A 144179-nucleotide genomic window follows, 5' to 3' on the forward strand; every position below is an offset into this window, starting at 1 on the left:
CCCTTTGGAACGATCTCCCCGTGGAGATTCGTACCCTCACCACCCTCCAGACCTTCCGCACAGCCCTCAAGACCTGGCTATCCCGTCAGGCCTGGGGTTAAAGATTATATTCCATCCCCGCCCGAATGTTGAATGAATGTTGCTTTACTCTTTTAATTATGTATTGTCCTATATGTCTTTGTATGTTTCCCCTTCCTATATAAGTTGTAAGCCGCCCTGAGTCCCCTCAGGGAAAAGGGCGGCCTATAAATAAACTTAACTGAACTGAACTGAACTGAACTATTTCAAGCTATTTAGCTCTCATCAGCTAGCCATACCCTTACTGGGATTCGAACCTGTGCTCTCTCTCTCTCTCTCTCTCTCTCTCTCTCTCTCTCTCTCTCTCTCTCTCTCTCTCTCTCTCTCTCTCTCTCTCTCTCCATACATACATACATACATACACACACATACATACATAGGTTTGTGTGTGTGTATGTGTGTGTGTATGTATGTATGTATGTATGTATACACATACACATACACATACACATACACATACACATACATATACACATACACATACACACTCAAGCCTTTCTCCTTTCTCTGAGCCTTTCTCAGTTTGCAACCAATTTCAAATAGATTTGGGCAAAATGTGCCAAGGGTCAATAGTAGAAATTGTGACTTGTGTTTTGCAAACATCCATTCTTCATTGTTTCATTTAATCTTAGGATGAATTCTGATTGATTATTAGTGGGGGGGGGGAATACTAAATTGCATATACCATGCAGAAGATTCCAAGAAAAAAAATCCTTCTCAGTAGATATTTTTTAAAACACCAATTCTTCTCTTAATGAACCTGCAAACAATGTCATACAAAACATTGTCATTTACTGTTTACTCTCTTTGTCACTTGATCCATTTAGCTCTTCCCAGGGTTCCTGTAAATGTATGGAGCCTCCTTGCTCTCCACTTTGTTGACTTCCACTCCTGCTGTGAAATCTCCATCTGGCTCTTCAGCCCATAACTCTCTCCCCAAACTTTCACTAATTTAAGAGACAGCCTCATGGAAATGGAACAGCTTCATTTATTACTGTGACAGGGCAGATGGCAATGAGTTTTTAAGAGACTGTAAGGTTAGTGGTGAAAGACTTTGTAGAATATTGGTACTTGCTTGGTTTGGGTGATGGGAGATGTTCTGACCCAGGCAATTAAACTTTCAAGCATTCAACACTGAGAGATGAAGCAAGAACCCAAAGTTTCTCAAATAGCATTGCAACCTTTTAATCAGGAGATTAATAAGAGTTTACAGGGAGGCATTTGGGTAAAGTTATGAGTTAATAATTTGCCACTAGCTTGAATCACTGATTCATTCTGTACTTCTTCTGTACATCTTAAGTCTATTAGTGAAAATTATGCAAAATCTAATATATTTTTAATGCATGGATTTCCTTGTATATTGGAAAAAATGGGATATTTATTATCAAGACTAAAGTGATTTTAAATGTATTAAAGTATGATTCCTAAGTCCTACAGTGCAGAATCATGTTGCAGTTGAAAAGCAGGAGAATTATTGTTCATCAGGCCATTATCTGTAAATACTAGGTGGCATAACTAGAGAATATGGATATCAAATTCCTGTGTCAACGATATGTACATCAGTGTTGATAATGATGTATTATTAAAATGAAGCATTTTAGTAGTCTTCAATTATCATTAATATGATTAAAGATATGATTGTGTTATTAAATATTACAAATATTGGTCCCCTATTGTTAGATAGGGTGAATGGATGAGGCAGACTCAGGCTTAAGCAACAAACAGCTCTTTATTAAGTGACAACTAGTATGTAACACCTATCATTATTCTTCACTCCTCTAAGGCTCACTTAACTTCATTCTTCATTTCTCATTTATTCCTCTTCAATGGATACATTAAGAAGAAACTATAATACTAATACTATTCCAGATAATATAATCAGATGAAAAGAATATATTGACTTGCTTTCTACAAATTCATGTACAGGTTATTACATAACCATTACTATTAAAAATATGTGCAAAGATTAGTCAACTGTAAACATTTCAAAAAGCTTTTCATTCAATGGGAGAATCTAGGATTGATTTTATCCAATTGAAATAAGTGGGACTTTAAAACTCTTATTTAAGGGGAAACTTCAATCATTATATTCTCAATTGTCAAAGGCTTCCAGCTTCAAGACCTTTCCAGTAAATGGGACTGTGCCGTTCTATTTTTCCCCTTTATAAGATTTTCTGTGGTAAGGAAGAAAAGGGAGAAAAAATTGTGTGAAATAATAGGTAGGCTACAAATGAAATGTTTCACCTGAATTCCCCACAAAATAATAGAATAAGGTAGGGAAAACTGCCCATAAGCTTCTTCTAAACATTTGTCTTGTGTACAAAAACATGGTACATTCAATTATTCTGTCATTTATAATGAGACATAGCTTAACTCCACAGTGTGAACTGTGGTGTCTGAACAAATGTAACATTTATGTATTGCATTAAAATTCAACATCACTAAGGAAGCACAGCCTTAAACCCAAAAAATGCTTTGTCTGTCCATCTACTGGTATCACACCACCAGCAGATTTATTCATGCCACAGAGGGGGTTACCTCTGATTCTTTTGCAAATCTTTCTCCTCTTTACTGATTTATGCCCTGCTGATTAGTATCTGTGGGTGGCTTCAAGCATTTGGGCTACAGCCCTTCTCTGCCTGTCCTAAATTCTTTTAGAACACACACACACAATGGGACCTAGATCAAAAACATCAGAGTGGTGTCCAACCCCCAAAAATATCAGCAAAAGAATAACTGAGTCCTTTCACATGCACCATCCTCACAGTCAGTAAACTTTCTCTACCATTGCAAAAGAAGATATAGAATTTCTCAAGGGAATTGATCTTCTGACTCTAGAAGGAGGGACAGAGGAAACAGCATTCCTGTGATTTCTACACTTGACTCATCCAATTCAGGTAATGTTAATTTCCAACAACTGACAAGCCTATCACATCCTAGATTGAGGATTTGTCAATTAGAAAGCTGTCAGCTTTCTACTGTTTGGAGGATTGACATATCCAAATACTTTCATACTGAAAACTATGTGGATGTTTAGTTGCATAAAATAACTTAGGCATTATTTTAAAATAAGTCTTGCAAATTTCTTCATTTTTTTCACTTAGTATTGTGAATTGTAGAGGAAACCAATTCACTGACAAGAGATGAAGTGGGGGAAGGGAAATTATCCCCAGAGCAAATAACTCCTAATAACCACCTAAATATATCTGTATTATTTCCAATGAGATGGACGTGGTTTGTCATTGGCTTATTCTAGGATTTTTTTTCCTGTTACGTAATCAACCTGAGGTAAAAATCTGGCATTTTTTGGTGGTCTCTTGTTTCAAGTAGTAATCAAATCCAAATCTTATTATCTTTTTTGAAGACAAGGAAAATCAGCTTCTCCCTTGCTATAAGAATGCATTTGATGATGAAATAAACATTAAGAGCATCCTATATTTCTGCTTTGCCTTCCCCAGTCTATCCTGATGTAATGGGATATGTTAACTAGGAATTAGGAATTCTAGTCCTAATCCAGGGATATCAAACTCGCATCGTCACATCATCATCATGTAACGTAACCCAAACTTTTCCCCCTTTGGTAAACCAGGGGTGGGTGTGGCCAGCACATAATGCATCCAACCCGTGGGCCGTGAGCTTGACAACCCTGTCCTAATGGATCATGGAGGATACTGTATCAAAATTCCTCCAGATGCACTAGATCAATTTAATCATTACAAGAAAAGGCCATTTAATAGGAGTTATAACCTGAATTATTAACAGAGATAATATCAGCAATATGGAGTATTGGGTAAAGTGAATGGCTAGGTTGAAATTTTTCCTGGATTGATGTTTTTCACTACTTCTCTATAATTTATATTTAGCCTATTAAATGTTCTATAATTTCAAAGAGTCCCTTTCTTTCATTCTTAGAATGAGTAACATGGTTTGTCTTGAAATTTCACATTGGAACCTTGTAGAGGGCAGGATACATGAATGACACACCTGGTTTCATGCCTTTCAAAACAAGCTCTGAAATGAACTTTTTCAATACTTTTCTTCTATTGTCTTTAATCCTTTGCAGGAAACACTGTGCCGACATATGTGTAGCAATAAAAGGCAACGTTTTCAGTTCCATGGCTCTACATGCTAAGTAACAGGTTAGGGAGGCTGCAGTACAAACATGGAAGCCCCCAATATATATGTGCAGGGCCACAGATTGAGGCAATGTGCATTGGGGATATGCACTCACAGGTTTTCCCATCCTCAGTGGCAGTGGTGGGTTTCAAACATTTTTAGAACCTCTTCTGTAGGTGTGGCCTGCTTTGTGGGAGTGGCTTATTGGCCATGTAACTGGGTGGAGTGGCTTGCCAGCCATGTGACCAAGTGGGAGTGGCTTGCCAGCCATGTGACTGGGTGGGCATGGCCATCTTGTAAAATGTGGTGAAACTCACTTAACAACACTCTTGCTTAGCAACCAAAATGTTGGCTCAGAAACTCTGGCATTTGAAGCATGCAAGTCTTAAAGCTGTCAAATTACAAGACCCTTGACCCCTAACACTTCAGAAAAAAACAACCAGGGGTGTTCAAACTTGACAGGTTTAAGACTTCAGGACTTCAACTCCCAGAATTCCTCCTCCAGTCATGTTGGCTCAGGAACTCTGGCATTGAAGTGTGCTAGTCTTAAAGCTGTCAAGTTACAAGACCCTTGCACCCCTAACCCTTTAGAAAAAACCCAGGGGTGTTCAAACTTGACAGCTTTAAGACTTGTGGACTTCAACTTCCAGAATTCCTCCTCTCACTCTTCATCTTGATGATGGGCGGATGGGCGGGGGGAAGGAGCTGGAACCGGTTCTAAATGGCACTGTAGATTTGTGGAACCTCTTCTATAGAAGAGGTTAGAACTGACAGGAACCTACCCCTGCTCAGTGGGTTTTGGTTTGCGATGATTAGAGAAAACATTAAAATGTTGTTTCCATTCACCAGGCAATGTTAGTAAACTTTAGATGTTTCTGGATTATTATTAGTGTGGTAGTGTAGCAGCAACAGCAGCATGTGCCATCAAATTGTTAAAAGATGTGGTGGAATGCAGTTGAGGGACTCTAGAATCTCATTTCATTCCATGCTATTCCCAATTAGCCAGTTAATTACATTTTTATGTATTTGTTTGTTCTTTTGCCATGGGACTATTGGTCTCCTATAATCTCCTGCCTGAAGAAAAAGGAGGGAAACATCTATCACTTGAAATAGGTCATATATGTAGGGCAATCATAAATTGTGTTTCTGATAGTTTCAAAGAACTATCAATTCTTTTATTTATTATAGCCACCCATCTTTTAGTCATCTCTGGACAGCTTCCTATCAAATTCTTCCCCTATCCACAGTAATCCCAAGGAGTAGATCTTTTAGGTGGAAGCGAAGTATTTGGATTAAGGCAGCTCAAATCAAAATGGATGTAGAGAACAAGAGAGTAATATTTCCATGTTAATAAATAAATCTGTCTTTTGAGAGATTGATAGATCTGTGTAAAATCAGCAAACATCAACCTTTCAGTTGGGATGCAGCTTGCAGACAACTTGACGGATAGCATTTTCTGTTTGATTTTGACAGGGATGTGTTTCTTCCCTAAAAGATTGATATTTCTCTGTCAAAGACAATATATTTCTTCAGAAACCTAGTACAGCCCAAGACAAAATGCCCATAGAGGACAGTGGCCAACAAGTAGGCAGGGAGAAGAATGGATCTCTCCATGGTATATTGAAATGGCCATTAGAATCTTAGCAGATGCCTGTTCATACTGTACCAGAGTGTCACTGGTCTAAGACTATAATAATAATTGTTGTTGTTGCTGTTGTTGTTGTACTGTAATGGAGCAGCATCACACAGGTGTGGTAGGTACATCCTACAACAAGACTTGTGTTGGGAAAACCAAAGACACCCCTTGTAATGAAACCACTGAACAAGCAGCTTCTCCAGAATGCAGTGATGTCATGAGGATACAACTCTAAATAATTTAGCAACATATTTTCATACTGCAGTAAGTGGCACATAAGGCTACCTGGAAATCTGAACCACCTTCAAGGACAGTCAGAGGTGAATTGAACTGCAATCTAAAATGAAAATTTTGTGTATGATCATAGTAAGATCTATTTTTGAGCCTAGAACCTGTATCTGATTCCCAAAATGAAGCTAATAAAGGTCATCACATAAAAGTGTCCATTCTGTCCCTTTTCCTTGCCCCTCCCAATTCCCAGGCTTATTATGAAGAACAAGAAACATTCTCTCACTTGGCTTACTTTGGACTGCTAGTGTTCAAAACCTGGCTTTTCAGGATCCAGTTTCAGTGCATTTCTATGAAACTAATATACAACTTTAAGGTAGTGTCTGCAAAGCTTGCTGATTCCAATAATTAGCCAGGTGAAAGAATAGAAGGCTAATATAGGGTTTGAAATGTATTCAGAGCACTAACACATTGCCATGGTTTCCACTCTCTCCAGTCCTTTAGAAGTGCTTTGAAGATGGCCTGAGATCAAATTGCGAATCTCAAACTACGAAGAACTAGGAGGGGGGAGGGAGAACCTTCTACTCTAAGATGCCACAGATCCTACAATAATAATATATTTTACTCCACTTAGACGTCAACAAAAAATAAAAATGAATTGTTTACATACACTAAACAGGACCTTACTTCTTCTTGCTTGCATTTGACATGTCACATGCAAAAATATCTCAGCAGTTTCCATGGGGAAGATCTGAAAAGTCAGCTTCCTTCCCCTTAAAGAACCTGCAGGCGTAGAAGCGGTGATTTTAGCAGATAAAGAAATGGGTTATCATAAAGCTGCAGTGTTGTTGTTGTTATTATTGTTTTTTTTTTTTAAAAAAAGCAGAATGAGAGTAGAAATGCTATTATTACTGCATCTTCATTTGCTTAACATATGACAGTTTCATATTGTCAGAAATATCCTCAAGTCTTGAACTCAGACAGCTATCAAGGATCCCAGAAGTCTAGAATGGTTGAACTGGATTTAATTACATCAGTTTCTGGAGTCAAAACATAATGCACAGATACAGTATAGGGGGTACTTTGTTCAATAGTAGTAACTGTGAGAGACATCTTGGAATCCTAGTGGACAACCATTTAAATATGAGCCAGCAGCAGCTGTCAGAAAAGCCAACACAGTTCTAGGCTGCATAAACAGAAGGATAGAATCAAGATCACATGAAGTGTTAATACCACTTTATAATACCTTGGTAAGGCCACACTTGGAATACTGCATTCAGTTTTGGTCATCACGATGTAGAAAAGATGTGGAGACTCTAGAAAGAGTTCAGAGAAGAGCAACAAAGATGATTAGGGGACTAGAGGCTAAAACATATGAGGAACAGTTGCAGAAACTGGGTATGTCTAGTTTAATGAAAAGAAGGACTAGGGGAGACATGATAGCAGTGTTCCAATATCTCAGGGGTTGCCACAAAGAAGAAGGAGTCAAACTATTCTCCAAAGCACCTGAGGGCAGAACAAGAAGCAATGGGTGGAAATTGATCAAGGAGAAAAGCAACTTAGAACTGAGGAGAAATTTCCTGACAGTTAGAACAATTAATCAGTGGAACAGCTTGCCTCCAGAAGTTGTGAATGCCCCAACACTGGAAGTCTTTAAGAAGATGTTGGGTAGCCATTTGTCTGAAATGGTGTAGGGTTTCCTGCCTAGGCAGGGGGTTGGACTAGAAGATCTCCAAGGTCCCTTCCAACTCTGCTATTGTATTGTAGTCAACTATAAGTATAAGCATTACAATGTGAGTTTGACACCCCAGTTGTAGAAGGTGCAGGATACAGAAGTTTGATGTACCCCATATCATTAAAACAGATGATATGATCTTCAGTACTGTCCTGTTGTATCCACTTTTATTAAGTTATTAATTTATCTCATGTTGCTGCTTGATAATTGCCTGTTTCCTGTTTTAGCTATAAAAGCCTGATTATAATACATATGCCTTTTATTTTCAGCACTAATTGAATAACAAAACAAAATCAATACCAGTATTCACTCCTTGGCAGCTAAATAAATTCACTTTCAAGCCACTTCAGCTCTGCATGAACTGCAGACCATTAAAGCACTAATGCTAAGCTAATGTTTAGAAAGGAATAAATCCCCAAAGAATTCATATTTCATTGGTGGCAGATTCTGCACACATAAAGTAGTGGATGTTAGGTTTCCCATTTGGACAGATCCTTGACAAAGTGCAAAGTCTGTTTATCCTACCAGTAGGATAAATTGAAATATCCCCCACTTTTCTGGAGGTAAAGGTCTCTGTCTGAACAAAATGCCCCTTTGCCCTTATTCTATCCCAGCATTAATCAGAAATAAATTTCTTAAAGAAAGATTGTTTATCTTATTCCACTTTGAAGCCAGTTCAAAAGACAGAATGAAGATAACAATTTCAGCATCATTTGTTCCAGACTACAGGAATATACTGTTTTTTCATGCGAACTTCTTTCTATAGCAGTCCTCAAAATGTTAATTAAGAGAAGTTTAGGAAGTTTCTTTCTCTGGAGTGAAATTTGCCTAAGTATCTCAACGTGATATTCAAAGTCACAGAAATAATTCAAGTTCATTGTTTAGCTAAGCAGACTCTTGTTTGACAGGATGCTGAGTACTTACCAGTTCTTAAAAAGAGATGGTGAGCACCTGGTAACCAGGAGCCAAAGCAAAAGTGAAGTGCAAAGGGAGGAAATGTCAAGATATTTATTATCAAAGTTTGCAAAGGAGTGCAAACAATGTGATTTCTTTGACTGACCAGTCAATGCTTTTAACACAGCACACATAGTGTACACATCTACACACAAGAATGAGAAGGAAGGCAACAGGGCAATGCTGCAGAAAAATCAAACAGTACACATCATGGTCTAAAACAATAACTTCAAATAAAAGTAAAGTATGTGTATAAATGTTTTTCATCATCATCATCATCATCATCATCATCATCATCATCATCATCATAATAATACAGGTGCCTAGAGGTAATTTTATTGGAATATACCTTATAATATACTTTAATTGTCGTAGAGCTGTAATTCTGTGCCCAATTTCCTGGGAATAAGACTTGAATTCAGCGTTTTTGAGAGTCATAATCACTTCTGCAGATCTTTATTTTGTCTATGAAATGTAACTAGCTTACTCAGGATCTGGGGAAAAAATATTGCGATATAATATGATGATATAGGATGCTGTTGTAGGTAGCTATTAATCACTTTACCAGTCATATTTGGGTCCAGATTATTTTTTAATTTTGTTCATAATTCATATACCACAGTCAATCTAATATTTTACAGAAACAGAAACCCAGTGTCAGCCTGAAAAGCTGATAGTGACTTAATGTGGTTGACATATGTAGGTAACTTCAAATCTTAATTAATGGAATGGACATACAGTATTGTTGGGCAAACCTTGAACAAGCTCCCAACCTACAACTATTCTAGAATACAACACAGCAAGTGATCAAGGGGGCCACTTGGAGCTGTCATAGCACATGAAAGTTGAAATAATTGGCCAGGTTACCCACTGCTTTCTCAGTCCAGTTCAAGGTGATTATTTTCAGATCCATAGTCTTGTACAGCTTTGATCCAAATTACCTGCAGGATCACCTATTGCTCTTTTTCCAACTAAGTATTAACTAGTCCTGATCTTGTTTGACTATCAAGTCCAAGCAAGATGCTCTAAGTGTTGCATGATAGGATTTACCGTCAATGCCAGTAATATTTGGGGTAAGTCTTGCAAAAGATTCCTGTTAATGATGGATGGAGCAGATGGTATGAATGCAAGTAGTCCTGCAGAGAAATTAGGATTAAGCTGTTTGTATGTATCTGTACACATTTATAAATAAATGAATGAGAGGGTGGAAAAGATGGGACAGGATAACAGGTAATTGTCAATAGTGTCCACTTATCTGGGCTTCATTCTACCTTTAATTTTTGCATATTATTTACTTAATTTATTCATCTGATTTATAGAACTGCTGATTTCATCAAAGTGACTCTGGGTGATATACACAGAAATGATGAATAAATACATAAAACCTATATTATTATGAAAAACTGTTTAAAAACTATAAAAACCAAAACTGAAATAATAAAAAAGAAACATTGTTAACAAACAAAGGGATGCTATGGGTTGTTAATAGTAATGGAGCCACTTCACAAATTTATTCATGTCCTGAGATTGCCTGGCTTGTTGACACAACCAGGTCTTAAGTGACCATCAGAAGCTCAAAACTGATGAGGCCAAGTGGGACAGAGGGAAGAGAAGATTCCTCTTGAATCTTATCATGAAGATATTGAGACTAAAATTGTGTTCCATTTCAAGGAAGTTGTAACAACTAGTGGTATAAAATGGAAGTAGTTTCTAACTCAAAAGACTACCTACAAAACCCAATATGATTCTAACCATTAACCAAATCAGGCATTTCCCAAATGCTATCCCTTCACCAAGGGATGCGGTGGGTTAATGGCTAAGACGCTGAGCTTGTTGATCAGAAAGTTCGGCAGTTTGGTGGTTCAAATCCCTAGCGCCGCATAACAGAGTGAGCTCCCATTACTTGTCCCAGCTTCTGCCAACCTAGCAGTTGAAAAATAGTAATCATCTTTGGTGAAAAGGTAACAGCATTCCATGTGCCTTTGGCGTTTAGCCACATGACCATAGTGACATCTTTGGACAACGTTGGCATTTCAGCTTTGAAATGGAATGAGCACCACTCCCTAGAGTTGGGAACGACTAGCGCATATGCGTGAAGGGAACCTTTACCTTTACCTTATCCCTTCATCAGCTGCTGCTCCTTCATCATCTTATCTTTATATATCAGTATGAAGAAAACATACTGAAGAAATGCTAACAGAACTTTCTCTAGACTGAATTCAGTCATTAACATGCCTCACAAAAACCCAATGATCAGAGAGGGCAGGGTGACAAGAGTGAGGACAGCACTGAGGTTCAGAAGATCTTGTCAAGCTGAACATTGGGCAAAACCAAAGAAGATTAATTTCAACATGGAGAATTGCAGGGCCTACATTTGAGTAAAAAAAATATATCAAAGTAATGATATTACATGGAGATGTGAATGGGAAGAAAGATTTTGCACACTAGTATCTGCAAAAAAGGAACTGGATCAGAGGTAGTATTCTGCCAGTTCGCTCCAGTTTGGACAAACTGGTAGCAGTGGTGGGAAGCTCTGCCCTCCTGCTGAGATGTCATTATTGACACTCTGTGCATGTATGCTCCCGGTTCCCAGCTGGTAGTGAAGGTAAGAGAAAACTATTACTGAACTGGATGTCTTAATGGATTATATTAACAGAAGGCAATAGTGTGATGTAGTTTCAACAAAATCAAATACAGTCATAATCTGCATCAACAGAGATATGATGTCATGGTTAAGAGGAGTCACTTTCCTTCTCTGTTGTAACATGATCAGCCCATACCTAGAAGATTGCAAAAATGCAGAATCTAAAACTGGAGACAAAGTCACTGACATTGATAACTAGAGTATGTTTGTTGTTGTTGTTGTTGTTGTTGTTGTTGTTAGTTGCAAAGATGTGTCAACCCATTGTCATCCCATAGACAACATTCTTCCATGCCTTTCTGTCCTCTACCACCCCCAGGAGTCCATTTAAGCTCACACCAACTGTTTCAGTGACTCCATCCAGCCACCTCATTCTCTGCCATCCCCTTCTTCTTTTGAGTATGTTCAGAGGAAAGCAAACGAAATAAGAGGCCTGGAAGAAAGAACCTATGAGAAAAGGTTCAAAGTGTGATGTACCATAGTAGTAGTGCTTAGCCCATAGGATGAAAGGTAGAAGTCTCCACCTCCCTTTTCCAAAAGTCTTCTGTTTTTACAAAACTAGTATTGCCCTTCCGCCTTGCTGTAGCACTTGATTGTTAACATCATCCTAAATTATCTTCTTGGGTGATATTTAGGTCTCCTCCAGTACTACTCCTGTGAGAGATAGAAATCTCACAGCCTCACTGCCTTCTGGCAATTACCATGGATTTTTAATAAATAAATAAACCCTATAGCACTACTGCATAATCTACATAGCTTTGAAGCAAGTAATCAGGCAATTCCTTTGAGGAATTAGGCTTAGATCAGAAGTGATAATTTTTTTACAAAAAATTTTTATTAGGAATAAAGGAGGGAAAGAAAAATTAATCTTGCTTTACCAACCAAGCATTCTGGTGCAAAGGACATAAAATATATAGTGCTACAAAAATCACAAAGAGGAGATAAAAGACTTGGGTAGGTCATAAGAGGATATTGATTTATTAATATTCTTCAAGCAATATTTTTTGCTGAAAAAGAAATGCCAATTTGTATCAGAGTTATTAGGACACATAAAGGTTTTAACTAGTATAAACGCCTGGCACATACATGTGGCACCTCTGTATCACAATCCATGCCTGGTATCTTTTCAGTATGTGTTGAGATGTTGCAAGGAAGTCCGAAGGATCAGAGCTAACATCATGAAGCCATTCCTTCATTCTGATTAAAGTGGTGGCTTCCTTCAGATACCAATGTTCCTGCTTGCTTCTCTTAAACCTGTAACCCATAAGAAATCTGGAAATTATATTACTTAGCTATTTTTCTTGCATCAGCCTCCCAACTTCTGAGGTATAGATTTTACATACAAAGACTTTTCCTCTCTAGAAAGAAAAAGTGCTGAATTGACTTTCACGACCTGGATAAAGGTAAAAGGTAAAGGTTCCCCTCACACATATGTGCTAGTTGTTCCCGACTCTAAGGGGTGGTGCTCATCTCTGTTTCAAAGCCGAAGAGCCAACGCTGTCCGAAGACATCTCCATGGTCAGGGGGCTGGCATAACTAAATGCCAAAGGCACACAGAATGCTGTTACTTTCCCACCAAAGGTGGTTCCTTTTTTCTACTTGCATTTTTACATGCTTTTGAACTGCTAGGTTGGCAAAAGCTGGGACAAGTAACGGGAGCTCACTCCATTATGAAGCGCTAGGGATCCAAACTGCCGAACTGCTGACCTTTTGATTGACAAGTTCAGCATAATAGCCCCCGAGCCACTGCGTCCCTTCATGGCTTACATACATGTAAATATTAACTGTCTTTCTTGAGAGAAAGGCACAGTGAAGCTGTTCCAGAAGGTAGAATAAGAAGTAAAGGGAAAGGAAATAAAATGAATGAGATAAGAGAGAAAAATCTCTAATGGTAAGAGCAACTGAAGAGTGGAACAGGCTATCTTGAAACTCAGCTTTGTTGGAGATGTTTAAACAGAAACTAGATGACCATCTGTTAGAGATTTTCTGCATGTGGGTTCTTGCACTGGGCAAGCCTTTAGACTCAATGATCTAAGGCAGCAGCCCCCAACTTTTGGACACCAGAGACAGGTTCCATGGAGAGATGTTTTTCCGCAGACCTGAGGGGGCATGGTTTTGTGTGCTGCCTGCATCCTGCGGATGGGGTTTCATTTGTCTGAGTGGAACAGTTTCTAGTGTTGATCCATGGACCAGGGGTTTGGGACCTCTAATCTAAGGTCCTTTCCAATCCTTATGTTCTGTTAATATGCTCATAGGGAAGGAAACATTGGACATGCTTGTGGACTGAGCATATTGCTTACAAATCGCCTGGTTTATGCATAAGGCTAAACCAAGTTTGTTTGAACCATGTTTTGTTGGACACAGTATAGCAACCTGGTTTATTACAGCTGGAATAATATTCACATTAATCTAAAGCCACATGCATAATGCTATGACTTAGAACTATGTGAAGAATCAAGCTATTTATAAGACAGTGACATAAAAATCAATTGCCTTTGTAAGTTGGCCATTGCTGCTTCTTAGAAATAATATAATGTATCACTCCATGGTGATGATTAAACCACTGACAGTGACCAATTTAATTGCTTAAAATGGATGAATCAGAGCACCCAGCTAATAATTGGTTCAGCTCTTTACCATTGGCTTGTCCCTTTGAACTTTGAGTGGAATCAAAGCCAGAGGTTTTTAGAAAGAACTATTTTAAGGAAATGAGGAAGAGAAGAAAAGATGCAAAAGAGAGAGAAAAAGAAACTGGAGAGATGAACATGGCTCAAAGGTCAATCATATTCTGTGGTTTTAATTACAAAACAAATTACCCATAGTTTACATAAATAGTGCATGTGTTTACACAACATACTAACTCAAAACTTGAAAATTACTAGTGCAGTAATCAATTCTTTAAGTTCACATAATTATCTATGTTTGTTGAATCTGAACAACATGCTGAAGCCCAAAGTAACAACTGTATTTTAGTCTAATGTGTTGTTGAGACCAGCCATGACTTTATGCAATCTTCTAAACTTTTCTGCTCTAGAACTAAGGCCCTCTTACAGTCCATATTTACATCCTGTTAGATTGTTCTGTATTACTAAGTTACATTGCAATTTCTATCTAGATCCTGAGTAAGCAAGCAAGACTTAATGGGCAAAATAAAGTTCTGCAGAAGTGAGTTAGGCCAAACTGCAAATTGATATGAAATAAAGAAATATTTGGCTAAGGTCCTCTCCTTTAAAACCAGCCAGAACAATAAACATGCAACTGACCTATCAGCCAAGTATTCCACTGTGCTTTTGAACTTCTGTTTATTCACCGCAGGATCTCTTCCCTCATCTAACTCTTTGAATTCCTCCTTCATTTTGCACTTGCATAGTTTTTCATAATACATCTCCGAACAGACTCTCAGCTGTGTCAGCCTTCAGGTAACAGCTCATGATAGGCTGGAACAGACCCATAAAAATACAATGTGTAATCTTGAGAACTTCCTGCACAGGAAGGCATACGTTCAGACCAAATGGCACCAGGCAAACAATGTGTCCTACAATGACTTAATGAGAACAAACAAATCAGGTGAAGAGTTAACATTCTACTAAAAATGTTCTCATCGGTTCTGAATGGATTAAGAGTTAGGTCTGCAGAAAATGAAAAAAAGTTTTCTTTTTTCTTCCCCATGAATTAAATTCACAGGGGTGTTAAAGAAAGTGTTGGATTTCCTTCCCAAGGTTAGAGAAACACTGAAATAATGTCCTTATACCGACACTTTGAAATGGGTAATTGCAGCATTGCTGTCAGCCTTGATTTCAAAGCTTAAAGTTTCTAACTTTTCTAAGCACTGGAGTTTCCTTTTTTGTCAAGTAGTAGTCACCCTGAACTTTTAGCAAGATATTTAAGGACTGTTGTACTGTGCTATGCGTTGTACATGAGTTGTGTTACTTTGTTTGGAAACTGCTGGTGTGGGAAAGTCCTGCAGTCAGTTCATTCGCAACTCCGAATTTACTCTCACTACCCAGTGGATCACCAGGGAAAGTGTATGATCCAAAAATAGGTTTTTCTGAAAGGGTTTTTTTTTGGGGGGGGTGTAGCAAAGTCTTTCTAATATCAACAGAAACTCAGGGCTGAATTTCACGTTAATGATATATCTGATCTGTATTTAGACTCAGAGAACAGTCTGATCTTTCAAGGTACTAAAAGTAAATTATAAACTGAGATACTGATGTTTGACATTATAGGCAGCCTTTCCTTTTCTAGTTTAGTTGGGTGTCTTCTCATGATAGCTCCTGAGTGGTCTGTACCCCCATGCCACTCCTCAAGATCTGTACTGACTTTTATCTTGCCGATTTTTCAAAAATTGTTAAAAACCAAGTTATTCTTCCATGCCTAGGTTTATAATTTTGGTCTAGTCACTTCAGCTTTTATTTATATTTATTTTAATAGGATGACCAGAGTCACTGTGTACTTCAAATAAGAATTAAACTACCATAATCTGCAATCAGCATAGTTTAAGGGCATAATAACTAAATATTATACTATATGTTGTATGTACACATCTGAAGGGAACTACATTGGAAAAGGGGTGGAAAAACCATTAAGGGTGCCTATATGGATGCTGTGGCTCAGTGGCTAGGACGCTGAGCTTGTTGATCAGAAAGGTCAGCAGTTCAGCAGTTTGAATCCCTAGTGCCGCATAATGAAGTAAGCTCCCATTACTTGTGCCAGCTTCTGCCAACCTAGCAGTTCGAAAGCATGTAAAAAATGCAAGTAGAAAAATAGGAACCACCTTTGGTGAGAAGGTAACAGCGTTCCGCACTCCTTCAGTGTTTATTCATGTCAGCCACATGATCACAGAGACATCTCCAGACAGCACTGGCTCTTTGGCTTTGAAACCAAAGAGATGAGCACCACCCCCTAGAGTCAGGAATTACTAGCACATATGTACGAAGGGAATCTTTACCTTTACCTATAAAATAATGCAAAGTTATTTCTATGGGTCCTACACTTACACTTGAAAGTGTTCAGACTAAAACAAAATGATCTTGTGGGATCAGGATTTCTCATGCTTGAGCCATTTTGAATGGCAGTCCATTCAGCTGCCCTCTGGGATTACAAATACTGTACCAGAAGCAGGTTTCTTAAAAATAATTCATGTTCAATTACGTACAACTGTTTTGGCAGAAATGGTCATGAGTAATAAAACATTATTACTGGTTGTGCAACATTCCTTTAACTCCTAAAGCTGCACTTCTTGAATGTTTGGGGAGGAGGAAGGGGAGAAGAGAATTGTTTTTGAAATGGTTTGGAATTAGATATTGCATTAGAAAAACTACACCATCATTTTTCTAAGGTTTCCTTTGATCTTCGGTTGATAAAATCATGTTGAGCCTTTCAGAATAAACTACTCCCAAATCTCCTTCTAATCTTGGCATTTTGTCAAATTGCAAATTAAACTTTTCAATTCTTTTTCTCTCAACTTGCTCCCAATTTTATATATTTCAATCATTTTTCTTCTTTATTTTTATTTAAGACTCTTAATATCTTTCCCATCTAAAGGGCAATGACATTCCACTAAACTAATCAAAATATGTTTTTAAAAAACCCCATATGAGCAGCATTCTTCCTCTAGAGTGCCTGTATATCCAAATTAGGAATGTATTTGTGTTATTAATTTTCAGGGCTTGTAAACTGCTGTAAACATACCAATTCTGAGCTGCAAACAATTTCTCAAATATATATTGTGGGTATAAGCCAGACAAGATAATATAATATCAATAATGTATTTAAAATCAAATGAACAACAATGCAATTGTGCATAAACTAGGAATAAAGTAAAGGTTCCCTTGCACATATCTGCTAGTTGTTCCTGTCTCTAGGGGGCCGTGCTCATCTCCTTTTCAAAGTCGAAGAGCCAGCGCTGTCCGAATACATCTCTGTGGTCATGTGGCAGGCATGACTAAGTGCTGAAGGCACATGGAACACTGTTACCTTCCCACCAAAGTGGTCTCTATTTTTCTACTTTCATTTTTACATGCTTTCAAACTGCTATGTTGGCAGAAGCTGGGACAAGTAACGGGAGCTCACTCCATTATGTGGCACTAGGAATTTGAATCACCAAACTGACGACCTTTCTGATTGACAAGCTCAGCGTCCTAGCCACTGAGCCACTGCATTCCATAATAAACTAGGAATATGAACATCCCAAATCAAATAATCAACTCACTGATTAGATAGAACAATACTGTCTCGTCAAATCTTTACAGACTTCCTTGAATGGAAAATATGACATAAAATAATAAGGTCAAGATCTTAATTACTTAGTCTATGTATATTTATCCACGTTTTTGAAGATATTTTCTGTACAAATTAAAATTTGCAATTTGTTCCAAGAAATTTTTCATTTTTAAAAATCCCTCTTCAGTGGTAGTGAATGTAACTAGATAGAAAAGTACAATTCTAAGTATATTAGTGAATACCTGTGATCCAGTCTTTGTTTTCAATTATATTTGGTTTCTTCCATGTGGTAAGATTATTTTTCTTTTCCCACAGAAGCATTCCACAACTGACTAACCTCCCCTCCACCTCCTTTTAATTTTGTCACTGTCAGCTCCTGGGGCTATCTTATTAAATAACATTTCCAGTCCAAAACAATCAAGGTTCTACAATATCAAGTCACAGTGATCTAATTTCAGCTATTTACTGATAAGTAGAGATAAACTGAAAAAGGTAGCAGGCAAGTTACTGCAATTGTCTTGATTTGTCATCTGCTTGATATTGTTGAATCTAAACTTAATTAGAGTTGTCTAAATTGATATAATGTATATCAATGTTCCTACCCAGCATTTGAAGGATAAAGTAATACAGAACAAAAGGCAAAATGAGTCACTACATCTTATAAAATAACATAGAAATTATAAAATTGACGTTGGACTAATGTAGATGCTGCTTTTATTTGAATTTGATATGATGGAGCTATGTCATTTGATTCTTAATAAAGTCCTGATGCTATAGCTTGTACATGGAGGCAATTATTACTAGGGATCATTATACAGTCAGCCAGATGTTCAGACTAGATTTGGCATTTTTTCCCACCTATCCAGTGCTTCTCAAGGATTGGGATAGGCAGATCTGGATGTTTGGGGTGTCACAGATAGTGTCGCAGGATGTAAGCTGTCCTGAATAAAGCTGCCTTTTGTAAAAAATATCTAAAGATAGTCATGTAACCCAGCATCCTTTCAATGAACAAATGAAATATAATGAAAATATACTGGGCAATTGAAAACTTCCTGGGGTTGTGATCAACTAGATGAGGCCAGTAAACTTAAACACAGTTCAAGACAAGTCAGAAAGTTTGTTAGGTTCTGCAGCTAAATGGTTGACAGTTGTTGCAGGTGGTTCCATTCCCCAATAAATGGCATAATGGTTATGATTCTGAGAAGTTTTCTTCGATAGAGTCAAGTATCTTGGCCTAAAGTGTTTTTTATTAGCCTGGGGATAATATATCAACTGCAGTTCTTGACTTTAGAAGTACTTCTCTATCTTCTAATAAGTTCGTCTTCAGAATACAGAATAAGCAGGAGACTCTATACCATTCCAGACAAATGGCTGTCCAACGTCTGGTAAATTGGTAAATGCATAAGACTCTACCTCTGCAGCATCATAGCCTCTGAGAGTTTGCTTATACATATGTTTCATTTTCCCAGCTGTAAAGAATCATTTGCTTCCAAGTTAAAAGGATTGGGGAGGGCACAAAGGAGGAAATTGCCAGAAGTCTTACTAGATGGACCAAGATTAGGCGATTCTGCTCAAGACAACAGCATATGTTTCAGTGACCAAATAAAGTCTGGAGAACACTTAGCTCTACTGAGCTCGGTAGGAGGAAATCAAAACTTGAGTCAACCTTGGTCCTCCAAGAAGATGAGAAAAATACTGTTATTATTATTAATAAAAACAAGACTTCAGAAACCCAAATTATATTTTTCCAGGTCAAGCAACGTAAATCTGCCCCACCTCACTTCTGTTATAGAATGCAGGTTTAATCTGTTCTCAGGGCTTAAAACTAATTATTGGTTAAAATTCCAATTCTATAGGGTCTTCATTGTTAAATAATGATGATATCAGCAATATTTGTATTTGGGCCATAATCTGCATAAATTTAATTCAAGGTTTATCATTCTGAATCATGACTGGCCTTCAATGGAGACTGCCCCAAAATTAACAAGTGGGGACCAAGTCGATAAATCAGATTTAATTTGCTTTGGAATAAATAGTTAACATTATTGAACTGCTGGGCATTGTATTACTGAAAAATGCAAAATGGTAATAAGCTTTGGAAAAGCTGAGAAGGTTGTCTTCAAGCATTTTGTGAACTTGGATTTCTAGATGATATACCACTTCTTCAAGATATGACAAGTCCCTACTTTATCAATCACTTGAATCAGATTACCATAATCCTTTCCTGAGGTCACAATGAAGAAAACCAGTGGCAGGGTTTCCCATCATGGCAAAGGAACCATGCAACAAAATCAAAGCTATGATTTATTTGCTCATTAAGGTTACTTAAAAATACAAGATGAATGCCTTTTTATTTTAGGCTATTTTGGAAAAAAGCACCAAGGCTTCATTTTGTAACTTATACCCAGGAAACAGGAAAGAATCCAATTTATCTTGCCATCAATTACTACAACTTTGCCTCTAGTTTAATACAGTCCTTAAGCAAGTATGATACAAGCTGGCAAACAATAATACAAGTTTCACTCTGCGCCCCAGAAATTGGTTCCCCTTTCAAACATGCTGCCTCTGTGGTATCCCTGCCACAGTTTGGATACCCATAGCTTGGATATCTATTTTTGATGTGCTTGTGGCAAAGAAAAATCAGGGTCTTACCAACAATCTGTATTTTAAATTATTAATCTTAAGAACATGGGACTTTCAAGTTACAGTGAAATTTCCCTTGATACATTGACTTCCTCTTCAGTAGATAGTTTACTTTCCCAAGCTATCTAAATAAAGTTAAGTTGCCGGTTTTCCTGTTAGTACTTTTTCCTCCCTTTTTGTGCATGAAATGGTGTAAACAAGACCTGCAAAATCCTATTAGTTTTAAAGAAGAAAAATTACTTAGACCCTACCATGATGTATGGTGTGTCAAACAAATCAACTTTAAAATTAAGTCTTCAGAAGGAATGGGTTTTTTTTTAAACCAAGGAGAGGTTTCCTTTCGATCTCTTCACTGTTGTGAACCAGCATGGCAGTGATTCAGAAGAATAGGAAATAGTTTTCCCCATTCATTTAGACAACTAGTAAGATGCAAAATAGGCTAAATCAAAACCTGGACCTCTTTTCTATTATCTAGTCACTGACTTTACATAAAGCCCTTTTAGTGGGATTAGCACAGTCACATAGCCAATTCATAGAGAAATCGCATTCCTAAATTCCCATTCTTCTTTCGTCATATTTTGAGAAATACAAGAGAAAGAAATAAGTATTAGGAATATTCTTGTCTTGTTTTCCTTTCCCCTCCTCTTCTCCATGAGAACTTTAATTAATGTCTTCTGTAGAAGGAGGCTGTTTTTGTTCTTGATTCTTTTGTTCTTGAAGAAGATAATGTTTCTCTGGACTACTGTCAATCTATACCTAAGATCAGAGGTGGTTACCACTGTGACATACAGAAAGGGACTGTAACTGCATAATTTTCCTGACCTTACATCTTAACAAATGGAATGTTGCAATAGAATGGAAGTTATAGGTTTAATTGTGAATGGAATAACAAAATGTAGTTAAAAAGTGTGAAATGATATTGTGTAGTTTGTTGCAGGTATGTACTGTATAAGTAGGGAATCCATCATATAGTGATAGTTACATGTTATGCTCATGAATAATTAACATTATAACTAAATAAAATGAGATCAGATCAGAGGAAAATTCTGCAACATGAAGTAGTCCAGGGGAGAAAGTTATTCTATTAAATGAATTGAGGGAATAAGTGTGAACAATGTGGAAAAGTTGAAAAAAATATTTGACTGATATGGAGATACCTCCCCTCCCCCCCCACACACAAATGCATGATAATGATTGTATAGTGAATATTTATTTAGTAAAACATAAGCTTTTTCTGAGTATGGTATTTAAGCCAAGGTCTACTCATGCATACAAACGTAATCTATAGAAGCATATGATTCATTTTATATGCCATAAAAAATAAGGAACAAATGTGCAACAATATTTTTTTTAAAAAAATTCTAACAGCAGAACTTGGGGAAAATAACTTGATATGGAAGGGAAAAATGAAAATATGAATACAGGGGTTGTGTAAAAATATACTGAAAGATACATTTCCCTCCATATATGAGTGAAAAGCAAAGGGAAGGAAAGGGGGTCTGGAAGCTGCTTGGAACAGAGTAAAAAAACATATGTTACAGAGTGCCAGAGAGCACAAATGTAGAGCAGGAATGTCAAACTCGCGACCCACGGGCCGGGTGCATCATGCGCTGGCCATGCCCACGCCCAGTTTAGTGAAGGGAGAAAAAGTCCCAATATATCATGCCATTGTGACGCCACAAGTTTGACACCCCAGATAGAGTCACACTAACTGGAAATATGAGACCCAGAACATTAAGCCTGCTGTGCATCAAAAGTTAAATAGGGAATGGAAGCTTATTATATTGGTTGGGGTGGAAGTGTCATTTTATTTGTAGACCATTTTTTTAAAATATTTTTTTATATTTTTATTACATAGACAACATGTACACACAACAATAAAAAAGAAAACAAAAACAAAAAAGAAAAGAAACACAAAAAAGAGAAAAAAAGCCATCATCACATACAGCATATCGTTTGGTTACAGGTGTTTTAACATTTATCATTCTTATACATTTATTATTTCATTTAATAGGTTATAATTTAGTATCATTTCTTATTCCCTTACCTGTGCTAATTTATCCTAACTATATTTCCCCCCCATACACACTTTGTATCTCTCTGTTATATATATATATATATATATATATATATATATATATATATATATATATATATATATATATATATATATATATATATATATATATATATATATATATATATATATATATATATATATATATATATATATATATATATATAATACACACAACAGTAATAATAAAAAAACACCCAAAAAGAGGGGCGGGGACACAAAAAGAAAAAAAAACCATCATCACATACAGCATGTCGTTTGGTTACAGGTATTTTAACATCCATATTCTCAAATAATATTTACCATCTCAGACTTTTCATCTAGTACAACTAAATACCTCACTTTCATTCTACAATATATATTCAGTTACCATTAGTATTATTTTTTCCCAGAAAGTATACTTATGTTCGTTATTATCCTTGTACTTCATACTTTCAAACAGAGGTCTTATTCCTTCATTTTTCAACAAAACGTCCTAAATAGTCGCTACATATATATACCAATTTTCAATTATTCCCTTATTAAGATTATTTATCAGCAACAAGATATCATTATAATACATTCTTAACATTGTACATTATACCACCAGTCCTCTATTAAATATACATAGAATCATTATTATCCTTATCCTTTTTAAAGCAAAAGATTCTAAAATATTCAATTCATAGATATATTCATTTTTCATTGTATCATTGTTAGTTTATTTCACAGCATAGTTGTATCATCATTTAACTTCTTCAAATAAAGCATAAGTATATCGTTTTTCATTTCCAAGTTTGTTTTTTTTCCTCTAGCCACCGATAAAACAAGTCCCATATCTTATAAAATTGCTCGTCCTCTTGTTCTCTAATTTCAAGTGTCAATTTATTCATTTCAGCACAGTCCATTATTTTTCGGATAACTTCTTCCTGTTTTGGTATTGTTTCATTTTTCCAGTTTTTGGCAAATACGATTCTGGCTGCTGTTAACACATTTACAATCAGATATTTTAAGTCTTTGTTGTAGATTTCTGGTATGATCCCCAATAAAAAGACCTCTGGTTTAAAGTCTATTTGTTTGTGTGTCATTTTCTGCAACCACATGTGGATTTTAGTCCAGTATCTTTTAGCTTCAATGCAAGTCCACCACATGTGGTAAATTTGTAGACCATTTTGTCAACTCTAAGGACCATGGTCATTGTCACTCACAACCACTACCGCCATTCTTTTGCAGCCCATGTTCAGAATGGAAATAGCTGGTTATTAGTCACTCCTTCCTGCTTCACCCCTCAATTATTTTCCATATCTGCTGGCTAATTAACAGGTTGCAAGTATAGAAAAGTCAATCAGACTGAAGCAGGCTGATGAACACCCCATTCTTTATGCAACTCTTCCTCCATACTTGTGGCCCATTTGCAAGGCTAGTTTTACTACTAAAAGAATAAAAGAATAAAGCCAATTGGTCTGATACATTGCAGGTGCAAAGGATCAGTGGTGGGTTCCGGATCCTGTCGCAACCGGTACGGTGCAACGGGGCAGGGCATCCACCACGGGCACACATGTTGTGCACGCATGTGCACACCACCGCCCTACGATGCCCCAGTTGCTTGGTGAGATCGCACAGGTGCCATACACTGTGTGCACATGTGCAAGTGGCCCGTTTCTCTCAAATAGAGGTAAGGAATGCTGGCGGGTGGGTGGGCCCACCAAAACACCATTCTGGTACAGTGGCCGCTGCTCCCACCTGCCACTGGTACGCCCGTACTGAGCCATACCGCCCAGAACCCACCACTGCAAATGATGGATGAAGACGAAGTTGAGAAGAGTTCTCCCTGTGCCATATGCCCCTCCTCTATGCATACAACCTATTGATGAATGCTTTCAAAAATCTGCTAGACCTATCTGAGAAATAGTCTGACTGACAGATCACAGAACACATCTTCCTTTATATCCTGTCACTGGGACAATTTGAAAAGCGGCTAAACCTTCCATCTCATATAACTGCCTACACCATATTAAAGAGCTTGATTAGAAGTAATGGAAGAGAAACAAAGCCAAGAATCTACCAACTGTTTTGCTTAAGTTGTCCCACATTAAAACAATAAGGGCATTACTGCTTATTGACCTCATTCCTGAGATAGAATAGAGCATGACAGATCAGGCATTGTGATATATGTCAGCATACTTTTCTGCTGACTCATGCATTGGAAGAAAGCATGTTAAAGTAGCCATGAGAAAGAGCCAAAGACAGCAAGGACCTGTTTGGATTAAAGAAGATGGAGACAATGCAGAGCAATGTTCAAGCTAATCAAAAACTGATTTGGTGATGGGCAAAAGGGTTAAACAAGAATCAGTACACACTTAACACTGCTGGCCCAAATACACTTAATGGTAAATTCTTTGAATTGAGCTTGGCTTCTGGTCTAGGCTAGATCTCAGTTATTGTGATCATATAAAAATGTGTAGTATTATTGCCATTGTCACACACAAGATGTTTTCATATTGATAACAAGCCAGTTGCTATCCTGATTAACAAGTATTATCAGTAAAGTTACTGAAAGATGGTAAAATTGCTTTGAAGGCTTCATGGAGTTGATAGCTGGGATCTCGTACCTTGCTTTAATCTGATCTAAAGATGTTAGACAGGCATTCATTATCTTCCTCTCTCTTTGCTTCCAAGGCTACTTTTTCTTTCCAGACACATTTCTAGAATTGGTAGATAATACCTCCGTTTGGGTCCATTGTTCCCCCCTCATCCTTCCCCGCTGAAGGAATTTGACTGGCAGCCTCTTGACAAAAACAGAAAACACATTTCAAAGACAACCTTTAGAATAAATGTTTCCCCTTCTCACACTTGTTTCTTCAGGTGTTGTCAGAAAAACAAACCTTGGGCTTGTTCTTAATAAAGATTGTTATTAAGATCCCCAAAGCAGATCTGAGATTGCCCTTCCCTACTGAGCAAAGAGCCTCAGTCATTTATTGATGCACTCTCCACAAAGGGATTGCATTTCACTTTGTTTGAAGGACCGAAGAGCCATTATTATTTTGTTTGCAGGAAACAGTGTGGAGCACATGAAAGGGGAAAGGAGGGGAAAGGACAAACCTCAGGTCCATTGCTTTCCTAACTATTGACTATCTTCGAATAACCAGAAATATTGATTCAATTCTGATGCAACTTGGCCATATATTAATTTTGCTTCTTTCTCCCTTTTTCTAAAAAAAACCCCCACTCAGATGACATTCAGAGACAGTAGAAGATGGGCAATATTTTACAAATGTTCTTCTACTCCTGTTCCTATTACAAGGATTTTAATAACATTTCTGGCTCCAGTACATTCTCCTCTACTCACAGTCCATTAGCCAGAACAGATACTTAGACACATAATAAAATTAAAACAAGTCTAATCTCTTCCTCTTATTTCAACTCCTCCAGTGTTGGTTTCTGAGTCTTCTGCCACTATTTAGTACCTTCCACATATGTTATCCACCAACCACAAATCAACATTCCCACCAGCTTATGAATCAATTCCTTTTTTCCCCTTGATCCTCTCACAGTCTTTTAAGGAGGGCTATTACAGTCTTCTGGAGGGGGGGGGCATGGCACATTTATGTCCATTTACAAACACTGCAGCTGTTATTGTCACTGCCAATTCCTTGAAAAACCTAAGGACTGTAGAGTTCTCTCAGTGCTTAAAATCAGAGCATCCAAAATTCTGGCTTTTGCACTGAAAGGTCTGTATATACAGTACTTACTGAAAGAAGATCTTTCAGGAAACTGAACTGCTCTCCTGCAAGACCAGTGTCTGTAAACCTTCTCTCTATTATAGGTACAACTTGCCTTCCTCCCATTCCCAAAAAATCCACACTAGCTACAAAACTGAATTTTTAGACCCAGATTTTTTTATGTACGTGATCAGCCTCATAGCTACATGCATGAGTAGACGTGGATATCACAGTCTCCCTGCCTTATTTACTGCCTTACAAACCATATTCCCATGCTCTCCATCTAAACTTTAAATGACAATGGGATATTCAAACACCCAATTTTTAGTGACAGAATCAGAATCAGGTAACTGGGCCTTAAAATCAGAATTTTTTTCAAGGGTTTTGAAAAAAAAGAGAAGTAAGCAAGCTAAGACAGTAAGTAAGATACAATTATATCAGTTTCTAGCAATTCTAGACACGGCATGGTATCAAGTAGTGTTGAGTGCCATTTTCTGAAATTTCCCCTACAATATTAAGATGCCCTGGAAATTTTTTTGCTGCCATGTCCCAATGTCATGCCTTAATACTATCCTGCCCATGAGTGACAGATGTTTAAGTTATTCTTAGTTTTAAAATAGCCTCTTCCCTTATTCTCAGCATGCTGACAGATGAATGGCACATAACCGTGATGTCGAACCTATGCCACGTGGTTAGGTTAGGTTTATTGGATTTATATCCCACCCTTCTCCCAAGGACTCAGGGCAGCGTACAACATAAAAGAAAATACATATTACAAAAATTAAAAGGGACATTAAATAAAGTATCCATTAAATTAAAATTAACAATCAAATTAATCCTATATTTTATTTTATTCAGGCCAGGCCGGCTTGCTGGAAAAGCCAACTTTTTAGGGTGCGTCAGAAGGACCGGAGGTCGGGGATTATGCGAAACTCTGGGGGCAACTCATTCTAGAGAGAAGGTGCTCCCACAGAGAAGGCTCTCTCCCTGGGGATTGCTAGCCAACACTGTCTGGCCAATGGTACTCTGAGGAGGCCAACTCTGTGGGATCGCACTGGATGGTGGGAGGCTACTGGTGGCAGTAGGTGGTCTCGCAGGCACCCTGGGCCTAAACCATGGAGTGCTTTAAAGGTCATAATTAGTAACTTGAATCGCACCCGGAAGACAACCGGCAACCAGTGCAGGCCACCTAAAAGGGGTGTAACCTCCCGGGAAACCAAAACTAACCAAGAGGGACACAGGTCCAGCACACAAGTGGCAGCACTGAGTCTCCCCATAATCCTGTCCAGCCCTACCCTGCAAGGGGTCATTCCCAGTTCCTTGGTTAAGTAAGGAGCGAGTCACCCTAAACAGGGCAGCTGGGCAGTTATCTGCAGATGCGATAAAAGCAGAAAAATGTTGCCGCTTTGCTGCTTTTATCACCACTAAATAGGATTTAATATGAATTCTTACTAGTGTTCGATTGGATTTGGACTGGCTGGCCCTCCAACCATTCTGTAGGCATCTTTTCCAGTATTTCATCTCCCGGAGCTCCTCGATAAACCAGGGAGCTACCCGGGATCAACACTGGGTCAGAGGCTGCAAAGGCAAAATGTGATCCAAGGCCCGACAGTGTTCAAGGGGGTAACAGGAAGCTTATGTCCATCATAGCATTATGTCCATCACGTGTGCCAGAGGTGGCACGATGATCCCTCTCTATGGGCACGAGTGCCATCGCCAGTTGCTCTTCCAGGTTTCATTGCGGGCATGCATGATGGAACCTGGAAGAGACAGTGCATGCGCACTATAGAACCTGGAAGAGCAGCTGGCCACCACACGCATGCCAGCTGCTCTCTTCTGGGTCCCAGTGCTATGGTGCTCTGGCATACACACGGGCCAGTTTCAGTAGTTGGTCCTGGAAAGATTAACCATCACTGGCATATAATATCCATTAGGCTTCATCATCATTATCTTGGAGCAAAGTCAGATGACTACAATGACTGAAAAGACAGGCTGACAAGGTTTGGACTTACTTGGACTTAATCTTCGTAAACGTCAACGTCCACAAGGCAGTGACCGTTGCATTGTGAAGGCCAAAGGCAGAACGTCATGGATTACAGAGTTGTTTATCCATGTATTGTCCTGCCATTGGATTCTCAGCTTGTTTCACGGTTCCGTCGCCACGGGAACCAACACTCCCCATTTATCCGGGCTTGTGACCGGCTATGGTTACCCATAGGCTGGGTGCTGACAAGGTTTGGCAATAGGAACAGCAGGTTTCAGGGCAATACATATTTTTGTAAGTTCAAAGTTGATAGATCTTCATTATAGTAGCTGGCAACAGAGAGCCAGTTTGATGTAGTGGTTATCGCCCCAGACTAGAAGCCAGAGACAGTGAGTTTTAGTCCCATCTTAGACACAAAGCTGGGTGACCTTGAACCACTCCTTCTTGTTCAATCCTAGGAAGAAAAAAGCAATGGGAAACCATCTCTGTAAAATTATAAGTTATGAGGGACAACGTTGTCCTAAGGTTGAAATTGAAGTTTGCTCCTGAGATTCTAAAACTTTCCTATTAGCCTGAAAGCAAAAGAGCATTCAAAATCAAATCCTAAGAAACACAAATGAGAAAGAAGTGCTTTTCCTCTGCATTCTTTTCTGGGGACTTTTATTTATGGCAATCTGTCATTTTCCCCTTATGATAGCACAGCTTCTTCAGAGGGTATAATTTCGAGAGCAGGGAATGGCTCAAGAGAAACTCTTCAAATAAGAGGAGAGCAAGCAGAGGAGTAAGAGCAATAGGGGGTCCCCTTTTCCTCATTGCTCCTTTCTACAAGTCAGGCTAACTTTGTTTTCAAAATGTCACTTTTATTAACTTCTAACCCATCACACCTTCTTCTACACTAGATTTATCCAGTGAAGCGGGGTGCATTCTTTGGTCCTCCCCTCCACCTCTTGTTTTAGTAAGCTGAATGCCTCACAGAAAGTTCACAGGGGAAGCAGTTGGAGAGATGGTGTTAGTGGATAGGGTCAGAAAGAGCTTTTAACTTATTTTAACATCGCAGCCCTTTTCTATTTTGACTTTTATCTGCTCATCTGGACTTTTTGTTTGCTCATTCATCCATTGGTTTAAAAGGGAGGGGGGAGAACTAAATGGTGTGGAAAGAGATTGGTACACCCTGTGCCTCAACCCACAGCACTGCACTGAAGATACACACATTCAACCCCACCTACTCCCAGTGTGATTCTCTCTCCCTGGTGGCTAAAAAAATGTTCTTGTAGCATTTATAATCAACGAGAATTTATTGAAATACAATTCTGGCAAAAGCAGGAGTTTCTTCCCTGAAACCATGGGGCTTATTTCAAAGCAAAGAGAAGTCTGACTGGGCTAACTTGTAAGTACACTTAAAGATCATATTTCACATCTGGCAGTGAGATTGATGAGAACTTGACTGTCAGAAGAAGGGTGTAATATAAGTCCAAATAACTGGCTAATCTAACTTCAGGAAATCTCAAAGTTAATAATCAACACTTCATAGAATTCAGGATCTCTTTTTTGCCATAGATAGAACTTATTTATTACTTTGTTCATTCTTCATACATCCCTTTTATTGCAACTGGTGCCAAGGCAGCTTATTCAGTTACAGAATCAAAACAATAAATAGCCTAATAAAGAAAGCTATGAAAGCTCAGCTGACAGCAAGATTTAAATTTCCTGAAACTTGAGTTCAACTAATGTCTAACTTAAAATCACCCAAGGCATCCTCCACTGCCTCAACTACAATGAAATTAGGCAAAATTATGAATGTGGGTGAATTAAAGAGCCCGAATCTCAAAAATCTGAACTGACTACTAACAAATATGTTTCCAACATATAGTAGTCAGGTGCTATTTTTGTTTGTCATCATTTAAACTCAGAAAGGAATGCTTACGTTCTTAACTGTAGTTCTCATCTGATCTTGTTTTGACTTCTTTGTATTCTATTTTATGGCGGTTTTGTTTCACTGTATTTTAAGCTATGTCACATTATGTCCTATTTTTACAAACATAAGCATATTCACTTACTTAACTAATAGTTAAAAGAGGGTAAGAGTGACAAGATGAATAACAGAATAATAGAGATGAAAAGGACCTTGGAGGTTTTCTAGTCCCATCCCCTGCTCAGGCAGGAAACCCTATATCAGACCAATGGTTGTCCAATCTCTTCTTTAAAATTTGCAGTGTTAGAGCACCCACAACTTCTGGAGGCAAGTTGTTCCACTGATTAATTGTTTTAACTGTCAAGCAATTTCTTTCCTTGATTAGTTTCCATCCACTGTTTCTTGACCCGCCTTCAGGTGCTTTGGAGAATAGCTTGACTCCCTCTTCTTTGTGGCAGCCCCTTAGATCTGTGGTGTCAAACTTGCAACAACACATCATCACATGACATATTGCAACTTTTTCCCCTTCACTAAGCGTGGGCATGGCCAGTGCATGACGCATGTGGCCGCAGACCATGAGTTTGATACCCCTGTCCTAGATGATATTGGAACACTGCTATCATGTCCTCCTTAGTCCTTCTTTTCATTAAACTAGACATACCCAATTCCAGAAACTGTTGTTTATGTTTTAGCCTCCAATTACCCAATCATCTTTGCTGCTCTTCTCTGTACTCTTTCTAGAGTCTCAACATCTTTTTTACCTCATAGTGACTAAAATTGGATGCAGTGCTCCAAGTGTGGCCTTACAAAGGCATTATAAAGTAGTATTAGCATTTCATGTGATCTTGATTCTATCCCTCTGTTAATGCAGCCTAGGACTGTGTTGACTTTTTTGGCAGCTGTAACACACTACTGGCTCATATTTAAGTGATTGTCCACCAGGACTCCAAGATCTCTCTCACAATTACTACTATTAAGCCAGGTACCACCTGTAGCTGTGCATTTGGTTTTTCTTGCCTAAATGTAGAACCTTACTCTTTTCACCATTGAATTTCATTTTATTAGATAGTGCCCAATGTTCAAGTCTGTCAAGATCCTTCAGTATCTTAAGCCTACCTTTTGGACTTTTGGCTATTCCTGCCAGCTTGGTGTCATCTGCAAATCTGATGAGTTCTCCATCTATCCTTTCATCTAAATCATTGATGAATTGGGGAGCTTTCTTGGGGTAGGTTTGTGTTCATGGATTTATTTATTTACATTTAATTTTCTAGGATGCCCAACTCCAGCAATTATTGGTTTTTAGTATTTGGATCATGTTAAGGCTTAACATGATACAAATAGTAACAATCAATAATTAAATCCATCTACCCCTCTCTTCTCATCCATCCTGCACCCTTAGGCAAATTAATCTCTCTCCCTATTATCATAACTCTACTAAATTTGCAGCTGACTATAATCTGCATTTATTCAATTTAGTTATTTATTTATACTGTGGCTCCCAAAGAAGCTGGTTTCCTGCCTTCGCTGTGTTCACTGCCTAGAAGAACATTAAATCTCAGCCAATGATTTCACCCCAGTCCACAGAAGGAGTGTGTGGCCAAAAAAGGCACCTCACTTTATTTGTAATTCATTGCAGTGCAAATAAAATACACTCCAGGCTGACAATCTAAGAACAGTGTTCTACTGCGTACAAATTGAAAATGCACTGCTGTGCAACAAGCTTGAATCTTATATGGCCATATGGGGAGTATTTTCTATCAGAGGGGAAAAGAAAGAAACTTCTGTGGATCAAACCTTCCCCCCAATTGTCAGGTTCAAAAACTTACACACACACACACACACACACACACACACACATTTTTATAATTGTAGTTTTGCATTATACTACCATAGTATCACAGTGACTCTTGGTGGTTTCAAACAATAAATTATTATCATTACTTTTTATTAATCTTCTAGTCGCAGCCTGGGACTGGAAAAACTTAACAGTTCAATCCTTACCAAGGACCTAAATCTGTTAAGATAGCATCTGAATATTATTATTATTTATCACAAAGTCAGCCAGATGTTCAGGCTGGGTTTGGCATTTTGATCTACTTATTAAATCCTTTCCAAGGACCTGGGATAGGCAGATGTGAATGTTTGATGGTGTTACTGATATCATTGCAGGATGGAAGCTGTTCTGGTTACTGTTGTTGTTGTTGTTGATGATGATCTTCAGTTTGATTCACGGTCATTTGCACAGCCACAGTGCAAATCATGATATTTTGTTATTTTTTTCTAGTTATTTCTCTTCAAGTCATGTATCACCCAGTATTGCAATATCAGTGAACCAGGTGTTTTTTTCCACCACAGTGATGTTGGATGTGTTGTGGGTCAAATGCCTGCCTGTTTCGATCTCAAAGTTCCACCGGATTTTGACCTGTTTATTTTCAAAAACTTTGTCAATTTGGTATTCCCAGTATTTTTTTCTACATTCAAACCCAAGCTTCTGGCAAGGCTTCCAATGTATGTTTTTGACAACTAGATCATGATGTTGTAGACAATCAGTCTGTGAAATTTTCTGCAGCCACTAATAAGGTGCTTCTCTGTTTCATCATTAAAACTATTTCTTTCCACCAATCCTGTCATTTTCAGAAATGCAACATCTGGCAAGTACATATGCATATACATATACCTTATTTTTTGGAGTATAAGACGCACCAAGTTTTGACAAGGCAATTTTTTAAAAAAAAGTTTTTGTACTCTGCAAACCCTCAAAAAATGACCTGTTTTTCACAAAAATGGGCCCTTTCCCCCCCAAAAAGGCATGAATGGCCTTTAGGGGGCTTTCAGAATGCTCCTAGGGGGTGGGGGGCAAAACTGTGAAAAAAACAGCCAGTTTTTCACTCATTTCTGCCTTCCCCGGCCCACAGGAGATCTCTGAAAGCCTTCTAAAAGCTATGAGCTATGAGCTGCTACTGCCATATCAAAAGCAGAATGCTAAGGTAATAAAATAATCACTACTGTGCAGAGAAGTTATTGTGCTAAAATCTGATTCATAAAACATGTCTGGATATACTCATGTACTTAATAAGACATTTCCAACATTTTAACTTGAAAGATATATTCTGAAAATAGGATAGTTTTCTTGGATTTTCAGACTACACACAAATATTGCAGTTATCTCTGATGGTTTCCCATTCAGCTACTAAATAGTATCAATTATACCATATCTGGAAAAAATACTTTTTAAATTTAGTACCAGTAGATTTTATGAAATATTTTACAAACTGTATATATCTAAGTATACTTCAAGAGGTATTCAGATCATCTTTAAGGGTGAGAATATGACATTAAAGCAATGACACTCAAGTGAAAATTGCATAAACTCACAAATAAAGAATGTTATTCAAAAAATTAACTGAAGACTACTTTGCAATTTGAAGTACAAAAATTGGATATGACTTTAAGTACTACGTATAAGTATTATGATCAGAGTCAATAAACATTGTTTGGATTACCATGTCTCTGTAGGGTCCATGTAAGTCAGAGATGCATATTCTGCTCTAGTAGGTTCTGAATCTAAAATCTCCTTTCATTAGGTTCAACCAGATCAGAAAATAGCAGGTTTTGTCCAAGCCTTCTTTTGGACAGATTAACTCTTTTTATTCTCTAGTGGTCCTGGATTAACCCTACTGAAGTGTTGTTTTGTTCCTCTTTGTTACATTTATCCTGGTGTCTCTATTCACTCTTCTTTTTGTCAGACAGAATAGTACAAAGTACAATCCTTAGTCAGTTTTGTTTTCAGAAGTGCGTTCATCAGTGGACATGGTTTTTTTTTAAAAAAAATGATTCAAATAGTCCATCCAGCAACTAACCACATCAAAGCAAATAAGATTTGGAACTATTCTGAGGACATTTCATGTTAACTTCTTAATTAGCATCTTTCAGATATGTAAATTTCCCTATTTTAACATGGTCCTTACAATGCTGTTTAAGCATTATTTTGGTCTTCTAAATCAGTGTTTTTCAACCACTGTGCCGTGGCACACTAGTGTGCCGTGACATAGTGTAAGGTGTGCCATGGGAAAAACACTTTATATATAGTCAATATAGGCACAGAGTTAAAACATTTTAACATTTTCTAATGGTGGTGTGCCTCGTGATTTTTTTATGAAAAAAGTGTGCCTTTGCACAAAAAAGGTTGAAAAACACTGTTCTAAATCAACTGTGTCCATCTCATTTTCTAATGGTGAAGGAATTCTGGCATTAGAAGGACAAGAATTTCCTGAAAAGCTTTGTTTTAATAGAAAGAATTAAAGAAATTATGATGATAGAAAGTAGCAAATTAACAAACACATTCCCATTTTCTAAACATATTTCAAAATATTTTAAGTGTTTAAAATAGTTCTTTTGAAAAAGAAAATGTAATTTATATTGATACATGCACCCTTTACTATGTTCTATCTTTTATTACAAAACAGTTATGCTTTAATGGTCATAATACAATTGCTACACACATCTATTTAAAAAATACTAGCATTGCCAGATTCTTCTATTTTGAACTGCTTCCTTATCTGATATTAAACTTTTAACACTGTTAAATATCTATGATAGGTATTTAGGAAAGCAAAATGACCAATAAGATTGTAATACATTGAGGGAGATATACTCAGTTTTCCATGCATCATTTGGCTTGCAATCTTTGATAGCTTATGCGAATATAATTTTTTTTACGCTTTAAGGCTCCAGAAGATTTTTTTTTATTGTTTTTGTACCAAATAATTTAATTACTCATCTTCAGATTGCTTTTTTACCAATTAAAATGCTGTTCTTAAACCAATGGAGAGAGGAAATGATGGGGGAAAGGCCAGCAATATTTTTTTTGTTTTAAAGTAAAACTTTTTAAAAATTGTATACAATTTTGCTATATTTATTTATTTCTACAATTTTTAGAAGAAAAGAAACTAAATTGAAGTGGTGAATACATTTGTCAATTATATTGTAATAGATAGTATTGTAGTATTAAGATGTGGTCTAGAGTGTAATAGTTTGCAATGGCTAACTGTGTTACACATTTCTAATACTATGTTGTATAAAATTATTTGGATTCCATTTTTCCAGTAGCTGCAGTGATTCATATCTTGAGGAAGCCTTGGGAAAGCCAATGTTTTTGCAAGATATGGAAAAGCTATCTGATTCATTCATTCAAAGAGCAACAAAGATAATTAGGGAACTGGAGGCTAAAATATTTGAAGAACGGTTGCAAGGATTACATATGTCTAGTTTAGTGAAAAGAAGGTCTAGGGTGACATGATAGCAATATTCCAATATCTAAGGGCTGCCACAAAGAAGAGGGGGTCAACCTATTCTCCAACTACCTGAAAGCAGGATAAGAAGCAATGGATGGAATGTAGTCAAGGAGTTGTGTAATTTACCATGTATGATCATGGAAGCACACTCATGGATAAGATGACCCTTGAAATTTCACCCAAAATACCATGAAAAATGGGTTATCCACAAATGAGCCAATTTTTAATCACAATGACAAATGGGGGAACTGCTGTGTTACACTATTATTTAAAAAAACCACATAATTTTTAAGGCTGTGACAAGACAGGATCCACAAATAAGGTGAACACATTTTGGAAGGGTGCTCTGGAACCTAAATTCCCAGTTTATCTGCAAGCGTATACAGTATATTAAATATTAAACTGAGTCTTTTTAATCTCTAAATCTATGAGACACTAGAAATGGGCTTCTCCTCCATCTGATGAGTCCTGCTGGGAAGCAAAGCCCAAAGCAATAGCAAGATCTCGGTCTTGTTAGTATTTTAATTTTTCACATTGTACTCATTCAGTGCCACCTATAGCTTTAAGAAATTAAATGTAGGCAGTGATCAGAGTACATATAGCAGTTTAATGTGTGACCAATGCTAAGCAGCTATGATGGGACCACAAAGGGCAATAGCTCAAGAACATTGATTCCTGTCCCTGTCTACTGAAGTGAGCATAGGGAAAAGCTCTAGAATCGTTTCAGAGTTGCTCTGTATAACAATATGCAGAAATAAAGTCAGCAAAGACTATCTGCTGGTGAACACATCCTTAAAGAGCCTGCCACTGATTTATATCACAAAGAAATTTTTGGAAATTGATCTCATGCTGCTGAACCATGACAAGGAAATACAAAACACAACATCTGTGGAACAATCTGTTCAAGATCTTCTGTGGTGTCACCTGTTACTTATCCGGTAGTTCTTTTGCCCAACCATAACTGCTGCTGTTTCTTGTCATTCTCATCATCCAGAAAGAGAAGGATGGATAATCAGGGAACAGGAGTACCAATATGGCTGGTGGTGAAATGTGGTGGCTTCCAGAGTTTTAGTGAGATGGTGTCTCCAACTTCTCAAAGAGAAGAGAGGAAAGGAAGAGAAATCACTATTGCTGTCAATTGAAATTATTTTTATAATACTCCTCATATGTTAGTAGAGTACCTCATAATTACTCAAAGCGTAAATTCTCTCCTTGGTTGAAATTATTTAGGATTCCAGGTTTACCATGCTGTTGAATAGCCAATATGCCAAAGTGACCTTCTGCTTTCCAAAAAGCATTGATGTGCTACTCTACCAAGTGATAAACATTGAGGTTAAAAGGGCTGATGTGCTCCACTGAGCCTTGCAAGCAAAGCAGCAGGGAGCAGGGATGCTCATTTTAATGAGAATGGGGCCAAGCTTTGGAATTGTTTTTCAACCTTACAGGAAAGTTTGCAATCGATGACATGCAAAGGAACTAAATAATAGTGTTGAAAGCACCCAGCAAGCCCATGGCTTGGTTCCACTTCTATTGTTATTGCAGGAAAATTAGAAAAAACATTGCCTTCCTGCAGTTAGATGGGTTTTGCATAGTTCGCCCCAACTTAATCCCAAAAGTTCAAGCTACACAGCTGCTCTCCACTTCTTGTGACGTATGGAACTCTTCTCCTTGGGAATATTAGAAGAGCACCTCTGTTGCTTTACAATTTTTGTTTTGCTAAGTGCTATATCTGTTAGTCAAAATTAGTTTCGAGAAAACTATTAAAACCAGGCATTTCAAAGGTAATGCTACATATTTTTTTGTAATCTGTCCTTTCTCCTAAAGGATGAACTATAGTGACATGGACCATTATATTCTAACTACAATTCTGTTAAGTAGCTCTACTAAGACAGCCTGAATTCCCCAAGGTCACCAAAGACATGTAAGTATTTGTCCAATCCAAATACTAATAGTTCTTCTACAATTCAACACATGAGCAGCTAGAGTTCTAAATCTAAATCTTGTGCTAGAGGTGGCATGCAGAGGCTGTGGGCATACACCCCATTGCCAGCTGCTCTTCCAGGTTCCATTGTGTGCATGCATGCCAGAGAGCTGCTCTCTTCTAGGTTCCAGCGCTCACATCTTCACACAAAGACCAGCTGGCTGGTGCGCATGCACGGGATGGAACTCAGAAGAGCAGCTGGCCACCATGCACATGCACATCAGTCAGCTGATTTCTTCTGGGTTCCGGTGCTCCAGTGTGAACGCGCACTTCAATTTCACCACTATAACTATCACTGCTATATAGACATGTTTGCTCAGAAATACGTATTAAATTAGGAGGCAATGATTTCCTAGAACAGAGTATCTGCATATATCACCATTGAAACTCACAAGTAATCTAGACAGAATACAGTGTAAATCACTGAAACCTAAGCCTTAAATTAAATCTTATTTAAATGATAGCTTTTAAAAAAATGTGTTATATTGCTTTTTAATTAATAACAAAAAAAGAAAGCAAAAAGAGCAAAGCACAAAAATAATTGTGATGGTCATGCATATATTGATGAAGAGAAGGATGGAAAAAGAATACATAAAAAGTGTTTGGAACTTGAAATATATGTGTATAACACCTTTGGTTCAATGGACAGTATCATGATCTAAATATATTAAAGCTCCGCTATTTCTGGAAACAATTACATCAGTTAGAAAATTATGGAATGAAATGTCTAATTCAGTGGTTCCCAACCTTTTTTTGGCCATGCCCCACCTAAGCATCTCTAAAATCCTGGTGCCCCCTCCCATGACACATAATTCTTACTTTATTCAAAAAGTGAACTCTACTTACGGGAGGAAGCCTAAAAGGCCATTAACTTGGTTTAAAAAAGGATCAAATTGCCCTGTTAAAAAGCAAATTGCCCCCCCCCCCCCATGGAACATGGGCCCCATTTTGAGCACCACTGGTCTAATTAAAAAGTGATTTTTTTCCTGCTCCAAATTGACTTTGGGGAAAACCCAAATTTTAAAATTAGAATAAAATATGGTGATGTGGGAAAATTGGATGGAAGTAGGGATACTGATTTTGGGCCAACTGAAACATGATGAAGATGAATTTTTAACATACTTTATGCTCGAAGATTAATAATATCTATCAGATATAACCCAATAGCAATATTTACATTTACAACATTTGTTAACATATTGTTAAGAGTATTTTCAGCTTCTGAAACACCTGACATACCTGAAAAATTTGCTAATTTCTTTAAAAGCAAACCCTGAGTTTGTTATCAATAAGTCAGTTTTATATGAAGATATTAATAAAGAATATAATAAAGAATTAGAGATTCCTGTATTGTCTAGTCAATGGGAGAGTGTCTTAACTTCTATAACAAGAGTGTCAATGGACCTCATATTATGATTTCAACATCAAAAAAATAATATTTAGAATGCATTAGACTCCATTATATTTATATAGGAAAGGATTGTCAAAAACAGTATTTTGTTGGAGATGCAATAAGAATAATGCTTTTGTATTTGCTGAAAAGTATGTTTTATTAGCTAAATAACTGCATTTGTTTCCAAGTGATTGTGCACGGGCTTACTAAATAAAGTAATTAAAAGGAACCTGTTCACTAATTAATGTTAGTGGAATAATTATTTAAGTAGCCAATCAATAATTAAAGTAAGTCTGTGAGATTTAGTATTACTTACAATTTTTGTAAGTAAATTTCTCTTTTAATTTTTTTATGAGGCAGTCAGCTTTCATCCATTGCCCCAAAATGCAAAAGAAAGCATCATGGTTCTTTGTGATGGTGTAAACATTTGTGGATATCCATCTATTTCACTTTTGATTGATTTTCATTCTGTTATGGGAAAGCAAAATCTGTCATAGAGTCAACAATGATATTGTTCTATATGGTATTCTTGAAACTCAAGATTCCTACAAGAGGTATTGGCAAGCTGCACAGCCAAATTTTCAAAAATATCTATCCTTCTGCAGATCAAGACAATATAACTAGCACTCATCATTCAAAATTTCCCAAAACAACAACCTTCTGAAACACACTAGGCTAAGAGAGAGGGAATGGGTCAAAGTGCATAGGGAGATTTCATGGCCCCTGAGTTTCTCGTTTTCTACGACTAGAGTTTGTTTCAGAGTAGATGTCCCTAAATTAAACTATGAATTGACAAAGATTCCAGACTCTCCCCCACATACAAATTGCATAAAGAGCAAGACAAAAAAATTGTATGCCATTTTTGTGTGTCTTCCCACATGTGTTTTCCAGTTTGGATCTGTTCCCATGACACTTAAGTGAGTCTGTGTTTTGCATTGTTAATTGATCTAACAGGCTCAGTCATTGTTGAATTAAACTAACTCTGTTCTGTGAGACATGCTGTGGGAATGCCTAAACCTAGTCTGTTGATTAGTCCTGCATTCTTAATCCTCCAGGAAGAGCTGCTAGCACAACAAGCAGAATAGTCAAATAACAGAGTTGAAAGGAACCTTGGAGATCTTCTAGTCCAACCCCCTGCTTAAGCAGGAGACCCTATTCTATATCAGACAAATAGTTGTCCAATCTCATCTTGAATCTTGTGTTGATTCTGGAGGCAAGTCATTCCACTGATATCACCATGATCAGCCAGCAAGAACATCAAAGTCTAATAGACTGCAGTGCCTAGCGCTGTCTTCTTGGCTAGTGAGAAAGAGCTAATGATTTCATGAAGTTTTGTCCAAGAGTACATTGAGTATAGGGGCACCCTGAGGAATGAAAAGAGTTTTTGAACTAATTAGCAGGATGATGTGCTGTTAGATCCACAAGTAAGAAATTTTACCTGGGCTGGTGATTGATCAAGAGTTTTAGCAACTAATCAGGGAATAAAAGTTCAGCTGTTCAAGACTGTTAATGTCATAAAAATATAGAAGTCCAAAACAGAACAATCTTCATGAGAATTGCCCTGCTATCGTTTTGGCCAAAGCCAACTTCTCAAAAAAAACGGGTTCCTTTTTCATTAAGCTGTTAAAACCCAAAACAAAACTGTAATGCATCTGTACAGCTAATGAGACGTGCACTTTAGATGTACATTGAAGAGAGAAGTATGTCTAATGTACATCTAAATATGTCTTAGAATCTACTGCACCATAGTTACTGCTTTAGTATATGGTTTCATATTGTGACCCTTTAAAATAATTTATTTGTGTTTTTAATTTCAAAATCATGAATTTTGTGCCACTTTTTTAGGGATCAGGTGAACTCTCAATAATTAGTTTTCGTTCTGAGAATTATATGAAAACCCACACATTAATATGCCCTACAGAAAGAAAAAGGGCTTTTCATCAGCATCAAGGATTTCTGTGTTAAAAGATATTTTAGAATTTCTTCTTGACAGTAAGGAATTGGAACATATGGTTATGATATTTGGGTATACAGAGTTCTTTTTACCTTTGGCAACTCTAAAATTGTATTATACTCATCTTTCATATTTGGTTCCTTTTTAGTCTGTCACTGAAAATTCAGACAGTTGCAATTAGCCTCTATAGACATTTCATAAAATATAAGGAGAACCAGTATGTTTTGGAGTAGACCCCAATGTTGGCATATATATTTCATTTTATATCACTTTCCTTAGGGATGTTTCCACAATATTCCAAATCCCAAAGATTTCCTGAAAGTTAATCTAGTTCAGGGTCATGTGATTTCTTTTCAGATCTCATTTTAAGAGAGTTTAGAGATAACAATGGCTTTTGCTGCCTGTGAACTGGAGAAAATCCTGTAGCTCTAGTGAGAACAATAAGAGGAATTTTAGTGCAGAAGAGCTGTTTGCTTAATACAATGGAAGTTGGTACAAATTGGACTTGCAAGTGTCAAGTAGACAGTGTGGGAAAATCTATATTACCACATCTGAGTCAACAAAGTGTTGAATGCAGGAATGCTGACTTAACTGTAACTACAAAAACTATCTAACCAGTTTCAATAATGGCTGAGAGGGAGTTTCAGAAGGGTTAAGCAAAGCAAACAGATTCCAGATAATGATGGGACAGGAAAGTTGGCACTTGAATTATTAGAAATACCACATATTATGCAATTAGAAAGGCTTTGTTGCAAACAGCTGCAATATTGTAACTTTGCAATTGAATATTATCTAAAAACTAGAGAAGACATATCTGTGCCTGGAATAATTACATTAATGCATCTTGAAGGTTCAAACAAGCAAAGCTTAGACAACACAAGAGATGCCTGGTCAATTTTCTTGAGCTATAAATTAAGCACTTAAGTACATTGGACAAATCATTTCAGAAAGTGACAAGAATTCAATAACACTAGACTAATTTGGGTTAACAAATCAAATCCAGTTTTCTGCTAAAGAAAGTGAACTTATTTAACCCTCAATGGTCAGTGGAATATCAATGCACTGATATGATTATGTCTGCATTTGGGTGAATTGGAGATGGAGAATTAAGGGATGTAAGGAACTGACATGGATGTAGACAGACTGTATGTATTATGCACTTTTTTGCACTTCTGCTTTAACAAGAGAATTTCTTAGGGATTAACTAAATGTTGTAAATTTTATATAAAAACCAGGAACACGTGTGAGGTGCAAAATATATGAACAAAATTAATCAAATTAAGCCTACATTGTGTTATTGGCTTGCCAGGTTCTTCCTTTTCCCTCTAAATAGCACTGGTTAGGGACACATCTAAGACTAGTATACCAATATATTATTTTAGTGGCAGGTTTGTTCCCATAGCAATCCTGCATATTTTTCTTCTCTACTGAACCATCACATAAGAAGGTTGGTGTCATATGAGTAATTGCATTATAACTGTCCTCAGAAAGGTATAAAGCCAGATGGCACAGACATAGGAATAATTCCCAGTTCATCAATTTATAGAAAAATAATATTCTTACATTATTTGAGTATAATGATATTTATTTAGGGGAAATTCTGTAAAAGACAATTACACTCTAGTTTCATATTCAAGTGGGATTGTGGTATAAATTTTATTTAAATGTATTTATTTATTTAAAACATGGCAGATTGTATCACACATATTATTAATGGACTATATTACATATATACCGTAGGTAAAGCAGGAAGGTTTGGATTTTGGGAGGGGGGAATCAATTGAATATTAAGACATTACTTTGCTTTTTAAGGCAATGTTAAGCTTCACTGGACTCGACGTTGACTGCAGTTTTCAGGTGTTTCCTGCCTCAAATTGGTGATCATTTACCCTTCCAATTTTCCTTATTTGAGGTTGGAGAGCTTCCAGGACAGAAAAGGAAAGACCTGGGAGCCCCATTCAGTCTTAGTACCTACATTGCCCATTGAGCCTCAATAGATAACTGGCATCCTTAAGACTACTATGCTTTCCAAAAGAGGCCTTTATTATTTTGAAGCTACTCTTTCATTGTCCTATTTTCCTCCAATTTCCGTGGTCTGAATTCTACCAAACAGGCTTCTTCAAGGAAAAATAGGGCTATTTCAAATTCAAGAAACTGAGATTCAAGCAAAGTCAGTGTCACAATCTTTCACTTTTTTAAATTAGCTCATCAGCAAATGATGATCTGGCACCATCACTGAATCTGCTGGATTCACATAAGGTATTAAATCCTGGTACACCAAGTACAATGATTTCCATTATCTTGAAGAGTCTTTCAGCTTTTCATTTCATTGGACAACTATCTGTCCAACTGTTCAGTGACAGTAGTTGCTTGATTTGGTGCTTTCTTTTCACATGAGTTGCATAATTTGGGGCTGAAACTAAAATTCCCAAGTTCAGATTTTTCCTCATTCATAGAAATTGATTGGAAGACTTTGGGACGGGCATTCACGCTTCACTCCATAGAATTATGAGTGTGGGAGGAAAAGGAAGGGCAATTACAATGAGTATGTTATGAGTAAAAGACAGACATGAATCTAAAAATAAATCCATTAAAAATTCTCCTTTAAGTCCAAAATACTGTGAGTTTTTATAGTAAGTTATATTCCTCCTGATCTGTTTTTGAATTCTTCATTTTGAAGGGAGATGATTATTTATTTTGGAAATGTTCCCACTGCTTTTCTCAGTTGGTTAGTTGCTGTTTCAGCTGTAGAATAGTTGACTCTTCCATTTCATTGGGAATGTATTCTAAAGACTTGGGGCGAAGTAATTGAATGTATGGATGACCTCGGGGAATGAGAGGAAGAGATCTTGCCCAGGAAACAATCAGACAAGAGAGACAGGAGCCCCCAGTGGCTTAATGGTCAGAGAAGGAAATTTAGGAAGGACTCGCTCTAATGGATCAAGCAGTTAAAAGTGGCAGCAATAAGTCTGTATTTCAGAGTTTCAAGATTCTGTTAATGTAGCCTGACAATAAAATAATATTAGTTCATCTGGTCATGCTTCCTGCCTGGTTTACCTGAGAGTACTGATAAGGAGCAAGAGAATCCGCAAGTGCCACCAATCAAGCTCATAGCAACAATTAGACCTTCTGAGAAAAGAACCATTTCCTCCCAAACATTCTAGATTTGAACCCTGTAAGATGTGGAATGGCCAGTACTTTGTATTGTGCCCAGAAATAAATTGGCAATCATGGCTGAACCTACTTTCATTAAAAAAATTAAAGTGCCTCGATACTTAGGAATACCCTGCATTATCCCATAAATATGTGTGTAATGTTTCACACTATTTAATCCCATCTCCCTATCCAAATTGGAGTCAGTTTCTAATATTAATTCTGGCTGCTGGTCTTTATAAGAAAAAAATCTGTTTGCCAGTCAAGTAGCAGCATGAGAATTTCAATCTCCTCTTCCATCAACAGACACCTTTGTGCTACCCAGATAGCTAGATAATAGCATGAATCACATCAAGACGTCATCACATTTTATGATGCACTGACATCTTTTCTTTAGTCCATGCCTCTGGATCAACATGAATAAGCCAATGTATTTTGAACAATGCTGCACAGGTTGTCTTTCAGCTCAAATAAACAACCAAGAATACCTGACATTTGTTGAGAATGAAGGTTCTTAGCAGAAATGCACACAATCTATTCCAGGCTACATCTCTTTTGAAAACTTGGTGATGGATCAGAATTAAGATCCATCTTAATTCTACCAGGAGGCTACCAAAGGTAGAATTGTTTGCTGGAAATCAAGTATTCCAACTTGCACAAGGTAAAAAACAGATCCATCATTACAAACATTTACACATTTCAGATATTTATAAGCTCATAGACAATACTTTTATATTAGTAAGAAATAAACGCAGTAGTCAATCGTTCATAGATGATTTTAAAAAAATAAAGTAAATAATAGATCTTTTGTAGGTTATATTTCCCACTATCAAATCCTACAATTAGTAGGGAAACATAGCTGATAAAATTCTACTGAATCACATGCTACTCACAAATAAATATCTGTGAGTGATTTTCCCTTTTATTCTTTTTACGCTGAGTTATGCCAGCATTCAAATAGCTGCTTTTCAGTGACTGATATTTATCTTTAGACTTCTTTTGTCTGCCAGTCCAATCTGTCCTTTGGCAGAACTCCATTTCATTTTGGGCTTCTCTGGAAGAAAAAAAAGCTGTAATTTACCCTTCCTCGGCATTTCTACAAACAGGAGAATAAATGCCACACTTGGCTTTTGAAGTGCACAATTAAGATTTTTCCCACAATTCACATTCTTTTTTCCCCCCTTTGGCTTTCCAAAAATGCAGTTGTTGCAGAACAAGCTATCTTTTATCCCCATTTCTTAAATAGGAAGGAAAACACCTTTCTTCCCCTCTTGTAGTTGGTGGAATGCTGGTATTTGTACAATTCTGGTATTTGTATTAAAAAAAAGCAACGCTGCTGAATATAAGAAAAGCAATCCAAACTGTAACCAAATAGGAGATGTCTGAGCCATAAATTGGATTGCAGTGTAAATGTAATTATTATGCTTACTGATAATGGGATGGTGAGTTTCTAATCTCTACCTATATTGTTTAGCAGGAAACATACTAGAGACATGGTATATATCATTGTATGAAAGGATTTAATAAGTATCTAAATATCTTTTGCACCATCAAACTGTGGAGCTCATAAATGCTTCTCCATGTGGCAATGCAAGATCACTTAAAACAGCTCAGATATCCAGATACTATAGCATGTAACGGTCTAGGGATTTCTGCAAGGGTTAGTGAATCCCTAAGTGATCAGAAATTCACAACTCTCCATAGTACAAAGTTAAACACATAATTCTGCAAATCTGAATTTGTACTTGAGTGCAATTTTTAACAGATTCAGAATAACAAAAATGATTGATATAATGGGTTATAGTTTAGACACACTTTCGTTTAGTACTTTATAACACTTCTTTGGTAGAAATAACCATTTCCAAATGTTTCCATCAGTTAACCAGGAGCATTTTTATTCTTGCTTTTGGATCTTTTCCCATTCTTCCTTAAAGAAGTCTTTTAATCTTGAAATATTCTTAAGTCACCTTGCATGTGGTGCCTATTTAACAACCCCTCAACCAAAATTTTCAATAATGTTCAAGATGAGAGATTTTGAAAGCCATTCCAAAATCTTTGTCTTTATTTTCTATTGGAAAATCATTTTCTTTTGTCTTTTTTCTTCTTTGTGTGTGATTTGGATTATTTGCTTTTTAAAAAATATGTAATCCATTTTTAGTTCCCATTTTTCTCAGAATGTACATTGTTAGGTTCTAGAATATGTAGATATTTAATTAAGCTCCTTCCAACACCTGTACAATATTTCATGTGGACTAGTTTCCACACAACTCCAAAGCCTAATCTAGGACACAAAATTAAAAGTGTAATGGTTCTTCAAATGCTTTACTATCTTTTTTTTCTCTCTAAATGAATCTTGCATGCTTGTGGCCACTGTTCCCTCTAAGGTGCGCGCCTGCAGATTCTATCTGCCATGCAGAGTTTTCTGTAAAGCAAACGTGGGGAAGTCCTTTGCAGGCGGCTAGAACTGGCCGCCTGCAAAGGACCTCCCCAGACTTGTTTTGATGAGCCGCCAGTCCTCTTGCTTCTTCTCCTTCACCGGCAAAGCTCCCGCTGGCGCCCTGCCCATGGCAGTGGCAGTGCCTCTCCCTCCAAGCGGAGCACCTGAGCTGGCTCCCGCGTTATCCCTCCCCCTTCCTCCTCTGCCGTGCTTTTGAGGCCGCGGGAGCTAGTAGGAAAGCGGCGGAGGTGGAGGCAGGGATAACCCAGAGCCCAGCTGAGGTGCTCCAAGCGGAGGGGAAGGCACCACCGCTGCTGCCATGGGCGGAGCCACCAGCAGGAGCTTTGCCGGTGAAGGAGAAGAAGCAAGAGGACTGGCGGCTTTGAAATGCAACCCCCTGGTCCCGCCGGCCGCGGATTTGATTCGGCATAAGTGGGGGCCGAACACATGCTGAGCTGACTTTGCGCAGTGAGGCAGAGTAATTCAACCCCCCAAAGAACGTGTGTGTGTGTGTGTGAGAGAGAGAGAGAGAATTGGATCAAAATTGGTGGCCAAAGGAATGGAGGGAGGGAAGGAAGGAAGGAAGGGAGGGAGGAAGGAAGCCCTGCCCCCTGTGAAAAAAACTGAAGATGGAGCAGTGAATGAATAAACCATAAAAGCAACAAACAGTTAATGCGTAAGTAAGCTGAGGAGCAAGTTCTCAACTAAGGAAGCAATATAAGAAAGAAATATAAAAAGCTCAATATGCCAAAACACTTATTTTAGTCTTCATTTAATTACTTGTATTGTAGTCTGATGTAACATCTTTTTAAAGTTAACGTTAGTTAGAAAAGATAGAGTACAAAACTTAAATAATAAAAAAATTGTACATTCATTTTGAAAAATAAATGCAATACTTGATTAATTTCATATCTTTATTTAAAATAGTTTTGGCATGGCATATGATTTTATTGACTCAGTTGGAAATGATGTGGATGTTGTATCTGATTCTGAGGTATATATATTCTTAAGTAACATAACATATAGCATATTGTCCAAACTTGCTAGACTATTTAATTGATCTTACTACTTTAAAGGGGGAGAGTTTCATGATAAATTATTTTATTACATTTATGTTGCATTTATATATTATATTTATTACATTTATATTCCACATTATATATTTGTATTGTTATTTTAGTGTTTATTGACAATTTCGATAGATATTATATTGATATATCAATCCTGATTTTAATCATACTAAATAACAATTACTGCTATTATTTATCAGCATTACATATTTACAGTTTTTAATATTGAGCTAGTCATATTTTAGAATAATAGCGTTATCTTTTAATAGGATAATTGGCAAAATGTAATTCAAATGTGATGGGTTGCATTCCAAAGGAATGTGAGAGGACAGGTTGCCTGCAAAATGCCAGGACCCAGGACCCTGTTGGTGCCATGTCTCTCTCTAGCCAGTCTAACAATCTAAAAGCTGAGCAGGGAGCCTTTTTTTTTCAGGGTGAGCCGAAAAGTATAGTGTTTGAGTGGCACTTTTCATGTCTGGCATTCATCGGGCTGAAACCTCGCTCGCAATTGGCGCTTGACGCTTGGAAGGTTGCGCAAATGTCCAGCAGACGCGACAGCAGTTCAAACTGTGGCTCTCTTAGGTGCTCAGGCATGAAACTGTGCCGCTCACACACTATACTTTTCCGCTCACACTGAAAAAAAATTAGAGGGAACATTGCTTGTGGCTGAACACTTCAGTTTTTGATGTAGCTTTCTATGCTTCTTTCAAAAAAACACCAAAAATATTTTCAGGCTACAGATTTCCATAGACAATGATTTTATGATGAAGTTAGAGAAAAGTTTTCCTTCTGACCAATGGTGAAATTCAATTTTTATTTTACTACTGTGGATGTGGCTTGGAGGGCAGGGGAAGGATACTGCAAAATCCCCATTCCCTCCTCACTCCTAGGGGAAGGAAATTGCAAAATCTCCATTCCCACACAACTCTGAGGCCAGCCAGAGTGACATTTGCTGGTTCTCCGAACTACTCAAAATTTCCGCTACCAGTTCCCCAGAACCTGTCAGAACCTGCTGAATTTCACCCCTGCTTCAGCAAGCCATTTGCAGTGATCTGTAAATTCTGTTTTCTAGAACTGGCACATTGTGGAATGTTCTAGAAGAGATTTTTCTTGGTCTTAACTTCCAAATTGTGCCTTCAATGACTTCCCTTTGTTAACAACATTTCTCACCATTGAAACTGTTACCTAGAAGCATTTAGAGACATTCTAACATCTGTCATCTGCTTTATAAAAGTGACTTATCTTCATTTTCAAACGCTCACGTAGCTGCTCTGAAGACCCTGTGACTGTTGAAAACAGACCAAATAATAATCACACCTGAGAGGTTAGAATGATCCGAATATTTGTTCACCTGTGGAACTGTCTTCACCTGAATAATTGTATGGTATGCTTTATGAATCAATCACCTCTTGGAACTTTATTAGTAATTATACTGTGCAAGGAAAAAAGTAGCACTGGATCAAATGTCTGCCCTAGTCATATTTACTGGGATTTTTTTTTTAAAAAAAATGTAAACACCTGCCTATACATACATAGTTAAGTTCAAGTGTGCAGAATCCTGAGGTTGAGACAGCTTCTGTTCACTTAAAAAAGTAAAGGTTCCCCTTGCACATATGTGCTAGTTGTTCCCGACTCTAGGGGACGGTGCTCATCTCCGTTTCAAAGCCAAAGAGCCAGCACTGTCCGAAGACATCTCTGTGGTCATGTGGCCGGCATGACTAAAAGCCGAAGGCACAAGGAACACTGTTACCTTCCCACCAAAGTGGTTTCTATTTTTCTACTTGCATTTTTACTTAGCGGTGCTTTCGAACTGCTAGGTGCTTTCGAACTGCTAGGTTGGCAGAAGCTGGGACAAGTAACAAGAGCTTACTCCATTATGCGGCACTAGGGATTCGAACCACCAAACTGCTGACCTTTCTGATTGGCAAGCTTAGCGTCTTAACCACTGAGTCACCGCATACCTTTTTCTGTTCACCTAGGGAATCATTAAAACATACAGGAGTGCCCAAATAGTTGTGCCCAACTTTGTGGCAATATTTTAGTGATATTCTTAAGCCCTATAACTTGTAATGATGACTACAGAATTGATTACCACATACCATATTTTTCGGAGTATAAGATGCACCTTTTTCCATCAAAAAAGAGACTGAAAATCTGGGTGCATCCTATACACTTAATACAGCATTTTTTGCTTCTCCAAATTCAGCCCCCTTTACCAAAATAGCTGTGCATAGCTTTTAGAAGGCTTTCAGAGAGCTCATGAGGTTTGGGGAGGGCAGAAATGAGCAAAAAATAGCCAGTTTTTTTGCCCCCCCCCCAGCCCCCAGCAGCACTCTATAAGCTTTCTAAAGGCTATCTATGCACTTTTTTGACAAAAAATGGGCTGGTTTTCACAAAAAATGGGCCATTTTTTGCTCAGTTTTTTTTAGGGGGGGCACCCCACCAGGAGCACTCTAAAAGCCTCCTAAAGGCTATTCATGCCCTTTTTTTGGAAAGAAATGGGCCATTTTGGGGAGGTTTGCAGAGTGCAAAAACTTTTTTTTAAATTTTCCTCTTCAATACCTTGCTGTGTCTTATACTCCGGTGCATCTTATACTCCGAAAAATATGGTACATTTTTAATATCTGTTCAATGTTTCCCAGCTAAAAGTTTAAACTAAGTGTAAATCAAGTTAAAATGCCTTCAGTGGGATATTTAATGTCTCCTTCCAAACACTCTTTGCAATGGTCTTTTGAGTCTTTCTTCTCAAAATATAGAATGCCTTGTTTTGCTCTCCCATAATTCCCATAGCTTTCTCTTTACTGCCGTCAAGCTTACAAAAAGACAGGCTTAACATAAATGAAAAATACGCATAATTTTTTAAAGCTCCTAAATTTCATTGACATCAGTTTGGGTTGTTCCTGTAGTTCTTCCTTCTTGTGGTATATCATGAGCTTTAGAAGATCTAACTGATTTAATGCATGGATTGAATATTAACTCTTAGAATAAATAGGTTCACTAAACAAGGATGACAAGTTTCTATATTTAGTATAATTTCATTACGGAAGAATTAACATGAAATATTAGGAAAAAGTGAATCAAGGTTTTATACCTTAGTATAGGCAATGAGTCTGTGTGCAAATGGCATGCTTATTCAAAATCCTAATAGAGATATAACTCAGTACAATTTGAATTGATTAGATTTCATACTGTAGCAGAATAAGGAGTCAATTTTGATGAATCATTTGCTGCTTTCATCAATACAGAGAAACAATTACAAAGGCAGGTTGTTCATAAAAGGCACATACTTCATAAAAATGAAGTATTATAAAAGTTATTTTTCATACTGATAAAAAAGTTAGTCATTACCATAATAATTAACAGATACATGGTGCCCTGCCTTTACACACACACACACACACACACACACACACACACACACACACACACCAAGCTTTCAGCCTTATACTGAAAAGGCATGAGAAAAGAGACATGATTTTTGCCACTATGAATTGTCTAAAGTATATAAAAGTAAAAATAAAATGTGCATCTGAGTATATAATGAATTTATAGCTCAGCTGAAACAGAGAAGATCAGAGTAGAAATTTGTTTATTTATGCCTGGATGTAGTCTTATCAGGAGACCAATAAATATCATCAGGAACCCTTAGAGGAAAAGAAGGACTAGGGGAGACATGATAGCAGTGTTCCAACCTCCAAGGGGCTGCCACAAAGAAGAGGGGGTCGACCTATTCTCCAATGGACCTGAAGGTAAAACAAGAAGCAATGGATGGAAACTAATCAAGGAGGCAACCAACCTAGAACTGAGGAGAAATTTTCTAACAGTGAAAACAATTAATCAATGGGACAATATGCTTCCAGAAATTGTGGGTGTTCCAAAACTGGGGGTTTTAAGAAGAGATTGGACAACCATTTGTCTGAAATTTTATAGGGTTTCCTCCTTGAGTGGTGGGTTGGAATACAAAACCTCCAAGGTTTGTTCCAACTCTTTTATTCTGTTATGTACTAGTCCCCACTCACCCAAGGTTAGAAACTTTGGCTAGGCACTCTTCATTTGTCCTCTAGTGAAAATTACTGCATCTCCATTCCATTGTGTAGCCACTATTGAAGTGACATAAACATTTGTTCCTGTTATTTTAGCACCACAGATGGTTAGATGACACATTCTAGAAGACAATATAAATTGATAGTGGAGAAATGAAGCCTGTCTTCCAGCCTTACCTACTTCACAGCACTGTTGTTGCAGAGATGGCAGGTCTTTGCCACCTCACCCTCTTAAAAAAAGGCAGGATATTAATGACATGCAATAAATAACTAATAAGTTGCTATTCTTAAAGGCATTAGTTTAATTGTGCAGAGATACTATGGCTCCCAGCAGTGATCTGAGATATAGGGGATGTGTAAATAGATATTATTTTTCTGGCAACCTGTTCTAATCTGAGTAAGAAAAACACACAGTGTTAAATATGAATCAGTATTTTTAACAGAGAGTTCCATTCTATTTTGAAAAACACAGAAACACATGGAATTTATCCATTTTGATTCTTCTTGGTCAAGAGTAACAAGGAGCACAAGAGTTTCTTGTCTAATTTCCCAACAATCCTGGCAAAATTGGTGTAATAATACTGTCTTCTAAAGTCATTTTCAGAGCTGTCTACTTTGTAATGCAACATATTATATAAAATATCAATTAATATAGGCAGAGACTAGATATCAGACAAGATAAATATTGGAGGAAAATATACATAATGAAAAAACTTATAATTAATTAATTTGTCATTCCTTATAGTACTACGTCTAGGTTCCTCTTATCCTAGTACATTAATACTAATATTGTTCATCCTGGCTGTTAAAATGCAAAACAAAATTGCAATGAATGAATAATTTTAGGGTTTCTATTTGCTGATAAATATTTTATATAGCTTCAGTGGGTTTGGCTGAGTAATTTTAAACAAATTCATTCTCTCCATTCCCACAAAAAATAACTTACTAACTACAGGTGTCCTTTTCAAATGAAAAACTAAATAAAATTGACATCAAGGAAAGACTTGCTCTATGGACCCAGTTTATTTTGATGCACCTGTATGGAATTTTTAGGGCAACAACATTTTATTATATTTGCCCCTCTGGTTTGCTAAGGCCAAAACATAGAAATGTGTTCTGGAGAAACTCAGTATAAAGTGAAAGTATAAATATGTTGGTGAAAAGGTCTTTATTTCGCTGAGAAGATAAATAGATGTTTATGGTTTAGTCTGTAATTCAGCATCTTCAGTCCTGTGTCATGATTTCTTGATCTTTTCTAATCCTAACAATAACAATAGCATACCACAGGAATCCAGTTTACTTTTAAACTTGTCCTGTAAAATCAATCCAGTAACCCAATAGAGCTGAAATTATTCTTGAGCCAGTAGTCCCAAAGGTGTTTTTTCAGGGGGCAACTGGACTTTCCTGTTTTTTCTTTGAAGATGTTTTGCTTAGTTCTTAGGAAACCACTAATTTGTATATTTTTCAAGACTTCAACATAGCATTACACACCATATAGTAATTTCTCAAATGTTTTCACTGGATGAGATAAAATATACTTGCTGCCAATGAAATAGATCTTAAAAGAATCTTATAGTTCTTATAAAATTTGGTGCCAGGGTGGAAACCAGTGGTGGGTTTCAAAAATTGTTCGAACCTACTCTGTGGGTGTGGCCTCCTTTGTGGGAGTGGCTTGCCACCCATGTGACCGGATATGAAGATGCCGACGACACTTGTCAGAACCACCTTAAATTACCTCACACACAGCACTGGCATGCATAAGAATATGATGTAAACTTGTTTTTTAAAAGGCATCTTTGGTTTGCGTTAAAACAACTTCAACACACGCAATGTTCTGATTGCACCACAAATGCAATAGTCATCCTTACCTTTGACAGAGGCACTGAGTTTTATAAATATGAGCATGATAGTGTAGAATAATCATATCCAAGGACCAGTGGTGGGTTTCAAGAAATTTTGGAGCCTCTTCTGTAGGTGTGGCCTGCTTTGCGGGTCCACTGGTGGAACCTCTTCTAACCCGTTCGGTAGATTTGACGAACCAGTTCTACCGAATAGGAGAGAACTGGTAGGAACCCATCTCTGGTGGAAACATACAGTATATGCCATGGGCATGATTACTTCTGAAGAATTAAAACATTACTCCTAACTACATGGAACAGTTAAACTTGCTGTGTACATCTTGTTTGCCAGTTGTGGGTTTAGCACTATGGAAAAATAGCATTACTTGCATTTTTTTTGTGATCAATAGCCAGTTATTTCCCCCAGAAATTTTGGACCAGGGATCTAAAAACTCTTTAGGGCCATGTGGTTGTAGTGGTATCTGGGAATGGCCTTGGGAGACAGGAGGAAGAGTCACAGACTATACAACTATACAACCATCATGCCAAATGTATCTCAGCCCATAGAAAGAAAAGGAGAGTGGGAAGCATCTTGCAAGATAAGTATCATCCCTTCAAGGAAGTTCAGGCAAAAGCGCAATCTATGAGTACTAACACTGTCTTTGTTGTAAGGTTACAAAAACTAAACGAATCTTCTAGGTCTGAAAGCATGTTTCCCCTTCTTTGCTTTTATTTTTCAAAAAATTAGGAGGGTTCCTTCTAAAATGCACTCCTACATACCATTACATCTTATATCTTATGCAGATATATTTTAATTTTTTTATAACATTAATAATTCATTGAAAAATTACCCCAACTAAATTTTATTTATTTAAGAGACTGCTAAACTGGTTATCATAAAATAAGAATAAATATTTTCCCCAAAAAGTAATATATTCTTTACATTTTAAATTGTTAAAAAAATATCAACATTAATTTTGAAATAATCACAACTTGTGAAATCTTAACTTCCAATCACCATTGTTACTTAGAATATGCACATTGTGTACTTCAAACAGAAAACTTACTTTGGTCCGTATTAAGCATCATAGATATATTCTACGTAGGAAAATAAATCTAAAATCAAATAACTTTCAGGCAGGCCTGCTATCCCTGAGACACTGATTCTGAAGCTGAACCTTGGTTTTATTTATTTAAATTAGGCTGGACACCTGCTGCTTTCTCAAACCATCTACCTTCCTCAGAGTTTTGTTCTCATCAGGGGCTCTTGAGTTGGTATTGAGTCTCATGGAAACAGGATCTGTGGTTTTCAGCTTTCTGCAATCCCATCAAGACAAGTCACTGAAATGTTTGATAAGCCACATACGTCAAAAGTGCTAATGAAGATGGGAAATGAATAACTCACCTAGTGTGCTTTATAGCATATGAGGAGCCTAATACAATTGTGCATCCTGCCAAGAAGCCAAATTCCACTGAAACATGGAGCCTCTTTTATTAAAGAAACCATTTACAATGGAGAACATTTTAATATCCACAGGTATCCTGTGTGGGAGAAAGCTGCGCAGAACTTTCTCCAATCCATCTGGCAACAATATTCATTAACTGTAAGAGATGTCTTACACACATGTTTTGTGTTAATTTTCAAAACTGCAGTATAGCTCAGGAGGCAAGTCAGATCCAAAATATCACTAATGAGTAGGGAATAAATGTAGGGAGTACCAAATAAATAAATAATTGTGCACTTTGGGGCAGAAAGCTTTCCAACAACCCATCAGTTTAATTCAAACTAAGTGGCGCTGCTAATTCCCAACAGGACCATTTCGGAGAAGCCTATCCAAAGAATCTGCAGAGTTCTCAGCCCCACCACATACATGCATTCCCTTGGCCATTTTACAGGACTTTGTGATGAATTTCCCCCCTTTTTGGTGCAAATGTGGCTTCTTTCAGTATCAGATGTTACTAATAACTTCCTCCCACCTCTTCACTAGTTCTTAAACATGTTCTTTATATGACATGTTGTAACCCCCATTCAGCAGCCATGCTCATATTCTTCAGCCCTAACATTATAGAATCAAGGGCAATGCAACTTGCAAAGTCTTTGATGCACACCTATGCTGGTAAAAAGGTTGTAAGATTGACAGGTCACCATGGAGACAATTGTACAACTACCTCAGCATCAATCTCTGCACCTTTGTGCCTTGATGTGTAGTAGAATAATTTCTAACAATACCGAGGGGACCATCAGCGTACAAAAGTTCATGCTAGCTTTTTGATCATAAGTGAACAATGGTGGATTCTGGGGAAATCAGTCTCTTCTATTAAATTATGTTTCAAAGAGCCCTTTTTGTAAAGTACAATTTAAAAAATTATCCCAGTGACTTATGAATCCTGTACTTCTTTATATAGCAGAATAAAAGAGTTGGAAGGGACCTTGGAGGTCTTCTAGTCCAATCCCCTGGAGACCCTTTGCCATTTCAGACAAAAGGTTGTCCAATCTGTTCTTTAAAACCTCCAGTGATGGAACAATCACAACTTCTGAAGATAAACCTGGTTAATTGTTCTGACTGTGAGCACATTTCTCCTTAGTTCTATGTTGGTTCCCTCCTTGATTACTTTCCATCCATTGTTTTTTGTCCTGCTTTGCTTTGGAAAATACGTTGACCCCCTTTCTTTTTTATAGTGTCCCTTAAATATTGGAACACTGCTATCATATCACCCCAGTCCTTCTTTTCATTAGATTAAACATACCTAATTCCTGTAATCATTTTTCATAAGCTTATCCTCTAGCTCCCTAACCATTCTTGTTGTTCTTCTCTGCATATGAAATAAGGTCTTTGGAAAGTTGTTTGATAAACCATTAAAGATAATCAATGGTCTGGATTAATAGATGCTGTTATGAACTGCACATGAAACATAAAATTTTATTCCCTCCCTTTAGGAGAGAGATATGTTTTATAACAGATTGTGGTTACCCAGAGAACCCTTTTGTTCAGTCTTTCTTCTCTTCAGTGTGTAATCTTTCATATGCATTCACACATTTACAGACACAGACACAGACACAGACACAGACACACAGACACAGACACACACACAGACACACACACAGACACACACACACACACACACACACACACACACACACACACACACACAGAGGGTGTATCACTTCCCGTTATACCATTTCAGCAAAAGCAAATAATAGGAAGTAAAATGCTCGATATGTTCCAATATAGAAATGATTAAAGACAACCTGTTCTTGTTACTGTACTTTACCATGCAATATCTCTGTTGCTTTCAAGATATAATCTGTATGTATTCCTGAACATTCCTCCATTTTCTATAAATTCCTTTTGTCTTCTTTTTTAAAATGTATTTGCTTCTCAGTCATCTCATAGACAAGTCCTTCCTATTATCACTGTGAAGTTAGTGGTCACTCTAAAATACTTTGCCTGCTTCATACCTTTGAGGGTATACACTTAAGGCTACCTATCTTGGCAGAATCTTGCCAGATAGTATGTTCTCTGGCCCCTATTTATTCATTTTTTTCAGACAAGAAAAAGAGCAAACTTTCTAGTCATGCATGATTGCAGATTTTTGAGAGTACATTAATTTTCTGTAGGAAGTAAAGTTTTTTACATGACTGCTTGTTAACCTCTAGGCATATCCAGGTGGCTTCTTGAGGTTAACATGTATTGACTTGCTCTGATTCCTGAGTTACTCCATTTTAGTCTGCTCCAGCAGAGGAACAAAGCTGTAAATATTGTATGGGTAAAATGAGCTGTGTTTTAGGAAGGAAGGGAAGAAGAATCACATTTCTGAACACATTCTTATGATTCCTCTGCAAATAGAAAACTATCATGCATTCAGATAAAAAGGTTACTATTGTTTTAATTTATTTTTATACTAACTTTAAAAAAAAATCAATTGAAGCACAATATACCTATAATAAATCAGTAACATCTAAAGATATTTAAAATGAAAACATGTTAAAATTAAAGCAATAGAACATCAATTATAAGTAAAGAAGTCAAGATAAAGAGATATAGTTCAATATACTGTATTTCATTAACAATAAAAGATATTTCTCATGGACCTGATACTCAGAGCTCTTAGTGTAGCATTAACCTTAAAGGACCACTCCTGTGAATCTTAAATATTAGACCGGTGATCCTATCTAATACTTTAATTGCTTTAAAAGTTAAAGCCAGTACATTGAATTGAGCTTGGGAAATAACTAATAATGAAAGCAAGTCTGTAAGTGCAAGTAGTTTTGCAAAGTATAAGCATAATTGAGCCCAGAATTTTGGGCATAAGTCATTGTGGTCATTAAGCAATTACATGAGTTCTTAGGCAACCTCAGGGGGTGGGAGAGACCTTGGAAATCCCCAGAGTCCACCAGAAAGCTGCCACATGTCAGGAGGTCTCAACTACTTAGGTCTACCAATACATGGACCTTCTCTCTTTGCTCCACCACACCTAGGTCCAGTTACCTTTCCCTGCAACTGTTGACAGGTGTGCCCAGCCAATATGAGGCTCAGCTAGAAAGCTAGAAAAATAAGTCTTCTTCAAGACAAGAGAAGCAATCTTTCTCAAGGCTGCCCAGGAACAGGAACTTCCATTGCAGGAGATTTAGGCTTTCTTTATTCACCCTTATGCACACCTGTTTAAAGTTCAGGGTACAAAGATATCGAAGCATACTGTCAGAGGGCGCACAGCTTTACTACATGAGACAACCCAGGTGCAATAACAGCAAACAGAAATTTGAAAGAAATAGTAGTTTTTATCTACAAAAGAATATATACTATATATACAAATACTACAGGCAGGAGTCAAGCAATCAGTAAATTACACCAGGGAAGAACACGTGGAGGGAGGGAGGGAGGGAAGGAGAGAGAGGGCCTCTTTTTATTATACAGGTTCTTAAAGGGATAACAGCCAAAAACCTTGCTGACTCATTCCCATCATTACATCAGTGCATCATTGTATCATCATAACAGCTGGTTAGCTCTTAAATCACTATCCTGACACATACAGTACACAATTTGGTTATTGGTAAAGCCCCTACCTCTGATTACCTCTTCCCATTCAGTAATTTTTAATAAGGTAGGCATATTTCTCCCAGTTTCTGTCATCTGGTTCGGCCCAGGAGATGTGTTTCTCTGTCACTATGTCTTCTCTATGAATAGAATAGAATAGAATAATAATATCAATAAGTCAGGGTAATAAGGAAGGGATAAGGGATAATAATAATTAAAGCTATACAACATAGGTAAATATACATAGACATTAGACAGTACTGTGAGAATTAGATGTTCAGCAATTTTTTCTAATCTAAAATGTGTGCCAAAGCTATTGTATTGGTTTGGGGGTGTTTTGTAGCACCTAAAAGAAATATATATATTATCACTGGATAAAAACTAGCCTTTGTGGAACAAAATAGGATAAAACAGTTTTTTGGTGAATATAGCAAGGGTTTTTTTAAAATAATCTTTATTGGTTATACATTTTTTTAAGAATAAAACATACAAATACAAATACAGTTTTAAACATACAACCCCTCCCCCCCCCATGGTGACAGTCATTCACAGCCCAACTTTTTTTTCCCTTCCTCATTGTTTAGTCTCTAAGCAGCACCTTCTTGTTATAAAGTTCAGGGATCTATTACAATACCCACATTCACTTTTAGTTCCCATTGTTAACAACTGCTATTTAACTTTCCCCATTTTAAGTCCCTGCTGTTCTCCTTGTCGCCCACATATACCATAGGTTCCAGCTAAGATAATGTTCCATTTCTCCTTTGTCCCTCAGCCAACCCGTCATTCTGTCCATTTCTGCACATTCATAGATCTTTTTAATTATGGCATCTTCCGACGGTATGGTAGTAGATTTCCAAAATTGTGCATAAGTTATTCTTGCGGCCACAATTATATGTAGGCTCAAATGCCATATAGATTTACTCATGTTTTCTGGTTTTATGCTTAGTAAGAAATTCTCGGGTTTCCATTCCATGCTTGCCCCGGTAACCTCTTTTAGCCATTTTTGAATCCTTCTCCAGTATTCCGTGGCCTCAGTACAAGACCACCAAGTATGGTAGAATGTGCCATCCCTTCTTCCACATTTCCAACACAGTGGAGATAACCCAGGAAACATTTTGGCTAACCTCGTTGGGGGGAAGTATAAACCATCTTGTATATGTTTTCTTTAAATGCTGTAGATATTGTAAGTTTAATAGTCTTACTCCATAGATCCCACCATTTGCCCATTTCAATCTCATAGCCAAAGTTTCTCTCCCATGTTATTAGAAGGCTTTTGTCCATCTCTTCTTTAGCATCTTGACAGGTCAAAAATTAATAAATCTTCGATAACATTTTCTTATCTCCACCAAACAAAATCTTATCTAGCCCCTGAGGGTTTGGGTAGATCCCAAACCGTACCTTATCGATTTTAAACTTATTTGTTTATTGTTTACCACTCCAATTAGTCATATCCTTAGATACCTGTTGTAGTAATTTCATATAATTATCTACCTTGATAGAGGAACATCTCTCCGTGAGCCAATTTCCAAGTATTGTATTTTATGGGCCATATTAATCCCTAACAAGCTTTGTACTTCCCTTTTTCTGGTTCAAAGTCATATTCTTAATTAACAGTTTTGTCTTCTCTTTATTTATACGTAATCCTGCTATCATACCATACTCCTGTATTTTACGTAAAAGTTGTATCCCAGAAGCCATAGGATCCTCCAGAATAAAAACAAGGTCGTTGGCAAAGGCCTGGGCCTTAAATTCCTGAGCTTTAGCTCGTAACCCTTTAATTTGTATATCACTCCTCACTATTGTAAGAAGGGGTTCTAATGTAAGGATAAACAGTAGGGGGGATAATGGGCATCCTTGTCTTGTGCCTTTACCAATCCCAGTATCACCCGCCTCTTCTCCATTTACTAATAATGTCGCAGTTTGTCGTACATAAATTGCCCGAAGTTTCTCCAAACTTCATATTTTCTAATTGTGACAACATAAACTTCCAATTTACCCGATCAAAAGCCTTTTGTGCATTGAGAAACATAAAGGCCACTTGTTTATCCGGCTGGGCTTCATAATATTCTAAGGCATCCAAAATAATTCTAACATTATCTTTCAAATGCCTTGACGGCAGGAAGCTGTTCTGATCAGGGTGTATAAATTTACTAAGGAAGAATTTAAGTCTATCTGCCAGTATAGCTGCAAAGATTTTATAATCCACATTCAAAAGTGAAATGGGCCTATAGTTTTTAATTTGGGTACGGTCAGCTCCAGCTTTAGGCAAAAGGGTTATATAGGCCTCAGCCCACGATTTTGGTGCGATAGAATCCGTCAAGACAGCATTAAATATTACTATCATCTCTTGTCCTAAGATTTCCAAAAATTTTTTTATAGATTTCAACTGGCAAACCATCCATGCCAGGAGTTTTGTTGTTTTCCATTTTTTTGACTGCCTTTTCTAATTCATCTATTGTTATCTTTTGGTTTGGTTTCGCTTCATTTGAGATCTTAGGTAGATTTGCATTATCTAAAAATTCCTTAATTTGGTCCTCAGAAGTTCTTCTCTGCTATATAGTTGCTGAAAAAAAACTTGAATAATTTCCTGTTTCTCCCCCTTGGTTTCTACTAATTCCCCCTTACTATTCTGCAGTTGAGCTATACATCTGCTCTCTCTTTCTTTCCGAGGTCTATAAGAGAGCCAACAACCCAGTTTGTTAGCATGCTCAAAAAAGTTTTGCTTAATCCCCCTAAGTTTCCGAGCAACATCCTCCTGGTCTAGAAGAGATATCCCGTGCTTAATTCTAGCCATTTCTTCTTTTTTCTTATCATCTAGTGGGTTCTGTTGCAAGGCTTTTTCCACCACCTCCAATTTGGCTACCCATTTTGCCCTCTCTTCTAATTTTTTCCTCTGTTTGCCTATTGTATATTTAATAGCTAGGCCTCTCATATAAGCCTTGGCCGTATCCCAAAGTATTTGTGGGGTTACTCCCTTCCTATTTTCTTCAAAAAAAACCCTCATTTCCCTTTTAAACATTTATTAAAATTCTTGTTCTTTCACTATCTCTGTATTCATCATCCACCTTATCTTCCTCCCCTGTCTTACTGCTTTCCACACCAATAAGAGTGGATTATGATCGGCCCAGGTATTAACCTCGATTGCTGTTTCCTTAATCAGATCCCCAATTTCTGGTGTCAACCAAGCCATGTCAATCCTAGAACAGGATTGATGTCTATGTGAAAAGAAAGTAAATTGTTGTTTCTGTGGGTGGAGTTCATGCCATACATCCTTTAATTCATATTCCTCCCTCATGTCTTCAAAGGTTTTGGGGAGAGCTCTCCTCCTTTCTCTTAATTTCCCCCCCTTTTGGATGTTTCCTGGATTATAGTCCATTGTCCTATCTGCCACAGCATTATAATCACCCACCACACATATGTGGTCATAGCCTAACTCTGCAATTTTTTGATGCAACTTTCTAAAAAAGGTACTTTGATTGTCGTTCAGTGCGTATATGACCACCAGCAAAATTTTATATTGACCAAATTTCAATTCAACCATTAAAAGTCTCCTCTCCCCATCAGTATACACCAATTTAGAATCGATATGATCTTTAACATACAGCACAATGCCCTTTTTCTTTTCATCTGCTAAACCTGTATGCATTATACCCAGTCAGGGGTAATACAACACATTTTGCTGGTGGTTCATTATATGTACTTCTTGCAGGCATGTCAGATCACAATTCTTTTTCCGTAAAGCGTTCAGTATTTTATTTCTCTTTCTTAGTGAATTCAAACCATTTATGTTTAAAGAAATTAAGCGGAGTTCATCCACCATGTTTATTTGTGTAAGGCTTTGGATTTTGTTGTCTGCCTCATCTGCGGTCTCTAATCTCTGTTTTGATTCTCATTTCCCCCTTTCTCGTCTCCCGGGACACTATTCTTTCACTCCTCTCCTCGGCTCTTGTTATCCAATTCTCCATCGTTACTCTGAGTTCCCCTCTTCAACTGACTTTCCATAAAGTCTTGTGCATCTTGCAATGATTCAATCCGAAACCTCTGGCCTTGCCAGAGGAAGGACAACCCTTCTGGGAAAAGCCACCTATACATCACCTGAAGTTTCCTCAGTTGTGTTGTTAGGTCCTGATATTTCTGCCTCCTTTCCCTCACTCTTCTTGGTATCAGTTTTAGTACTGTCACCATTTCCCCTGCGTATATGGTATTCTGGTCACGTGCCTTCTGGTAAATTTCTTCTCTCAGAGATCTTTTACTAAACCTCACATGCACTTCACGTGGCAGTTTCTGTCTCCTAGTATAGGAAGTATAGACCCTATACACATCATCAATATCACTCTGTATCAACAACTTATCTTTCTGGGCGATCCCTGCAATCATCTCAACCATGATTTCCTTCAGTTCCTCCCCTCTTTCCTCTGGAATATTTTGAAATCCGAGAAAGAAGGCTGACCTTTCTAATTCCAACATAGCAATCTCATCTTCCAACCTTCTATTGATATTTAGCTGCCTCATCTCCCACCTCGCCATGTTCCCTTCACTTTCCTTCATTTTTACTCCTAAATCTTGAATTTGACCCTCCTGTTTCTCCATTTTTGCCCAGATCTCCTTTTGCTGTGAATACAGCTGTTTCATTTCTCCCCTCATGTCTCCCGGTGAATATAGCAAGTTTGAGTGCTCCCCATAAAAACAATACTGTTGTTCACTGAGGAAATCTAATCCTTTTTACTCAGTTACATGTCCATTTCACCTAAAGGAATGGTTAGGTTGGCCAATGAACATCAGAAAAAAAACAGTCCGCATATGTATAAATAAATAGCTAATGTCATTTGGTGGCGCCCAGGAGATGTGTCTTCTGTCACTATGTCTTCTCTGTGGATTAGCATTCCTAGAGATGGACCTGCATTGTAGAAAACTCTTATGGTCTGGGTTTTCCCCAAACATTGGGTTGGAAGGTTTGGTCCCTATCCTGATTGGTCCTGGATAATTCTTGGTTGGTTGAAATGACTTTTTAATGCTCTGTCTTGGTTATTAGGTGTAGTTTTATTTGTTTTACATTGCCTGAATCACATGTTGATTGGGCAGCAAATTAAAATAAAATAATAAAAAATAATAAAAATAAAAAATAAAATAAAAAATAAAATTTAAATTTAAAAAATAAAATAAAATTAAATAAAATTTAAAAAATAAAATAAAATAATAAAATAAAATAAAATAATAAAATAAAATAATAAAATAATAAAATAAAATAAAATAAAGTAAAGTAAAATAGCAATAGCAATAGCAATAGCAGTAGACTTATATACCGCTTCATAGGCCTTTCAGGCCTCTCTAAGCGGTTTACAGAGAGTCAGCATATTGCCCCCAACAATCTGGGTCCTCATTTTACCCACCTCGGAAGGATGGAAGGCTGAGTCAACCCTGAGCCGGTGAGATTTGAACCGCTGACCTGCTGATCTAGCAGTAGCCTGCAGTGCTGCTTTTAACCACTGCGCCACCTTGGCTCTTTATATTATTATAAAATAATATAAAACAAAATAAAACAAAACAAAATAATAAAGTAAAGTAAAGTAAAGTAAAGTAAAATAAAAGAAATTTTGTAGTGTGCTCTATAAGGGGGTTGTCCTACATAAGTTATAGCTGGTTCAAAATGCAGTAATGTGAAGAGTAATGGGTGCCTCTAGGTGTGCTCATGGGTCACCACTTGCTGTGCAAACTGTATCAGCTACACTTTGGCTTACAAGTACAATTCAAAGTGCTGAGTATTACCTATATCAGGGGTGTGAAACTCGCAGCCAGATGCATAACACACTGGCCACGTCCTCTCCTGGTTTAGCGAAGAGGGGGGAAAGCCACGATACATCACATGATGATGATGTGACAATGCAAGTTTAACACTCCTGACGTATATAATCCTATATGGCATAGGGCCTAGATACCTGAGGCACCACTTATCTTCAGTCACTGATGCTGCCTTCCCAATGCAATTCAGCAGAGTGGATGTGCTCCAGGTACTATTAAATATAGTTATCCTGTGGGAGCTAAGAAGCAGGCCTTCTTTAGTGTGGCCCATTCCTTTGCAACAGCATCTCCCTCCTCAGAAATAGGAATGATGTCCTCTCTCCTGAGAGTCTTAGTCCTGAAAATCTGACTCAACTTTCAGGCCTGGGGTTGATATTTGCCATTGTTTAATGGCCCCAGTTTTATTTTGTGGGTTTTCTTAGCAGGGTATTTTATCTGGGCTGTCTGTTTATTTAGTGCTCTCACTCTTTTCCTGTTCATTTAGTTTTATATACCACTCAGTCTACTGGAGTTGGGAGCCAATACATTTAAACCAATAAAATATAAAAGATATATAGGTGATATTGATCACTTTTTGATATTAAATGACAAAGATCAATATACCTGAATAGCATTCACTTACTGGCAATATCCCTCTCAGAATAACTTCTCCCAGTAGCTTTATATTCAAAAACACACATATAGAGTACTGTATGACAACTTCAATTAGATGTTATGGATTTGAGTATCCGTTACCACCTTCAGGACATAATCTCTCAGGGAGAATAATAACCAATGCCTGGTCTGCCATGTAACTGAAGATAACATCATGATTGTTAATATCAAGGGTCAATGAGACCCCTAAAAAAACTAATGGGGCTTTATTATCCAATTCCCATTGTAGGTCAGCTATCAAGATGATCAAAGGAAATGCAGTCCTACAGCTTCATGAAAGTATTGTATATCCAGATAACAAAATGATGTTGGAAGTTCTGGTTATGTATATTCCTCCTATCTTTTAGTCTAACCTTCAAGGACCTTGTAGTAATTACAAGCATCCATAACTTTCTGTGCTGGAACAACTCACATCCACCTTGATTCTTCATTACTTGAATATTTGTTACATTCCGTTGTTATACTCAGTGTATGAGTTAATATTTATTCATTAATATTGCTGGTTTATTGCAGTTAACTATGAAGGAAAATTCAAGTCAGTAAAGCATAGTGAAGTATAACTAATAGCAAGAAACAAGTTAAGAAGCCAGAGGACAATTCTGTTTTTTTTTCTCATATTTCAATAAAACAGTACTAAAAGACATAACTTGCCTTTTTTTCTTTTATTTCTTTTCCTTCTCCTATCTCTCTCTCGCTCTCTTCCTTTCATTCTTTCTTTCCACAGATTGACTTCTTTTGAAGTAGTGTAGCAACCTACACTACTTTGTGAAGCTTATTAGATTCAAATAATGGCTTATTTCCACATGCAATTCACCACTTGACCCTGCAGTCGTGAAGCGATGCAACACAACTAGATGAACCAGGAGTTACCATCAGATACCATGGGAAAAGCATGTTGGTCATTTATCTTGTGTTGCTTTGTGTTCCGGTACATCAAGCATGATGAGCTGGGCCTCCCCCCTGCTCCTTCAAGCTCTGATGACAACTCCCAACATTTCCCACTGTCGTGATTTTATCATCACCTCCATTATCACTTTCACAAGGTTAGAGGGTCAAATTGCTTCTAATGTAGAGAAAGCATAAAATGCCACACTGCTTCATCATAAGTTGTATCGCAAGTTGCTCTTCTATTAGAGAACTGAGGAGTTGACACATTACAACCTGTCTAAACAAGCTTCCCCTCTTTAGCTCATTTACTGTGGAAATCTGTGAAGAGGAGCACAGACCTTTGTTTCTTTCAATCTGCTGAATTTCTCGGGCTTTTTTAGATTGACCTCTTGTAAGATAATGAGCTCATCCACAACCAAGGCTTTGATTTAGGGGAGAGCTATTAGTTTGAAGAAAGAGAAGACTGCTGGTTTACAGTTCCTGCAAGGCATTAGGAATTCTGTTACAAAGCCAGTGTGATGTGAATTAGCATCAGAGTCACCATAATTATAATCATTCAATCAATTACACTTCCATAGAAACTGAGCAAAAGGGAGATGAACACACTAAGGGAAAAAAGATATTGCTTTGCAATAGAAATTATGCAATATGGAATGGGAATGGGAATGGGAATGGGAAGGGCAAGAGAAGAGAAGAGAAGAGAAGAGGAGAAGAGAAGGGAAGAGAAGAGAAGCTGGAAGGACTTTGGAGGTCTTCAGCCCCTGCTCAAGCAGAAGAATCTATACTATTTCAGATAAATGACTGTCTTCTTAAAAACCTCCAGTGATGGAGCCCTCATGATTTCTGTTGTGGTTGTTTCACTGGTTAATTGTCCTCACTGTTAGGAAGTTTCTCCTTAACTCCAGGCTGCTTCTCTCTTTGGTTAGTCTCCAACCATTGTTTCTTGTCCTGGTGCTTTGTAGAATAATTCGAGCCCATCTTCTTTGTAGCAGCCACTCAAATACTGGAATACTGTTTTCATGTCGGCCCTAATTCTTCTTCCATCCTCCTTTGGTTATCTTAATTGCTCTTCTCTGAACTTTTTCCAAAGTTTCAACATCTTTTTTGTAATATGGTGACCAAGATTGGTTGCAGTATTTCAGGTGTGGTCTTACTAGGGTTTTATAATATTTCACGTGATCTTTATTCTATGCCTCTGTTTATATAATCTTGGATTGTATTGGATTTTTTGGCTGCTGCTGCATACTACTGGCTCATATTCAAATGATCATTCACTTGGACTCCATGTCCCTCACACAGTTACTGTTTTTGAATATGCTTAAGAGGCTCTCCAATTGCCTATATACATTCAGCACCTGCGTGCCAGAGTAGCTTTTTTCTAGTGTACTGACACTCAAAAGCTACATGCTTCGTGTCACCTACTCATACTTGCTGTCTGAGGTGACTGTAAAAGTTGCTTATTTAAATTACAACTAAAATAACATTAAAAATAACATTGTGCAAATTCCTGCAGATTTTCACATTTCGCTTTGTATACTTGAAAGAGGGTTGTTCCGTGAATTCTGTTAAAAATCCCCTACAGTGAAAAATACTGGTTACATGTAAATAATCCAATAGTGACATATGGTTACTACATTAGCATATGAAGTTACTACATTAGCAAATAATAACTACAATACAGTGTAGAAATGGGCCTGTTTCTGGCCTCTATAACCTGAGGGAGGCCGTTTTTGCCCTCCTAGAGGCTCAAGGAAAGCCTCTGGAGCCTGTGGAGGGGAAAATTTTCCCCCCAACCGGCCATAGTGCAGGAGGCCAAGTAGGCCACGCCCCCATGGCCATGTCCACCCAGCAACCGGGCAGAGAACCAGTTGCTAAAAATTTTCAATCTCACCCCTGGTAACATCACATATAAAATGACATAATTGTAGCTTCTACTCTATGTGTAGGGTGTTTGTGTGTCTGTGTGTGTTTGTAGATTGGTTGGCTGTTTCATATCATCCTGTGTGGCTGAGGTGCTGGCTGTGTGTATGTTGTTCTTTTGTGTTGTAATGACCTGTGTGGTGGGTGGGGTTTGTTTGTTGACTAGGGCTGGTTTCCCGATGACTGGTAGGCGGGAGGTATAGTCACGTTTATTCATGTTGTGGGGGTGTTTCTCTATTTCGATGGCTTCCATAATTATTCTCTTATTGAAGTGTTCTGTTTTGGAGATTAACTACACAGCCAATCAACCCACTTACAGCAACAAAGCCAGCACTCCACACACGTATACGTATATATATATACGTATACGTATACCTATATGTATACCTATACCTATACCTATACCTATACCTATACACACACACACACACACACACACACACACACACATTGAGAGAGAATGAATTGAAGTCAGTACCTATCAAGCCACCATGTCCCAAATCTCCAAAAACTATTGAGGAAAGCAGATAGCAACAGTCAATAGTGTAGAAGGTAATCATTGAAGCTAAGTTTACGGCACTCCAGGAAATGAAGTGTCTTAGCTTCCACCATAACATGGCCACCTGATACCATCTCTTTTTAATCTTGGGAGAAGAAAAAGAGCGACTATTGTAGCCGCGGGGGGGGGGAGGGGGCAGCTCTAGGATGGAATGTGAAACCAGTGGGAAAAGCAATAGCAAAAGAAAAAGCCCTTTGACCCTTTTGGACTGGACAATAATCCTGGTTAATCATGTGAAATGTTTGTACACCTACTGTAGTCTTTATTGCTTAATTGATTACTGTAAATCTGTGTTCATTCATTGTCTTGGCTAATTTTTCTAGCCAAAAAGACAGTAATAATTGCCCTTGTTAATTAAAACACATTTTATTTTGTGCATACTATATGTACAAGGGTGGGTTGCTGCCGGTGTTACTGCTGGTTTGCAACCCACGCGCAATGTGAGTGCGTGTGCCAGACACGCACTGTGCACGTGTGCATAGTTCAATGTAAATTGTTCTGCACACTAAATTACTGTTGCAGTGTGTTTTACAAAAATGTCTGGAAGTTGCATACGTGGTTGCTAACCAGAACAAGATAGAGATTATATGATACTTATGCTGAAGATCTTGACTATTGCTGAACGTAATTTGAAGCATTGGTTACAGAGCCACTCCCATTGCAAGACACCTATCTATTCGGAATAGCAGGAGGACCATTTCCTGTATTGTTCTCAGATAATTCAACATATTCCTTGAGTCAACATCCACACACTGTGTACATTCCATGCAAATAAATTTATGTTCTTGACCTTTGGTTCACGCTTTTTATATGTTCTCCAAAGGCAAAACTATTTTTGATAATATGGTAATACTAATTGTATTCTCCCTAGTATTCGCTGCGGTTCAAGAGTGTATTGAGTGCTCCTCAGTTTGCAAATGATGCAGTTCTGAAAACTTTAAAGAGACTCTCAGATTACCCCAATGCTTGATATTCCAGTTCTGATGGACTGCTATGATATAAAAGCTTTGCTTTAAAAATCAAGCACAATTATTACTCTAGCACTTTTATTGCATTGGAAGACTTTCTTTCTGATTCTTTCTGGGGACTATATCCAATATTATTCTTATTTATGATGGAATAGATAATGCAATGTTTTATGACTGGAGTGAAGAAGCAACTTCTGCAAGAACACTCACTAGACTAAAAATAATGTTACCTATTTGTGTACAATGATGTTACCTAGTTGGATAATTAAAAGTCTTCAAGCAATCAAGCTCTGAGAGCACCAAGGACTCCAAAGACCAAAAATGTGAAGTACACCCTCTCTTATTATATCAGTTGAACCAAAGTAGTACAGTGGTTAGAGTGCAGTACTACAGGCTACTTCAGCTGACTGCTAGCTGCTGTTCGGCAGTTCAAATCTCACCGGCTCAAAGTTGACTCATCCTTCCATCCTTCCGAGGTGGGTAAAATGAGGACCCAGATTGTTGTGGGCAATATCTGACTCTGTAAACCGCTTAGAGCGGGCTGTAAAAGCACTATGAAATGGTATATAAATCCAAGTGCTATTGCTATAATACTAGTTTGGTGAATGCTTAATAAGCCTGCTTAATAATAATAATAATCCTTAGAAGTATTATGGTTCATAAACTGTGGTTGTTTATTTAAATAGATAATCACTATTTATTTAAATATTATTTATTAAATAATTAATAAATACATTAAATTCTTACCCAACATAATCAACATAGTGTGCCAGCCTGGGATTAAAGAGTTGATGCTAAATCCTCACACCATTTTTCACGTATCCAAGTTATGTTTTCATAAATTGCACATGGTGTTAAATTGTAGTATTTGCATTAAAAATGTCATTTAGTTTATTATTAAAAAGCAAAATATATTCTAATGGCAGGGCTGCCTGTTTCTACGTACAGCTTTACACATATTCTTAACTCTCCCACTGAAATCATCATGAGTTAGGTTTTTAGCTCCTGCAAATTGTTCCCCACCCTCCCATGATGTGAATGGAAAGTTCATTGCAAAAGTGCTTGATGAGTTATGGCTAATAACAATGACTTTGCTATCAACATGGTTAAACAGATATGATTTCTTTACTCCTACAACACCCAACTAGCAATTTCATCAGTTTATGCTTGGTAGCATAAACTGACCCTTCCATTTCCAGGTTTTGCTTGATGCATAAAGCTTTGTCCTCCAACACTTTCAAGTTGTTCTCTGTCTTCTAGCACCTGATGCCCCTGACTGCTGTTTATCTAATTATAGGACCAGCCTGAAATCTCCCATCTGTGGTTCCATGCAGCTTTCTTCATTTATATTATAAGAAGTGTGTAGGAGAAAAATAACAATAACTTTTGTTGGCGGAACATGCAATAATAAGTTCCATCTTCCTCATTTCAGAGAGTCAGCTTCTTTTCCTCTTATAAACAGAGTCTCTTGCTAGGGAGTTGCCTTTCTTCCAAGTAATTCTTTTCTGAGGATGGACTCTTACTTGCAAAATGAAGAAGTAGTAGCTGGAGTCTTTCTCTTCCAGTGCTGGCATTTTAGTCCTCTTTTGTGACTGTTTTTGTGACAGCCACTCATTTTACTTCACTTCTATAATAATGAACAACATAATCATAACCCAAAGGAACTTATCCTCTCTAATCCTCTTATGTACATGTACATAAACAGTCATATTATATCAGTGGTGGGTTTCAAAATTTTTAGAATCTCTTCTGTAGGTGTGGCCTACTTTATGCTGGCCATGTGACTGGGTGGGAGTGGCTTGCCAGCCATGTGACTGGGTGGGTGTGGCTTGGCAGTCATGTGACTGGGTGGGCGTGGCCAAATTGTAAAATGTGATGAAACTCATTTAACAATGCTCTTACTTAGCAACCAAAATGTTGGCTCAGAAACTCTGGCATTTGAAGCACGCAAGTCTTAAAGCTGTCAAGTTACAAGACCCTTGCACCCCTAATCCTTTAGAAAAAAACCCCAGGGATGTTCAAACTTGACAGCTTTAAGACTTGTGGACTTCAACTCCCAGATTTCCTCCTCTCACTCTTCATCTTGATGATGTCCGGACGGGCAGGGGGAGGGAGCTGGAACCGGTTCTAAACGGCCCTGTAGATTTGTGGAACCTTTTCTATAGAAGAGGTTAGAACTGGCAGGAACCTACCCCTGCATTATATATAGAAAAATAGGAATGAACAGATTACTTTTGTTTAATCACACACCTGTACCAGATGTATGATAAAATATTCTTTCAGCAAGTTATAGTATACATAGTTTTCTATTTTTGCTGTTATTGATAATCTTCAGTGTTTGATAAGTGTTTGGGAAGTAAATGAATAAGTGAATAAGTGAATAGCAATAGAAGTATATACCGCTTCATAGTGCTTTTATAGCCCTCTCTAAGCAGTTTACAGAGGTTTATGTCCCCCAATAATCTGGGTCCTCATTTTACCAACCATGTAAAGATGGAAGGCTGAGACAACCTGGAGCCTGATTAGATTCAATCTGCCAAATCGGTGGCAGCCAGTGATCAGCAGAAGTAGCCAGCAGTACTGCACTCTAATCATTGCGCCACCGCCGCTCATCAGATACCCAAACTATAGGAATAGACAGTATCATGCAATGTACTTCTGTTCAAGGAAATGAATCTGTTGCAGAACTTTGTATAGTAGCAGGCATTGGCACACTGCAATCTTAGTCATCTGTATAACTCAGAACATATGTTGCAACAGCCTGAGATAAAGCATCTTTCTGCTTAGCACTATATTTTCAGAGATTCTTAAGCACACATACTGTTGAACTCAGGAGAACCTATTAAGTGAACATGGGTAGAATTAGTTGCACTTTTTAAATACAAGATTCTTCCTAACATTCCTCCTATGTTAAGCCTGATCTAACAATAGAATGTCCATACAAAAATTTATTGAAATTCATACAATGTCAACAGCATGCAGCTAATCAGACACATTTTTATGAACACTAAGATACCAGACTTAGACCATTTCCTCCAGAGATGATAAAATTTCTCCACTATAGCAAAACTGACTGTGCTATATAATAAAATAGCTCACTGGTTGGATTCTTACTATAAACAGAAATAAAATGCCTACTATAATGGTGATTGAAGTTTGCAAAATGTTTCAAAAGCAAGGGAAAAGTTGAGGTGATCTAGCTGGAGTCCTTGACATTTCATTCACTGGGAAGTATAAAGGGATTAATTAATGTTTTCATTAATTTTATGAAAAGTAATTGATAGTATATCTGGCGAGCCAAGCCTATTTATAAGTTTCTAGAGGTAGATGCAACAGATCCAGAGGTGGGTTCCTACTGGTTTGGACCGCTTCAGCCGAGTAGGTAGTAACTCGGCTGCCCACGCATCCGAACCGGTTCTATTGGCGGTGTCTATGGTGCCGCCATCTTGTTTTTTGCTTTTGCGCATGCACAATTTTTTCAGTACCGCAAATGCGTGCATAGCGTGCATCAAGCACGTGCCTGAAGCGCATCCCGGAGCGAACCAGCAGTAAAAGAAGTCGGAACCCACACTCGAACAGGATCCGCTAAGCCCAGAAAATCCAGTCCCACCATGCGTTGATGATGACAGAAGGATTAACTATTAGCATCCTTGTGTCCAAATGGAACTGCTAAAGTGCCTTTTTGTATGAAATATACAGAGCAGGTCTGCATGTACGTTCACAAGTGGTTCACTGGTTGTGAGCGTGCACACGCACATGCACTAGCTTCGCTTACACAGGCCCCTTTGGGAGTGAAACGGAACTTCAAAGAAGCAGGTAATCAACTCAGGCAGCTCAAGTGAATAAAGCAGGGGTGGTGCGAAATTCAGCTGGGCAGCAAGGGTGGAGGGAATGAGCTAGAAAGTTATTACAAATGGATAGCTTAGCACAAGGGTGGGTCGATGGGCCAAACCAGCAATCATAGCTAAGGGTTTGCCACGTGACCACGCAGCAGCCCACCACTGGAAGTATAATTTCTTAGACATAAAGTATTAGTGGCACTAGATACACAGTGAACCTGTTTCATTGAAGGTAAAATGCAAAAATTGATATTGCATTCTGAGTGGTTTATTATTATAAAGTCTTTTGAAATTTTGCCTGTATCATATAAATATTTAAAAAAACAAAAACAAATAAGCATCCGCTGTGGTTTGCAATATGTAGCAACATCTTTGTCAAGTCATCTATTTAGCCAAAAGTTATACAGTCACTTATTTAAAGAACTTTTAAAATGTGGCACATGGTTAGATTCTGTTCTAAATCGTTGGGTGCCACCATTTCTCTTATCCCATTGTGTGTCTTACAAAGGCTTAGCCTTTCATTTTATGTAGTACATATTAAAGATTACAAATAAATTTGTCATACAAACTGCTTTCTGCTTGAAGAACTTTAGCTATTTTCTCTGAACTTAATTGCAAGACTGAGATGTTTTGCTGTGCCCTGGGTTGAGCTGGTTATTGCAGTGCTTGTCTGATACTGTGGCCTTTGACCGTCAGCTATAATTGCACTCTATTTCTTATTGTCTGCAATTTATTGCTTTGAGAGTCCACAGCATCAGTGTCACTGTTGCCTCTGTGAGGACCTACAGTGTTTGCTTGTAGACTCCAGGATGGGTAGAATTAATTTTGGTTTCTTGTTTGCTCTTTGCACCTTGGTAGCCCTACCTCATGTCTTGGAGAGTATTGTCAAACTCTAATAGCTTGAACAGATGATCAAGCTCTCAGAGCGATGGTAACTTTCTTCCTCCAGAAGATACTAGAGAGAAGCAGTGGCCCTTGGCTGATTGAGCTGAGAGAATATCCTCGCTTCTATAGGTTTTCTTCCAAACGTGCTATTTGTACACTCTATTAATGTCAACGAGTCCTCAGTTTAAGAGGAGATGTAAGCAGTATTTTGCAGTTATGTCAACAGAGATATGCGACTGGAGCACAGTATACATTTCAGACCAGTTACGCCTACTACCCTTCTGGGAGCTGTGTTGTAGCTTTTAGTGCTAAATAAACAAACAACACTTTCATAGAAAAGAGCTACAGTTGGGATGGGAATGTTACAAAAAGGGGAAGGAAAGTGATCTTGCCAGATTGAGGAGAGGGACAAGGATATTTCCTCCTTTCCCCCAAAAAAGAAAAGAAACACATCAACGTATGTTTAAAACATAAATACTTCAACTCCACTCCAGTCAAGCATTTTCTCCCATCTACAATCCTTAAGCTCATTTTGTTCTAGGAAGAGGGGGGGGGGGTTGGGGTGAAAGTGAGTCCCAGATAAAATTTTAAAGTTAAAATTGTTTATCTGTGACCAGAAAAGGGGGGGGGAGATTAAGAGGAGCAAGGTTGTTTAAAATATATAAAAAATACCATTTTTTCTTAATGAGATGCATGGCACTTTGCCGTAATAAAGCTCTGCGGTATGCATTTCCATTGGACTAATGAACTAGTCCAATAATGAGCTGTTTTACTAAATGGCCCATTATTACAAATATTTCCCTGTAATAATGGAAGAATGTTTTTGATGAAAAACTTAGAAGTCTAAGCCCTTAAAACCTTTCATTGCACACCGCACTTGTAACTAACTTTTATTGATTTAACGTGTTACCCAAGTGTTAAGTGGATGTTTGGATTGCTGGCAACTGAGACTTGAGTACAACATTAGCCAGAGATAGAAAGTCATAGTTTCCAGAAATCCCCAATGAAAAAGTGAACATTAATAATTCAGCCCAAATATTCTACCCCAAAGGACTTGATTGCAGGAGCAGGGAGTGAGATAAAGTATCAAGGCAACTGAATACAATCTAAATAAACTCTTTCTCTTCAAGAACTACAGGTAGTCCTCAATTTGCAACAACTTACAACTTAGTGACCATTCAAAATTACAATACAATACAAAGTGACTTATGATCATTTTTCACATTTATGACCATTGCAACATCCCCATGGTCATGTGATTTATATTCGGAGGTTCGACACCTGACTCGTATTTATGACAGTCGCTGTATCCTGGAGTCATGTGATCACCTTTTGCGACCTTCTGACAAGCAAAAATCAATGGGGAAACAGATTCACTTAATAGCCATGTTACTAATTTAACAACTGCAGTGATTCAAATGTGGCAAGAAAAAGTCATAAAACGGGGCAAAACTTACTTAGCAAATTTCTTAGTTAGCAACATTAATTTTGGGGCTCCATGGTGGTCGTATGTTAAGGAATACCTGTACAATTTCCCTAGTCTCTTTATAGAAGCTTGCAAACATTTATCTGCAGAATTTTCAATAACCAAAACAAATTCCGCTGAGATTTCTGATATTTTCTGGGTGCACAAAGTATTGTCTCTCAAATATCTCTTAGGGTGAGGAATAGCCTATATATGCCAAATTTCTATGTGTATCTAGAATGCTTTGACTTGGTCATGGCAGATAGATAGGAGCAGGCAGCCTCATCTTTGTGAAATTGGTAAAGGAATATGGCCCACCTTTTAAAAGAAGGTTGTATGACAAGGCAATGTTTATTTTACATCTCTGTAAATTCAGGACTAATCTCAGAGCAATCTCTTCCGTAGATTGAAAAACGTGGATTTTTCATCCCCACACGCCTCTTATATACATTTTTTTTTAAAAAAAATCCAGTAACCTAGAAAAGGGATATGTTAGCATTGTCATCTTGTAGATTTAATGCGTTCTTTAATCCCCTGCAGATTTAGGTGCAGATTAATTAGGCTTGGCTCCTTTGTCAAGGGGGCATGAATGTTCAGGTTGTAAACCTTTGATGAAGCAACTCCTACTATGCATAAAACAAAGGCAAGTTGTAGAATGTACCTATAGGCACACTAATGTCTGATAGCCTCCACTCCAATTACGGCTGCCATCTGACCTGCTTTTTGCCAATCAACACAGCTTTTTTTTTTAAAGAAAGAAATAGCGCCTCAAGGCTGGACAATGGGCAACTTTAAATATAAATGATTTAAACCCATTAATGCATGCAAATGAGGAATAGCTATTTTCTTTCTTGAGAGAGGGCAACCATCATTTCAAGTTCCTATAGAACAGATGCCCAAAGCTCTATTGAAACAGGAGGTGCCCAGCTTGGCTTTCCCAGGAAAAGCAGGGGGGGGGGCCTTTAAAATGTCCTTCGACTACATTCTTAGGAAAAAAGAGGGGGGGGGATTATTAAACTACCTCCTGTTGTTTTTACAACAGGAGCTCTGGTCTGCATATTTTATATGAAACCAAGGTTGCTAGCCAGTCGTTTGATTCACATGAGTTAGAAATTAGGGCATTTCACCCATATCAATTAGATTTTTGAAAGAAACAGCATTATTTAACTGCAATTGCTAGTTTATTTATATGCAATGAATACTGTTTTTTTTAAAAAAAGTTCAATACATTTTGTTATTTTCTTTGTGTAGGTTTCATTTGCAGATCATGAGCAACAATTGTGTGTCAGGTTTGGCCAGATCTTGAGTTGAATCGGGCTGGTTCAGATTGATAACAATGCTGCTAGGGAGGGTGGGGAAAGACTACTGAGCATTTGCCAGAGCCAGCCTCAATGCCCTTCCCTGGGAAATATTAGAGAGTGGATATAATAATAGACCAACCTCACAAAGAATGAGACCATGCAAAACACAAGAGTCGAGTTGGCTGGATATGTTCTCTTGCCATAAACGTTTTATTTCAATATTTGGACAAGATTCATTCAGCCCTTACTTTAAAAAAAACCACAAATAGATTACTCTGATAATTTTATATAAATTATATACCGGTCAACAGAGTCACCTAAGAGCCATATGTGATTGCAGCACTTGTTATTTAAAAAGCCTGGGATGATTTTTCCACAGAGTTAGTGTTCAATTACCACCATAATATATCAGCTGATCTGATCTAAGTTTGAAATAAAGCTCTTTGCTTAATAGTTCCGAAGTCTATACAACTTTAGATTTCTCAGCAAAGATGCTTTTCCATAGTCTGTACTTCTTCACTGTCCACTATTTTAACAGACATTTCCCTTCTCTCCAACATAAGGAAAAAGCCCTATCAAAATAAGATGATGTTCAGGAAATAATATATATGCTTGGACATGTCATTCAACTTTGATCCGAGCTATTCTAGGACGTGTGTTTGTGTGAGTGCGTGCAAAGCTCCTAGACAGCAATAATATGGGCTGTGCAAAATGTTAAATATAGTGTGGTGTTTTTTTTTAAGTGATCTGCAAACTAGAAAGCAAAACCAAATATTTGTCTATAGGTGGAAGAATATTTGGCTTAATAATGCACAGTCACGAATTTGATAGAACCTACCAAGTACTTCACTTTCTGATTTTTTTTTTAAAAAGGTAACATTTTGATCTGCAGATAATGTGGTCGAGAGGAAAGAAATGAAAGGAAAGAAGATGGCATACAGTAGAAGCTAGAGGAGACTGACAAAGCATGGAGGATGGCTCAGGAGCAGCCAAGATTTTCAATTGCAAGGATTGCTAGAAGAGTACAGTAACTGAAGAATCAAAATCTGAGCAATCTGGAAAAGAAAACTGGAAAATCAATAGATATAAATATTCCATTCTTCATTTTCTGGCTTCTGTCCTTTGCTTGTTCAGATGCTGATTCTATGAGACAGAGCACAAGGCTGAGATAAGAGAAAGGAAATTCTGACTTACTTACTATTTCTACCAAGATATAAAATAAGTGGAGGACAAAGGGATTTTATGAATACAGCCATACATATAATCACCACTCTCTTTGACAATGAAGAAGTAGGAAGTGAGATCCTTTTCTGGCATTGCACACAGTCTGCAGTATGGAAATAATGAAGATTTCTTTCCAAACGGAGCATAATACATTTCTAGGAAAATGAGAATGAGACCTAGCTTATCAATGGGATGAAAGCACTCTACATAATGGAATTTTGAGCTAGGGCCTTGTTTAACAAAAGTGGGACCAACGGATCAAGTTCCCAAACAAGAGTTATTTTTCTTGAAAGTTACTGTTCCCAGAGGGTGTATAAATGCATTGGTTTCATTTAGTCGTGGATAATGCTGCCCTCTTCTGACAAGCAATTGCATTAATGCTTGCTTCTAGAACAGGAATATCCTTTCACGTTCCTACTGCTATGGCAAATAAAAAATAAAAAAATAGAAAGCACCTTTTCTCACTTGCACTTTTTTTTTAACAAAGCATAAACCTTTGTGAGCTGCAGCCCTCTTCATTAGATGAATAGAGAGCTAAACTGATGTTTAGGGTTTAAATTGGAGTGCGGTAGGAAGAGGAGGGAAGGAAGGAAAGGGAAAATAGGTTGGTTATGCAGATGCAGTAAAACAGATTACAATTACCTTGGAAACAAAAAAAAAATTATAATGTGCTTTTTTCTTAAGAACACCTCTATTCTAGTGCTGCAGAATCGGCTCTGATGAAATACCTGAACTGCTTCTCCCCTGCTGCTAAAGGCCATTTCATTCCAGCAGGCATCCTTTACATGTGGTGGACAGTGTTATTCTGATTTAATAGTCTGTCATCTCTTTCATTATCTGTGTTATGTTGGGATTTGTGAGGGGTAGCTTTAAGGTGCTCTAAGCATTTGCATTTGTGGAATTTCAATCAAATGAATCATTCAAATACTAAGGCATAAGGCACTGCAAAACCAGTCAAATTATAACTGCAATCACTTCTCAAAAGCTATTAGAATAAGATGCACATCCATATAAAGCAGCACTAGTTACAATTAAGTGTCACTAGATGTGGTGGCTCAGTGGTTAAGATACTGAGCTTGGCAATCAGAAAGGTCCACAGTTCAGCAGTTCGAATCCCTAGCACCACATAATGGAGTGAGCTCTCATTACTTGTCCCAGCTTCTGGTAACCTAGCAGTTCGAAAACATGTAAAAATGCAAGTAGAAAAATAGGAACCACCTTTGGTGGGAAGGTAACAGTGTTCCGTGCACCTTCGGCATTTAGTCATACCGGCCACATGACCGTGGAGACATCTTCAGATAGCGCTGGCTCTTCAGCTTTGAAATGGAGATAAGCACCACCCCCCAGAGTCAGGAATAACTAGCAGATATGTGCAAGGAGAACCTTTACCTTTACCTTTTGTATTTATTACCTAGTGAATTAAACTGTTGCAAACAACCTGAAGTGTTGTATACAACCTGAAGGACTGACTTTATTACATTTGTAAGAGCATATGGCTATTAAAGATACTATATTGGGATCAGTGGTTTCAAAAAATTTTAGAACCTCTTCTGTAGGTATGGCCTGCTTTGTAGGAGTGGCTTGCCAGCCATGTGACTGAGTGGGAGTGGCTTGGCAGTCATGTGACTGGGTGGGCGTGGCCAAATTGTAAAATGTGATGAAACTCATTTAACAATGCTCTTACTTAGCAACCAAAATGTTGGCTCAGAAACTCTGGCATTTGAAGCCCGCAAGGCTTAAAGCTGTCATGTTACAAGATCCTTGCACCTCTAACCCTTTAGGAAAAAAAAAACCAGGGGTGTTCAAACTTGACAGCTTTAAGATTTGTGGACTTCAACTCCCAGAATTCCTCCTCCAGTCATGTTGGCTCAGGAACTCTGGCATTGAAGTGTGCAAGTCTTAAAGCTGTCAAGTTACAAGACCCTTGCACCCCTAACCCTTTAGATTAAGCCCCCAGGGGGGTTCAAACGTGACAGTTTTAAGACTTGTGGACTCCAACTCTCAGAATTCCTCCTCTCGCTCGTCATCTTGATGATGTGTGGATTGGTGGGGGAGGGAGCTGGAACCAGTTCTAAATGGCACTGTAGATTTGTGGAACCTCTTCTATAGAAGAGGTTAGAACTGGCAGGAACCCACCCCTGATTGGGATGCATCTGAGATGCCATGAAAAGACTCAGATTTCTTTTTATTCACCCAGTTCTTATTGCCTTTCACATATTCTTTCTGGGGACATGGGCCAGATGCGTCACGTGCTGGCAACACTCACCCCTGGTTTAGCCAAGGGGAAAAAAGTCCCAATATATCATGTTATGCTGCTGTGACAATGTGAGTTAGACACCCCTGTAGTAAGAGATGCAGAGAGGGGAAATGGAGTTATTTTCTGTGGTCAGTCACCACTGGAAATATTGTCTTCAAAAACAGTTTTTATGTCCATATGTATGAATGAAGTTCAAATTAATAGCTATGATTCCTATGTATGTTTGTAAATGCCAGTGAAATGGATGGATACAAGTTCTATTTTGCAATTTGACTGTGCCCAATTAATAATCTTTAGTGCAGATTTACTTGCTGCCTAGATGCTACATTTCACCTCTCTGTAGATGGTTTTCATTTTCAATATAAAATTTCAATATGTGGCGTTTCCTTAGATGTTATCAGAATCAATAAGAAGGCTTTCAAAGGTCAGTCTATGCTAGATAGGAAGGGTCACAAATGTGATATTCAGATTATTGATTGCTTTAAGACTGTATTGGAAGAAAGCAGTAGCAAATTAAGAAACATTTACAAAGCTCCATTTGCATCTTACTTGGGCTTGAAATCTATCTGTTAGCTTTAAGTTGAGATATTTATTTGCCTTATTTTAAGACCCCTAGGAAAATAATTTATTCAAATATCTACTAGATCAGAATATTTATCTATGGATTTCAGTATTGTCATGAAACACTTTTCACTTTTAGACAATTGTCTTTTCCATCATTTGTTACTCAAGACATTTTAAATTGGCCGTGCCTGCTGGGACTGGGTTTAACTTTAAAGTCAGCATAAAAGGTCCATGTTGTTTTGCTTAATTACTGTATGTAGGTTCTACTCTGAGAATGTTTCCAGAAAAAGGAACATCATTCATAAATTTGGGAGGATAAAAGATTGTGCATTAAACAATATTTTCCATGGTTATTCCTATGATTCATACAGGACTGCAGCAAATGACCTTTCAACTCAGTCTTTAAATTTGGGGATCTACATAGAATCTGCTGAGCCAAGGTGGCGCAGTGGTTAAATGCAGCACTGAAGGCTACTGCTAGATCAGCAGGTCAGCGGTTCAAATCTCACCGGCTCAGGGTTGACTCAGCCTTCCATCCTTCCGAGGTGGGTAAAATGAGGACCCAGATTGTTGGGGGCAATATGCTGACTCTCTGTAAACCACTTAGAGAGGCCTGAAAGGCCTATGAAGCGGTATATAAGTCTACTGCTATTGCTATTGCATAATAATGTGGAGCAAAAATGAGAGCAAGCTCAAACCCAATGAGGCAGGGGTGAAATTCAGCAGGTTTGGACAGGTTTTGGAGAACCGGTAGTGGAAATTTTGAGTAGTTTGGAGAACTGCCAAATACCACCTCTGGCTGGCCCCAGAATGGGGATGGAATGAGGATTTTGCAGTATCCTTCCCCTGCCCCGCCCACCAAGTGACGCCCACAGAACCAGTAGTAAAAAAAAAAGAATTTCACCATTCAATGAGATATAATCCTTTTGCTTCATTTGACTGATCCACAGCCCTGATTATACTAAGCATCATCTATATAAATATTCTACATGATAATGGGAATACTTAACTTTTTTACAATTTGTTAAAATATCTGATGCAGCATGAATGGCAAGATGTTCTGGATGGGTTGATGTAGTAGGCAAAAGCTTAAACCAATTGTCTTACGGGGTAAAACATGCTTGCTTTTTTTTTAAAACTAAGGTCTATTAATCAAGGCTAGAGGATAGGACAGGCTTCATTTGGAGGAAATCAGGCACACACTGTGAATTATTTAGAACAGAACTCTGCAATGGACCAAGGAGACAAGCTGAATTAAACTAATGTCAGAACACTGAGTGACCATAAAGCCAGAAGTAGAGAGATGAAGCTCTGTACACAGATTTTCTTTCTTTTTCCATTCAATAATCTTTAACCATTTTTTTTGTTTTTGTGATGCCAAGAGGTATTCTTTTATCAATTCAATGTTTACTGAATATTTGATTCCTTGACTCTATTTCAAAATACTTCTGGTGTTGCTCCACAGGAAATCCATTGTCTAACTAGAACATCTACTTTGGATATTTGAAGAAACAGAGCAACCGCATATCACCTTGTTGGAAGAAATGTCCTTCTGCGTTCAGTTCCAAGTGGGGGAAAAGACACTGGATAAATGAAGAAACTGGATAAATGACACTGGATAAATGAAGTTTATCCAGCAACTTTCCAAGCAACTGAAGTTGCTTGGAAAGAAGGTTTATTGATGATGGACAGGACCACATTGTTTGAGGTCCTGCAGCGGGGGGAAAGGAAAGAGAGGCTGAGAGTGCCCTGGTTTTCTGCACTCTCTGGGCTTTTGAATTTCAGCTTGTATTCTGATTGGCTGTCAGACTCCCATGGGGCCATGCAGGGCAACTCTGTAGGTTGTCCTGAGTCACAAGCTTGGTTGAGCCTTGCTGGATAATGATGTAATAAAAGGGCTTTGGGCAATTCATACTATAGCTCTGCCTGAAGGAGCTAGGTCTTTATTATGTAGAATACACTGGCTCAGGCCTTAATGGTCCATTGACAAAGGGGTGTGTGTCTGTAAGTTTCTGCCTCCTTTTTAGAGGAAATATTCTGTCCATTTAATATTTCCTAAAATATCTCATTTTCCTAGGGGAGGGGTGGGTGCTAACTTCCTACATCCTCATGCCTGGAGTCTTTCAGGATTCATCCTGGAATAGAAAGATATGCATCCTGGCCTCCACAAATTTAGGAGATTGGTAGCACATATTACTTAGGTCTTCTTTCTCATTATTTATTTGGTGTATCCCACACAACCCTGTGTGAAGCAAAAGGTTCAAATATGGTGTGGAAATAAGAACTATATCTAAGAAATCAACTTTTGGCAGGTACTGATGATCTCATCAGATATTCAAATTCTAGATGCGGGTTTTTTTTTTCTGTCTATGGTGGTCTCTGAATCCCTGAACAAAACGTGCTGCTTTGTTTCAAACAAACATATTTTTTGAGCTTGAAATGTACTGTTTTGCCAATATTTTTAGAAAGTGCTGGGAAATAGGTATAGATATGGAAAATATATAGAAACTGTGCTACAGAACCCATGTATGAGTTTGTGAACACTTCTAGGTTTCCACCATTTTGTCCATTTCTGAAAAGATGATCTGCTTTGTTCTCTTCAACTGGTCTTTTGATGCTTGGAATAAGGAGCAAAAAGATAATATAATGCCCAGCCCCAGGATTTTGGGGAGGGGGAATTCTCTGAGTCCCATAAAAGTCTCTTTTTTTGTGTGTGTTCACATAAAAATACCACCACTAATTTTCATGATTTTTTGTTTATCCTGGGCACATTTATATAATAACATGTCCTCTTCCCCAATAATTAAATATAAAAACCCATAACTGTTGTATTATCTAGCAAAAAAAAACCCAATAGGTACTCACTGATTTTATAACTTTCCACCAGTCCAACTACATATTTCATTAAAGGCTCTCTCACATCAATATACAATGATTTAGAACTAAGAAGTACTTTTATTTTGAAGGCAAAAAGGTGGTTCAGGGTGCATCCATAGCATTTACCCCTAACTAAATGCATCTTTTATCAGGGTCGTGTTGCAGCTGCAGAGGGTACAACCACACAATCCAAGGGGAAAAAACAGAGCTACTTTAATGCATACCTTTTCACCTTTGAATCCAGAGGATTGCATAGTTATATTGGGAATTGCTGAAGTAGGTATTTATGGAAAACAACTCACCCGAAGAATTTCATAGCCAGCACAGGTTATTTATGTATGCCTATCATCACAGTCTTAATCCACAGCCAAATATAAAACCAACATTTATTACAGCTCAGTTATTTGTATTGGCAGCACGCAAGGCATTTTCAGGTAAGGAATCATAGAACTGTTGTTCATGTGTAAACCATGCATTGATAGATTTCTTCCACTTTTGTTTTTTAATCACTAAAAGACACAGAATCAGGAAAATAACTTAGAGTAGAAGTACAGGGTAGACAGATTTAAATCAAGGCTATTTCATTTAAAGAATTAGCCAAGTGTGGAAGGGTTTTCTTTTCAATATCGACCAACACAGTTGCATTGTTTATTTGCTTCCAACACACCATATATTAAATGATTAAAAGCAGAATCTACTCTCAGAGAAAAATGCTCTTCTACCACTCGAAGAAAGATTTTGCATTGGGGGTTATTCCAGTCCCTCTAATCAATTTGACTTCAGCTGATTTCCTTCTGGATGACACCTTTTGTCCAGAATTTCCATTTCCATTATTATAAACATTGCCATGTTTCTTTTGGTTGCTGTGCCAATCTAGGCACCTGGGTGTTTTGCCCAAGGCAACAGACAGATGAATCACATCTGGCTGTTGGGTTTTCAGAAATGGGTATCAGCAATTGCTTCTCTACCCTAGGAATAAAGTCACTATGTGAATCTGGGATCTCTTCCACAAAAACATTTCAAATGAAGCCCAAGGATTGAGAGTTGTGTTTAAAAAGCAAGGCTTTAAAGCCGAGAAGACTCCTGAGCTACAAAAAAGAGATAGGAAAGAGGAGGCACAGATATTTTAATCTAATGCTTGCCTCCCATCCTATCCTTGAAAGGGATTAAAGAGTGAGAAATGAAAAATGGAAGAGAAATTTACCACTCTAGCTGCATGGTCAATTTGCTGCATAAAGGTGAAAACCATAGAAAGGCTTTCAAAAAAAAAGTTGAAGAGTCATAATAAATGGTCTGAAAGAAAAATGACATTGAGCCCCTCACTTTAGAAGGATTGGCTTCTAAGGAAGCTAAACATGTTTTGAAATATGGGTTTTGAAATAATGGGTCTTAGATGATGCAAAAATACTTTCTTTTACTAGAAAAAAACATCCATGTCTATGGAGATTCTCAGTCATGCAGGTCATGGCTATCCCCAAAGTTTTTTGTTTTGCTTCTCATCCAAGAAGCTTCTTCAATTCTCCATGAACTGAAGAAGCTTCCTAGATGAGACGTGAAATGTCTTCAAGCAAAACAAAGTCCACTTGCCTTTTTAAAAAGCACCTTTGGGAGAAAAAAACATCCATTTTTTCAGATTAATTTCCACTTTTATCATTATAAACATTGCCATCTTTCTTTTGTTGTGCTGTGCCAATCTACGCACCTGGGTGTTTTGCATTTTTCAGATTAAGTAAGGGCGGTGGAAAAAGAGAAAAAAGATGACTTTTCATGAGTTAGGCATGCTATGGGGACTTCCTGATGTAGCTGTATTTCTCATGTACTGGTTCATTACCTGGATTTATTGTCCAGATTTTGGTTCCCATACTGAGATTGCCATTCAGAGAGGTTCAGAATTTCATGCTTCCATAAGCAATGAAGAACAATCAGGGGGGATTCAAAAGTTACCAATTGGTAGGCATCATTTCCCACCCCTCTGACAATGTACACACATGCTTTGATCGTGAAGCCCTCCACTACCCATATTGCAGATTTTGACACATCCACCCTGGGCTCCCATGATGTGATATAATGGCTGGTTGAAACCAATGATCTATAAGTGGAGAAGCTCCATTGTCATGGATAGATCACTTTCTGTCACTTTTATACAGGCAGCTGCTAAATGTCTGTGGGGGTAGATCACCTCTTTTTCTGGTGTGTAATGGAGTCAGGTGGCTTCTTGCATGGTCCTTGTAATGAATTCTCATTAGAGGTTTTTGTAGAGAAAGTTCTCATTCCAATTTCAGGTCAGTTTTGGAGGAGTGTCATGAGTAACACAGGCAATTGCTTGCCCTATCATAAGAATTCCTCCCACCCCCCAGCTTTTAGATCTCAAGGCATGGATAGAGTTTTGGACAACCTGAAAGCCATTCCTTGTTTCTGTGAGTGTTGCTCCTCCTGACTGATTAAAACACCCGATGTGGGAGTAGCTCTAAAATTAAGGGGCCTGATCAATGCCCTTTGGAAAGTACGATTGATACATTGCTGGTAGCCAGATTTACTGCTCATTACCATCAATTCCCAAGAGAACAATCAGTATATTTAAATGTTTCTTAATTTTGATGAAGGATTGTGTCACCTGGAACTCGTGAACACAGATCCTAGGATCTGATTGAGAAAGGCAAGGCCATTGAGGTTGCATGGGTTTTCTCTCTCTTGCGTTTCAGAAGAACAAACAGAAGAAAACAGTTGGATATAAGCCAAGCTTGATCAGAGCAGACATTTTACATTGCCAGCTTCGAGCCTTACTAATTGTTTTGCATTCTTTTGTGAGTAAATCTTTCCCCTTCTCTAGGCAAGCATAACATAGCCATATGTGCTCTAAACATGTTTTTCTCTAGACTTGTATTGTATCAGAAGAATTCTAAGTAAGCAAACCATAACACAATGCAATGTAAACTGAAAATATGTGTGTATCTAACTCTGGAACACCTTTGTCCCAGGACTTTCCATCCTACTCTTATTTCCTACTATAAGATCAAACACAGAGACAATTTTTAACCAATTTATACTATTTCCTGAGGATTCTATTCCAAAAGTAGGTAGGGCCATATCCTAAAGCGAATGACACTTATTTTATTTTTTAGGAATCTCAGTGTGATAGCCCGATTTATTAATGATATAATGCCACAGGATTGTTTTCGGACATGGGGGAGGAAGGACAAGGAAAAAGCTGCAACCTTTTGAAGAAAGCATGGTGGGAGAAGCTGGAGAAGATAGAAGAGCAGGGGAGATCTGGGAAAGGAGAGGATGAAGAAATATTGTGGGGAGGCTGGAAAAGGTGGGTTGTGGGAAGCAGCATGTAGCAATTAGTGGAAAGCAGACAGGCTGAGAAATATCAGGCAGAGATTGGGTGGCACAAAGAAAGAGGGAGATGAAGCAGAAATTGTGTGGGAGTCAAAGGGACAGTGGAATGAATAAATTCTGTGGCAAGGGCTGAAGAAGGGACAAGAGAACATTGGGGCAACTCCAGACATCTTTGTGGCCACACATCTTCTTGAAGTACTATACTTCTACAGCAGCTAGCATATCAGGGATCTTGGCTGCAGTAACCTCCCCTTTCCTATCTTTCTGTAACTACTTATTCTAGATAGTAAGACTCAAGTGTTAACTCTTTTGACCTCTAGGCCATTTTTAGCAAGAGATCATTTATCTCCCAGACTAGCGAAGTTTTACTTTTGAGGGTATACCTCCTGACATCTTCTTATTTTTACTGGTAATTATTAACAGAGTTTCTAGTATCCTTCACTCTGCATCCAACAGCAACGTGTCTTGCAGATAAGGCTTCCCATTCTTCCTAAAATCCAATGCTTTTTGTTTAAATTTTATTCACTTGCCACGACTATGAATGCTTTCAGAAGTCCAGCCATTCATTTGAGAAGCAGAAATGCAATTTTTTTCCTGTTTATCTTAATTTATTGTCTAATTGTTGGCTGTACTTTGCACTCTGACTCTTTTTCCCACACAGTCCACAGGAAACAGTTCTATGGCATCAGGCTTCCTCTGATTGATTCTTGCAGGGTCTAGAAGGGACCAGCCCTCTCCTGTCTGCTTTGTAATGTGATTGCTAAAGAGGCAGAGTAAACTCACCATTTGGAGACTTCCTTCCTCCTGCTTGCTGGAGCTCAGACTGTGGTTCAGTCCTGTCTGCACCCAGTTACATATTCTCCCACGTTGCCCCTGGGAAAAGTCTGCCCTTATCTTCATGTGAAGTCATCGCTGCTGGGTCTTGTGCATTTGTTTACCACATTCATTCCCAGCTTTGGAGAAGAGAGCTGTTGCTCCTTCAAGGCCACAGGACTGACTTAAGTGGGATGGGGGTGAACCAGCAGGAGCACTAAATTTGTCAAGGCTTCCTGTGATTTGAAAGGAGGGAAAGGATGATGGAGAAGGATTTAGCAATGTTAACGAGTTACCTTTATTCCACAAAATGTTTTCTGGAAGCCACCGATTCAGCCATAGCAATGGACTCCCATGCTTACCACTTTGCAAATTAAACCTGGGAACGGAAACAGTCTTGTACGATAATGTTCATAATCTTGTGCTGACAACTCTTCAGTTTCCTTGCTGTTTCTTCTTGAGTTCGAGGACTTCTCTTGTCATCATGCCAGCAAAATGCCAAAGAGCATAAATAATCATTCTACTTACCACATTTGAAGTGAACAAAGCACTTCCCATACATATGTCATCTCAGGACTGATTAGAGCATGATGCCAAGCACAGGAAAACTACTGACCCCTATAGACACTGCACATTTTATCTCACATCTCGGTTCCGTGTTCAATCCTTATAGGTAGGACAACACAGAGATACTTTCAATATTAATGGCAGCAGAAACAGTCACAACATCCCAGTGCTAGTTTAGCTATAGACTCATGGATTCTAGCTCCTATGGCAATCCCTATAAACCCATAGAAATGTTAATCTGTGGTGGTGCAGTCGTGGCACAGTGGTTAGAAGGCAGTATTGGAGGCTAATTCTGCTGACTGCCGATTGCCAGCAGTTTGGCAGTTCAAATTTCACCAGTTCAAGGTTGACTCAGCTTTGCATCTTTCCGAGCTTGGTAAAATATGGACCTAGATTATTGGGACAATATGCAGACTCTGTAAACCACTTAAGGAGGGAGGGCTTTAAAGCACCCTGAAGCGGTATATAAGTCTAAGTGCTATTGTTATTGCTGCTCACTCAGTTTCCTTTACAGCGATCAATTAAGCACTTATAGATTGAGGATGTGGCATATCAGAGTTAATAGCAGCATATTCAGTGGTGGGTTGCTCTTACCATCACTACCAGTACGCTGATCACAGTCTGTCTGTGCATGAGCCTGACATGCGCTGTGTAAGTGTGTGACGTGTGCTGCGCATGCATGCGCAATCCACTGCCCCTGTGACACCCAGCTGCTTGTTGGGGCATGCGCAGGAACCGCATGCTGTGTGTGTGTGCACAGTGTGCCGTTCCGAGCCCTACCTGCAGCAACCCACCACTAATCGTATATTGTGAAAACTAAAGTCCCCACATATTTGGTACCTGCTCAGAGAGGTAGGGTTAGTTGTATGCCTCATTATATTTCTTCCTCCATGTTTTTGGTGAAGGGATCCATCTGAAGGAACTTGAAGTTTTATCTCCATACCATGTAAAATATTATGTTTAACTTGATTGAAACACAGAGACACATCAGACATCTGATTTCTTTCCTCTGATCCAGGGTTCCTCTATAGCCAGCTTGGCTTTGTTTATACTAATGAGTTCTTACTTTAAAAAAAAAAGTAATTAGTGGAGTGGAGAAGCGACCTAGCATCTGTTAGGAGTCACAAGCGGAAACTGATTACCTGCAAAGGATGGGGCACCTTTTTTGCTCAGCCTTTGGTAAGACATGGCAGAAAGTGCACTTCATAGAGGAATTTGGCAACAGTGCAGCCCCACTAAAGATGCCTGCTGTTGCCAGCCCAGAAGTTGCAGAGCCTAAGCATAAGGATGGGCATGTGTTTCCTCCCCTGCCTGCAGGAATCTATTTCTGAGTGCATGATTCTCACAAGTCTTGCCTCCCACTGCTCAGCTAACTCTGTCCCTTGGCTATCAGGAACCAGTTATCATCCACTTTAGAGAATTCAGTAGAATTATTCCTAATTATTATTGCCTAATCAGTTAGTTTTCCCCGCAAAGAACTCTCCGTCTTTTTGGAAGAGAAGATAATCTTGGCTTGTCTTCTTTGAACTCATAAGATTCCTGTCTTGTTCCAACACCAGGCAAAAAGAAACAGGCAGTTAAATAAGGAAGGAGAAAATGAGCCAAATAAACACCTGTATCTTCCTTTCCAGCAGTAAGCTAGAGAAAGATAATGTAAATATTAAAGAAGATGGTCTTGACAGAAATATGCAAGAACCGATACCTAGGCAAAATGGGGTAAACCATGTTTTAAGTCATGACAGTGAGCTAATATTTGGAGGCAGTTCAGATAAACACATTCCTGATTCACTGAATGGGGTACACACCAATACACTTACAATATACTATTATTACTGTATAGCCAATCTCAATAAAAATAGTTTTAGCCTTCTTACAGTGTTGATATTCTGCTGTTCTGCTCTATCTACTGGAACTGACAGAGAAAGATTCCATATGTTATAACTAACTGGATACCCATGCTTCGCTACTTATGACCATTTTTCACACTTAACCATTGTAGCATCCCCATAGTCTTGACAGACTCTCATTGTCATCATTATCAACAAAGTATATCTGGAGAAATGAAGGCTGCTGTTGAGGCTCCACCATGATACTCACTATCCTATGGTAGACCTGCCCCTGAACTTTGAATGTTGGCATAAAATTTCCCTCCTTCACCTTTCTGGCTCCAAAAGACATCATTTTGAGGCATCTGTTGTACTTCTGGGCAGCAGAAAGACAGTCTTTCCCCTTTAACTGGTATTGCAGTACAAGGAACAGATTCGTCTGAACTGAGGAGATCAGTGTAAGAATTGAGTTGGGGTTGGGACACTATGCAGGAGAAATTCAGTTCACAATCTGTTGGCTCAATGGTGGTTGGTGATTGAAACACATAAGGGAATATCTTTCCTGCCGCCTTGAGTTCAGAAGCAGTTCCATAGTGGAAGGTGCAGACATTTTGGTGAGGTAGCGATGTTTAGTACTGTAAGGAACCCCAGACCCCTCCCAAGTGAAGGAGTGGAATATCTGCCAGTTTGACCTGAGGTAACGGAATATGAGGCAAGTGGCAGTTAGAACTTTTCAGGTGGGGAGGGGAAGTAGAATGTCTAACTCCTTAGCATCAGAACATGTTAATATACTGTATATGAATATACTATATATGACATACTAATGATCTGATGGTCATTTTGAAAAATCCTTTCTTAGTGAGCACCTAGAAGCCAAGAGGAACATATATGCCAAATTTCAAGTTCATAGGCTTTACCGTTCTGGATATTTCATGATGAGTGAGTGGATTTCGCTTTTATATAGAGAGATTTAGCAATCTGATAAGAGGTTCCTTTCTAATGATTGTCATTGGATTTTTCCAATATCTGATAAAGCTCAGGGCATGAATACCTAAACAGCAATGGTACAAGCTCTGAATGGTTTCCATTTCTTCCTTCACTGCTTGGCAAATGCCTCTGTAACTTCTAATAGAGAGGGTGGGGAGCACAAGCAAATGGTCAGGCTTCCATAGTTACAGTACCTGAGCTGAGAAATGCGTAGTAATTTCCATTAGCTTCACTTTAATTAAAGAACAATTTATGGAGAAATTGAGTCAGAAAAGATCTCTTTAAGGTAGTAGCTAAATGGCAAGATCTCTTCTGGGAAATTCAACACTTAAGAAGCAGATCTGAAGCTCATTTCTGCTTGCAATGCTGTAGAACAAAGTGATTTACAGCACCATCTCAACCTAAGGTATCCTCGCTATGAGATTGATGCCATGACATTTGACTATGGAACTAGTTCTTGAGACTCAAACTGGTAAGATTTTTAATAGCACTTTGGGGCATTTTATGGGTGCATAACATAAAACTAGTCCAGGCTAGGTGTCCCAAGTCCACCTGGTTGGCGCACCCAAATAAACATCCTTACTGGGCCATATTCTTCTGAAAGAAGAACTTCACCTGATGAACATATCTATTTTACCTCTAGTAAAACCATAAGCATTCTGCTGGGAAGAAAAAGACACCAACACAAAAAGGTTCAATTGTGAACATCTCTGAAGTTTAATGAAAGATCTTTAACCAGCTAAAATGCAACCTCTGGCTTTTAATTAGAAATTCAAACAGTGTATATAATTTAAGTTTCTTCCATGAGCTAAAAATTCTATCAAAGAAAAGTAATGCCCAATCTGTTTGCTAATTCTCTTCTCTGACAAATCTCTTTGCTAAGCTGTCACCAACAATAGTCAAATGTGAAAGCCTTATTATCACCCCATTCATTCACCAGCTAAAAGAAAGGCCTGTCAATTATCTAGTACTCCAGCAAAGGACATCATTATGCTCTGAAGAGGTATGGGAGCTGCACTCTCCCTATTACATCACTGGAGACCATACATTCAGAGTAAGCCAGGCAGATGTTTGGGAGAAGGAATTTTACTCCTCTCCATCAAACCAAATGGCATTCATTACTACTGGGGAAGAAGGAAAAATCCATAAAATATTTATTTTTTCAAAAAAGAATTAAAATTAAAAATCACCTCTGTCTCTTCTTCAAAATATGAAGTTTGACTCAGAATTTTTTTTAAAAAAAGAAATGCTGTTGGTATTACAATGACATTTGCACGACAAAATGTGGTGCTAGAAACTTTCTCACTAAAGTATTAACATGTTTTGCCCCTTTATTATTATTTAGTGCAGATCGATGAGGAAATTAGCTGCCTCTGAGGCAGCAAAGGAGAAAGAACAGCCAGTTGCATCAGGACAAAATGCCAGAGTTAATTCAAGGTAATTAATGGTGTTTCCCTGGGCAAGGAAATGGGTTTGATCAAGAGACAGTAGGGATTTTTTCTTCTCCCTGCATTGTTGCTAACTGTTTTGTGTTTGCCTGGTAGTTATTTAAATGAATGTTTCTGCATCTGCTGAGAGACTCCAAGGGAAACATTTATCCTGAAGATTTCTGTCCCAACAAGCAATAACCTAGATGGATTTTCTTTCTCCCTCCATGGAATTGTTGCAAGAAATCTTGTATTTATAAATGTCTCTGTCAAAAGGCCTTTTTTTAATGCCTTATCTTTCTAGCCTTCTTCATTCATAGGTTGCAATTATCTAGGAAGTGTAAACCTACCCTCTTTCTCCCTCCCCACTTCTTTTTTCCTTCTTGAAGGTGGATAAATGCCATTTTCTAACATGGTCATTTAGTAAGTGCATGATAAAATGATAATTGAGGGTGGGGAGTAAATCCAGTCTTCAAAAATTAATCCTAAAGCACAATTGTATTATTTGTTCAAAGAGCTAAAATGATTTTGGGCCGGTGAGTACAGACCTAGAGGTTCGATAATTAATGGGAAATCGATAGGATTAAATTAACTAGGTTTAAAGTAATTAGCATGTCCCCTTGACTTGATTAGTTTTCAATGGATACCCACAGCAAGGACAAATAACAATATGTGTGGCCATGATGTCATCATGCCACTGATGCAAATTGTATACTTGTACTAAACATTAACATGATTTTATAATTGAAACTGTATAATGATGCCATAGGTTACATGTTACCATGTTGATGCCAGGGTGGTTGTTATTGAGGCTTTGTTCAACAAAGAGAAGCGTGTGACAGAATGTAGCCTCCTGGATTCTCAGGAGACAGGGTGCATTCCAGAGGAGCAAAAGACAACAAAGTTTGGTGGAAAAGGAGAGTTAAGATACTTCCTCCCTAGCATTCTCAGAATATGTTTTTAATGGTGCAAGTAGTCACTTTAGTTTGGCAAGATTTCTGTTTATAGATGAGGAACAATAAAGGAAACTGCTATAAAAAACTGAGCATGTCCTCCTCTCCTTTCCTCTCCTCTCCTCTCCCCTTCTCTCCTCTCCGATCCCCTCTCCTCTCCCCCCTCTCCTCTTGTCTCCTCTCTGCTTCCCTTCCCTCTCCTTTCTCTCCTCTCCTCCCCTCTCCCCACTCCCCTCTTGTTTGTTTGTTTATTTATTTATTTATTTATTTATTTATTTATTTATTTATTTATTTATTTATTTATTTATTTATTTATTTATTTATTTATTTATTTATTTATTTATTTATTTATTTATTTATTTATAAAATTTATATGCCGCCCAATCCCGAAGGACTCTGGGCAGCTTACAAAAAGAGAAAAAAAGAGAGAAAAAACAGTTTAAAATCACAACACCACATACATTCATTCTAATCGGGGCTTGACCTCAACAGTGAGGTCAACAGCCCCAGGCCTCCCGGAACAGCCAGGTTTTTACAGCTTTCCTGAAGGCCATGAGAGTGGGTATGGTCCGGATCTCTGGGGTTAGCTGTTTCCAAAGAGTCGGAGCAGCCACAGAGAAGGCTCTCCTCCGGGAGTCCGCCAGCCAACACTGTCTGGCTGATGGCATCTGAAGGAGGCCCAATCTGTGGGATCTTACTGGCCACTGGGAGGTATGTGGCAGTAGGCAGTTTTGAAGGTATGCTGGCCCTAAGCCATGTAGGGCTTTAAAGGTAATAACCAACACCTTGAATTGCATCCGGAGACCAATTGGTAGCCAGTGCAGCTCGCGGAGGACAGGTGTAACATGGGTGTACCTCGGTGCACCCAATATCACTCGTGTGGCCGCATTCTGGACTAGCTGCAGTTCCGAACGCTTTTCAATAGCAATAGCAATAGCAGTTAGACTTATATACCGCTTCATAGGGCTTTCAGCCCTCTCTAAGCGGTTTACAGAGTCAGCATATCGCCCCCACAGTCTGGGTCCTCATTTCACCCACCTCGGAAGGATGGAAGGCTGAGGGTAGTCCCATGTAGAGTGCGTTGCAATAATCCAGCCTTGAGCTGACAAGGGCGTGAGTAACCGTTTGAAGTGCCTCCCGATCCAAATAGGGCCGCAATTGGTGCACCAGACGAACCTGGGCAAAGGCCCCCCTGGTCAAAGCCGATAGAAGATGTTCCAGTTTCAGCTGCGAATCCAGGAGGACCCCCAAATTGTGGGCCCTGAGGGGCGTAAATTTTCACCCCCCAGGGTTAAGGATGGACTGTGTAAGCTGTCCTTTGGGGGCAGCATCCAAAGCCACTCAGTCTTATCGGGATTGAGCACAAGTTTGTTCACCCCTATCCAGATCCTAACAGCCTCCAGGCATCAGCACATCACATCCGCCACTACACTGAGCTGGCATGGGGCAGAAAGATACAGTTGAGTATCATCTGCATATTGGTGGTACTTTACCCCATGCTGTCGCATGATCTCACCCAGTGGCTTCATGTAGATGTTAAATAGGAGGGGGGACAAGACCGAACCCTGTGGCACACCACATTTGAGGGGCCTAGGGGTCGACCTTTGCCCCCCGACCAACACCGACTGCGACATGTCAGAGAGGTAAGAAGGGAACCACGGTAAACTGGTGCCTCTCACTCCCACCTCCCCTATGCGTCGCAGAAGGATACCATGGTCGATGGTATCAAAGGCCGCTGAGAGGTCAAGAAACTCCAGCATAGAGGAATGTCCTCTATCCCTGGCCCGCCAGAGATCATCGGTCAGGGCGACCAAAGCGGTTTCCGTGCTGTACCCAGGCCTGAAACTGGACTGAAAGGAGTCTAGATAATCTGCTTCATTCAAGGTCCATTGGAGTTGAAGCGCCACCACCTTCTCAACAACCTTCCCCAAAAAAGGAAGGTTGGAGACAGGACAATAGTTTTTCAAAATAGCTGGGTCCAGGGAAGGCTTCTTGAGGAGGGGCCTTACCACTGCTTCCTTTAATGGTTGTGGGAAAGACCCCTCCTGCAAAGATGTGTTAGTAAGTAATCGTCTGGAGCCAGCCTCGTGTCACCTCTCTGCTGATCGAAACCAGCCAGGAGGGGCACAGGTCCAATAAACAGGTGGAGGCACTCATCGCTCCCATGGCCTTGTCCACTTCCTCATGGGTGACAAATTCAAACTCATCCCAGAAAATCTGATTAAGATTAACCCTCGGCATCTCGGCTGGTACTGCCCAAGCGGAGTCCAGGTCTGTCCGAATCTGGGTGATTTTATCCAACAGAAACTGAACAAACTCCTCAGCTCTTCCCTGCATGGGTTCCCCCGCCTCCTCATCTTTCAGGAGGGAGCAGGTCACCCTAAACAGGGCGGCTGGGTGAGATTCCGCGGACACAATAAGAGCAGAAAAATGCGTACATTTTGACGCCCGTATCACCACTAGGTAAGTCCTGATAAATAGTGATCGATCAGATTCAGAGTTATTAGCCCTCCAACGTCGCTCTAGGGGTCTCTTTTGGTGCTTCATCTCCCGGAGTTCCTCGGTAAACCAAGGTGCCCTCCTAGATCCACTGCCGCGGAAAGGCCTCAAAGGCGCAATCCTATCTAGTGCTTTAGCCGCCGCAATGTTCCAGGCAGCGACCAAAGACTTGGTTGGATTGCAGACAAGGGAGTCAGGTATCTCTCCAAGCTCCCTCTGAAATCCCTCTGGGTCCATCAGGCTCCTGTGGCTGAACCACTTAATCGGCTCCACCTCCCTGCAATGGGGGAGTAGCGTCCTGAAGTCAAGCCTCATCAAGGAGTGATCTGACCATGACAAGGGCAAGGTCTCTATTCCCCTTAACTCGAGATCACATCTCCACTGCCCCGAGAGAAATACAAGGTCAAGCGTGTGTCCTGCTCTATAAGTTGGACCCTGAACTACCTGGGTCAAGTCCATGGTTGTCATGGAAGCCATGAATTCTTGCGCCCCATCTGAGTGTTCACCAAGAGACGGCAGATTATAGTTCCCCAGTACCATTAGTCTGGGGAACTCCAACGCCAAACCAGCTACTGCCTCTAGCAGCACAGGCAGGGCTGTTGTGACACAGCTGGGAGGTAGGTACATCAACAGCAAGCCCAATTGAACCTCTAGGCCCAACTTCAAGAGGAGAGACTCACACCCCACAATCTCTGGGGCAGGGATTCTGCTTTCCTCCCCTCCCCTCTTCTCTCCTCCCCTCTCCCCTCTTTTCTCCTCTCCTCTCTCTCCTCTCCCCTCCTTTCCTATCTTTCCCATCCCCTCCCTCTCTTCTCCTTTCCTCTCCCCTCCCCTCTCCCCTCCTGTCCTATTTCTTCCCTCCCTCTCCCCTCTTCTCTCCTCTCTGCTTTCCTCCCCTCCCCTCTGCTTTCTCTCCTCCCCTCTCACTTTTTTCTCCTCTCCTCTCCCCTGTCCTCTCCTTTCCTCTTCCCTCCTCTCCCCTCACCTCTCCCCTCACCTCCCTTCCCTTCTCCTCTCCTCTCTTTTTCTTGTAACCTCATCTTACTTTTTTCCCCAAATATATTTACCGAAGTAAAAATGAAAAGGGAGGAGATTCTTAATCAAATCAACAAATCTAGCCTTCTAACTCCAACAAATGTTGGCCAAACATGACTATGTTGTAACCTTCTAAATCTAAACCATTCATTTCACCACTAGCCCTAAGATGAGAAGTCTAGTACATATTTGCCAGGCTTAGAATAACCTTAACCTTAACTTTTATAGAGTTTTAAATTATATAGTAAATTGTTGAAGCAAAAAGGCTTTCTCGATACATAAATTCTTTCTCAATATGTGAAAAGCTAAGGAAGAATAGCATGTCCTACAAGTCATCATTTATGGCCCTGAAGCTGCTTCTATGCTATTATTTCATTTCAATGGCATCTCCTTTAGTTCCCATCTATTCTTGTATATAGACAATGCATGGTTGGGGAAAAAAACAATGGGTCAAAGGATGGAGCAAGCAGACAAAGAAAAAGGGAAAATAAATTCTTCATTTTTCTAAAGCAAGCGAAAGTTACCCATTTTGACATAAAGCATATCTAATATTTTACATGCTCCTGTTGCTCTGCTTTCAGGTCATATCATGATGCCCTTTCTATAAATATAATAATTTCAAAGAAAAATGCATATTTTTCATCTCCTTAATTCTGATTGTATGTAAAATGTGAAACTATTAAAGCAAAAAGCTAAAAAGTAATGAGGAAAAATATTAAACATGTTCTTGATTATTTAAAAAAAGCTGTTGAAAAGAGTAATAAGATTCATGCTGGTTCAAAAATCACTTGTTTCTAATTTAAATATGTGCTATTAGTAAGAAGGGGCTTAGACAAGGAGATTCACGCCTAATTTGTACTTCTGGAGAGGCTATGATTAAAGCTGATGATATAAATATACATATTAGGAGGAAAAAACTTTCAGAAATGAAATATCTTCTGATACTTACAAAACTTAAAATCAGTTTAGATAAATCTGAAAATCTTATGTAGCTAATTTTTGCATAAACTATTTGACAAGCATTGAAGAGATGCTGACAGCTCTAAATATACTGAAAGGTAGGGGAAAAATTAAAGGGCATATGCAGAAATATAATTTAGGTTAAGGCAATGTGATGGAAGAAATCAAGTTGATTTTAAGAGAACAGAAGTAGCTTAAGGGACCTTTCGAATAGTATGTTGTATCTTCAGATAGGTTACTGTAAAGGAGGCTTGTGGTCTCTCTCTCTCTCTCCCTCCCTCGTTCTCTCTCTCTCTCTCTCTCTCTCTCTCTCTCTCTCTCTCTCTCTCTCTCTCTTTCTCTTATCTGCAAAGAAAAGAAAAGAAAATCTGAAATGGCATGGCCAAAAAATAAGAAAAAAAAATAATGGGGCAGCATTTCACTCAGAATATAGGGGAAATGGAAACTAATTGGGTACTCCAAGGCTCTATATTAGGCCCAGCACTCTTCAATATCTTCATCAACAATTTAGATGAGAGAGTGGAAGGGGAACTCATCAAATTTGCAGATGACACCAAGCTAGCAGGAGTTAGGCTTAAGGACCTTGACAGACTTGAACATTGGACACTATCTAACAAAATTCAATAGTGAAAAAAGTAAGATTCTACATTTAGGCAAGAAAAACAAATTACACAGATATAGTATAGGTGGTACATGGCTCAAGAGTAATAAATGTGAGAGAAATCTTGGAGTCCTAGTGAACAATCACTTAAATATGAGTTAGCAGTATACTGAAGCTTTCCCAAAAGCCAACACAGTCCTAAACTGCATTAAGAGAAAGATAGAATCAAGAGCATGTGAAGTGTTAATACTAGCTTATAACACTTTGGTAACACTTGGAATACTGCATCTAGTTTTGATCGACAGAATGTAAAAAAGATGTTGAGACTCTAGAACAGTGGTTCCCAATGTGGGGCCCATGCCCCACAAGGGAGCAATTCAATTTTTAATGGGGGCAATTTGAACCTTGTTTAAACCAAGTTAATGGCTTTTTAGATTTAGATTTAGATTTATTGAACATTTATAGGCCGCCCTTTTCCCTGAGGGCGGCTTACAACAACTTTTTAGGCTTCCTCCGCATGAGCAGAGATTTTAAAGGATTTTAGGGGGATGGGGGCATGGCCAAAAACAGGTTGGGAATATAGAAAGAGTACAGAGAATAGTGACAAAGATTATTAAAGGACTGGAAGCTAAAACGTATAAAGAATAGTTGCATCAATTGGGTATGTGTAGTTTAATGAAAAGGTCTAGGGGTGACATAATAGCAGTGTTCCAATATCTAAGGGGCTGCCACAAAGAAGAGGAGGTCAACCTATTCTCCAAAGCACCTGAAGGCAGGAGAAGAAGCAATGGATGGAAATTAATCAAGGAGAGAAGCAAGTTAGAACTAAGGAGAAATTTTTTGACAGTTAGAACAATTAATCAGTGGAACAACTTGCCTTTAGAAGCTGTGGGTGCTGCAACACTGAAGATTTTTAACAAGAGATTAGACAACCATTTGTTCGAAATGATATAGAGCTTCCTGCCTGAGCAGGGGGATGAACTAGGAGTAGGTCCCTTCCAATTCTGTTATCCTGTTAAATTCTGTTAATTAGGCTGTGGTTGCTTTAAAAAAGACACCCAAATGCTCTTGTAAGCAAGGCTGTATGGTTCTTTAAGAAAGCTGTGCCTCCACAGCACTGCATAATTCTTCTACAGAATGGGCTTTTTAAAGAGACAACTAGAGTCATGAAACATTATTTTTCTTTCTCCATTTCTCAGTTCCAAGTGGAATTCATCATTTATTACCCAACAAAAACAGAGCAAAAATCTCTTTTGAGTGTTATGTCTTTGACCCCAGTGCAGATTGAAACTTTTGGCTATGAAAAGCTGTTGTAAGTAAGTACATCTTCAGCTTGTATAAATTTTCTACACATTTGTTACTGATTGGTTTCTATTGGCTTTCAAGCTAGTCATTTTTAAGCAAAGAGGGAATGAGAATTTCTTTACCCAATTATACACTCTTAAACAAAATTATAAGGAATTATACAAATTATAACATGTGGATATGTGTAATTTAATTTGTAACCACGCTCTGAAGACTATTGAATTTTAGCACAAATATTTCATTTATTTGCAAAGAGCTGATTTAAAAACCAGGAAATATGACTCACTCAATCTTCCTGTTGAACTTTAATTCCTGCTTAGTATATAGAAAGGTACTAAATATCCTACCATTGATAGCAAATACATGAGCCGCTAGTATTTTATAACGACCATTTATCAGCTATTTCATTCTTGTAGAAGTAATGTTTGGGAGCAATAGAAGGAAGAATGTGTATATTTTTCACTCAGATTTGTCCTGAGGTATTTTGTAAATTTGAGGAAATTCAAACTAGATGCCACTGCTAAAAAAACAAAAACTGTTTCTTTTGCTGCTCAGTGTCATTATATTGTTGCACAGAAAATTCATTTTTAAAGTGTTGGAAGAAATGTCCATCTGGATTCAATTCCAAGTGGGGGAAAAAGACACTGAAAACATGGAGACTGCTTGGAAGGATGATTTAATGGTGAACAGGACTACATGAGTTTGAAGTCCTGGGTAGCTGACCACATGGAAGAAAGATTAGATAGATAGATAGATAGATAGATAGATAGATAGATAGATAGATAGATAGATAGATAGATAGATAGATAGATAGATACCCTCTTTTGGGCCTTTCCTTTGAGCTTCCTGTTCCTGTGGCAAGAGCAGGTATCCTATTGGTTGTTAGACTCCCAGGGGGCTATCCGGGGGGGGGGGGGGTTCAGCTAACCTTGTAGACTGTCTGTGTCCCAGGCTTGGTTGAATCTTGCTGGGTGAGGATGTAATGAAAAGGCTGAAATTGTGTTGGGCAATTCCTATTATGGCTTAATGGCTGTGTCCTGGTTTGCAATTTGAGTGAAGGCTAATCCTATCATCCTGGAGCTGAAGGCCTTTTGTTTTGTAGATAAGAAGGTCCAGTCTTTCTGGGGCTATTAACAAAGTTGGGGGCTGCTTTCCAAAAGCATGTTTCTCTTTTTCTCATCCAAGGAAATATTCTGCCTTTTTAATATTTCCTAAAATATTTCATTATTCTAGGAGGGGGTGGGTGCTAACTTTCTTCAAAAGAAAGGGCAGATTGTTTCTTCTGTTCATTTTATTTAAGTGAAACATTGTCAAATGTTCCACACAAAAAAAGTGACAGCAATCAAGCAAGATTTATGAGTTAATAATAGCTATTTTAAGCATAAATTACTATATGTTTTAAGAAAGTTTAACAGATATTTACAATGTCAGGGGAGAAAAGGCAGAATTGCAGATTTTGGCATTTTGCTAGATTTTGCTTTTGACCTAGATCTTTAAACATACATCATCATTGTTCATCTGCATCTGTTCCATTATTTTGCTCCTTCTATTGGCTATGAAGCTTAAAAAATGGTAGCTGTTTGCCATTTCTAGGAGGGCTTTAATGTGATTGTTTAACAGAAGTTTGGGGATCAAAATAGTGGTGATAGTGAGATGAACAAAAGGCGTTTTCAAAGAATCTCATGGAAAGCTTAGACTTTCACTTAAAATAAAAATGTTAGAACACAACTTGAGAGAATGTTGTAGATTTGACAGCCTGAAGATCATCCAAGGTGCTGACTTTATGTAGAAGCTTTTTACTCAAGTGGGATTAAAACCCCAGGTTAATCATCTTTCCCTATCACTTTGCTCTGAGGCAAAAATCTGTCAATTAAAAAACAATGCTGGTATGCAGATTTTCAATATGTTTATTTAAACATTTTCATTGAAATATCCAAGATTGGAATAAGGACAGAGGAAAGTGTAAAGGAGGGAAAGAATAGAAAAGAAAGCAATCTGTTTTAATATCACCAACCAAACTAAGTACAATAGGGATTGTAAACCATGAACTGGGAGAATTTAGCAAGGTATTTAAAAAAGGCTGGAAATACACCAGATAGTGTGTTTGTGTGTATATGACTTTGAGTTAATCTTGATTCCTAGTGACCACATGGATAAGTCTATGCAGTTTTCTTGGCAATACTTTTCAGAAGCAGTTTGCTATTCCATTCTTCCTTGGACTGAGAGAGAATGATTGGCCTCCTCCAACTGGATTAACTTCCAGTTTCTAGCTCAGTGCCTATAAGGTGCTTGTTGAAAATTTCATATTGTAAAGAAGAGATAGCAGAATGAGCATGCCAGCTAGTCACTCAATGCAGAGTTCATTCTTTTTCAGATTGGTATATGTTGCTGGATGTATGTTGCATCTATCATGTAGCTGTCAGTGTGAGTCATGACTAACTTAAATGAAAGCAACTCACAAGTTGAAATCACATGACAATTTCTCCCTGAAAGATTTCAGTAGAGATATGTTAAATTATAAAGAGTAGTAAATGAATGATACATGGCAAATAGCTAGATGATGATAGTTGATTTTGGAATACTGAGCTCTTTCGGACTAAAGAATACTTGGATGGAAGATTACGAAGGAAAATCAGAAATGGGTTTGAAAAGTTTTTTTAAAAATAACCCTTCCTAAAAGAAGGCAAAGACATACTACATCGTTATTGTTGCCATGAAACCACATGGACACGTAATCATTAGAAAGGAGTGTTTGACTCCGGTAAAATTGCCTTTTAACTAAAGGTCAGTTTAAATGTTATTTTAAATGTTCTATAAGAATGGGAACCCTTCTTACTCAATTCAAGTCTAAGGATTTAAATGGGTCCAAAATATCATTCTGCCCATTCATTTCCTTTATTGATTCGTGTAGGATGTCACACCCCATATTTTGATGATGGCGCAAAAGTCTTATTTCTAAACATTAGTAACAATTAGTTTTTTTTAAGGTTCAATGCACATTCAAACTTTGTGGTCACCTTACAATACTGTCATCATCCAATAGATTTATATATCTTCTACCTGTTTCTGGAAATAAGTGTAACACTTCTTTTTCCAACTTTGCTAGTGCAACAGAGGTACATTTTTAAATAAGTATGCCTGGACATAAACTGTAAGTATTGCATAATTCTTAATAATGATTATATTAATCCTATCTATATTCAATGTATGGAAGATTTTGCTTATGATGCATATAATCAAAAACTAGTTGACAAAATGGCCATTGCTTTATGATTATTTTCCTTCCAAAAGGAAAGGCACATATCGTACTAATTTATTTTTAATTTTTTATGCTGCCAACACAAAATGAAGTTTTTCTGATGGTGGTTTTGTTGGACTAAATGTCCTTCTGGGTTCAGTTCTAGGTGAGGGAAAAGACAGTGGAAACTTGGTGGCTGCTTGGAAAGATGATTTAATGGTGGACAGGACCACATGGCTTGAGGTCCTGGGGAAAAAGGTGACCACATGCTTCCAGATGCTGAGAGCAGAAAAAAGGGACTTGCTGGGTTTTTTACACTCTGTTTGGCCCCACCTCTCTGTTTCCTGTTCCTGTGTAAGAAATGTATTCTGATTGGTTGTCAGACTCCCATGGTGCCATGCAGGGGCAACTCTCTAGGATGTGTTTTGAGTTTGCTTGAGTTCCCAGAGGCCATGTGGTGAATTGGGTAAAGGGCTAATACTATCATCCCTTAATCCCATCACCCTGGAGCTGAAGGGGAAACTCTTTGTTATGTAGACTAGACTGGTTCAGGCATTTTAATGGCCCATTAAGAAAAGTGGGGCTATTAAGAGTGAGTCTGTTTCCTGCCTAAAAACTTTTTTCTCCATTTCTGATCCAGGGAAATATAATATTCTGCCTTTTCAATATTTCCTAGGATATCTCATTTTTCTAGCAGAAGGGTGGGTTTTAACTTCCTACAGTTTAAAACATAGTAGACAGGCATGCTGGCAGACATGTGCTGAAGGAGGCACATCTGTATATTCCAACAAGTGATTTTTCTAGGGTCAGGGGCTCCATTAATCAGAAATTCTGAACTCTTACTGCAGCATCTGTAATCCAGCTATATACAGCTGCGTGAGATTTGCTAATGCTGTTTAAAAACTCCCTTTTCTTGGAAGCACAAGCCACAATTAGTTTGTCTCACCAGGTATGAGGTTGAGCTGATCTTAAACTTATCAAAAACATTTCTGCCAACAAGCAGCACTTTATTTTAAGTTTCAAAAGAAAGAAGTGTTTTGGCTTTGCAGAGTTTATCTGCTATCCTCTCTCTTGATCACTGCATTTTCTTGCTGCGCTATAGTTTGGCATTTGCTAACTACCTCTTCGTAAAGAAATTATATACAAAGCTTTCTCATCCAGTAGCTGTTGAACGGCTGCAGCTAGTTTCATTTTTCTTGGCAAGGGTGCAGAGCAAAGTTAACCAGAAATCCTCTGGAAAGCAATTTGGAAAGCTGCAACTCTTCATTTTTTTGTTTGCTTTAAAAGGTTTTCTTTTAGGATGAAGAGTGATTTTGGAAAGCTAAGTTAGATTGACCTGGCTAGTGTTTGGATGAGAGACCTACAGTACAGTGAATGTTAACTATAATGCTTTTCACAAAGAATCTTGTGAGTTGTAATTCAGAAAATGGGTGAAAGTTCTCTTCCAGAGTGTTTTTAGCTGCTTCTTGCAGTCCTACATTGTAGAAGCGCTGTTTAAAAGTCTATAATATGGTTTTTTCCCCCATTTCACGAAGACGATTAAGACTTATTATGCAGGAGAAGAACCACGCTAGTCTACCATGGTAAAAATCGTTTTGGTAGCATCTTTTCTAGCTAACACATTTTAAAAGGATAAGATTTGTGAATAGCAGCCGTCCCATACTGTAGAATGGCTAGAGTGGTGTAGATTTAAATTGGGATGAGATGATAGAAATGGCAAATTGGTTATGTAGATGAAGATTACATGTGAGACAGATTACAAGTCCCTTATCTCTTAACACTTGTAATATGTTAAACACGTAATTGCTTATTGAGATCTTTTGAGATGTGCTATAAGTTCTTTTCTCTGGTGACCTGAAAATTGGGAGCAGATCAGTGTTTATTTTAAAAAATGAGAATGTCCCTTTTTAAAAAATTGCTACACACACATACCAGCATTTAATAACTTTTATCAATGTTAATTTAATAGCATTGAGAGTAACAGCTTTAAAAATGCACTTAAATCCAGTTTCCATAGCTAAGATATTTTATTTAAATTTGTTATATTAACTACTCTAAACTTCAAAATGGAATGGATTGAAAATTTAAATAAACAAGCAATCTACTTGAAAGAGAACACTTGGTGGCATTTGATATAGCTGGGATTCTTGGTAACTAGACTAATGTTGGCACTAACTTTCTTTATAATTAGATTGCTTGCTTACAGAAACACAAAGTGCTGGAATAGATTCAGTTCTGGGGTTTATTCTCCCAAGCCAAAAGGAACTATATCTGTTTAGTTGTTAATCTGTTTCTTGGCATTTCTGGCAATGGAGGAATTAAGGAGTGGGAAAGGCCAATCATAATAGAACATGAAGCCTCATAGTGGGCATAACTACTCCATGTATCATCTTACTAAAATGTTGGGGACCCTTTTTGAAAAGAAAGATGGAAACTATACAGTTTCCTCAGAACTTGCCCTCTTTCCCTCTCACACCTCAAGAGGGCCACCAACTAGAATTGGACAGTTAGGTAGCATTCTACTGGGTACACAGCCTCCTGGGCTGAATATTCGCACTTCAGTCCATGGTGAGTGACCCAAAAGAAAGAACCCCAACTTTAACGACTCTCAGAAACGTGTTCTTCAGAATTTTGTGTTGGGAACTTTTAAAGTCATCTCTACTTCCTAAATCGATATATAGCTGATTTTCCTTCTCTAGTGCACTGTTAACTGTATTAGGTACATGTAATATAATGTAAGGGGACATGGTGGCTCAGTGGCTAAGACTCTGAGTTCATCGATCAGAAAGGTCGGCAATTTGGTAGTTCGAATCCCTAACACCGCACAACAGGGTGAGCTCCCATTGTCCCAGCTTCTGCCTACCTAGCAGTTTGAAAGCATGTAAAATGCAAGTAGAAAAATAGGGACCACCTTTGGTGGTAAAGTAACAGTGTTCCATGGGCCTTCGGCATTTAGTCATGCCGGCCACATGACCACAGAGACATCTTTGGACAGCGCTGGCTCTTCAGCTTTGAAACAGAGATGAGCACCGGCCCCTAGAGACTGGAATGACTAGCATATGTGCGAGGGGAACCTTTACTTTTTTTAATATAATGTAATATAGGAAGCTGAATAGGGTGATAGGGTTAAAAGATTATATTTCCTGATATGGAAGTAATACCCTCTCAGGTCCAAGCATGTCTAGATGCAGGTAACCCTTCTCTTGAGAGGTGAATAGGTAGATTTGTGGGGGAGGTGGGATCAGGAAAAGGCTTTACATGGGGAGATGAAGAACAGTGAATAATCCAGTAGAATAAAACTGAGAACAGCCAGCGATGTTGGCAAAGGATGCAGTGAAGGGACTTTGGCAGAGAGAAAGAGCAAGCCGTTTGCTTTTTCTGTTGGCAGTCATTAATATTCCAGAGATAGTACCATGCTGATAATTCAGAAACAAAACATCTGTTCCAGAAAGAATAGCCTAAAAAATGGAAACAATAGATCTGGAACTGTAGCTGAGTAATTGCAAGGCCCAGAGCTTGAACTGCTTTCCCTAATGTTCTCTCTGGCAGCCGAAGGTGGTCATTTGGCTGACTGCAAAAACAGCTGTGTTGGCACCATTTGGAAAGCTTTGGGTCAGGATGTGTGTGTGTGTATGTGTGTGTGTGTGTTTGTAGCTTACCTCCACTTAAGTGTTCTCTCATCCATGTTGATCGCCTTTATTCTCTCCTTTGATTGTGCTTTGATTCAGAAGGAGATTAGATGCTTACCGGTTTAATATTTGCATATTATTATCAAGCATCCGAAGAAAGGTTTTGTGAACCACTTTGTGGTTAAAATTCTAAACTCCGATCACGTTTTGAATTGGATTCAGGGAAAGACATTTTTTTTTCCTCACAGGGATTTTAAAAGCTCAGGTGCTATTTCCAACCACAGGTGCTGCACGATCCTTTGGAAATGAGCCTTGTGGGCTTTAGTCGGAAGTTAGCTTCACTGAACTCAACAGGACCGACTTCCAGGTAAATAGAACAGCCGATTACACAGCTGTAGTCCCAGAAATTCTGAGGTGGCAAAAGGGTTTCTGTTTGAAAAGAACAGAAGCGGAACAAAGCCCTTAATCAAAAGCTTGCTAAAGATTGATTCAGTATGGTCAACTCCCATTTAAAGTGAAGTTGGCTTCTTGTCATTATCTGCAGTGTGCTGAGGCATTCTGGACTTCAGGTTTGGTGATGGAATGAACAGGAGCAACTGTCAAAACTAATTGCAGATTCTAGCCTTTTTCCTATGTTATTTCAGGATCCCTTGAGGAATTCTCCATTAATGCAGTGGCATTTTTTCTGGAAATCCCATTACAGTATAATAAATATATGTGCAAGTTTCTCAGGGAATCATATCTGTATTTCAGATTCTCCCTCATCCTCAAAGACAGCCCCAGTCTATATCCAATCTGTATCCATACATACATAGCAATAGCAATAGCAGTTAGACTTATATACCGCTTCATAGGGCTTTCAGCCCTCTCTAAGCGGTTTACAAAGTCAGCATATCGCCTCCACAGTCTGGGTCCTCATTTTACCCACCTCGGAAGGATGGAAGGCTGAGTCAACCTTGAGCCAGTGAGATTAGAACCGCTGAACTGCAGATAACAGTCAGCTGAAGTGGCCTGCAGTACTGCACCCTAACCATTGCGCCACCTCGGCTCTTACATGATTAAAACAGCAAGCTACTGCAATGTTTTAATATTGAATTCCATAAATACCATATGCCAGAATTTCAGATAATCCTCCCACTTTTTTCAGTACTGTTCCATACTACAGTAGTTTACCTTAGAATCTGAAGCATTGCCTTACAGCAGCTGAACTGAGGTTAACTGAATAGGGTGTATGGGGTGTTTAGGGAGGGGTGCACCTCTGGTGTAGGGGCATGTCATGTCCTTTTAGGGCAGCTCATTTTAGGGCAGCTTTTGGGCCAGCATATCCACCTTTGGTCCCCACCTGTCACTCAACTCTCACCTGTGGCTTCTAGTAGCTATAGCATGTGCAGCAGCCACACCCTGGGCAACAGCTTCAACAAACTGGCCAAACCAGGTTGAGAGTAGCTGTTGGCCGTAACCTACTAGAATAGGGCAACAGTCATGACAGCGGTCTCTGCAAGCAATGTGGTACACTAAGAGCATGGCAAGACACAAAAGACGCCCTGGTCAACCACTGCGCCCAACTCATCTCCAACTACCTTGACTCTTGTCCTGCTATTGGAGCAAGATGGAATCTGGGAAGAGAGATTGAGGCTGACTCTGCATACCTCTCCCTCACTTTAATCCAATTCATACTCAAGTCTTGACATCCCAGATGTCATGGTCCTATTCGAATACGATGGACGAACATCACCAACTGAAAATAGAATTAAAATTGGGATGTTAGTCTACCATTTACCATATTACTTTATGACCTGCTTGGTGATGTTTACTAAGCCTGAATCAGCAAGTTTCCTATTTAGCCTGTTTTAGCTAGTCACCATTTTCTCAAGTTAGAGGAGGAGCAGAGTGTAGAAATTCAAGTTTCCTCTATAGCAGGAAGAGAAACTGGCATTAGGAGCACCACTCAGGCTTTTCAATAGTCCTCAACAAATTTGTAGCAAGAATATCAGAATAACTGACATCTTTGTCCAGCATTCTGTTTTTCACAGGGAGCGACCAACCAGATGCCTCTGGGCTGTTATTGGAAGTTGCCGCAATCATGGCTGATAGACCTGCTCTCCATGAAATTCTTCAATCACCCTTTAAAACTATCCAAGTAAATGGCCAATACCAAGTCTTGAGGTAAAGAATTATGGGTTTCAATTAAGTATAGTCCATCAGCCCATCAATCTCTGGGAAGAGACCATTCTAAAGAGTGTCCCATTCCCACAAAGTAATTACGAAATTGGAAGTCGAAACACTCTGTGGTTCCTAAATCACTATGAAAAAACTACACAAAGACACTTTTGTATTAATACTGAAACAGTCCCCTAAGTAGCACGATAGATAGATAGATAGATAGATAGATAGATAGATAAATGAGAGATAGATAGATAGATAGATAGATAGATAGATATAGATATAGATATAGATATAGATATAGATATAGATATAGATATAGATATAGATATAGATATAGATATAGATATAGATATAGATATAGATATAGATATAGATATAGATATAGATATAGATATAGATATAGATATAGATATAGATATATAGATAGATATAGATATAGATATAGAGTCATATTTTGATTATGTCTGAAAATTCAGGTCAGTGGTGAGTTGCAGGTGGTATGCCCCTGTATGGGTACCGTTCCACTATGGTGCTCCGGAGGGCCCATTCACCTGTCCTCGCTCCTTACCTGTCCTTTAAAGCCTTTGGCGCTTCCGCGCACGCACATGGTGTGTATAGCACCTGTGTGACGCTCCGCCAAGCATCTGGAGCATCACGGAGGCTTGCGGAGGCATCGCTGAAAGGTAAGATGAATGTGCGTGCTGCGCACATGTGCACATGCACCACATGCATTCATGTGGAGGATGCCGGGCCCCATTGCAACTATACCGGTTGCAACAGGATCCAGAACCCACCACTGATTCAGGTTAATGGGTTAACCCATTAAGATTTTTAGAATTTCTTCTCTGTATATAATGAGTTGTTTCTATTATCTATCACTGTTATTACATTATGTGTCCAGGTTGTATATATACAAATAATATAGTGTGGATCTTTTTTAAAAATTAGATTCATTTTAATTTAATTTCTGTTGCAATCTTTCAGAACAGCTTTTCCCCAGCTTTCCAACTTACAGATATAGGGAAGTGGCTGGGAATTTTGGAATTCCATTCATCAAATTTGAACAGTGCTAGGCTGGAGAGAGGGGTTGTCAGTGGTGGGATTCAAAAAAATATATTACCGGTTCTGTGGGCGTGGCTTGGTGGACATGGTTTGGTGGGCATGGCAGGGAAAGGATACTGTAAAATCTCCATTGCTTTTCCACTTCAGGAGATTACTGCAAAATCCCCATTTCTTCCCAATCAGCTGGCACTCAGGAAACAGAGAATAGATGGGGTGGGGCCAGTCAGAGGTGGTATTTACCAGTTCCCTGAACTACTCAAAATTTCTGCTACTGGTTCTCCAGAACTGGTCAGAACTTGCTGAATACCACCTCGGGGGGGGGGGGTATATGCTAAATGCCTATCAAAGTATTTTTCTGGTTCTTATGAATTAAGCAAATTGTAATTACAATGAAACCATGTTATTGCAATAGACATTATTTATCTTGCCATGCTATACCAGCAGGTTTGAAATACCAGCTGAAAAGGGTTTTAGGATGAAAGTTCTTTTTATATTATCTATTGTACAATTCTCCAAAGTCCATGCAAATTTAATAAAATGTGACCTGTGTATGACCTGGTATTTCCAATCCACATGAGCATTTAGTTTTACAATTTGATGGTCCTTCTATTCCCCCCCCCCCCCCCCGCAAAAAAAAAACACCACCTAGGTCTCTGATGCAGAATTCTTTTCTCTACTGGTCTTGTTATAACCATTTTTTCCTCCTTGCTTTTAAATCACATTCTTAAGAGGTTAAACTGTTATGACAAAAGAGGAATGTTTGGATATTATGTTTTGCCACTAAAAATTTGTTCAATTAGAAACTGGGCATTGGATAATCAGGAGATCAAAGAAGCTTTCCAGCAAGGCTTTATGTTTGTTCTAATATTTTTCCAACCTTTGCTGAACCTGAATTGCTGTAGATTACCTCACTTTGGGTTCACTGAGTAAACCTGGCCAAATGTGGGAAGAAAAATTCCTGCCAAATATTTTAAACATTTCACATGTGTAGGGCAGAGGTGGCAAGCCATAGCTATTAGTTCTTCAGAGAGGTGAGGCTGCCCTTAGCAGTCCTTTAGTTTTCGAGATGCCTTTTGAGATTAGTCTGACAAGAAGAGGGAAAATTCATTCAGGCAGACATTTATCTTCCATTGAAGTAAACATCCATAAGAATGTTGCTCACTTTCCTTAACCTGCTGCCCTTAGCACTCCCATAAAATATATACAATCTTTTTTTGTTATAGCATTCCATTAAATAGCATTTGCTCTACTAAGGATGAAACAATTCAACTTCTTGCAAAAGTCTTGTCAGAGCAAAATAAGGTTTTTTCCTTAATCTACTGACCTTTTTTTTTTCTACTGCAGTTACTAAGCAGGAATCATTCAGACTTTATATTGCCAGCAGGCAAAGCTAAATCTGGGTCTTCACTGTCTTTATTGTAACCTTCTAGAGGTTTCAGCAAAGCAGTGATGATAATATAAAGGGTCCATACTGAACCTATTTGTTTGGAATAAATCACATCAATTTCATCTGAATGCGCTTTATAAAAGTTTGTGTTTGGGATTGTCCCCCTGACTTTGAGTCCATGTGAGAGAAAATGAAAATATTTTATCTATTATATTCCTGAGCACTGAAAAAAACAACACAGTGGAAATATTACTACTTAGGAAGATGTAGAAGCCAAACTTTGGTGATTGTCCAAGAGCAGATTCCAATGGTATCATTAAGAAGCAACTTTTCTAAACAATTGTTATACAACTACTTTGCATATGTAGATATATGAAACCTGGAGTATTTCCTAGAGTCATGGTATAACATGTCTCTATCAAGGATTCAAATAATTTAACTAGACTGGTGAGAAGATGGCCTTAATGAATAACTATGTTTATCATTCTTTTCTATTATTCTATTCTATAATTATAGAAATCAGACAAAATTTATAATTTTTAAACTACTGCATCTGAGCACATTTTAAAAAGAGCAGAGAAAAGGAGAACTTGATCAAGACAAGTAGAAGAACATTCTCATAGATTCCATTGAAAATATAACTACCAGATTACTTATCTTTCAGGCTCATGGTTGCATAGGTTGAGGATTTTCCTCCCATATATTTTAAGCATATATATGCTTAAACGTCTGTGCTGACCAATTGGCCCCCATCTTCACCCAAATCATCAACAAATCACTAAAGATGTGCCATGTTCTTTCTTGCTTCAAACATTACACAATCATTCCAGTCCCAAAGAAGCCCTCCATCAAGGAATTGAATGACTACAAACCAGTTGCTCTAATATCTGTAGTTATGAAAACCTTTGAAAAGCTAGTGAGGTCCCACTTGAAAACATCACGGATCCACTGTTAGACACCCCCCTTCAATTTGCATACCGAGCAAATAGATCAACAGATGATGCTGTTAATATGGCTGTGCACTACATCCTATAACATCTTGAACCTCCAAAGACCTAGGCAAGGGGCCTCTTTGTAGACTTTAGTTTAGAATTCAATACCATCATACTGGACATTCTTCTAACTAAACTAAATCAGCTAGTGGTACCTGAACACACTTGTAAGTGGATCACAAGCTTCCTAACAGACAGGAAGCAGCAGGTAAAGCTAGGCAAAATCACATCAGATACCTGTACAATTAGCACAGGAGCCCCCCCAGGGCTGGGTGCTCTCTCCAAGACAGACACAGACTTCAGAGGATAAACTGCAGAAAAAAACAATTACTTCCAACCTGCCTTCCATTGAGGACATGTACACTGCACGAGTCAAAACGAGGGCCATGAGAATATTTACAGACCCCTCTCATCCTGGACATAAATTATTTCAACTCCTACCCTCAAAATGATACTATACAGCACTGCACACCAAGACAACTAGACACAAGAACAGTATTTTCCCAAACATCATCATTCTGCTAAACAAATAATTCCCCCACCACTGTCAAACTATTCACTAAGGCTGCATTACTATTGCTATTAGTCTTCTCATCGTTCCTATCACCCATCTCCTCCCACTTATGACTGCATGACTGTAACTTTGTTGCTTGTATCCTTACGATTTATATTGATATTGTTTCCTGATTGCTTATTTGTACCCTATGACTATCATTAAGTGCTGAACCTTATGATTCTTGACAAATGTATCTTGTCTTTTTATGTACACTGAGAGCATATGCACCAAATTCCTTGTGTGTCCAATCACACATGGCCAATAAAGAATTCTATTCTATTCTATATTCCTCACAAGAATTTTGCAAAGTAGGTTGGGCTGAGAATTTGTGGCCAGTGAATTTCAATGGCTGAAAGGTGGACCAGAAATTCTGTTTTCTGACTCTACCATAGTAATCTGTCAAATATCACCAGGAGATGGGTGGCATATAATTTAAGATAATTATAATGACAGATAGCAGCAATAATTTCTGAGAACTCTGAAGTTAAGCAGGAACAGCCAGAAGCATATATATTTTTTAAAAAATGTTAACAGTTTTGCAGAACCCATATGTAGGATCACTTGCCCAGGCAACCTGGTGCTTTCCAGATGTGTTAGTATAATTTTTAGAATGATCATCTCATGTAGCCACTGACTCTGCTGGTTATAAATTCTGAGAGCTGCAATCTAAACACTTCTTGAGATACTCATGTGAGAAAATCCCTCAACCAAGGATTATACAGTTTCCATATGAGGTTTCCCCTAATAGTCAAATTAAATCTTCCCTTTTCTAAGTTTTAATTTTTTTTCTATATACAGCAGTCATTCAGAATTTGTAGCAACAGAAATCCCACAAAAAAAACTTCTGTGTATTTTAATGGGTGTTTAAAATAGTATTTTTGAATGTCTGGTTGTTATTCCATCTCAGTGATTATTCGGTTTAAGCATAAAGTGATACATATTGAGGGGGCAGGGGGAGGAGGACTGAGCTGTATATAACTAATAAAAAAGGACTTTGAAATAATAGAAAGCTTAATGAACACGTTGGTACAGTGTGTGACAGCCATGAAAGAAGCAAATTCCATCCCAGGGATCATTAGGAAAGGAAGTGGCAATAAAACTGCTTTGTAAAGTCCTCAATACAAATCTGTGGCATATCTACTATGAGAAGTTCCTACTGCGATATTTGCAAAAGGATAGAGTAATGCTGAAAAAGTAAAGAAGAGACCTCTTAAAATTATCAAAATTATCAGGAGCTTAAATATTGGTTTTATGAGGGGAAAAAACCTAGAACATTTGGCATTATTATTTAACTTAGAAGAAAAGGTAGTTGGAGGAGGACAAGATCAAGGGATATAATATTGTGGAGAATGTGTATAGGGAGACATTTTTCTGCCTTACTCAAAATTGTGGGACAATGTATCATCCAAGAAAGTTCCTTGGTTAGTTGTTCCTTCCTACAACTAACAATCTATGGAATTCAGGATCGCAGGGCATGGTGATTATCAGTAACTTTGATTACTTTAAATGAGTCAAACACATTTATTGAGGACAGGTCTGTCAAAAACATCTTAATCTCGACATTTAATGTTAGCTCTGATTTCAAATAGAAGGGACCTTGGAGGTCTTCTAGTCCAAACCCCTGCTCAAGGAGGAGACTCTATAACATTCCAGGCAAGTGTCTATCCAGTCTATTCTTAAAAGCCTCCAGTGATGGAGCACTTACAACTTCTGGTTGTTCCAGGTTGGTTCTGCCCTGGATTAGTTGCTTCTTGTCTTGCCTTCTGATGCTTTGGAAAATAAGTTGATCCCCCTCTTCTTTGTGGCAGTCCCTGAAACATTGGAGCACCAATCTCATGTCACCCATAGACCTTCTTTTCACTAGGCTAGACATACCCAATTTCTGCAGCCATTCTTTAGTACAGCCTCTAATGCTATACAGGGGGGGGGGGGGAGAGAGTGAGATGTATCTCTACCTCCTTTTCATGAAAATCCCAGAATTATATTTTATCCATTATGAGACATAAAATACTGTACTAAAATTGGCCTAATCCAGTGGTGGGTTGCAGGCAGTAAGCCCCGGTACGGGCGTAACGGTGCCTGCTGGGGGCACCGGGTACCATTCCGGTATGGTGCTCCAGAGGGCCCACCTGCCCGCCCATCCTCCTTACCTGTATTTGAGCTCTTCGGTGCTTCCGCACCCATGCACGGCACATACGGTGCCTGCACAATGCTCTGCCAAGCATCTGGAGCGTCATGGAGGCTCATGGAGGTGTCACAAGAGGTAAGGACACATGTGCGTGCTGTGCAGGTTTGCACACATTCATGTGGTGGATGCTGGGGCCCATTGCACTGTACCAGTTGCACCGGGATCCGGAACCCACCACTGGCCTGATCCAATAAGGCTATTCTTACATAACAATATTTCCATAACATTAACTAATAGAAATGCTTAAATGTATACTTATATTTTATAAATATACTTAACTATTAGATGCTTGCCTTGTAGAAGTCCTAGAATGTTATTTATCTTGTGATTTGGTAAAGAGACAAGGCAACATTATATTAGAGAGCAGAGAAGCATGTAAACTTTCTGATTCTGGGACACTTCATTAAATGCTGTTTGTAGATAAGTGATAAGTGAAATTGTAGTTGTCCAAAACTGGACCAAGCGTCAGAAGTTTGCTCAAATTAAATTTCAGGCTGTGCTTGTGATTTCACACTTGAATGAGATGAACATAATTATTTGTCTGTGTCTTTTCTGCTTGTAGGCATGATTAAATTACGGAACTGAATTCTTCAGAAAGACAGGGCTTATTGCTTTTAACAGTTTGCAGATTGAAATCTCTTGAAGGAAAGAAAGTTAATAAATAAACCCACAATTCACAATATTCCTTTCCATCTATTATCATTTAAAAAATCAAAAAGCTAAACATTATGGAAGGATTGGCATTCTTTAATTTCTAAATTTTATCAGGACATATCATCACTGGGAAAGACATTGTCGCCATAAGGGTTATGTAAAATTGTGTTTCAGGTCAGAATTTCTTGGTTTTTTTAAAATCCAAATACTTTTGTTCTTTAGGGACAGATTCTTTCATAGAAGACTAAATCCATCACCATAGCATCGGCTTTTGACTTTTGGCAGGGTGCAGAATTTTAGGTGGCAATGCTGGGAATAGCAGCTAGAGCAACACAAATGTAAAGACTATTTTAAACATATTGCAATAGAGAGAGAGAGAACATAAAATAAGCATCTGTAGGAAATTCTGCAATAATCTTAAATCTTTCCAATGTAGAATCTACAGTATCTATTTAGCCCACATCACATTTCAAACCATCTATATTTCTTCCCTCAGAAACATAAATTTCTGGACTTATATAAAAAGCTTCCATCAATACATATGACGGGCACATAACCCAAATCCATGGTCGCCTGGGAAATATTATTTTACAAATTCCTCCTACCATCTGTGAAAAGATGACGGGCTGGTTTATTTCAGTAAAACGTCTGGATTTCTCTTCTCTTCTATTAGTTATACTAATATGTTATCTTTTATATTGTGAAGCTACCAAAGTACCATGCAATGATATATACAATGTAAATTACTAAAAAGCTAAAACTCACATTTTGGGTTTGGGTTTTGTTTTGTTTTGTTTTGGTGGTAAACCATTAAAATAGTGGTTGGGAAGAGTTCAACTTATTGGGCTTTTGCTTTGCAGTCCTCCAAGATTCAGTTTTTATGAAACCTTTGGAAGAAACCATCCACCTCTCTACTGATGACACTCAGAAATAAATTTCTACCCAGACTAAGCTAGGAAGGCTGTTAAATTTTGAATTCCTTCATGGAGTCTATTGGGGCTTTCAGCACTTGTAAACCTATTCACATCACGTTAAACTCTCATCACATTCACCAGAAGCCACAGATCAATGGTAATTAACAGAGGATCAATGCACACTTATTTCCTTTCTGCGTCTAATATACTTGCATTGTGTAATGATACTTGTATTGGTTTAACAAATATTGCATCCTCCCTCTCTTAGGATAGGTACTACTTCTGTCTTTGACCTGTGCAGTTCAAATTTTCACTTCATTCTCTTTTTCCACAATGGAAGAAAGCACATCACAATCTTTTGACTGTACACAAACTTAAGTAATTCAAGGCTTTCCCATCACTATGTTATTTTATTTTTAAATTTTAAATGTGTTCTCTCTCTCTCTCTCCCAGTATCCTTTATACTTTCTTCTAAATATTGCACTCCTGATATTCTTTCTCCCTATACATTATTTATGCTGAGCCAAAGTACAGTGCCTGTTAATGGACAACTATGTCCCCAAAATGTCAATTTTGGAAATTTGATAGGTTCATAATGAGATGTGAAAATTAGTATTTTAAATTGAACCTGGATCAAAAATTGGCAATTGCGTGAGATTTGGCATATTGTTGTGAGAGGCTATTAGTCCTGTGAACCCCTTAGCCATTAGCTTTGCTCCAATTCAAACTTGCTGAAACTGTTCAGGGAGATACCTAATTGAGCCCATTGCCATAATTGAATTGCAGGATAAGAGAGCAAAAGTTATGCAATTAGACCAAGTTGGAAAAGCTTGCAGCTGGTCAATGCACAGCAAATGTGTGGGCCATAGCTTGCCATTGCCATCGACTAAAAATCTCAGCATCACCTAGGATCAAGAAGCAATCTGGGGATGTAACCTCTTTCAGATCATCCCAACCCCCAACAACACCTGTTTCTTGTATTGATTCAGTCTCAGTTTATTCACACATATCCAGCCAGGTATTAAACTCACATCACATTCAGGGTTATTAATCATTTTCCTGATATTAGGTAACAAAGGAAAGCGAAGCTGAATGTCATTATCATGTTAGTAATACATGCGCCAAGCCCTCAGTAATCCTTCCCTGGAGCTTCATGTACTGTATATTAAATAACACAAAGAACAGGATAAATACTGCTGATAGAATGTTGAATATCTACCATGTCATGTCATATTGGGAAGAGAAGATTCTCAATATGACATGACAAAAATGTATGGGACAAACACAACACAGAGCATCCCAGGTCTATCCCTGCCAAGCAATCCAGAAAGTTATTAAAGTCAGCCCTACAGAAAGCTGCCAAGAGAAATAACCAGGGCTCCAAATCTTTGACTTCCAGCAGAGATCAGTTATCAGGTGCTGGATTCACATCTCATTTGAAAGCCTGATTGAAATGGGATGTCCTAATAAGTATCATCTAATAAACTGATCAAGCTCATGACACATCTTGTTATAACCTCTGAATAAACTAAGATTTTGTTCAGAGTTTTAGAATTTGAGGCCTATCAAGAGAGTGACATAACAAGATTTATGTGTGTGCTTAATCCATCAGTAGACTCTCAATGATTTAGCCAGTACTGAAATATATATAATTGTTTTTCTTTAAAAAAAAAAGAATTACAAATGGACACAAATATCATGTATAAGTTTTCTCTCATGGATTCTGTTTAAGCCTATTCAGAAAAAAAATCCACTCAGTTCAATTGAATGTACTTCAAAATAAATGTACATAAAACTGTAGCCTTTGTCATTTTCATCTGCCACTAAATATGAGCAGATTTCTTCCATTTTATACTGTCTTGTTTGGTAAAAAATCAACCTCATACTTGAAGCCATGCCAGTAAGCACTTCATTTCATTGTGACCAAAGATGATTCTTGCTGCCATTGCTTTCAAATTAAATTAATGCTGACTGAAGAACAGGCTTAAAATCAAGGCTACCAGCCGCTTTACACCACTCCTTATATGCAGGGAAGTTAATATTTTTCTCAGCAGTGCTTTTCTTTCTTTTTCCAGCACAAGTTTTGAATTTCACCTCTTTAATATGATGTGCATATATTACAATTTCTCCATGTTTATAAAGGCTTACTTAGATGTTTATAAATAATGGTAGGAAGAACTTAATTGTTTTGTTGAAATGCGTGAAGAAGAGACATGCTTTCTCTACCATCCTTAATTGATTTGCAAATGTGTTCTCTTTAATAAGTACATTAATTGAATAAATGCACTTTTAATGAAACACATGTAGTTCTACATCGGTCCAAGTTCATGTCCTCTAGTTCTGTCTTTAATGAAATTTTAGAATGATATTTTACACCAGTCAACTAAGTTAATGGAATGCAGCCTAACGTCTGCTCTGATGGCCAAGCCATCTGAGAAATCATTTTAGAGTTTACCAATTTATTTTTTTTATCAGAAAAGCCCTTTCCTTGATGAAAGGATAAAATCTAATCAGAAGCCTGGAACTGTCTCACCATAGTGACAAAATGACTGTAACCTTTTGATCATTTTGGAAAGACTAAATCCTAACCCCACCTGATTCTCAAAACGTCAAATGTCTACAAAGATCACAGCACATCCAGTTGCCAATACCATTTGCTTCCTGCTAATAGAGGGGAAAACAAATTGTATCTCACAAACGGTACCTGGCCATTGTTCCTAATTGTTCCAATCCTCAAAATATGAAAAAGGCAGCAACCTGATTAGGTTTTTAGATACATGTGCTAGACAAGTGAAAGCCAATTTCTCAAAAGCTAGCTATGCTATGAAGCAAGTACTATAACAGATTTAAGGTACTATATGTATGGAGACTGAGTTACTACCATATATGGTACAGTGGTTTATTGCTGTATGGCAGGAATTGGTGCCTGGACTTTAAATAAAAATTCCATTCCACTCTGGCTTTACATCCAAATTTTTAACAATATCCAAACATACAGTAAAGAGTAAATCAAGTTTAAGAATCAGCTCCTCAACAGCATGCAGCCATTTTCACTGAGTACTTCTCCTTTCCCTCTCCCTCCCTTTGTCCCTTCCTCTTTCCCTTCTTCCCTTCTTCCCTTTCTCCCTTCTTCCCTTCCTCCCTTCCTCCCTTCCTCCCTCCCTCCCTCTCTTCCTCTGAACGTCTTGTTATTTGTCCAGTTAGTGCTGCAAAGAAGAAACTCCTGAGAAGCCTGTTAGGATTTGATTCACATTTAAACATGAGTTGGATTTTATGTCATAAAGAGGGTCACGTTTTAGATCCAAATCCCAACAAGATCCATGAGAAAACAATTCTACACAACTAGAATATGTTTCTCACTGTTCCTAGATTCCCGCCCCCCCAAAAAAGTTCTCAGAACTAAATTAGAAGAAGTTGAGGAATATTATTATTGCTGAAGCTTTTGTGATGGCTTCTTTTTTAACACTTCCTCATCCTGGGAAGTTCAGATCTCCCGAATTAATGTGCGTCACTGGAGGCCAAATGCCCTGGATGCCTCTCTGGAAATAACTTGAAATAATTGTATATAGCACAGTAATACACAAGCAAAGCCAGGGGACTGGGCTTTAGATTTAGATAGGGGACAAGTAACGGCAACAAACAGGAGATAGATCTGAAGAATGGAAGACAAAAACAGTGATGGATGCAAGTAATAAGAATTGCAGTTCCAGAGGCTTAGAATTTGTTTCAATTAGCAATAGTATGGACAGTAAAAGCAACAACCAGCTGTTTTCTATGTAGTACATAAGGAATAGAATGGAGAAGGAAGACCAACAATGTGATTCATTTAATATTTGGCTGCAATGAATTATCCATTATCCATTATTTAAACTTCTCTGAACTTCACTTTCACCCCAAGGCAGAGTTCTAAAGGGGAGCTAGAGCTTTAAGAGAGGACAGGAAAGAAGTAGGAATTTGCACTGTGCCCTTTGCAGTATCTTCCATTCTTCTTACCTCTCTTATTTCCTTGCTTTGTATTGATTTTGTGGAACAGCTGTGGGTAAACTAATCATCTTACAGATCTTTCAGTTGCTAGCTACCAGCAGGCTCTAAGCCAGATCACTTATACTAGAGACATCCAGCTGTACATGTATTATTGTTCCAACTGCAGGGCATTCCAGACATCATGCTCAAAAGATAAAGAAAAGCCATGCTTAAAAAGAAAGTTGCATAACACAGCTTGGGAGTTGCCCTCCCCTGCTCAGCTTTCTTTGAACCACCTTTGAAATACTCTTAGTCTCCAAGGTGGGGCGTGGAAGGAGTCACTGATAGGGTATTGTTATGGCCCAATTGCCTGGAGACTGAGGTAAATCTGAGGACACTCCCTCTGCTCCTCCTTCTGACTCCCCAGAGGAGCTATTTGGTGACTCTCCGGATTCTATTGTTTCACTTCCTATTCTTCTTAATCTCCTACCTATTTCTCTTGTGCCACTTTTACCTGCCTAAGCATGAGCTGCGCTCTCTGTAACTTTGCGGGCCCTGAGCCACTGGCAACCGGTGGGGGGGGGACCCAGATTCCCAGGCGCCGCAACTGTTCTCACCAGCATCCATCGAAGACAGCAGGATTCTCCAATCAAGGCATTGCGGTGAGGGAGGAGCGGCTCAGTTGGAGCAGCCTCGGGCTATTGGACCACATGATTGGTAGTCACCATTTTGGAACTGAGGGCGCATGCACGAAGCAAGGAGGCACACTGGTCGCAGTCACCATAGCGCTTCAGCACCTCGTTTGCCGAGAGAACTCATTTCCGCCGGTAATCTGGGGAGGGCCCAGTTGGTAGCGGTGCATTGGTTTCATTTTGACCCATAGATCGGCAGGTGGCTGAGAGGAGCACGGATCCAAAGGAGCACCGAATCCATGCGATAGAAGGAGACCAGAGGTTTTAGTGAGAGGAGATAGAGAGAGTCTACAAACCGTGAGTACTGCAATGGCAGAAACCACCAGGAGCAGAGGAGGGGCTGCTCCAAGCTCCCCAGGGGGCTCAGACCCAGGTGAGGGAACCTCTCGGGAGGTAGGCCCTGCATCTAGGGGGAGATCCCTTCCCAGGAAATGTTCCTCCGAAGTCTTCCAGGAGGGAGGGGCCCAGGCAGGAGGCTCCCCTAACTAGAGCGGCTGGAAGGATGGCCAGGGACAACATCAGCCCTTTCCCAGCCAGATCACGTTCCCCTCGCAGGCCTTCTCCCTTAGCTGAGGATCCTGGCTCTCCAGGCCCAGTGAGAGACCTTAGGGAGGGCAGCCCCTTATACCCTCCCTTATCACCCTCTCACTCCCCAAGAGCGAGGGGTGATCCCTTTGGCCGCAGGGCAACGAATTCCCCCAGGCAATGTTTGGCCCCTCAATCTCCTGGCATTAGAGATAACAGGGAGCCCCCAAGTCTCTCTCCTGCCTACCCAGAACTCTCTGAGAGCTTCCAAATAGCAATAGCAATAGCAATAGCAGTAGACTTATATACCGCTTCATAGGGCTTTAAGCCCTCTCTAAGCGGTTTACAGACAGTCAGCATATTGTCCCCAACAACAATCCGGGTCCTCATTTTACCCACCTCGGAAGGATGGAAGGCTGAGTCAACCCTGAGCCGGTGAGATTTGAACCGCTGAACTGCTGATCTAGCAGTCAGCTGAAGTAGCCTGCAGTGCTGCATTTAACCGCCGCGCCACCTCGGCTCTCTCAAAACATGATTACCAGAGCTATTGCAGATGGCATTGCCTCAGGCATGCAGCACCAATTCCAGGGAGCCAGGCACAGGTCTACTCATGGGGCTCCACGAGAGCAAACAGTCCAGCCCATGTCCTCAGTCCCCAGGGACTTCAGAGCCTCCTCACCTCCTCACCCTCCACTGCTAGCGAGGGCTCAGAATCAGAGGGGGAGGAGCAGAAGGATATTGGGTTCTCAGAGGACGAGGATGCCATAGCCCCAGAGGCCCCAACCATCATGGGTTTATTCCCTCCTGCCTTATTCAGTTCCTTGCTATGCAAGGCCAAGGCCAGGGCAGACTTGGACGCTACTCCAACTGCAAACCAGAACTCCACTACTCCCAGTACTAGCAGGGGAAATAAGAAACACCCTTTCCACAGGCCTCAGGTGGAGAAGGAGGAGATTCCCACCCCAGACCTCTTCTTGGAGGTCCGCAAGTCCCAGTGGTCCAAGCCCAGTTCCTTTCCCACCTCAGAGAGCAATGATTGCAGATTTTATAACCTGAATTCCTCTTTCGTTCAAGCCTTACAGGTTCCTCCCATGGATGCCCCAGTAGCAGCCTTGGCTTCCTCCTCTGCCGTGGTGACAGGGGATATATCTAACTGCCTGAAGGCAGAGGACAGGAGAGCCGAGCTGGTCATGCGCAAGACCTTCCAGGCTGTCTCATGGGTGATTAGGGCGGCGGCAGCCACCTCTTTTTTCAACAGGTCCACCCTTTTATGGCTGGAGCAGATCCAAGACAGGACACGAGCATCAGACAAGAGATTTCTACAGGACATTATGAAGTTGATGGCGGCTACCCAGGTCTCAGCAGACGCTACCCTGGACATGGTAAAGTACTCTTCCAGGGCCTTGTTATCCTCAGTGGGATCCAGATGTCTCCTATGGCTTCACAACTGGCAGGCCGAATTCTGGGAGAAGTGGCAACTTGTGGAAGCAGAGTACACAGGAGACAGGCTTTTTGGCCCTTCCCTGGATCCCGTCCTTGTCGAGGACAAGAACAAGAGGAAAGTCTTCCCATCCACATCCAGATGCGCAGACCACCGGGCGGCACCTTACTCCAGGAGACCTCCTATCATCTTCCTGAGCAGGACCTCCAACAGCAGAGGTACTCTGCTGCCAGGTATCCCAGACAGGGGGATAGGCAATTTTCCAGGGATAGATATAGGTTCCAGCAGCCCAGCAAGTGGCCCTTTTGAGGGGGGGTGCCCCTTCCGCAGAGCTAAGTGATTCGGGATGGGGTCACCCCATCGGCAGTCACCTTTCCTTCTTCGTGGACCACTGGGAGGACATCACCACAGATGCCTGGTGTTCGGAGGCTCTCTTTGTTTCTTTCCATTCTTTGGCTCGGGGCACTAAGGTTTCCCCGACTACCATCAGCAGGTGGATCAGGTTAGCCATCTCCAAGGCCTACGAGGCTCAAGGGCTACCAGTGCTGCAGGGCATCACAGCTCATTCCACTAGGAGTGCCGCCACCTCAGTGGCCTGGGCCACCCAGGCTCCCATCAAGGACATCTGCAGAGCTGCCGCCTGGTCCTCACCTTCACCCTTCAACAGACACTACCGGCTAGATATGTATGCCTCAGCTGAGAAATAATTCGGGAGGAGGTTCCTTCAGGGTGTTCTGGATACTCGGGAGACTCAGGCCCAATAATCCCTCCCATGGACATCTAGCTTTGGAATGTCCCTATCAGTGACTCCTCCCCCATCCCACCTTGGAGACTGTCAGTTGGTCTTACCTGAACTGCATGTCTCGAAGATGGCGTGGGAACAGTCACTTCCTGCCCTTCAGGCGCTCTTGTGTCAGGCCTGAGTAGATAGCTACAGGTCAGTCTGGGACCGAAAAGGGAGTTGGGGGTCTCTGTCCCTTTCTTCCCATGTTCTTTTGAACCATCGGTTAATCTGGAGAGTCAGAAGGAGGAGCAGAGGGAGTGTCCTCAGATTTACCTCAGTCTCCAGGCAATTGGGCCATAACAATACCCTATCAGTGACTGCTCCCACGCCACCCTCGAGACATGCAGTTCAGGTAAGACCAACTGACCTTTGTGTCTTCTAGGAGAGCAAGATTGCAGTCATATTGAAGAGCCGGTCTTGAGCTACCAGAAAAAGCAGCCCAACCACACTCAATAAATGCTGGAGAGATCTGGCCAAACCCTCAGATCAGACCCCAAATCAGATTCAAACAAGTTCCTCAGATCTGTTTCACTCAGCAATAAGAAAACTTTATTAATATTCCAGGTGGAATGTATTCTGAAAAGCTATAATTCAAGTAGTCTTCTATTTAATGCCAGGATTTGGGATTGGATCTTCCATTGCTAAGTGATTCAATCATAAATGATCCACCATGTGGCTGCGCTTGATTTTATGACCAATTTTATCATGGTCATTAAGAAAATCTGGTTTCCTCCATTGATTTTCCTTATGGGAAGGCAACTAGAAAGATCACAAATAGTGATCACATTTATCCAGAATGCTGCAACCATCATAAATAAATGCTGGTTGCCAAATACCTAATTCATGATCACATGACCAGGAGGACAATATGACGGTAGTGTGAGGACCATTGTAAGTCATTTTTTTCAGTATCATAACTTTGAATGGTCACTAAATGAATGGTTGAAAGGTGAGCATTGTACTTTCAAATCTGGTGAAAAACTAAAAAGGTAGTTGAAGGCCGGTGACAAGAGACAATAGTGAAAACAGATCTGTCTCCGAAGAAGGAAATATTCACAACTTTAGCTAAGGTGTAGTGCTTTTTACAACCTTGACACCAATTCTGGCATCTCATCCCTGACATCTTGTCACTATTGTGATTGGGCTCAAAAGAGCTGCTAGAAAGCTGTTGCAGCAAATGTTTTCTTTGCAAAACCATATTGAAAAGGCCGGTGTCTCATCAAGGAATCTCTCTGCAAGCTGCTTCTTTCTCTTCATGTTTCCCATTACTTTGCATCTTCCTATTATTTATTTATTTATTTATTGTTTGTTTGTTTGTTTGTTTGTTTGTCAAGCATGTATAAGATAGAAGATATAAGTATATACAAGATTATGAATACATGAAATGGATATGAATAAATGGGGTTGTTAGCACAGGGATGATAGGCACATTGGTGCGCTTATGCACGCCCCTTTCAGACCTCTTAGGAATGAGGTGAGGTCAACAGTAGACAGTCTAAAGTTAAAGTTGTGGGGGGTTTGGGGAAGAAACCACAGAGTCAGATAGTGCATTCCAGGCATTGACCACTCTGTTGCTGAAGTCATATTTTCTGCAATCGAGTTTAGTACAATTTACCTATCTATTGTGTACTCATATATTGTTGTGGTTGAAGCTGAAGTAGTCATTGACAGGTAACATTATCAAAATTTCCTCACTAGAAAAAATTAGTTCATATTAAATCAATAAATTATTGGCAAGTTCTATGAACATGTCCCCAATTAAGCTCTGGGTTTTGTTTTGTTTTTCTGTTGCGTCAATGAACAGAAATTTTTGTAAATTGAAGGCACTCTATCAAAGCTTGGAAGTTCAAATCATTTGTGTAGCATGAAAATGTCTGCTGTGGTGTAAGAGGCACAGTGTAATATAGTTTGCTATCTTTTTCATTTATTAAATAGACTGGAAACTTTCAAATCAAGCAGAAGGAATCTTAAGAATTACAAGTGCAATAAAATTTATGGGAATAAGTAAATATACTCAATTCACCGACTAAGTTTCTTTAGGAACCAACCTAGATTTGGATATCATCAAAAAGGCCATTCCTCAGGGAATTTAATCAGAAATATTTTGAGAAAATGCTTATATATATATATAGTGTCACAACCCCTGGTAAGCCCCAATTATGGGAGGAAGCTAACTGCTTCCATCATCTCTCAATCGGCTCGTCACAAGAGTCCATCACGACAGAAACCCAATATTTTTACTGTTGCCTTTGTTATATTTGTGTTTTTTTATTTGTGCTGATAAATATTTACGCCTTGGACCTCCTTCTCTTGCCAGTTGAATTTGTTTACGTTAGGGGGTTGTCTCTAGGGGAGGGCGGCATGCCACACCCTGCTGACCCTCTACCACCCACTCCCATCTCCCTGCAAGGGCTTCAGGGCTCTGGAGACATCTCCAGCCATGCAAAACGACTAATCTTTGGCTCAGATGTCGCAGAGGAATCGGCTACGGCTTGCGGAATGACCACGGGATGAAAGGAAGGGGGCTTCGAAGCGTTTCTTTTTTGGAGAAGGGTAGGGAACGATTTCTGTTCCTTATCGGAACCGGGCGACTTGGTGCAACAGCTGAGCTCTTGAGCCCGGAGCTATTTCGCCGCTGCAGAAAATCCTGATAGAGTTTAAAATAAGCAATAAATACGGGCTCTTCTTTAACCTGAGGTTTGGTTATTCCCCATGTAACGATTACTAAATTTACTGTCATGTTGGGATATCTTTCTCCCCCAACCCCAATCTCAAATGGCTCGTTGGTTTAAGAAAGGATCTCATTGTCGTCTCTCACACACACACACATAATAAAAACAAATTACAATTATTTACATTACAAATAATTTTGAATTCCTCTCCCCTGCCCCCTCCCTCTGACCCACATACCTTCCAGCTGCGTCAAAAATGCAAGATTTGGTCTAGCCAGGGCCAGGCAGGCTAGGATAGTTCCTGCTAGAGTCACCACGTGGATGACTCTGCTTAAATGTTTTTAAAAAGCCTCTAAGCCCTCTGCAGGATTAGACGAGAGAATCACGTGCCTCATTTGCATAAGAATTTTTTTGCTTTTTAACCCTTGCTTAACTCTTAAAAGGCAAAAAATTCCTTATGCAAAGGAGGCCCATAGTTCTCTAGCCTCCCCCTACAGTTAACACTAAGCAGACTCAAAGTCACTGTGACTTGGAGTCTGGCAGCAATTCTTTCCTTTTCCTCCTGAGACTGGTAAGGCCCTGCCTCCCCTGCCTCCAGTGACTGCACGTCCCTGCTGCCACTTGCTGTGGCATTATGTAAACAAACTTTATGTCAAAAATTGAATGTTTACAATTCCTCTAAACATTATGTGTATAATGTGTTGAAATACAGAAATACAATATATAACTTCAAGTTCACCATGTAGTTATATAATGAAACATGCTTTTATCTGTATTAATATAGTAAGTTAAATCATGTAAATTATACAGGCAATCCTTACAACCATTCATTTAATGTTTGTTGAAATTTACAGGGGCACTGAAAAAAATTGATCCTTACATTTACAAGCATTGCAGCATACCCACAGTCATCAGAATTCAGGTGCTTGGCAACTGACATGTATTTATGATAGTTGCAGCATCTCAAGGTCATGTGACCACCATTTACAACTTTCCTAGCTGGATTCTGATAAGCAAAGTCAATGGGAGAAACCAGATTTGCTTAAGAACTGTATGATTCACTTAACAACTGCAGTGATTTATTTAACAACCATGGCAAAAAACATTAACCGAAGTGCAATTCACTTAATCCTATATATCAATTCTGGTGCCAATTATGGCCATACAGTAAGGACTACCTATACTTTGCCGAGCAATTTTAAAATAAAATAACTATATTACTTCCATAATAATTCAGTACATAACAACTTATCTTCCCTGTACACAGTAATATAGGAATGAGAACAAAATTAAAGCCAAACATAATCTTGACCATAGAAGAATATCCACCTTTAATTCAGTGGTGGGTTTCCATTATTTTTACTACTAGTTTGCTCGTGCGTGAGTGTGACACTTCTGCACATGTGCAGGAGCTTCTGCACATATGCAGGAGCTTCTGCACATGTGCAGAAGTGACCAGATGGGTGGGCGGAAGCCTCCCATCACTGCCACTACCAATCGGGAGCAACCCACCCCTGCTTTAATTGTAGTTAACTATCTCTACAAACTCCCCAGATAAAGAATTTGTTTTCTTACAATACTTTGTCAAAAGAACGCCTACAAAAGTAACAATATACCGTATGTAACCATATCTTATTCTGTCAGTCGTGATATTTCTCTTGGGGTCATAAAACTATAGAAACAAAAAAGTGATTGCTTACTATTCATCAGTCTGCACTCATCTCTGTTTACACAGCTGGACAGAGATATTCAAAACAAGCTGTCCCTGCAACAAAAAGTACCCTGTAAGCATTGGTTTGTGTAATTCTTCTAAAGAAAAATATATTTAATGTTTATTTTCTCCAACTTTGATACTTCATTCAAATTTTAGCTTCACTGATTTTTCCCTGGAGTTTCAAATCACATGTTCATTTATTCTTCACTCTATCACATATTGGATTGTGTTTCTATATTCCAGTACAATTGTTTTCTGACATGTCATTTGCATTTATAATTTGCAGTAAAGTTTATTTACACATTTTCACTCTAGTGTTCGGCATTTCTTTTGTGACTACTTTAGAAGACTAATCTGTTTTGCAATGTTTGCTAAAGTATATGATACTGACACCATAGAATGAAAACTATTCCTACAACAAACTGTATTTATCAGGGGAAATAGTTATTTGGTAAGGATTTTGCCAAGACATGTGTTTGACAGGGGATAAAAATATGACTTAAGAAAAACTTCTTTTAGATTTACATTTCTGAAACCTTGTTTAGATTGTTAGATCTTGATGCTGTGACACTATACTGACCTCCTCGTTGATGAGATGCAGGCAACAGTATTGCCTCTTGCAATATAGTGTCTAGATTAGAAATTGTACCCTACACAAAATAAGGTGTTTGAACGTGCTTTTTAGAAGACTGGGCTTTGGTCACAATTCTAACATACAATCACACTGTGGAGTTCTTAGTGCTCTCTGAGTTTAGTTGTTTGCTTGCAGAAATTTCATTACCCAACTAGGTAATGCTACTTTGGACTTTACTCCCTGTTTATATACAGTAGGTTACCCAGCCAGTGTTGGTGGCGGTAGGGTTTTCTCCTTAGTAGTTCACTGATGAGGACATATTTTTCTGCTTGATTGTTTGTCTGGTGTTAATCCTTGCAGATCTCAGTGTAAGGTGTTAGGGAGGATGTGTTCTGATATATATATATATCAGAACACATCCTCCCTATATATATATACTGATAAATAATATATATATTAGATTTTACTTCCATTCTCTGTCCTTCGGCTCGTCACAAGAGACCATCCAGGCAGAAACCCAATATTTTTACTGTTGCCTTTTTGTTACATTTTGTTGTATTTGTGCTGATAAATAAATAAAGGGAAACTAGTATAGCTTGAAGCTATTTCAAGCTATTTCAATAGATCTATACTAGTCTCCCTTTATTTATTTATCAGCACAAATACAACAATATATATATATATATATATATATATATATATATATATATATATATATATATATATATATATATATATATATATATATATATATATATATATATATATATATATATATATAATAGATACCTTTCACCCTGGCTTCGCTGATAATGGATAAGAGCCTGTGGCCTAATGGCTAAGATCTCTGCCTAGTATGTAATATAGCCCAGGTTCAAATCCCAGGAAGGGTATGGCTAGCTGATGAGAGCTAAATAGCTTGAAATAGATCTATACTAGTCTCCCTTTATTTATTTATCAGCACAAATACAACAAAATGTAACAAAAAGGCAACAGTAAAAATATTGGGTTTCTGCCTGGATGGTCTCTTGTGATGAGCCGAAGGACAGAGAATAGAAGTAGTGATCTTCCTCCCATATTTGGGCATACCGGGGGTTGTAAAAAATCTCATATATATATATATATATATATATATATATATATATATATATATATGTATGTATGTATGTATGTATGTATGTATGTATGTATGTATGTATGTATGTATGTATGTATGTATGTATGTATGTATGTATGTATGTATACAGGGCTATACATACATACATACATACATACATACACACATATACATACACACATATACATATACATACACATACATACACCACATATGTGTTTCTTTATATTGTGTATTGGGCAAAGTTGTTCAAAACTTACTGGAAATATTTAGATTGTTATGGGAAATCAGGACTGTGGCAAGGTTAATAATAGTCTTCATTTCCACTACCTTACTAAAAATAATGTTATATGAACACCTGGATTAATCAAAACCATGATGACAGGTAGAGGTTAATCATCAGTGAGACCATCTAGTACTGATCATGGAATTTGGAAGATTGTGGTTTGGGGTGTAAGAGTCGATAATACAGACTCTGAATTAACCCATGATACATTGTGTGAAATTGAAGTGAAGAAAGAAAAACAGGTGTTGTGTGGTCTATGACCTGAGAGAAACAGGGAGAATGCAGCTAAATAAAATTGCTTCTTACGGTGCTTTTTTATAGGCATGAATGAAAGTAGAGAGATATAAACTGACCCAATCACCTGATCATAAATTGCATAGATCTGGCAATTCAAAAATGGTGGAAGAAAGGAAAATAGAAATCTGAACTCAGTGCCAATTTAAAATCAAACTGATATAACTGTGCAGTTCTTGATGCTCTCGGAGCTTGGTTGTTTACAAGCATTGTGAGTAAGGGTGGGGCTTGCTGCTTGTTAACATACAGTAGCTTGTCCTGCCTGTGCTGATGTGAGTATGATTTTCGTCTTGGTAATATATATATATATATATATATATATATATATATATATATATATGTATATGTATATGTATATGTATATGTATATGTATATGTATATGTATATGTATATGTATATGTATATGTATATGTATATGTATATGTATATGTATATGTATATGTATATGTATATGTATATGTATATGTATATGTATATGTATATATATATACGTATATATATATATACGTATATATATATATACGTATATATATATATACGTATATATATATATACGTATATATATATATGTTATATTTATGCTGATAAATAAATAAAGGGAGACTAGTATAGATCTATTTCAAGCTATTTAGCTCTCATCAGCTAGCCATACCCTTACTGGGATTTGAACCTGGGCTATATTGCACACTAGGCATACTAGGCAAAGATCTTAGCCATTAGGCCACAGGCTCTTATCCGTTTATCAGCGAAGCCAGGGTGAAAGGTATCTATTAGATTTTTTACAACCCCTGGTAAGCCCCAATTATGGGAGGAAGGTCACACTTCCACTCTCTGTCTTCGGCTCGTCACAAGAGACCATCCAGACAGAAACCCAATATTTTTTTTACTGTTGCCTTTTTGCTATATTTGTTATATTTATATAAATATATATATATATATGTATATGTATATGTATATGTATATATATGTGTGTATGTATATATATATATATACGTATATATATATATATATATATATATATATATATATATATATATATATATATATATATATATATATATATTGTGCTGATAAATAAATAAAGGGAGACTAGTATAGATCTATTTCAAGCTATTTAGCTCTCATCAGCTAGCCATACCCTTACTGGGATTCGAACCTGGGCTATATTACATATTAGGCAGACGTCTTAGCCATTAAGCCACAGGCTCTGATCCGTTATATGTGTGTGTGTGTGTGTGTGTGTGTGTGTGTGTGTGTGTGTTGTGTGTGTTGTGTGTGTGTGTGTGTATACGTATACGTATACGTATACGTATTGTGTCACAACCCCTGGTATGCCCCAATTATATATATATCCCTTTACATACATACATACATACATACATACATTCATACATACATACATACATACATACATACATACATACATACTTACATATATATATATATATATATATATATATATATATATATATATACATACATACATACATACATACATACATACATACATACATATATATATATATCCCTTTATTTATTTATCAGCACAATTATAACAAATGTAACAAAAAGGCAACAGTAAAAAAATATTGGGTTTCTGTCTGGATGGTCTCTTGTGATGAGCTGAAGGACAGAGAATGGAAGTAGTGATCTTCTTCCCATATTTGGGCATACCAGGGGTTGCTTCCATTCCATTACAAAATGTAATAAAGGCAACAGTAAAATATTGGGCTTTCTGTCTGGATGGTCTCTTGTGATGAGCCGATGGACAGAGAATGGAAGCAATTAGCTTCCTCCCATAATTGGGGCATACCAGGGGTTGTGACACTAAATATATACCTACCTCCCTGGACTCAGCTGATAAGGAGGAGGACCTGTGGCTTAATGACGTTTGCCTAAGATGTAATACAGCACAGGTTCGAATCCCAGTAAAGGTATGGCTAGCTGATGAGAGCTAAATAGCTTGAAATAGATCTATACTAGTCTCCCTTTATTTATTTATCAGCACAAATACAACACTATATATATATATATATATATATATATATATATATATATATATATATATATATGTGTGTGTGTGTGTGTGTGTGTGTGTGTGTGTGTGTGTGTGTGTGTGTGTGTGTGTGTGTGTGTGTGTGTATGTATATGTATATGTATATATGTATGTATACTGGTTTTACATAGTATAATTTACCATTTTATATGTCACTTAGAAGATAATATTTAAACAGCATGTAACTTAAAAGTAAAATAGACAGTCTAAGTATTAATCAAGAAACCGCAAAGCATTCTCTTTTTTTCAAGCAACTGTAAAGATTAAATCTAATTTTAAAGTCCATGGAAGGCCATTTTTCAAATGAGTGTCATATATTATTTATTTATTTATTGAATTGGAAAAACTTCCAATTCTGTCTGCTATCTTTTCAGCTTTAGCCGTACATGTATGCTTCATTTCTTGTCACGCAAACCATTACGTTCCTAGGTAGCACATGCCAATTTTAACAAAGAAATGAGAGTTACTGGGCCCAAGAAGTACCCACATGCTGGGATATCTTGGGAGGTAAATGGCTAATACCATTACTGTAAATAGTCAAATATTTCAGGACAGCTTATAAGGAGAAGGCGCACCCAGAAATCAAAGAAAAAACAAATTCAGAGCAGATGTCAGGAAATATTTTGCCTCTTCTAGAGGAGAAGAACAGATTCAGCAAATATTCTAACAATCCCGATAATGCTTTACTCAGGGAAAACAATCAAATTAATTTTTAAAAATATAGACCTGTTCTGAATCAGAAGCCATCTACCCATCCATAAATCTCTTTGAAATGGACTGTATTTCCTTTCTAAAAGCTTTGAGACACACACATACCAAATAGTTCATACAAGCATTTGAGGATATTGTACTTTAATCTCTAGGCTCCCTTTTAGTCCTCTTTATATGACTAAGGAGCAATCTGTGCTCCTTCTTAGGCCTATGTAGAAGCAGGATATCATGCAAAAGTGCCACTTGTGGTAAAAGTTTTAAAAAGTCACAAATTGAGGTATTTGTGTGAAGTTTCCACCTCATCATTTATATTATTTGACTGTAAAGAGAGAGAGAGGGGGGGGGGTTTCATCCACTGGGCAAAGACCAAAATAACCTGGGAATTGGAACTGAGGAATATTGAGCTCATGCTGACTGCACAAATATGATTTGAGAATTAAAAGAAATTATTCTATGTTACACATTTAAAATATAATTTTAAATACTGAGATGCACTGGAGTTAATAAACGCCTTAAATCTAGCAGAGTCTAGAGGACATGGATTACTTTATTGCTTATTTACATTATTGAATAAAAAATTACATTTCAGTTAAACTTTAATTCAACTTTTTCCCCACCCAGATGTATGCCCCCCCCTAATCTATTCATGTACCCTTAAGGTTAAGACCCTCTGATCAGTGGTGAAATTCACTTTTTTTTTACTACTGGTTCTGTGGGTGTGGCTTGGTGGACGTGGCAGGGGAAGGATACTGCAAAAATCTCCATTCCCACCCCACTCCAGCGGAAGGATACTGCAAAATCACTATTTCCTTCCCACTCTGGGGCCAGCCAGAAATGGTATTTGCTGGTTCTCGAAAGTACTCAAAGTTTCCTCTACTGGTTCTGCAGAACCTGCTGAATTTCATCTCTGCCTCTAATGCTTGATTAGAAAGTGCCAATGTCAGATTTTAATATATCCTAAACATCCAATTTATTAATTCAACTGTATTGATTGGCTAAGGAAACTTGTTCTTTCTCCCACCATTAGCAGCAGTTGCAAAATTGCATGGAATTCTAGATCATAGAACAAATATTCTGATGATGCTTTTTCTCTTCACTACTCTCAATATACACTTGAAATTAGAGACTGTTCCTGACCTACTGCTTTTGCTATCTATTTCAAAATAGCAATTCCATCATCCAGAGGCCAGATTTCCATCTTCCCTAAAATTATACTGCAGATAGACTCAAACTTCCTATGTCTGTTTAAAGGAGACAATCTTATGAGAGCCTAAAAGAAAATGTTTGGGATAGCAGGCAAATGGCAATCAATACCAATACTCTCTGGTTAGTATAACTTCAAAAAAAGGTCAGTAGAAAGTATTTGACAGATGTTACATAAATTCTGCAAGGCCACCTCTGTCAAACAAATACTGTGTTGGAAGATTTGTAGCTAGACTGGGAAAGCTTCAGAGTCTGGTGTTTCGGGAAAGGTTTGCTGATTTTGCCAAGACATGATCCTTTAGAGACATAGTCACAGCACTAAAACAATGCTCATCAGTCACACTGGATGGGATGATTCTGCCTTTCCTCACAAAATAATTTCAACGTACTATATTATGTGGGAAATATGCATGACAAGAAAAAGCGCCTAACCAATAAGAGGACCAACATAATATGATTTTGAGATATATTCTATCTGATGTTGTAGTGGCTCACTCAATAAAATGGCTCTTTCTGATACAAATTTCTTATATCACCATTTAAAAAGAAGCCACAGTGGCACAGTGGATAGAATGCAGTACTGCAGACTACTTCTGACTGCCAGCTACCTGAAATTTGGCAGTTCGAATCTCACCAGGCTTAAGGTTGACTCAGCCTTCCATCCTTCCGAGGTCAATAAAATGAGGATCCAGATTGTTGGGGACAATAGGCAGACTTTGTAAACTGCTTAGAGAGGGCTATAAAACACTGTGAAGCAGTATATAAGTCTAAGTGCTATTGCTATGTTTAAAGTTTTAAAAGTTTAATTAAATTAAAGTTTATAATTTAACATAATAAAACATTTTGATTGCCCTATTATTTATTTTGTATAAATCCTATGGAAAATCAGAAGAGCAGGCTAGACATGGCAATTTATAGTCCCTCCATATGTCCTGCTTTCCCTGGAACAAGAGTGGCCCACTAATAAACTCTATAAAGTCATATATGCACAAACCCTTTTGGCACCTGGCTCTACCTGTCTTTTTTCTGCTATGTCTCAGAAAAACAGAATAGCAGAGTTGGAAGGGTCCTTGGATGTTATCTTGTCCAACCTCTTACTCAGGCAGAAAACCCTGTACCATTTGAGACAAATGCTTGTCCAGTCTCTTCTTTAAAACCTCCAGTGTTGGAGCATTCACAGATTCTGGAGGCAAGTTGTTCACTGGTTAATTGTTCTAATTTCTTTGTTGTGTCAGGAAATTTCTCCTTAGTTCTAGGTTGCTTCTCTTGCCTCAAAAATTCATGCTTGTAAGCAGTGCTAGCAAAAGCAGCACTGTAATTTATGCATTGTACTTCCTTTCATTGCAACCAGTCAGTATCTCTACTCCAGGTGGTTAGTGTGTGTTGCAGTGGGTGCACACTCCTCCCTTCTAAAGCCCTGTGCTGATCTTCATGGTTCTTTTTAGTCTTACTCTCTTTCTTTTAAAGTGGCCACATAGAAATGATCTAAAAGTAGGGAAATGGTTAGAGATAAGAATATGGAGGTGATCAGCAGGTAGGGAAGGAAGGTTTCAAGAACAGAAAGGACAAGGAGGGAAGGATCTTGTCTGCATCTGTCTAGCTCTCTGTGTGTGCATGTGTCTCTGTGTGTATACACTTATATGGGAAAATATAGCAAGAAACAAACAATCCCACTCTCCAAACTTTCCTGATAGACTTAAGAGAAAGAGAGAAAAATCAGTTTCCCCTCTTTTTCATTACAGATGTGCTTCCCAGTGAAGTACTGGATTAAAATCCAGTAACTTGCAAAGCGAAGTATGGAGAAGTATGGAGAATTACCTGAATAGAGAGCAAAAGCTGGGGTGAAGTTGACAAGATTTTGCCATCTCTTTCCTGATCAAATGACAGCAAGAACACAGTAAAAGGATTATATGTTCTGCCACCCCATTTCCCCACAAGTTCTTTGATGGAATGGCAAAATGTTCATTATGAGCAAGCATTCACCTGTGCTCAGAAGGGGTTTGTGCTAGATGACTTCTATACTCATTTCAAGCAATATGATTCTATTCTATTCTACGATTCTATGGCTGTTTGATATTGTTTACTCGAATGAATGGAAACATCAAAGGCCTGCTTGTAGAAAGGAAAGCAATTTAGTGTCTGCTTTCCTGGCATGACCATGAGCAAGAGGGGTGAAGAAACAGGCAATCCAGCAATTAAAGGCTATGGTAGTCACCATCTGCCTAGGACATCTGGCCATCATCATTGTCAGAGTTTGAAATCCAGACAGCTATTTCTTAAACTGACTTCATTTCTAGCCAATATCAGCAGCTTAAGACAATTTGATGCTGCTATGAAGAATTACCCAACATGTTGCAATAAATATTGGGTAAAGATATAATATGAATGGGGCAAAGAAAAGACTATAGAATATCTGTTATGATATATAAAAGTCCATGATAGCAGGATCATAAATGATTGCTATAAATGAAGGTTGTGTGGATTTAGGCCTTCATGCCCAACAGGAGATATATTTTGTCTTTTGAACTGATTTATTAACTATTTGGATAATAAGACATTTTTGGCCACTCTGCAAAAACCTGAAAAGTGTTATATACATATTTGTATAGCTGGAAAGAATCTTAAATATTGTTATAAGATTATTTTTGAAAGATTAGGGAATGGCAGGATGGACTGGAGTAACTTAATGGAGCCAAGGTATACTTGGGACCTGAATTAATGGTCCTAACAAGGCGGGTAGTAACTCCTTTGTAGGAAAATGACTGTATGTTCTTAACTAGAAGGAAACATCTGGAGATTCCTTTGGAAAGTGGAATTCAATTTTTCAAACAAAAAAAAAACCATTGCCTTTGCCCATTCTAACTCCTTGGCTAAGGGTTTCTGGAAAAAAACAACAAAAGTTTTTGAGGGGAGGCAGAAAAAGGCTGAGTTTGTAGCTTTTTAACTGAATTGTATTTTTGGAATGTTAGCTTTTTTCTCCCCTGAGATCTGGCATAGCTGTTGGTCTGTCAGTTAGAGCCTTCAACTTCACTTAATCTGAATATTATACCTGAAAATATAATAGTTATTATAAAACAGTAGCACGCCCCTAGCAGTTTTGTTCTGATGGAAATTAAACCTAGCCATCCTTAGTCACTCACACTCTCCAGAATGGAGAAATGGAATGCATTAAACAATACAACAGAATTCAGTATCTTTCTATTCAGTCATTCCCATCAAGTTGCTGGAGAGCTTGGGTCCCCTCCCACACACAAGGCTGCACCAGTGGACAGAGATGAATGGCGAGCTTTTATATCCCCATGAGATCAAGAGGCTTCCAGAGAGGTCTATAAATGGAACCTATTAATTTTCAGCCTAGTTTCTGCACTAGTACAAACGTTTTGCAGCGTTTCTATTCAATCTTCAGGATGATTTCCTTAAGCAAAAATGTTTGTCTTACCCAAGGTTTTGGGCTTCTCACTGACTTTTCCATCACTTCATTCTTTCAGAAAATCAGATGGGCAGCTTTGCCACTCCCTGCACAGAATGATCAGAGGCAGGAGTGAAATTCAGCAGGTTCTCACAGCAGGTTGTATCTTCTGGAGAATCAGTAGCGGAAATTTTGAGAAGTTTGGACAACCGGCAAATACCTCACCTCTGGCTGGCCCCAGAGTGGGGTGGGAATGGGGATTTTGCAGTGTTCTTCCCCTGGAGTGGGGTGGCAATAGAGATCTTGTAGTATCTTTCCCCTGCCACGCCCACCAAGCCACACCCACAGAACTGGTAATAAAAAAAATTAATTTCACCACTGATCAGACGGTTCTTCACTGTGAAAGTAAACCAAAGGTAACAACAGATGTGTGGTGGAACTAACTAGTATGCCAGTTTTTCCACAGAACGCTTGCACACAACATGCATGCTTCACAATTTCACCTCAGAAATAATGCACAGTCAATAACTTCAATTGTTTTAAATGTGAAAAGTCCACAAATGATATATATTCTACTCTGGGCCTGTTAATTTAATTGATTGTTTTTGACTCCTTGCCCATTTTATTATTACCTGTTTTATAGAATTAAATTTGAAACCATTTTCCTGACAGTAAAGGACAAATTGATTGATTGAATTTACTTTCAGTGAAATCAAATGCTGTGATCACAACATAGACCCTTTCTCAACTTATGGACACCCAACACAATGTTTATCATGGATGCTTTTAATCAAAATGTGAACACTTCTAGAATATTTTTCTGAAATACAGGGCATACACTTATAGGTAAGTATCAAAATCTAAAAATATTTGTGCAATTAATTTCATATATTAAAAATTACTCCAATGCCATTACATTGCTGTCATTACATTCTAAACTTTACAAGATTCCTCTGATTAATTTAGAACTATCCATTCTTATTTTCATTGGATATATCAGAGAGTAATATTTCATTTGTATGCTGCAACATTTCCACAATCATCATTTCCTTGGAATGAACTGTAGCCCTTTGTCAGCTTCTGTTACACATACATTCATATACTTCATTTGTGCATTAGTCAGATAATGAAAGCAAGACAGCATGTAGGAAATAAATGAAATATCCTATAGGGCAAGGTATCATCAGTATGCTGCTGAGACCCAATTATACATATCTGCCCAGACAAACTACGTGATGGTATAGATGTCTTATCCTTGGAGGTTGATTGGTTGGTGTGTGTGTATGTGTAGAACAACAGGTTCAATAGAACCCTGGAAAGATTGGATGGCTTTTAGTTTTCGGGCCATCTGAGTCTTTGATTCTATATGAGTTGCACTACCCCAGACTGACCCAATACACAATCTGGATGTTCTTCTAGACTCATAACTCTTGCTCAAGGTGAAGATGGCAGTCATCACTAGGAGAGACTTTGCCCAGCTCTGTGTCGTGTTCCCTTCTGGAACATGGTTCCCCTGAGATGATGTTAGCCCTATCCCTTAACTTTTTGTGAGGCTCTGAAAATGTCATTCTTTGAGGAACCTTGGGACACCTGTGTAATGGTTGTACTATGTTTAAATCCTAAATGGATGCAATCCTGCAATCTTATACAAATAAATACAAATACAATAGCAGAGTTGGAAGGGACCTTGGAGGTCTTCTAGTCCAACCCCCTGCCTAGGCAGGAAAGCCTATACAATTTCAGACAGATGGCTATCCAACATCTTCTTAAAGACTTCCAATGTTGGCGCATTCACAACCTCTGGAGGCAAGCTGTTCCACTGATTAATTGTTCTTTCTTGTTTTTATTTTTTATTTATCTAGAGTTGGGAACGACTAGCACATATGTGTAAGGGGAACCTTTCCCTTTACCTTACATAGGCTTTGGTTTTTGAAAGTAAAGCATGAGATTTTGAAAGTTTGGGATTCAAGATTGCTCACCAACCAACCTTCAAACATATGTATGCCTGAAGGTCTCTGAAATAGGAACACTTATATTGTATTCATAGATCCCTGCATTTAATTTATGATAAAGATGTGGATTATGAGGAGGGAGAGAAAAGCTGTACCCTGTTGCTTGTTTAGAGACTTTAAAAATAATGCCTGGGGTTCTTATGTCTCCTTGAAATACACATTTGGGAAAGAAATTTACTCTCTTGCATGTCCCAGATAAGAATTCATAGTAGAGTTCCATGCATTCAGAGTCCTCTCTGAATCCCCCTAGAATAAACTAATCACTACAGATAGTTATTTGTTTTGCAATGGCCCAGGGACAGTTGCCTGATAGGTTGTGCAGTCTCCAAATAAATATGCTATCAAATCTTTGCACAGCCCTGAATGGCTATCTTCTGGAGCAGTGGCCAAGCGTAGCAATTTGAAATAGCTTCCAGGGAGCATCAGCTTTATGTACTTTTTTGGAACATTGTTCATATTTTAAATTGACCACAAGAAGCATTGGGACTAAAACTAAATAAGGTTAGAATTTAAATAAGAAAACAAGAGAGAAGAAAAGAGAAGAAACTTGAGGGTAACATATATGTTAAGAAATTTAGGAGTGTTTGTGTGTGCTACACATAGAAGTATGTTACAAAAACTCCCTTTCTTACACAAACATACACAAAGAGCCACAAATGCACATTCACACACAACCTGAGATTGCACAATCATGTTTAGAGATTGCTGTCCTTTGCCATTAAGGCTTAATTAATGATCTCTTATTTTGTTCCACATATATTCTAAAATAAGAGATGAGAGCTGGAAGCCATTCTTTTAAGCAATACAATAGCTTTTATTCAATGACACTATCTCTAGATCTTCTTTTATCTAAAAAAGACTTAATGCATTTTCATAAACAATTTGATAGGAAGAATTCTAAGATACAACCCAGATATTTTTTTAAATGTGGAAAGCATTCAAATATAAATCCAGAGGTTAGAGGGTAAAATGTATTATTTTCCATTTGCACCCACAGAAAAGAGAAAGAGATCTCACTGGCTTTGATAGAATGAATAGCTCTTTAAGCTTCGTCACTGCACTTGGCAATAATTGTTCATTTAATTATTTGTCTAAATCGAACAAAGGCATTTGCATGAATAGCAATGATTTACCATTTTTGTTCCCTGAACAAATTAAAACACTAACAGGTTTTATTTGAAAATCAGTCTGATTTGCCCAGAGGTAATTGAAGAAGGATGTTTATAGCTTGCTAATAAAACTAGCAAATACTTTATTTATCTAACTCTTTCAAAGGCACAACTAGATCCTGGGGTGAGCCAGAATGTTCAGTACCCAGTTAATTATATATTGGCTCAGCGGCTACAAAATAAGGTTTAAATTCAGTACACTTGTTTTTGTTTTTTAGTTTAGAGACAGTTTACTTAAGGGCTTATTCAAACTGTCCAAAAATGAGCCAGCAATCAGGTCTGGAGAAGAGGAATGAGTGATATCACTCTGAACTCAGTTCTCTGCCATCATAAATGTGAACTCTGAATATGTTTTCTTGATATGGTTTTAAAGTACTGTCCCTCCAACCCCTAAGTCACCTTTTATTTTGTTAATAAATATTCTATTACATTCCAGACTAACACCAGCAGTTCAATGGCTACTTTGCAGAGGCAGGAAAGTCCCTTGGGTGCATTAATATAGTGTTAGAAATTCTGTATTTAGCCTCACAGAACAAAAAGTGCACAGTCCACATGTGCTTTTCTGCTTAACTGGGACAAGGAAGCAGGAAACTTTTATTCAGAGAAAAAGGGCATAGAGTATATCATAGATGCAACTACAAACATATAAATGCTGTCATCTATTGGGAGAACAATAACTGTAGCATTTATATGAGATATTTGAAATACACCATGGCCACACCCACCCAGCAAGCAGGCAGAGAGCCTGTTGCTGAAATTTTTGAAGCTCACCCCTGGCTTGATATTGTGATGTATGACTTCACTGAAATCTTGCACAATTTTGGCAATCTTTGGAAAGGGGCATTGTACAAAAGCTGACCCCAGCATTGAAGATGAACAAAATCTTGAATGGAAGCGAATGCACACACTGCTTTTGATATAATCCTTCCCCAACTATTCCCATTATCAATTTTCAAAATATTTACTTAATGATTACTGTGACCTGCTATTGTCATAGTGCAAGGGAGGCAAAGGATTATACAAAGAATAATAAAAAGGCACCAATACATCTTAGGGAAATATAGAAATAGGTCAGATGTAAGCATCCTGGTCCTAAAAGCTGCTAATGAATTACGCTTCTGTTATACAGTAATGATGAATTGCATATTTTCCATTCAGTAACCAAATAGGTGTTGTCTCCCTTCCATTCTTCTCAAATTGGGCACAATGGAGAAATTGGACACTTAAGGGTGGACAAAATTCTCTACCTTTCTTTAAAAGATCTATAGTCTTTGAAATAAAAAGAAAGGATCATTTCACTACATTGTTTAAAACACCTGAAATATTAGCAGCTGCATCCAAGCAGGAAGTAGCACAGTTCCCTGGCCTTTTCAAACTACATAATCCACATGTATTTTTATCAACTTGATATCACACTGTAAAGTCTGCTTTGAAAGTTCACCAAGCTTTTGCAGAGTTAATGTTTTCCTATTATTAGCTCACACAGGTTTCTATTCACTGGGCTGAAATTCTTTTGTTATTGGCTAACCTTTCAACGTTATAAAAGCAATCAAGTTACAAATGGAGAAAAACTATTATTGAAGTTCCTGCTGGGTACATCTACACATGTGCTTCAGAAAATTAGTTTTAAAAATTATATGTATGTCTGCATGTATCTTGATCAAGATTTGAGTTTATAGCATAGCTAAAAATAATACAGGGATAATCCTCTCATCAGATAAGGTCTGCCTCTCACTGCAGCTGTTACTAATACCTATAAAAACTCTACATTCTTCAGCATTTTAAAGATTAATATTCAATTGCAGTCAAAACTTTTCTTTTTAGTTCTGATAGATAAACAGTTAAAAAAAGGCCATGGAAGAGTATTACAATATATGATTATACAGTGAGATTATAATAGGCACAGAGAAGGAAATATTCAACATTACCCACATGGAGAAATAACTGATAAAATTGACAGATCTTGCAGAGATGAATAAACTAACTTTGACTAGAAAAAAGAGTACCTATATTTATTAGTGACTTGAAACCTCTTATGGACTTTATGTATAAAAATGGTGGTGGTGGGGAGACCCAAACCTTTGATTTAAGGTTGTCATGATTAGATAAGAGAGATTTTAGAATGAAGAGTATTATCATGTAACTTTAGAGAGAGAGACTAGGGTAAAACTGTACTTATACCTGCTGTGAAGAATATCAGAAGTCACTGTTTTGCATCGTTTTTCTTTCTTTTCTATTTTTCTTTAACTTTTCTCTTTCATTGTCCTTTTTGCTTTGTCTTTCCTTGCATTCTTTTTTCTTCCTTAATTTTTATTAGTTTGCGTCACTTTTTATCTTTTTTAAAAATAAGTTTTAATACATTTTAAAAAGATCTGGGCTGTTCATCAAACTATTCTGTTTTTAGACTAAAAACAAATATTATCTGAAGATAGATTTTGGCCAGTTTGTTTAAAACGTGACTTTCACACATTTAAAATAAAATAAAATAAAGGTATAATAATAGTAATAGGAAACTGCATTAGATTTGGATCAAGATGACAGATGTGAAAGCGAACAGAATGGGACCACTTGGCATGGCCAGTTCACCATACCCAGCTCGCCCTTTCCAAGTCACCTCTGCCAATTCACTGCTGCCAAGTCATTGCAGGATAACTCAATATAGCCAATTTGCAGTGGGGACAACTCGCTGTGGGCACACAAAGGGAGAGCCAGTCAGGTGGTCGAGCAAACAGGAGGGCAGAGCATAGAATGGTGCAGTGGTGGGATTCAAATTTTTTTACTACCAGTTCTGTGGGCATGGCTTGATGGGCGTGGCAGGAGAAGGATACTGTAAAATCTCCATTCCCTTCCCACACTAGGGGAAGGTTACTGCAAAATCCCTATTTCCTCCCAATCAGCTGGGACTTGGGAGGCAGAGAATAGATGGGGAGGGCAGGGCCAATCAGAGGTGGTATTTACCAGTTCTCTGAACTACTCAAAATTTCCACTACAGGTTCTCCAGAACTGGTCAGAACCTGCTGAATACCACCTCTCGAATGGTGGCAGCAGCAGCTGGGACTTCCCATTTTCACACACACCCATGTCCACTGCTGTCACTGTCATCATACTGAGCTCTAGGTCCGTTTGGAG

This window comes from Thamnophis sirtalis, unplaced genomic scaffold, assembly GCF_051295495.1.
Source record: "Thamnophis sirtalis isolate CommonGarterSnake01/CBP01778 unplaced genomic scaffold, rThaSir2_p1.2 scaffold_12, whole genome shotgun sequence".
Taxonomy (NCBI): domain Eukaryota; kingdom Metazoa; phylum Chordata; class Lepidosauria; order Squamata; family Natricidae; genus Thamnophis; species Thamnophis sirtalis.